We start from the raw sequence: 144,179 nt of genomic DNA, 5'->3' as shown, positions 1-144,179 counted from the left end.
GTGCGTGCACAGGGCTTCACTGTTCGTAGAGCAACTTTGCATGTTTTACCTGAATTATGCTACGGGCTGAGCGTGCATCATGCCGGCACAGCACCTGGTCCAAAGGTGACGCCCCAGAATATCAGCTTCTGTTGGTGTTAGGACCATTATTTCCTATTAACTGCATGCCTACTGTGTGCCAGATGCTAAGCGTATGTTACCTCTAATTCTTCAATCAAATGCTGCAAAATTGGACTTAGTGCGCCTGTGTTACGAGGACTCCAAGAACCAGGCTTGCCCAAAGGCATCAGCTGGGAAGGGCAGGTGTCAGAATCAACCTCAGAACCACCAGGCTCCAACTCCTTGGAGTGGAGCTAACAGGGAGGCAGTGGCACCACTTCTCTTTATTCTGTTCATAAGGCAACTAATCTTGAGGCTCAGAGAGGTTAGGCGGGCACGGAGTGCAGCACAGCAGGCATCAGGGGACATAATGATGTCTCTTTCTGAACTAGCTGCACAGACCTTTACTACTCAAGAGGTCACATCGGTGCTGGCCAGCTGTCTTAGTTCAGGGATCAGTAAACTGAGGCTCAGAGATGTTAGTCCCTGTCCAAGGTCACCCAGCCAGGAAGTGGTCACAAGTAGGACCTGAACCTACAGCTCCCTGTCTCTGGAGCTTGCATTCCTGCCACGGCCGTGCCAGTTCTGGAGAAGGCATTGTGGTGACTCAGATGTCGTTGTCCCTGGGAGGGCCTGCCAACGCCGGCTCTGCTCTGATGGAGGCAACTATGTCCTTCTCCAGCTTGAACTGGATTCCTTGGTCTGGAATCCCCCGCATATAGCCTTGACTTTAAGCTTTAGATCAGATTCGGGGGAGCAGAGTGCTTAAGAACCCAGGGCCTGGGTTCAAATCCCAGCTCTACCCACTTCCATCTGTGAAATTTGGGTCAAGTTATGATCTTCTTAAACCCACAACTTTCTCATCTTTAGAGATGATAGTAAGAGCATGTTTCTTATAGGGTTGTTGTGAAATCAATAAACATAGCTAATATCGAATGAGTCCCCCCTGGTACTCTTCTAAGCACTTTGCACATGTTGGCCCTCCCAATCCTCGATTTATCCCCATTTCAGAGATGAGGAAACCAAGAGAGTGAGGTGACCTGTCCAGGGACCCACATAGGTGGGGTCTGTACCCTGGCAGGTGTGCTCCAGGACCCTGAGCTGGCTTTGGGTTTTAAATGAAGTAGTGTAATCACACATGGGGAAAAGCCAACCTGACACTTGTCACATCCTTCTGTATTCTGGAGGATGTTCATGTTTTGCTGGGCAAGAGGGGGCCTCCAGTTAACAATGGCATTGCCAAAAGCTGTCAGCTGCGGGGCTGGTCCTGGTACAGTGGGCTTGGAGGGAGGTTTACCTGGGAACCAAAGTCCACCTTCAGAGCACACCCAGCTAATCTGGGCGCCCTCCACTACCACCACCACACACACCACCAGGCCAGCCCTGCCTCCTGCATTCGCTCTCCATGGAAACTGCTGTTTCTTTCACTTCCCAATACACCCTACACCCCTATGAACATGCCCTATGCCCTATGCACTGTCCTGCCCCTGGGCCTTACACATGCCATCCCGGGGCCGGACGTCCTTCTCCGCTCTGGACTACCAGCAAACACATTCTTAGAGATTCAGCTCAAAAAAACACCTTCTTTTTTGAAGCTTCTCAAGAACCCCCCCAAGCAAGAATATTCCTTTCTCTGCACTTTGCACAAATGGAGTGACCCCCACTCCCCCATGGATCCTTACCCACCCTGGTTATCATGGCAAGTCTGTGTGTCTGCCTTCTCTTCCCAAGAAACCCTTGAGAGAAGGAACGGGGATGTGTTCATCTCTGTATTCCATGTCTATGGAAATGGAATAAAAAATGTTTATTGGATGGATGGATGGATGGATGGATTGTAGCTGATGTCCAGTCATCCATCGTATGGGACCTGCACTCTGCCCCCAGCTTGGCAGTGGCCTTGCTGCATTATCCTAGTTGCTGGGTGTCTGGGTGGCTCAGTCTGTTAAGCACCTGCCTTCCCCTCAGATCATGATCCTGCAGTCCCCAGATGGAGCCCCATGGGGGGGGCGTGGGAGAGTTGGGGGGTTTAGCAGGTTGGGGTGTGTTCAGCAGGGCGTTTCCTCCTCCGCCTCCATCTCTGCGCCTTGCTCTTTCCCCCACGCTTGTGTGCACTCTCCCTCACTCTCTGGCTCGCTCTCAAAATCTTTTTTAAAAAAAGGCACACTGATTTTCAGTACCTCAGTTTCCCCATCTGCAAATGAAGAGGGTGCTGACAGCTGGCCTCCAAAAGCATTTTGTGATCGCAGATTCCTCCTCTGCACCCCCCATCCCATGCCACCTCTCCCAACGTCCCCATCATGGCAGTGGCAGTGTCGCTTCCCTGCACCCCTTCTGTCCCTTACCCCCTAATCCCCATCAGCCAGAAGATTCTAGATCCTGGAGATGTCCCTGCCTAAATTCCCTGCAGAATCTGTCATCTTCTCCCCTGCAGTCCCTAATGCCGCTCTTCCCAAGTCCCAGCAGGCCACTGTCAGCATCTTCTTTGGGCCCTCCAGCCCCCTCCTCACGCAGGGTCACTCAGCAAAAGTGTCATCTTTTCAAATACACACCCTGCCCGGCCTCCCCCAGCCCCTCCCACTCGGCCCTGAGCCCAGGGCCAACTAGAGGCCTTGCTGCAGGGGGTGTGGCTGGCCCTCCCCAGGCCCAGCCCCCTGTGGGGCTTCTCGGCAGCAGGGCCCTTCCATCCCTGATTCTCTCAGCTTCCCTTGCTTGGTCCATCATATCAGCTTTTGCACGTGGTGTTCCCTCTGCCTGGAAAGTGCTCGGCCTCCTCCTCATGATCAGATTTCAGCCCCATCATCAGGAGCGTTAATCTGAGGATGCTCAGGGAAGCCTTGCAGGACCTCCCGGAGATCAAGCATTCCTATTACATCAGCTCTCCTGGCTCCCATTTCCTCCGTTTCTCAGCCTTTATCCGGGTTCCCGGTTTACTTGGGAGACGCTGCTGCACATTTGTGTCCACGCCTGGACTCCAAGTCAGAGAAAAGCAGGGGACCCTCTCCAGACATTAGGTCTCCAGCCCTCATCCCCAGGCCCGCAGGCGCTCACAAACATCTGAAAAATGAATGGATGTGCTCTCCAGCTCAAGGGTCTGATTGTCCCTGCTCAGACCTCAGTTTCACCAACTCTGAAATGGGCTCATGATGTCCCATCTCCTGTCAGCACTCTGCAGGAAAGCTCCAAACTGGCCTGGAGCAGAGCAGGGTCTAGCAGAGGTGGAGCCAAGGGCCAGCTGTTGGGAGGACCCAGGCATCGTGATAACTGGGCCACCTCTGGATCTCGTGACCATCTGCTCGGCTTGCTGAGCCTTGGGAAACAGAACCAGGGCCCCGAGTCCTGGGAAGGGCTGGAGAACAAGGTGCTCTGTGTTCAGATCTGCAGGGGGACAGAGCAAGGTCACTTTGCCCCTGTTGTGGTTGTCACACTCTGCAAGCGTTGAAGCCGGGAGGAGCGGTGGAGGGGCTTCTCCAGAATTCCCAGAAGAAACTGTGGGCATGGGTGCTGCACCCACAAGACAGTCACCACAAGCTCGAGCCTTTCCAGTGCGGGTTGGCAAGCCAGAGTGTTCTATTCCCCAGTGAAAACTCTCTTTTCCGATCAGATACCTTAAAACAGACAGGATTCTTGTTTATCTGCAGTTGGTGTTATTCACTTAGAATGATTTTCCTAACACCAGGCGGGTCAGGCACTGCTGGCTCGGGGCGACGCTGCAGTCACGGGGGCAGACCAGGCCACCGTCTCTGCGGGGTCCACAGGGGAGCCCAGAGATAATGAAACCCGTGCTTGTGGGTTGCAGTGGGTGGGAAACGGGGAGCAGAGGCCCTGTGGGAGCAGCCTTATCGGGGGGTGGAGTAGGGAGTCACAAACACCTCCCTAAAGAAGCCTTTTTTTCTGTTGCTGTAAAACCTACATAATATAAATTTTAACATTTTAACCATTTTTAAGTGGATAGTTTGGCAGCATTAAGTATATCCACACTGTTGGGCACCCATCCCCACCATCTGACTTCAGAACTTTTTCATCTTCCCTAATTGAAACTCTTGGCCCAGCCAATTATCACCCCCTATGGGCCCTGCCCTCAGCCCCGCACCCACCATCCTACTTCCAGTCTCTATGAACTTGGCTAGTCTAAGCGCTCCGTGTTAGCGCGCTCCTACGGCTCCTGTCCTGTGTCTGGCTTATTGCACTCCACACGACTGTCTTCCAGGTCATCCCCGTGGTAGCACGTGTCAGGATTTCCTTCCTCACTAATCTGAAGAATAATTCATCACATGGACGTACCGCAATTTGTTTAACCATTTAACTACCGATGGACACTTGGGCTGTGGCCACCCTTTGGCTACTGTGAATAGTGTTGCTGTGAACTTAAGACGTCATGTTTCGGCCAAAGCCTGATGGCTTAGAAGAAAACATTGACGTGCATGGAAATCAGCCCATGAGGAGCGGGAGAATGGGCTTTAGGGTGAGACCTATATGCTCACGTCCCCCGGCTGTCACTTACTGGCTGTGTGACCTGGGGACAATTACTTGACCTCTCTGAGCCTCAATTTCTACACCTGTGAGAAGAGGGAAGGAACATCTCCCCATGTTGGTGTTCCGGTTAGAGCACCGAGGGTGGGGACTGGCCCAGAGCAGGTCATTCCATGCTCCTGCCCAGAACCACCACGCGCAATTATGCTAGGTGTTCAGTGCTTGAGGGCAGCTGGTCCTGGAACTTGACTTGCTGGTCTAAATCCAGGAGATAGGGGCACTGGGTGGCTCAGTGGTTGAGCGTCTGCCTTCGACTCAGGTCATGATCCCAGGGTCCTCGGATCGAGTCCTGCATTGGGCTCCCTGTGTGGAGCCTGCTTCTCCCTCTGCCTGTGTCTCTGCCTCTCTCTCTGTGTGTCTCTCATGAATAAATAAATAAATAAAATCTTTAAATCAATCAATCAATCAACCAATCCAGGGGCTATATTCTGCTGGAGGAGAATCTTCTCCCCCAACCCCTCAAAGGCACCTATGTGCTCGTGCAGACTGGATCTCCATCAGCATAGGCACACAAGCTTAGCCCCACTCTGGCAAGGCACGGAGAGGCTACTTAGCCAGCTTGAGGCCACACAGCAGCACTCAAACCCCTCCTGGTATGGGAACACCACTCTAGGTCTGAAGGACAGAGCAAGGCATGAAATCAGGAGCCTTCTGCAGGCAAGCAGAGGAGGGCCCTAGGCTGCCGCTCCACCGCTCCCCACCTCCCTCTCTCCCCCATTCAGAAGCAGAAACTGAAATGAAAAATAAAAACTCCATCTCATTCATGGCCAGGCCCCACCTGGGGGAGGTAGCCTCAGACTGGCCACCGAGACAGGGCTCTGCCTTGTGGACTGTGCCCCCCTCCCAGCCCCCTCCCCAGCTCATGCCTTCCATCCTGGGATCATTTTCCAGACAGCCCAGAGCCCAGCCCGCCAGACTATTTAGTCTGGGTTTGGTGACCCTCGTCTGACTGCAAGCAGGCTGCGCTCAGGTTTCGCGGCCTCCTCGGTACAATCACTGCTGGCCCCCTCCTGGCCCCCTGCCCCAGCTTCTTACACAAACACTCACCTTCAGGCAGAGGGCTTCCTGGCACACTTGTGTGAAACCCAGCCACCGGCTTCCAGAAGGGAGCTCCGCAGCCCTAAGACAGCCCTCTGTCCAGGGTTCCGTGGGTCCCCATCTGTTTGTCTCAAACACTGAGCCTTAGTGGCCAGTGTTTGAGATGGGTGCCATTCCCATCACGGTGACTCTCCCGGCTCCCTGGGGCCCTAGCTATGGCACATACAAGTCCACTGAAAGAAAAAACATTTATATGAATTCGGAATGTTTTGCCATCACTTAGTGGGTGCCAGAGCAGCTATTTGTCCTTGCTCTGTGTCTCAGATGTGAAAACAGAGGCCCCAGAGAGAAAAGGAAAAGAATGAGCACAAACCCATGAGGTGGGAAAAGGCAAAGCCAGGAATTGAACCCGGATCTTTAGACTTTCCATGTCATCTCAACTTTGATGCAAAGCAGTCTTTGCCTTACTCCCTCCCCTGCCACCACCTCTTCTCTGTTCTGGGTTCCTCACTGTCTTTTTTTTTAAAGAGTTTATTTACTTATTTATTTATTTATTTATTTATTTATTTATTTATTTATGAGATTGAGTGAGTAGAGGGAGGGGCAGGGGGAGCTAGGGAATCCCAAGCAGACCCCACACTGAGTGCAGAGCTGGATGCTGGGCTCAATCTCAGGACCCTGAGATCATGACCTGACCTGAAATCAAGATTCAGATGCTTAACTGACTGAGCCACCCAGGCACCCCTTCCACTGTCTTTTAACAACATGTTTTGAGAATCTCCTGACACCTCCTGAGACACTAGGGAATTGGGTGTCCTGGAAATCGAACTTCCTTACCCTTGTCATCTTACTTAGGTGCCGTAACATAGGGGAAGGAGATGTTGATGGCTCCCACATCCTAGAGGATTCTGATGTGATTAGCCAAGTTCCTTTAAAAACCTGTGTGCCTGGCACCTTGCCAGAACGGTTGGCAGTAACCAATATTAATGGCTCCTATTCTTTGAGTGCTCGGTGTGTGCCAGGCACTGTGGAAAGTTCTTTATGTGCAATTCTCTCAGTAGGTTGAAGCAGGTACTGAGTCTACTCTCCATTTTACAGAGAAAGAAACCAAGGCCGCGTATGAGCAAGTGACTTGGAGAAAGTCATGCAGCCCACAGGCTGAGAAGTCTGAACTCTAGCCCGGGAGCCACACTCTTGCCTTCCAGAGAATTCCATTTCTGGTTCACCACTCACAGGTAGGAATGAGAGGATGGAATGTATCAGTCTTTTATGCATTTCTGTGTTTTTTTCCTTCACCATGAACACGCTTGGATAATACAAAAAACAAAACAACATAATCCAGAATAACAAGAAGAAGAAGCAAACATGATCCATCTTGGTGCCCATTCTATTTTTCTTTAAATGCATTACATGTAACCAAGCCTCCTTTACTTCCCCCTTCATGCACACACCAGGACTAACTGCTGTTGACAGTTTGCTCTATGTTTCTGCAGCTTTCACCCCCTATCAAATGCTAATATATATGCAGACGTATCGTTTTATAGGGCTTTCTAAGCTATACATATTTGCAATATTTGATTTTTAAAAGTCAATACGAAATGTATTGCTTTTGCTATGGGGAAGAGAATAAAGATATTAAAAATTAAATCAAATTTCAAAACATCCCTGGGTTGGGCTTTTCAAAGTTGTGAAGGCAAAGTTCTCTGTCTGAAAGTTCCACGCCAGAGAAGCTAGAATCCCCGCAGGGATGCTCAGAGCCTCATGGCTGGCCCTTGTACTTGTCTGGGGCGAGGAGTAGGGGGGATGCCTTCAATTCCCACCAGCTCGCCTAGCCACCCCCTCCCCGCTGCCCCCCGGTCGATGAGCATTCTGTTCAGTTTGTCGACTCAGCAAAACACACCCGCCCTGCTCACTCTCCGTTCGGATTGGAAGGTGATTGCCTACTAGCCAATTAATTCTGCTTTAATTGCTCCGGCTCTAAAACACAGGCCTCAACAGCTAATCTGGTGGTGGTGTTGGGGGGGGGGGGTTCCCCTAGCCTAGCAGATGCTGCACCACCAGCTCTGGGAAGATGCTCAAAGGATCTGGGGAAAAAACAATGCATCTCCACAGGCTCCTCTTGGTGATCTGGAGAGAAGGAGCCACTGGCCAGTGGGGGTGTAGCCCAGAAAATGAGCCAGAAAGCAGTGGAAAGGTGGTGTTGGGGTGGGGTGGTGGGGTGTCTAGCCCTACTATCTACAGCCCCACTTCTGGCATTTATCACTACCTGGCCTGATTCCTCCCGTGTTCTTGCCTTCCCCACCCAAATGTCAGCTGCCGGAGGGTAGGGGCCCCATCTTGTTCATAACTGTATCCAGTGCTCAGAGTGTCTGGCATATAGTAGGTGCTCAATAAATAGCGGTTGATTCAATGAACACATTCTTCCCTTCCCAAACTATCTCCTGCCCTCAGCTGCCAGCGAAGTCTCGGAGAATCTCAGGAGATAGATGGGGAAGGGGTTTGGTTTGGTCAGGCCAGTTCCTCTCTCATGCCACCTTCCAACTTTGCTGCTTAGGGAGGGCAGATCGTTTCCAAATGGCCTGTCATCATTGCAGGAGTGGTGAGACCTGTCCCCCGCTGTCCAGAACAGGAGGGGGTGGGGAGCATCCATGCCACTTTCTTTTGAAAAGGGCAGCTGCATCACAGTACTCTCGGACCTCGCGGCCAAACAGCAAGTTCTTCTCTCCTTGGTCTGTATCTTGGGGGCAACCTGGAACCGGCTCTCCCGGGGATCAGCAGAGCAGGCCCTCGCAGAGGATACCGTATCTCATCTGACCTTCAAATGAGGGCAGGGATCATCAAGGATTTCGGATAGAGGGGCCTCCACCTAATTCTGTCCTCACCTTGGGCCATTTTGGGGGCGGATGCCCTCCAGGGCGTGGGCAGGGGGGTAGAGGTGGGGAGGGGGGGCAGGAGCAAATGAGAGCAAGGGAGCCAGCAAGGCAGGCTGGGAAGCAGCACAAAGCTCGCAGGAAGCAGAGGAAGAAAGGCAGACGAGAGACAGGGATGCCAGCCCATTTGGGGTGGAGGGAAGCGCAGGAGGAAACACGCAAAGCAAAAACAAAGAGGAAGAAATCCAGGGTAAGAAGGAACTCAATAGGGCTTGAAACAAAGCCATGGAGAAAACAAAGGGAAGGGAAAAAAGCAGGCAGAGGAAGGAGCAGCGGCAGGAACAAGGAGAGGAGGCGTCCAGGATGTCACCTGCCCATCCCGAGGGGCCCCCGGCCCACCGCCTGGCCCCAGCCTCGCCCCGGCCTCACCCGCCTGGTACCCACCGGCTCCCAGGAGCCTTGGGGCAGGCAGCTGGGCCGCCTCCCGCCTCCCAGCCCACCTGCTCTGATTGGTCAGTCTCCCAGGGCGCGGGCGGGCCACGCCCACCCATCAGTGCCCCAGACCCGGGCTTCCCGAAGTGTGCTGAGCCACCCAGTCCTCCCTCCCCTCCTTCCCCACCACCTAGAAAGCTGTCCAAGTGGAACAGCCTGCAGCTATTACAATAAACACCTCAGCCGCAACCTGTCTCTCATTTGCATATTAGCAGCCGTAATTCCGATGAAATATGCAAATGTATGCAAAATGAAATTCATCTCATAATGACACAAGGCGATTAAACAATTTTTATGCTTAAATATTCTGTTTAATGAAATCAAACAGACCTGCGCGTGTGACAAATTCTCCACAGCATGGAGAAATTAGTGGGGATTAAAAAAAATTAAAAAAAAAAAAAAGAATGCTAAACCACTAGCACCCCCCAGCACAGCCTAGATCTGCTTCACCTTTTTGGTAAGAAGAAAGGGGGGAAAAGTGTGTTTTTGATAACCGAATGAACTGAAAATTATATTACTGAAAACTGTTAAAATAAGTTAGAAGCAATATGCCTTTGTTTCCGGCTCTTGAGAGGAACCCGCAAACCCCGCCCAGCGCCGCCACAATATGGCCATAATGTATTTGTTGATGGAAGGAAGGGAGGCCCAGTGGGCAGCAGGGAGGTGGCTCAGCCACCCTCTCCTGCCCAGAAAATGGAGTGAGGAGCCCTCCGCCCACCCAATACCAGGAGGCTGGCCAGCAGTGTCTCTCAAACTTTCTTGCTTTGCTCACTTGGGTAGAATGTGTTCTTGCTTTGGCCACTGAGAGATAGTTTGAAGGCATTTCTTAGCCCTGTTTGAGTAAAATCTATTGTGTTATTTACCTGGAGGAGAAGAAGAAGAGTCAAGCAAGAGAAGGAGGGGGAGGAGGAATAGGGCACAGAGGACAGGACAGAGAGAAAGAAGTATAAGATCAGGAGGATAGAGTAAAGAGGTATCACGGAAAAGTAGGAGTGGTCAGAAAAGGAGGATGAAGGGATAAGGAAAAAGAATCAATAATTGCAAATACTTTTGATCCTTAGCTATGCGGGGATTTTTTGTATATTATCTTGCTGACTCTTCCTGGCAATCCTGTGAGTTCGGCACATTAACACAATCACCTAGTATTAGCCAAGGTTCAGAGAGGTTAAGTAAGTTGCCCAAAGTCACACTGGAGAGACCAGTAGAGGGAGGATTTAGAATTGGAATGCAGACACAAAGAAATGCTGAAGCATTCTCCCAGGGGTTGGAAATAGGAAGCTAGGATCTAGGATATTTGGATGAAACCACCAAGAGTTAATTTCTCTATTGACCCCCTTAGACTCCTGAGAAAAATCCATTTGGGGATTGAATGCTCCCTCCCAAGGCAGTGTGTGTGAGTAGTCAGTGGTATGGTCTTCTCTGATCTCCTCTTCTAAAGGGGCCTGACACCCAGATCCCTCTATTCATCACCATTGTAATATTGACTTGTTTCTTTCTATCTTCCAAATAGAATATGCTTTCCAGCTGGACAGGGGTCCTAACTGGCTCACCATCTGGAACACACTCAGAAATTTGTTCCTCTTGTGTCTTGACTTTTTCCCCCATGGTCAAATTTGCCCTGAAAGTGACTGGGAGTGCCCTCCGCCCCCCCCCAAGGGCCTCTATTATTCCTCAGTCCTGGAGGAGGAAGAGGACCTGTGTCTGGAACCCTGGGGCTCTGGGGATGAGGAGGACAGTGACAACACCAAGAGAAGGGAACAGTTGCTTCCCAGAGGAAGGTCCTTGTCAGTGTGTAACAAATGAAAGCCTTTTGCTCCTATGGGGCAGAAGTATCCCAAGGTAAAGTCAAAAGCAAATTCAGGATCAATCTATCGGTTCTCTCCCCCATCCCAAATCCACCCAGCTGCCTCCCCTTCATGGGCTCAGAAGCAGGAGGCTGGGGGCCAAGAAGTGGGAAGAAATTCTTCTGATGATTCCTGAGATTTCTTTTGTTTCTGATATTGTAGAATTTTAATTCAAAATCCAGAATAGGCAACTTAAAGTAAAAGGTAATAAGTGCAACCATAGCCTCCACGTGGCTACGATGTACCGTGCGCTGCCTGTGCCACCATTCTACGTGCTAGCTTACATTTGTGACTGTTTAAACCTCACAACAGTCCTGTGAAGTAGGAGCTATTATCATCCCCTTTGGCAATGAAGGAAACAGAGAGTCAGAAACATCAGGTTATTTGTCTAAGTTTGTCCAGCTGATCACGATGCAAGGCCAGGACTGAAACCCAGGCATTCATGCTCCAGATGCTCCACCTATCACAACAATTACCACTAAAGCATTTGGTGCATGCCTGGCATTGCATGGAGCCCTCTTGAAGCAGCCCTGGGAGGGAAAGGGTGCATTTCTTTCCCTGTTATAGATGTGGAGTAGGAGGTCCAACTGACACGTCCAAGGTCATAGAAGCAAGTCTCTGGCTGTGAAGACAAGTATCCAGGTATCCCAGGTCGAAGCCAGCAGCTGTAAGAGCAAGAAAGCCACCTTGAATCCTCCAAGTGATTTCTAGGGATTCTTGGCCATTTATATTCTCCATCCCCTCCTGGTCCTAAGGTCAATGGACTTTGAGACAAAGGATATTTCATTAGAAAATTAGGAGAAGTATTTATAATTAATACAATTAGAAAGGATATTATTTCTACTGTGGAAGGAGCCTCGGTGTCCATTGAAAGATGAATGGATAAAGAAGATGTGGTTTATGTATACAATGGAATATTACTCAGCTATTAGAAATGACAAATACCCACCATTTGCTTCAACGTGGATGGAACTGGAGGGTATTATGCTGAGTGAAGTAAGCCAGTCGGAGAAGGATAAACATTATATGTTCTCATTCATTTGGGGAATATAAATAATAGTGAAAGGGAATATAAGGGAAGGGGGAAGAAATGTGTGGGAAATATCAGAAAGGGAGACAGAACGTAAAGACTGCTAACTCTGGGAAACGAACTAGGGGTGGTGGAAGGGGAGGAGGGCGGGGGGTGGGAGTGAATGGGTGACGGGCACTGGGGGTTATTCTGTATGTTAGTAAATTGAACACCAATAAAAAATAAATTAAAAAAAAAAGAAAGGATATTATTGAGAGGCTAGCAGCTTCATCACATGGCTGGTGATAGCCCAAGGAAGAGAGGGCATGTTGCTTTCCTGGAAGTGGGAGAGTGGGGTGGGCCCTTCTCGTCTGTTTGATGAGGGTGTCACGTGTTATGGGAACAGGAAAAACAAAAATGTTCAGTTCAGCTCAGCACCCGAGTGATAGGACATTGGCACTCCCGTGTCTCTGTTTATGTGCCTGGCACTGAAGGAAGCAGCTTAGTATGGTGGTTGCTACTCTAGCCTAAAGTTATAAGAAGAATACTTAAAATTCAAATTCATTTATTCATTCAACAAATATTTACTGTGTGAAGCTCTAGGGAAGCAGAACTAAATAGGATATAGCTACTACCTTGAAGCATGCCAGTATACTTGTTGGTACACATGAGGAGATTACCACAATAAATATAAATGGCACAAATACAGTGCAGAAACAGGAGAGACATTTTCTTCACTGTGGGAGGGCAGCCTGGAGGACATGTTAACTAAGTCTCTAGATACAACTCGAAACTTGCCAAAAAGGGAGAACTTCCAGAGATGAAACCGCATGTGTCACTGTGTGGAGATGAGGAACTGCAGGGTAGGAGGTGTGCGTGGTTTACACTGAGGCTAGGCAAAGCCGTGGGGATGAGCAAGAAATGAAGCTGGAGACAAGAAGGAAGACCCAATAGAAGGAGATCTGCATGCTTATTCTTCCTCTGCCACTGGGTAACCGTGTGATCTTTACAAGGTCCCCCCAACTCCCAGAGCTTCCCTTTTCTCAGTTCTGAGAAGGAGAAAGGATAAACCCTCAGCGCATTGTGAGCATCAAACATGCCTGGGAGTGCTCTGCTATTGCATGCTCTTGCCCTGTGTGACTGAATATCTCAGATCCCAATAGGAGATTAGCATCAGAGGTAAAAACAATAAGGAGAAGATGATCCCCTATTTGGGTATCCAGGTGCTGCTTGCCTTTCTAGGTACCAAAAACAAGTGGCACCAGCTTGCCCAGGGCACCCATAAAAAACAGAGCCCTCTACCCTCATCTCTCACCCCTGCCCATCTCTACCCAACAGTTTCTTGTATGAATCCCAGAAACCACACTCTGCTTGAACCCTCCCTCCTTGGAAGCTCCCAAGGCTATAGGAAGTGGGTTCAGGCACAGATGGCAGAGCCCACCACCTTCAGGGCATAGCATCAGATTTTAGAAAGTCAGGAATGTGGGAACACTGGGAATCCGCATCCTTCTCTGTATTGGGCATGGTTTGCAACCAATTGGACATGAATGGTCCTCCTAGGAGAATTCCTGGCTCACTACATTTTTCCCTGCAGGAATACCTCCCCTCTTTAATAGAGACCTTGAGGACCAAACAGTCCACCCATCTCAAGGAGCTTACAGTCCAGAGTCTCGAGAGATGACATTTACTTTCTTCCTTGCACTTCTTGACGTCTGCACTTCCTCCCTCTCTTCATCTCCTGGTCTTCCCTCCTTTCCTTCTGCTTTCTCACACAATTGGAAAGTGTCAATTGCACAAAAACAATAAAGCTGTTTCCAAAAACAACATCAATTGTCACCACGCTGGAATGCTTTATTGCCAAACTCCCAATCTTTTGCCAGTGGAGGACTGTCAGACCACAGGGCCTCTGGCTGGATGACACCCCAGAGGAACGTCCAGCTCTCCCTTCTGAACTCTGATTCTTAGCAGGTACTCTCAACACCTTCCATTCACCTGGGCTCCTTTTGGAACTCCATGCCTTTGAGGTGACTGCACAGCCAAAGCAAGTGTTCAGAACATCCACTGTCCCTCTCTCCTGCCCCATCACAGCAGGAAATAGTCTGCCAGGAAATATGGACAGAGTCCCACTTTGATGGAGGCCCATCCTGTCCTTCCATCAGGGTGGCTGAAAGTCAACTTTTCCTCTGAAACTGACCAAAAATATTAAATATAAAATCCCCAACAAACCCCAAACTCCCAACCACCACTACATGTCTGCTTTTCCAAGGCAAGGACGAGCAGAGAAATCTGATCCTCCCCGCCCCCCCCCATGCTTTATGGGGCCCAACTAACTCTGTGTGGATTGTCAATGAGGAGGGCTGGGCCTCATACTGAGTATCCTGCCTGGTGAGGGGGCTTAATGATTTGTGCAGACCCACGGCTCTCCAGCCAGGGCCCAGAACACCGTGCATTGATTCCAGCAGATTGAAAGCCCCCGCGCCTGTCCTCCCACCCGAGGTTTCCTTGCATTCCTTGCTGTTGCATGGTCCTCCCTGCTCTCTCAATGACATCCAAGAAGTGTGAGAAAGCCTGAGGTGGAGATAATCACTTTCCCAGGCCTTAATTAATTTGGTGTCATTGGCTAATTAGCTGGAGGTGTCATTCAGTCCATCAGACATTCTAAGGTTGCTCATGCTAGGAAGGTCCTGGGGCCATCAGACTCCATCCCCTTCAGTCCACAGAGACAGGGATCAGGCCAAGGAAGAAAGGGAGTGGCCCAGGGTTGTCCTGCAAGTGAGGGGCTAGCAGGGATTTGAGGCTAGATCTCCTGATTTCCAGCCCTGTTATCCAAGCCCTAATGCTCACTCATTTAGTTGAATTTCTTTTTGTTGCAGCATGCACTGTATTTGTGCATTATATCTTCCCACCCTTCCCCTATCAGTAGATTCTAGTCACACCCAACTTTCTAAATTCTCCACAAACTCCTTTAAAAAAAAGATTTTTATTTATTTATTCATGAGAGAGAGAGAGAGAGGCAGAGATACAGGCAGAGGGAGAAGTAGGCTCCATGCAGGGAACCCGACATGGAACTTGATCCTGGGACTCCAGGACCACACCCTGGGCTGAAGGCAGGCGCTAAACCCCTGAGCCACATGGGCTGCCCAATTCTCCACAAACTCCTAATTGCCTCTGGGTCTTTGCACTTGCTGTTTCCACACCCATGGATCTGTGTGGCCCATCTTTTTCTGGTTATTCAGGTTTTTGCTTAACTGTCATCTCTCTGAAAGGCCTTCATCAGCAAAATCTATGTGACAGACAGATTGTAGGGTGGTCCCCCAATAATTTTTCCTTTAAAAATTGAGATATAATTGACAAACAACACCATATTAGTTTTGTGTTGTGCAACATGATACCTGTATGTATTGTGAAATGATCATGGCAATAAGTCTGATGAACATTATCACCATACCTTGTTACAGATTCTTTTTTCTTATGATGAGAACTTTTAAGATTTACACTCTCAGAAACTTTGAAATATACAATATGGTATTATTCACTATAGTTGCCTTACTGTCCATTACATCCCCAAGACTTATTTATTTTATAACTGAAAGTTTATAAAATAACTTTTGACCCCCTTCACCTAATCCCCAACCCCTCATCCCCACCTCTGACAACCAGCAGTCTGCTTGATGTTTCTATGAGTTTTTCTAGTTTGTGTTTGGGTTTTTTCCCCTATTTTTTTTTAGATTCTAAATATCAGTGAGATCACATAGTATTTGTCTTTCTGACTTATTTCGCTTAGCATAATGCCCTCAAGTTTCATCCATGTTGTTGCAAAAGGCAGAATTTCCTTTCTTTTTATTGCTGAGTAATTATGTATATATGTATATACACACACATCCCACAGTGTCTTTATCCATTCATCCACTGCTGGACTTGGATTACTTCCATATCTTGGCTATTATAAATAATGCTGCGATGAACACGGGAGTGCAGATATCTTTTTGAGTTAGTGTCTTTGCTTCCTTCAGATAAATAACCAGAAGTGGAATTTCTGGATCATGTGGTATTTCTATTTTTATCTTTAAAGGAACTTCTATACTGTTTTCCACAATGGCTGCAGCATTTTACATTGCCTTCTGGTGTGCACACATTTGTAGTCATCTCCCTTTAAATGACAGTGGGATTTGTGACTGCTGCTAACCAATAAATATGGCAAAGGTAATGGGACATCACTCTTGTGGTTAGGTAATGCTGTGGAATCAAGATAAGGGTATTCTTGGTGGGCCTCATTTAATCAGTAAAAGCCCTTAAATGAAGGGACCACACCCTTCACTGCCTTATAAACTGGTCTCTGAGACTGAGGGCAGTCTCCAGCTGATACCCAGCAGAAATCCTAGGCCTTCGGTCAAACAGCCACAGAAACTTAATTCTGCCAAACATCTGAATGAGGGTGGAGGTAACTGGTTCCCAGTTGAGCCTCCAGATGAAAACACAGCCGAGCCAACACTTTAATGCAGCCTTGTGAGCCCTGGACAGAGCGCCCAGAAACTGTTGCATAACAAATATACATTGTATGCAGCTGCTACATGTATGATAATTTGTTACTCAGCAATAGATAACTAATGCAATCTATAGCAGGTCTACCTCCAACCTTGGTGATGTTTCAAGCCGCCTTGTTCATAAGCATCACCATACTTGCCACTCTCTGAAAGTGTCTTGTCTAAATATCAGGTTCTTTCTTGTGTTCTGTCTCCCTGACTCTGTGCTCCATGAGGCAGGGCTCTGTTTATCTTGTTTAATTCTGTATTCCTGGTACCTGACAAGCAGTAGGTGTACAATAAATAACTTTCTAATAAACGAATGAATGAATAAATCATGGAGCAAAAGTATGATCCTGGAACGATAAAAAAAAATCAATAAATTCAACACAATTAAAAAAAAAAAAGCACAGCCAAAATCTCTGCTAAAAAGAAAGACAAATTGGGGAAAACACTTGAAATTTATATCACAGAAAAAGGTCTAATTATTTTACTCCATAAAGAAGTAGTAGGAATTGAGACAAAAAATGCTTCTGAAACAAGTAAAAAGATGTTCAGCCTCACTTGGTAATAAGGGAAATGCAAATCAGACCTGTGCCAGAGTTCCATTTTCACCTGTTACCTAGGCAAAAATCAGCCTATGATAACAGGTTGGCAAGGGTGCTGGGAGCAGAGTCCTGGCCACCTGGAAAATCAAGTGTCATGATAGCACCAGCCCAGCTAGGTTGAGATAAGTTCCAGGCAACACCCAAAGATCCCTCCCATCTTCCGGTGCCAGCTCCTGCCTGAGTTCCCAGTATCTGACCTTGCTCCCTTGATGCTTCCTCCCTCCTCTGGGGCAGATCTGAGCTAAGAAATCTAGCCACCCTGCAGCCAACTGAAGTAAGTGGATGATCAAACAGTCATCATAGTGGACCCCAGAGTCACCATGAGATGTGACTCACAACCCACATCTGCTCGGGTCTGTAGAGGGAAGAGGGACATGAGCCTGTCTAGTGGATGGAGGAGGCCTGATGCTGGAGGAGGCAGGCAGTTCTGCTAAAGGATGGAGGCCAATCCGTTGGAGCTGGAGAATACAGCGCTGGGACCCAGACTTGAGTCCTGATGTGGGTCTGCAACTGGTCAGCAGTGCAATTGACCAGTGATCAAGGGGGCCTGCCCTCACCAACCCTCTGTTTTATAAGAAACAGGGACACCAGACTTGGGCTCTCTGAGGTTCCTTCCAGCCGGGACAATTTTGTGGCTATCCAGAGCGCGTTAAGAGTTTGCTTTGGGCCCCTCATCTCAGACAGATGTAGATGCATTGAAACAGAGCCAGCACAAACCGGCCACTGTGACCAGGCAAAGTGGAGATTGGCTCCAGGGCAGATGAAGGGGGCTGACACCTCTTGCCTTAGCCAGGCTGCTGTGAAGGGGTGGCTGACAAATATCTGGGTTAGGGGGACAGTGGAGGTGGATCTCTCTGGAGGAGGCAACCATTGCAGGCAGGACCAGCCATCAGTGGGCCAACCATTGGAAGGAAGGCGTTACTGTGAGCCTGGCATGCTTCAGCTAAGCCACGATAGCATTCACCCCCTCAACAGCCACCACCACCTCCTCTTGCTTAGACCATGGCCTTTAGTGATGTGCCTGTGTCCATCTTTGCTCCTTCAGTCTGCACTGAACATACCAGGCTGTGTTCTTTCAAAACATGTCACATCACATCATTGCTGTGCTCGAAATCCTCCAAGGGCTTAGAAGTCCTGCCATCCCTAGAAAAGGCCAAAGCCCTTATGATGGTCATATCTGCCCCATCACTTTCCTGATCCTGTTGCCTGGCTCCTTCCCCCTCCTTGGCCTCCAGGATGCACCCCAGGACCTTTGTCCTTGCCATACCTCTGCCTGGACAATTTTATTTCAGATGATCCCATGCCTCATCCCCCTGCTACACACTGACTCTCTCAGATGTCACATCTTCTCTGAGGTCTTCCCTGGCCACCCCAGCAAGATTCCAACCTCTTCCACCACCTTATCCCCTCTGCTTGCCTACCTTTCCTCCAAAGGAAGGGATTACTTATCCTCGGGTAACATGTTCTATAGTTTATTTTGTTTTATCTGTGCTTCTCTCTCCCATTTGATTATAAACTCCATGAGAGCTTGTTCTAATCCCTTCTTCCTCACAAGCATCTAGAAAGGTGACTGGCGCTTAGAAGCACCCCGAAAACACTAGCTGACTGTTGACCTTGCTCCCTGACTGGCGTTGTGCTATAAGCTCATGATCTAGTATTTCCCTATACCACTAGACAACTCTTAATCTGGGGTCTTTATCTGGGGCCAGGACTCTCCCCAAGACACTGTCCCCCTGGAAGAACTTGCAGTTGGGGGCAGAGTCTCCAGCAGCAGCAGCAGCAGCAGCAGCAGCAGAAGCAGCAGCAAACAGAGCCTGGTTTTCCCAGGCCACTACACAGTCATATTCTTTTCCATAAAGGCCATTTGAGAAATGAATACCTAAATGCGATGTCAGTTTTATACCGATGTAAGATGTTGCACATAAAGAAATTCACAAATCAGGGAAATAGCCCTCATCCTTATTTTTCTATCATAAAATGTGGTCTCCGTAGGCATACCTCCTTCCCTCCAGGGCTATTATCAGCTGCTCACTGCCAGCAGGAAGTGCCTGGACCCATGGAGCCAATGGCTTAGGGGATGATGCTCACATGGGTGGAGGGCACTGGATGCGTCCCTCTGGTGTGGCATGCAGCACCACCCTACTGTCTTCCATCCTCATAACTACCCTTGTAAACTCACTCAACAAACCTGGGAGTGGCCTTCAGTGTCACTTTTCCATCTTAGAGACACTGAGACAAAGACAAGGACAGGTGAATGTCCTATCTGTGCTAACACAACTGGCCAGGAGCCAAGCTGGATTCAAGCCGGGTCCAAGCCCAGGTCTGTGCGACCCCAAAATCCAGACTTGTATCCACTTTCTTAAATCTTGTCGCCTAAGATCAGAGCTGGCTGATTTCTTTCTTAGTATCAGGTGGCTTTGAGTCCTGAAATAAAGTGGAGCAGATGGGCTATGTGCTCTCCCCAAACCTGTTGGAAATTCCCTGGGCACAAAGGAAGATTGCATTTCCTAGACTTCTTATGGCCAGTGGGGGCATGTGACAAGTTCTGGCCAATGCGATGTGAGCGAAGTGATGGATAGCTTCTTCGCTGTGCCAGGGTGCACCTGGAAGCTCTTCTTTCCCCCCACTTATTAAAGATGGTGGAGTCCCAAGAAGGAAGGGCTTTGGTTCCTGCGTCACTACTGGTAGGACAGCCTACCTACATTGGACTATAACATGACTGAGAAATAGATCACTGTGTTCAATTACCAAAATTTTTTTAATTGCAAAGATGTTCACCTCTCTTAACTAATAAGAATATTTACTGGGGGGGGGGGGAAGAATATTTTACAAGGAGGTCCATGATCTGAGAAGGAACATTGACATGTCTCAAGGCCTCTGTGCTGATTTAGTGACTTTCAGACTCATTTGCTCATTTATTCACCTACCCATGAGCACTGGTCATTTTCGTTTTGTCTCCAGATCCTTTTCCTTCCCCTCTTTGCTTTGCTCTAGTCCTGAGAGGGTGCCCTCTGTGGGCTGCACGAGCCGAGGTCCCTTAGTCTCTGGCTTCTGGTTGAGCAGGATCGATGGCAGGTACCAGCAGGAGATCAGAGGGTAGAAGGGAGTGAGATTCAGTATTTATGATCTCCTTCTGGGCCCTGGGCCCTGGTGTCGGCAGTGGCTGAGCTTTTCCACCTATAGCCAAGCTCTGGTCAGGTCACAGTGATGATTCTGGGACACTTCTAACTCCTTTGCTCTTGAAGACCAGTAGTGGCAATATCTTCCTTTATAGCTAGTCCCTGTGTACCTCAACATTTCTTGTTGGGTCCCTAAACTCTGCTCACACCTCTGTGCATGGTCATTTCATTAATATCTCTTTAGTTGTCATTTGAGAATCCCATTTATTTCCTACCCATCCATCCATCTATTCATCCATGTATCCATCCACCCTTCTATACACCATCCACTCATAAATGCATTCAAATATCCATCCATCCATCCATCCATCCATCCATCCATCCAACCTATCCACCCAGCATTCAACTCACATGCATGTAGTACCTACTATGTGCCAGGCAATGTGGTAAGAGTTTTATATAGTAACCTGGATAAAGCCTGACAATATCCTGAGATTAGTGCTATTATTACCCTTGTTTTTCTCAAGAGTCACCCTGCAAAGAGGTCTTCTCTGATCATCAAATCTAGAACAGCCTCTCTCTCCCTTTCAATGCCCTCACCCTGCTCTAATTTTTCCTTAGCATTTATAATCTTACACTCAATATTTATCCGTTTGCTTATTTGTCATCTGTCTCACACACTTAGTGGGCAGAGGCTTTGTCCATCTTCCTCTCTGTTACATCTCCTAACCTAGGATGGTTCCTAGTTTGGAACCTAGATGCAACGCTAAGTAGGCATTCAGTATAATATGGATAAAACAAAGAATAGAGAAATGGAAGGGGGGATCAGAATCTCAGGAAATGAGATTCACTTTCTCCCAGAGAAGATTAGAACTCAGATCTGTCTGAGCTCAGCAGGGCACTAACTATTCTGGAATATCATCCGGGTCCCTCTAAGGCATGGGCTGACCCTGACCCACAGAGCCCACTGGAAGGGGATGGGGAATACCTCTTTCTTCTTTGGGAAAACCAGTACCATCTGGGTGCATTCCTGTCCCCATGGTGTTTGTCATTCTCAGACTTTTCAATTCCTTTTGGAATTATGCAGGGCGTGCCATCCTCCCTGAGATCATTTCTGATGTGTGCTGACCACTTGAAGGCTTGTACCTTGTCCACGGTTGATGATATCATTAAGCCATTTTGTGGGTAAGACTGAGTCTCAGCTACAAGGATAGTTTGTCTGAGGTCCCACAGCTCCGAAGCATCAGGTCAAGTGCTGAAGCTGAATCCTACCTGTTTGCAGAGCCTGTTTACAGAGCCTGTTTTCTCACTCACTGTGCTGTGCTTTCACCCAGGGCTTCAGAAATGAAGAGGTTGTTAATAAACGTAAGCATAGTGTCTTGTAAGTTGTCAGGGACTCATCATGGGCCCGGCATAGTTCACAGTTTGTAGGCACTTCTCATGCACATTTTACCAATGGGGAAACTGAGGCTCGGCATACATCTGGCCTGAAGGTAAATGGCACAGCCTCTGTGTGGGCAGCGGGGAGCTCCCACTCCCTCTTCCTCAGGCCACTGCCATTCTTGGGCACACCTGCCCTGTGGCCAGCCTCGCTTGCAGCCACATTTCTGTCAAGGCTGCCTGCTGGGGAGCTCAGCAGAGGCCTGAGACAGCGTCTGCCCACAGCTTGGGAGAAACCCAAGTGCCATTTCCACCTGATAATAAATATGTGTCAGAGAGGACTCGATCCAAGTGACCTTGGGCTCTGGGGGCACTAGACCGTGAAAAGCCTTTGACAAAGTCCTTTTGCCTTGAGAGACTGAGTCCAAATTACAGATGATTATGGACGCTTGGCGTGACTTCCCCAGTTGGCCCTTTATTTCTCATGAGCAGGAACAGCTCCTTTGTATTGGAAAGGATCCCAGCCGGACACCTCAACCCTCCTTGGCAGGGTCCATTTCCTGAAGAGCCAGAGGCCAATCCCAAACCTGCTTCTCAGGTTCATCTGATAATCGTGGCTGGTGGTCACACCTCAGCACAAGACAATCACAACCGCAGCGATATTTGCTGGTTATGGAGCGCCTACTGTATGCCTGTATGCCTGGCCCTTCACCAGCCGCACTGTCTCCTCCCAGGGATGCTGTGAAGAAGGTACTATTACGGTACCCAGTCTCCCAACAAGAAAACTGAGGTACCATGTGCCTAAGGCAGGGGTGGGCCAACTTCTCTGACAAGGGCCAGATAGTAAATATTTTAGGCTTTGCAGGCCACGTGGGTTTGGTCACTTGCACTCTATGCTGTGGTTTTAGTGTGAAAGCAGCCACAGACACCACAGAGATGAATGGTTGCAACTGTGTTCCAATAAAACTTTATTTTTTTTCAATAAAACTTTATTTACAGAAAGAGGAGCCAGGCCGGACTTGGCCCGCAGGCTGTAGCTTGCCAACACTCGGTCTCTGTGACCTGCCCAAACCTGCTGGGCATAAGTGGCACATTCATCCAGTATCTGCGTGCTGGCCCTGTGAGGGTTGCCTCCCTGGTCAGTCATAATTGTATTGACACATGTTATGGGTTGGTTGATTTTATGTGTCAGCTTGGCTGGGCCATGAGGCGCCCAGGTATTTGGTCAAACATTATTTCTGGGTGAGTCTCGGCGGGGGGGGTGGGGGGGGAGCTGTTCCTGGATGAGATTAACCTGTGAATCCACAGGCTGAGAAGAGCAAACTGCCCTCCCCAATGTGGGTGGGCCTCATGCAATCCACCCGAGGCCGGGGTCAGAGAGGACTCTGGCTCTCTGCCTGACCGTCTTTAAGCCGGATCATTGGTCTGCCCCTGCCTTCTGACTCGGACTCGGGGAACCATCAGGATCCCTGGCTCTCAGACCTTCAGATGAGGACTTGAGTGGCACTTTGGGCTGTCCTGGCCTCCAGCTTCCTGACCACCAGGCCGGGACTTCTCGGATGCCTCTACTCACATGAGCCAATTCCTTATAACAAATATGTTACCTATTTATGTGGAGTTACATGGGTACCTATCTGTTCTGTGTCTCTGCAGGACCCAGACTAATGCATATTCCATCGTTGTCAGTGCGCCCATTTTGCAGAGGGGAAACTGAGGCTTGGCTGGAGTGACTTTTTGCAGAATCTGAGCAAAGGGACGGTAGCAGCAGAGCTTGCACAGGGCTCAGGAGGGCTAGGCAGATGAATCTATCTGACTCTATCTATCCCGGGGGACCCGGATGACTTGAGGTGGGGGGCACCAAGGCACGTTTCTCCCAAGGAGGTGGCTTTAGTCTGGTTTTCTAGGTCTTCACCAGGTGGCCTCCAGCTGCCCTCCCTGGATGCCTGGTCTACCTTCTCGGCTGCTATCTCCAGGGCCCTCGGTGGAAACCTCTGCCCTGCGGTCACACTGCTGGCCGTGCCTGCCCCCCTCACTCTTACCCAGGCAGTCCCCGCTGCCGGCGTGTCCCCTTCCGGCGTCCCAGCCTGAGACCCCCCCCTTCCTGAAGCCTCGGCCAATCCCGGCCTGTGTGAGCCCTAAACCTGCCACATCTCTCTGTGCCCTCACCTTGTCCTTGCTGGCTGCTCTGTGAGGGGTGGACACTGCACGACACCCTCATCTCCCTCCTCCCTATGGAGAGGACACGTTGGAAGTGCAAACACGTCTTACTCATATGTGACTTAATTGATAGCTAAGGAGCATTGCCCTTCCAGGAACCACACTGTGACTCCTCTCCTGGGGGCGGGGAGACAGAGCCTGGTTTGAGGTTGGGGACCGATGACATCAGGCTCTGCACGTAGTGTGCACAGAGCCCTGGGTGTGCAAGAAAGGTCCTACTTTGGTGAGAAACGCTGACCCTCTCCGTCCTCCCTGCTGGATGCCAGCCCACTGGTCAAATGCTCTACGGTGATGTGCAATATTGTGTGTGTGTGTGCATGTGTGTGCAGGTGAGAAAAAGAGAGAAAGGGGGAGAGAGAGAGAGGGAGAGAATGGGGGTGAGGGGGGAAAGGGAGAGAGGGAGAGAGGGAAGAGAGAGGAAGAGAGAGGGGGGAGAGAGAGGGAGAGAGGAAGAAAGAGGGGAGAGAGAAAGGGAGAGAGGGAGACAGAGAGAGAGAGGGAGGGAAAGCGGAGAGAGAGGGAAGGAGAGAGGGAGAGAGAGAGAAGAGAATGTGAGAGCAGATGCTTTAAGCAGCAGGAAAAAGTCTCTAAGTGACAAGAAGCCCTGAGTTCACCAAAATGCTTAACTAAGATAAGAAGGATGTAACCGATGTTGGAAAGGTTGTTAGGAGATTAACAGGAGATTAAGGGGGGCGGAGAGAGAGCCAGAGCAGGAGGGAGGGACGCGAGGGCGGGAAGAGGCGGAGGCCCGGAGGGACGAAAAGTGAAAGCCCAGAAGCAGATGAATGTGACTTCTGTCAGCTGGGAAAGGCAGCCCCAGCCCCGGCCCCGGCCTCTGCGGAAGGCACAACTTGGAACAAAGAAATAGAACAAAGGGGAGGAGCCCACGGGGAGAGGAAGCAAAGAAGGACCTTTGATCCAGCTCAGGAGACCCCCCCACAGCCACCCACCCAGTAAGGGCAGCCTGCACTGCCCTCTCTTTCAACCCTCTGGGCAAACCTGCAAGACAGACGTAGGAGGCCCACTTTATAGACATGAAAACTGAGGCTCAGCAAGGGGCAGACGCTTGCCCCGGGCGGCCCAGCTCACCAGCAGCAGAGCCGGCTGTGTGGCGCTGCCGCCCGGCTCTCCCTGCCAGGAGGCAGAGCCGGGGGAGAAGGGGTTAGAGAAAGCCAAGCCACGAGGGGGATGTCCCCCCTGCACCCTCGGTGCGGGGTGTCCCCTCCCCGGCCCACCTGTCCCTTCTATGCTCAGGGAAGACGGAGTGAAGGGCAGGGCAGTGGCCTGCTGGCTGGGCCGCGGTGGGTGCCGGTGCGCGCCCTCCCCAGGACCCGGGGGGAATGGAGCCGCCTGGGCCCAGCTGGCTGCCCAGCTAATGAGCCCCGGAGGGAGCTGCTCGGGCGCAGGAAGCCGGCACAGGGCAGCCCGCGGGAGGCAGCTGGGGCGCCGGGCTGCCTGCCCCCACCCGGCCACATGCCTGCTGAGGCCAAAAGGTACCTGGGACCTTAGCAGACAAGGCAGCCTTGCCAATCCCTGCTCCCGGGCCCCGCCTCTCCGCTCGCATTCCAAACCTGTGTCCTCTCTGCAAAGACCACTTCCTCACCGTCTCAGGACCACACAATCCTGATGGGGAGGCCCCAGGTTCAGGTGAGAGCCGCCCGGACCCTCGGAGAGCAACAACCCCCTATGCAGCGGCCCAGAGACAACAAGCTGTTTGGGCAAGGTCACACAGCACCAACGACGGGCCAGTGCTGGGACTTCCTTCAGCTGGTACGTTTGCCCTCCTGGACGTTGCTCTGTGAGTTTAGGCACGTCTTAGGCACGTCTCTCCAGGGGAGGAGGGGAGTCCATTTGCCCAAGGAGTGATTGGAACACGGGATGTGACTTGCTCTGGTAAAGGCAGGCGATGACACAGTTGGGAACCTGACTGTTGCCAGCACTTACATAAGGCTAACTCTGCGCCAGGAATTGTTCTCAGGGATTCACACCTATTAACATATTTAATCCTCCCCCAAACCCTCATAGGGCACTATTATCATCTCAGTTCTCAACTAAAGAATCTTGAAGTCCAGAGAGGTTAAGCAACTCGTCTCAGATCACACAGCAAACTAGTGGTCACGCTAGAGATTGAACCAGTGTCCACACGTGAATATGATATGCGCCCCCCCCCGCGCCCCCCAGCATGGAAGATGGAGCCGAGTTCCCCCAGTGTGGACAGAGGCAGGTTCTGAGCCGAACACCTGCCGGGGAAGACAAGACCCCAGGGAGCTCACAGCCAGGGGCAACGGCTCCTGGTGGTTAATGACACCACCTGATATTCTGGTGACTGCTGGGCCGGGTATGGAGTTAAACTCACTGACTCCTACAGCTCGGCGGAGGCTGCAGGCAAGCCTCACGCCCACGTCCGCTCCCCGCCCAAGGCTGGTCCTGGCCCCTTGGTCTCGCAGTGGGCAGTGATAACATGGGCGCTGAGGCCAGCCTGCTCCCATCTGCCTTTTCCCAGCTGTGTGACCTTGGGCAAGTTACTTCACCTCTCTGGGCTCTGCTTTCCTCATCTGGAAACGGGATGATGATTGCACTTGCCTCAGGGTGAAGATGAACGTAGCAATTATATGCAAAGTGCTTTAGAACCCTGACAGCCATGTAGGACCCAATACAAAGTACTATTACTCTCCTTATCGCTTAGCTGTTGCTACTACTGCTCGGGAGCCAGGGAGTGCCACCAACTGCGTTGTCACCGCAGAGCCCTGTGGAATGTGGTCTCTGCTATCCATTGCCAGCAGTGGCCGCCGGCTGTGTGCAAGGTGCTGAGAACAGTGGTGAACAGGGGGTGCCACCCCTGCCCCTACGGGCCTCCCAGGGATCAGGGCTGCTGAGGGAAGCCCGGAGGAGGCTCCTGAGCCAGGCAGGGGTGGGACGTGGGCAGGCTTCCTGCAGGGAAGAACTGGAGATGGGGTTGGACTGAGTCAGAAGACGGTGAGTAAGATTGCAGGAGGAGATTGCAGGCGGTGGGACCAGCATGTGCAAAAGCCTGGTGGTGAGCAAGGCGCAGGAGCATTTGAGGAGCACGTGTTTTCATGGAACAAAAAGATAGAGTAAGGGTGGGTGGGTGTATCGAGAGGAGCAGGGGCTGGAGGGGTTAAGGAGGAGGGAGGTATGGAGGTCAACAGGGGCCAGATCTTGCAGCCAAAAAAGAGAAGGGATTTAGACTTAATTAGAGGGCAGTGGGGAGCTATGGAAGGCTATAGATAGAGAAAGGCACGGTTGGATGAGGGCTTAAGAAAGGCTTTGTTCAGCGTGGAAAACATTGGGGTTGGGGTTGGTCCTCACTTTCAGAAAATAAGTCGGAAGTGACCAAGCAAAGTCCCCTGAGGTGGAGGGATCCCCATATTCCTGGATGTGTGTGTGTGTGTGTGGGGGGTGTCCCTGAAGCTTAGATGATTAGCAACCCCAAGCCTACTCTCCAGGCCCCCTGGAGTCTGGGGTGGGAGGAGTCAGAGGTCACTGGAGCCAGGGGTCACCACTGATTTTAGGGGTCCCAGGGAGGCCACAGCCAGCAGGGAGGGGCGGGAAAGAGGGGGACCTGCCTGCCGAGGCATTCCATACAACCATTTCCTCAAGAACGTCACTGTCCAGGAATGTAGGGGCACCCGGAGGCCGCGCTTATCGCTCTCCCCGAGCGTCTGGAGCAGCCCAGTTCCCGTCGGCTGTCCATCCAGATGGGCCCTAAATCAGTGGGCTCTCACCCCTGCAGCTGCAGTCGGCACAGAGCTGGACCGCGGCCAGCAGCTCAGCCCAGAAGCTCGGACTCCAGCAAGTTCCCTCCCAGAGCCGCGGACCGTCCGCTCCAAGACGCGCCCACCCGGGGCAGCCGGGGGCGCGTGGCACCTGGCCGTGCTCGTGTCAGCCAAGGGATGTTGCAACACTCAAAGAGCATGGAACTGGCCAGGCCTGTGCTTGAAACTCTGCCTGGCTGGATGACTCGCCTCGACTCCCGCATCTCTATGATGGGAATATTATAGGACCCCTCTCTTCCAGGAGCCGTGAGGATTAAGTGAGACGAGGGATGTGACCACACTTAACAGGCTCTGGCACCTTCTCTCTGTCTCATTAAACACATGCTCTAAAGCTCTAAAGTTTGTTTGACGGGATCAATGCAATTATCCATATATAGCTTCCAACAGAATCCATCTCTGGGTTAATGGCTCCAGATTTTTCCTATAAACATCTCCCAGTACATTCTCATAACGCATTCGTGTTTTTTCCCAGTTTTGCAGGAGCCTGTTTATTCAGAAACCCCCTTCTGGGGAAGCACACAAATTAGGAGAAGGAACCCCAGTCCTAGGGATGCAGGCTCTGGGTCTCCCCATTCTTCTCAGCTTAATTCCCCCACCCTGGAGAGTACAGAAGTTATAAATCACTAACTCCACAGGCTGTTTGAAGGTGGTAAGTGCTCTAGAAAGGACACAAGTAGATTAGGGCAGGAGAGATTGGGCGTCCCGGGGGTGGGAGAGGATGTTGGAATTTTAATAGAACTTCTATAGATAGTTTAGCTTTTCCTTTTAAAATTTCCATTTCTGCATCTGTTTTATAACAGACATTATCTGTGACTACAGTAGTACATGATCACAATTTATAAACATGTATATATTTATACATGTGATACGCACCTATGTGATATACACATGTGTGTATGTGTGTGGATTTGCTAGTTGAGTTCCAATAGTTGGACATCCCTGGGTTCTACGGACACAGTATCATGACCCTAATGGTTAAGAGCGAGCTGAAAGACCCAGAGGTCACCTCTGGGACACTGTTTGCCCCCCAAGGCTAAGAAATCAGCTCCTTGCCCCCAGACTTGGCATCACTGGTGAGCTCACTTTGGGTTTTTTGTTTTTGTTTTAAAGATTTATTTATGTATTTTAGAGAGGAGGGAGGAGGGCAGAGAGAGAGAGAGAGAGAGAGAGGAGACTTCCCACTGAGCACAGAGCCCAACTCAGGCTCCCACAACCCTGAGATCACGACCTGAGCCAAAACCAAGAGCCCGGATGCTCAGCCCCCTGGGCCACCCACGCTGAGCCCACGTTGAAGTCACCCATCCTTGTCCACCCCATTTCACAGATGGGGAAATACAGCCTCAGACAGGAGCCGCAGCTCACCCAGGGACACACAGCTGGTATGTGTCACAGTGGGGACTGTCACCCGGATCTTTGCATCGATTCCCGGGGATGCGACACTCCCTGGATGTGCTGGTCCCAAAGCGAGGCAGTGGAAGTGCAAGCAAATAGAGACGTGGGCCTGAGATTTTTCTTCTGGTCCCTCGCCCGCCCGAGAGGCCACTTAGGCAGGCGTATAACTGCCCCGTGATGTATCGAACCCCCCTCTCCGCGCATAAATGCAGCAGGTCAACCGCCAGGCAGAAATGCCACATATATCTCCTCCCATTAGATGAAATATGCCCCTAATTTGGCTGCGGTTTTGTTTTATTAGACCTGTGGCAGCGAGGGGGCCCTGCTGCAGAATAACCTCCTCCTGATAGCTTAGTTCTCTCCGGAGAATGCCGAGGGCCCGATCAAGGGGGAGAAGAAGTGCCCTGGCCTATTATTTTTCAGCAAGCATTCCCAGAACAAAGATCTTCCCCAGCCAAGGAGATGTCGCGCGCAGCAATTTAAAGAGGCCCCTCCTGGAAGAATGTTCTGGGGGCTGGGGGCCGGGAGACCCGTGTTCCAACACCAGTTCCGACTCCTATCCAACAAACAGGAAACTCGGCACATGGCCTCGCCCCCTTCTGGCCTTAGTTTACCCACCCGAAAAATGTGGTTAATAACAGAACCTCCCTCCTAGATTGGAGGATTAAGGAAGACTCAGTGCTCGGCGAGGGACCAGCCCAGGGAGGGTATTTACTATACCTCAGTCGTGGACGTCACTGTTGGCAAAGAGAAGTGAGGTTTTTATTTCTGTTTTCGGTTTTCTTTCTTGAGATTATATATTTATTTATTATTTATTTGAGAGAGAGAGGACATGAGGTGGGGGGAACAGAGGGAGCAGGGAGCCCGATGCTGAGCCCATCCCAGAACCCCGAGATCATGACCTGAGCCCAGAGGCAGACACTTAATTGACGAAGCCACCCAGGTGCCCCCAAGAAGTGAGACCGTATTGTGAATTCTACTGGGCTTCAAGAGCGATTTTTCCCCCACGGTCCCTTAAAGGCGGCCTTATATGAACTAATTAGCTCCATGCAAGGCCGATGTATGTGCCAGGAGGGAGAGAGAACAGTCACGGGGGTGGTCTGGCTCAGGACCGGCGTGTCCTTTCCCGAGTCCTGTGTCATCACGGATGACGGGAGGGATGAGGTTAAGGGGTGCGTGCTCAATGATACCCATGGGCACTGAGGCTAGGTGGTCTCCTTGTCGTTCTGGAGTTTGGGGGACACTGGCTCTGTGTCTTTGGCTCCGTGGACCTTGCCCTTGACTGCACATTGCAATCACCTGGGGACCTGTAAAAAAAAAATCCACCCCAATCCCAGACCAATTAAAATTAAGTCAGACTCTCTGGTTGTGGGAAAGGAGGGATCCTAGTCTTTAAAGCTCCCTGGGTGATTCTAAGGAGTGGCAGGGTTGAGAATCACAGCTCAGCCCTTTCACTGTGACGGAGCCAACCAGACCCTAAATCTGTTTTTCCTCCTGAAAAAGGTTAAGTGAGAGATCTTTGAATCAGTTTGAGCCTCAGGTCAAACCTTGCCCTCTGCATGGTTCCCTGACTTCCCAGCCTGTTCACCTCCCAGCACCTCAGCTTCCACATCCTTAAGAGGGGGGATTGTGACTTTACCTGCTTCCCCGGGATGGTCGGGAGGATTCAATATAGCAGCACGTGGCAGGACAATGCAGCCTACAGAGGACCTGGCACCTGGCAAGCTCCATCTGTAGGGGGAATGTTCTAGACCCGGCAATCTTTCTATCAAGGGCTAAGTAGTCAACATTTTCAGTTTCAGAGGCTAGGCCATCTTGGTCACAACTACTCAATTCTGTCGTTACCCCAGAACCACAGACAATAAACAAATGAGTGGTCGTGGTTGTGCTCTAATAAAAACTCATTGACAAAAGCAGGCAGCAGGATAAATTCAGCCCTTGGCTTGCAGACACCTGGTCTAAGAGATATCCTGAGTTTGACACCAGAGCAGATGCTGGTTTTATTTGTTATGTTTTGGATTTATGGGGCTTTGGAGTCTTTGTCTCTTTTTTTATTCCACCGGCTTTATTACACCTAGAACCTTAAAACACACCTTTTTTTTTTTTTTTTTTTTAATGTCTAGCACATAATAGGCTCTTTGTAAATGTTACTTTCCCTTTTTTGGCCACTTCCTTCTTTTCCAAAGATCGGCCTTTAGGAAAATCGATGCTTAAAGCAAGTGTTTATTTGGTTCCTGCTTGGTGTCACCAATTTTACACATGCTATTTTGCTTCATTCCCAACAGCCACACCGCAGGTACACACCATTATTATGCCCATTGTCCAGAGGAGAAAACAGAGGCTTTGAGGCTTGCCCAAGGTGATGCAGAGCGGGGACTCCAACCTCACCTGCACAATCCCAGAGGGTACGCTTCTCTGCACCTCCTTTCTGCTGGGGACGCAGGAGTAGGAAAAGCCAGGCTGCATCAGCCACACCTAACAGCCTTATTGTTCCTAGGACAGGAGCGTGCAGCGAGCAAGCTGGCACCCAACGGACAAAACTGTTCCTTTCATTCCGAGGGTCTGTAAGCCATGCTCTGCACACCCCTGCAGAATCCCCTTTGCAGGAAGCTGGGCCTCCAGGTGGTTATACATCAAGCATCTCTCCTGGAAGCTGGGCAGGGGAAAACCGCATTTCGGACTTCCCTCTTCAGGGTCTCATATCACCTCTGTGTTGTCAAGGGCCTCCTGGAATCTGAACGAGTGGGGAGATGTTATTCATCAGACTGAGTACCTGCTATTTCTCGTTGTGAGCAGTTTGGTGGGGGGGGAGGGGCCATCCAGATAGATATTTTTACTTTATGCAATGCCATTTTTGTCTGGACTTATCTGATCCTCCAATTCTGCAAGGGACTTTATTTCCTTAGAATGTTAAAACCCCGGAGCTTGAAATTCTGTCTCTTGTAAGCTTCCAGAAACTGAAGACCCTATTCAGGCCTGAGCCAGATACCCATCAGGCCTGGTGGAGGCGAATTATCACTTGAGTCATCGTGCCTGCTTACAAATCCACTGAGGAGATGCTTCTCCCTTTTCTTCCTTGGAGGAGTTGGGTGTCAGATGCAGCTGAGGAGTAATGAGCTGTTCTAGGGGAATGAGCCTTGGAGACGTGGTCCTAGCACTGGGGTTCATTGCCAATAACTGCCTAACTTCAGAGATGTCTTTCTGGCCACCCTCATCCTCAGTTTCCTCTACTATGACTCTCCTGTATATGCTGCTCTCTTTCTCTGACACACTTCTTAAAAACTTCTTAAAAACTTAAAAACAAACTTCTTAGTCTCCTCATAGGACATGAGCTCCTTGAAGGCAGAGACAGTGCCTTTAATTTCAGCTCCTCTGGATCCCCACCCATGCCCACCTCTTCAAATGGCATCCCCCTGCACCCAATACCTGGATGCACCCCTTCCTATTTCACTGCCCACATTCAACCCTTTCTTCTATCTACTTGTACATGTGAGTCCAATGCAAATAGTCTCTTCCATGCCTGCTGCCACCATGCAGTCGGGGCCACCATCATCTCCCTCCTGGACACCCCAGCAGCCTCATGACAGGTGTCCACACTTCCAGTCTGTCCCTCCCCACACCCAATTCATTCTCCAGCCTATGAGAATTCTCAGATTTGCTCTCAGATTAGGTAAGACTCCCCTACCTAAACCCTTTTAATGGTCTCTCAATGCACATAAAATAGGATTCAGCAAACTACAGCCTGTGGATCTAATCCAGCCAGCTGTCTGTGCTCATAAGCACACTTTTATTAAAAAGCAGCCATGGTCATTTATTTATGGTTTTTATATGGTTGCTTTCAAGCTCCAATAGCAGAGGTGAACCGTCGTGACGGAGACGGTATGATCCGCAAAATCTGAAACATTTATGATCTGGGCCTTTATAGGAAAAGTTCGCAGAGATCTGATTTAGAATAAGAGCCAAATTCCTCACCAGGGCCTGTTAGCAAGGTGATCAGGTGTGCTAAATTACTTTTTGTGAAAGGTACTGCTTTCCAGCATCCTGGTTCTCCAACCCACCCTTGGCTGCGTGACTTTGCAGAGAGCGGAGTCCATTTCTCCCACCCCTTGAATCTCACCTGGCCACAGGATTGACCTTGATCAATAGAATGTGTCAGGAGCAACACTGTGTCAGTTCCAAGCTTAAGACTGGAGAGGTCTCACACATTTCCCCTCTTGGGTGGAACCTTGCTGTTGCCATGAGAACAAACCTGAGTTAGCTGGCCAGAGGATGAGAGACATATGGTGGACCAGTCTCCCCCATCACCCTGTCACCCCGGCCAGCCCTTAGAAATAGAGAACCTTGCAGTTCTGCAACCAGTCACTGATGCACAAGGAAGCCCAGCCCAGATCCACAGAAACCCCAGAGGAGCCACAGACTCATGAGCTAACTAAATGCTTGTCGTTTTAAGCCACTAAATTAAGGGGTGGTTTGTTACACAGCACTACCTCACAGATAAACCATGCATCATATATACATTGATCTTTTAACTTCTCGATCCCATGTTCTAGAATTTATCCTGAAGATTTGACTCTGTGAACCTAGAACAACAAATGTACAGTTATTCATTTAGGCATTATTTGTAAGCAAAATATTAGGAACACCCTAAATGCCTACTCTTAGCAGATGGGTTCAATAAACTATGGCACTTCCAGTGCTATAGAATGGAGTACTATTTAAGCTAAAAAAAAAAATGGGGATCCCTGGGTGGCGCAGCGGTTTAGCGCCTGCCTTTGGCCCAGGGCGCGATCCTGGAGACCCAGGATCGAATCCCACATCGGGCTCCCGGTGCACGGAGCCTGCTTCTCCCTCTCCCTGTGTCTCTGCCTCTCTCTCTCTCTCTGTGTGACTATCATAAATAAATAAAAATTTAAAAAAAAATGAAGATACTTTCCAGGAAGAGAAACAAAGCTGCCTCTAGAATACACTGATAAATGAAAAAGCAAAGTGTAACATAGTATCTAGTGTATACTCTCGTTTATCAAAGAAAAACAGGAGATAAAAATATGTGAATATGAATTTACAAAAGGAAAACTAGCAAGATTCATTTCCGATCGAAGGAAATGAAAGTGACCACTTAGGAGGGGGATGGAACAATGATGTAGTGGGGATAGAAGAGAGACTTCTCTTGGGGCTTCTTTTTCTATAATTTATATTCACGAACCATATAAATATTTTACAGATTCAAAGATAACATTCGATCAAAAATATTGAAAAAGACCGCAAACCCTAAAATTGAGCACAAATAGAAACAAATGAACCTGGCTGTATACCAAGTTGATAACCCTGGTAGGCAGACTTTGAACCTGGCTCTCCAGAGTCTCCACCTCCTGGTACTCATGCCTTTGTGTGATTATCTCTCCTTGAACGCGGCTGGATGTAGCGACTCACTTCTAAAGAATGGAATATGGCAAAGGTGTTGGGGTGTCACTTCTGGAATTAAGTTGTACAAGGAGTGACTTCTGTCTTGCTGACACCCTCTATTTCTGGCTCTTCTACTGGGCTGGTCTTGAGAGAGAGGAGACCACATGGCAAGGACTGAGTGGCATCTGACAATAGCCAGAGAAGAACGTTCAGCCCAATGCTCTCAAGCAGCTGAATCTTGCCAACAATGATGTGAGTATGGAAGTGGAACCCCCCCAGTTCCACCTTGAGGATGGACCCCACTCTGGCTTTAACAGCTTGACTGAAGCAGAGGGCCCAGGTAAGCCACACCTGCATCCACAGACACTCTGAGATAATAAACACTGTTTTTAGCCACTGTGTTCTTTGCAGGTGGTTTTTTTAAGTGGCGACAGATAATGCAAAACTATAACCACTCAGAGAATTAGTTCAAGCAATCTTTGAATGCAGCACTTTAATTGAGTCTTCTTAACTGAATATATTCTAAAGTCAAGAGGAATGTCAAAGAAATCTTGAATCTTAATGGACAGGTAGTCATTGGTAAGTTGGATTAGTATGATTTTGAAATCATTTCAGAATAGCCTGCAATAGGCTTGGGAGGCAGAGCAAATGAGCAAATATTTTGATATTTGGGGAAATGGGGTTCTTACAGTGGAATCAAGGAATGAGGAATACGAAATGGGGAATATGAGGAAGAACCTTGTGATGTTGGTTTTAAATTGGAGGTGTTAGAATGAACTCACACTTACCTTCTCTTCTCTGAGAGATCCAAGAACCAGTGACAGCCCAGCAGCAATGAGTGCACCTCAGGATCATACCTTGGTTCTTAAATATCATTCTTCCTCAAAAGGAACATCTTGGAGAAATGGCAGATCCTAGGGTTGAAATGAGGAAAATACAAAATGAGCCTAGAGCATTCTATTGTATCAGGAAATAAGGAAGTCCTTGAAGAATGAGGAAGACTTGTGCAAAAGAATACAAGAGCCAGCTTGAAGAGGCTCCCGCTGATAAAATCTGGGATGATTTGAGCATTAAAAAAATGCTAATGGAAAACATGAAATAAAAAGGAGGGGCAGTGGGAAACCTTCTTTACCAAAGCATATTAACTAATAAGTGTAAAAAAGAAAAAAAGAATGATACGTTTTTCAAACATCCCTATGTTGCAACCACCCCTGCAATATTTGATTTCAACAAGAACCATTAATGGATAGTGAAACCCCCTGAGTGAAATGAAATTTTTTACCAGAGAAGGGAATGTTTCCCCAGGTATCAAGGAAAATCGTAAATCTGGCAGACCAGACCTTAACCAACTGACCAAGCTAACAACCTCAGCAATGGGACCAAGAGGCATCAGGTGTCCTGGAAGGAGATTGAATGGGAGGCTGCATCTTTGTGACAACAGGTGCCCAAAAGCTTTAGCCTGCAGCCTGTGGCGAGGACACAACTGGACACCCCACACATTGGGGGACATTCTATAACACGATCGGTCTGGATTCTTTAAAAATGGGATGTCATGAGGAAGGAAGAAAGGAAAAGCAAACATGGCAATGTGAAGGGAAGGATACACCGGTATCCTCCTGTTCCTGCAACTTATTCTGCAATTTTGATATTTATAGAACTTAGAAGTTGAGGAGGGATGGTGTTGCTATCTGCCTCACTGAGTTGAGGAGGGGCTCAATGAAGACATCTGGGGTGGCACTGCTTGAAGGCTCCACACAAGGTGGACCGGCTGGGTGACAGTGGGCTGGCGCCTGGCCCTCTCTGAGCTCCACTTTCTTCATCAGCAGATGAGGACCATGCTGAGAGCCTGATACTGCAGGGGATGGGAGGAGTGGGAATGAGACAACGGGCATAAGGTGTGCAGAGCTGAGTGCAGGAGAAATGAACCTGTCATGTGCACAGTAGATGCCTGGCCAAGGTCAGATCCTTCCCCTTCTCCCCCCACACCCCACTCTCCTGCGTACATGGTGGGCTATCATCTTTGAAGCCACATCCTGTCACTCCGGGGTCCCCAGCAGGGTGCTACTCCTAGGAGCCCTCAGTGTTGTCTGGGCCAGTGAAGACAAACGTCCTCCCCCTGCAAGGGCACCGCTATCCTCCCAGACACCCTCACTGCGGCCTCAAGCTTGGGACCCCCATCCCCACCCCCGGGATCTAGAGTAGCTGGTGGGGGTGCGGAGGAGGGACTCAGACAGCTATTTGCTGAACTTTCTTTGGACGTTCCCTCCCTCTGCTTGGCCACCCCACCCCGACTTCCTGGCAAGTGTTCTGGTTGCTATTTCATCTGGAATTACTGGAATCCCACTGTCTCCTGTCAGCTCCTCCCCTCCCCCGGCTCTCCTGGGAGACAGGCACGATGGACGGCATAAGTTGCCAGGGTCGTGGCACAGCTCAGCGCACACACCGCACACACGCGCGCACATGTATGTCAGCTCCCCTCCTTCTGCCTCCACGTCTCCATTATTGCTTGCTTTACTTTTCCTTCCACCTCTCTGTGCCTATCTGCCTGAAGATTTTCTGTTCTTAATCCTCCTTTACCTCCATTGCTGTCTTTCTCCATCATCATATCTGTGGGCACCTCTGTCTCTCGTCTTCGGTTCTCTCTCTGTCTCTGTCAGTCGCTTTTTTTTTTTTTGCCTTTCTCTTTCTGGGGGGCATTTCCACCCCAGTTTCTCTAGATGCTAAATATGACATTTCCCCCTGGAGGATAATAGGACTGTTGTCTCTGGATGCAAATCCTAGCTCTGGATACACACATGGATGTGTGACCTTCCTTCATGCCTCTGTTCCTCAGTATCCTGGCTCCTACCCTGGGGATAAAACAGGACCCCCTGCATGAGGTTCTTAAGCATTTAACAAAATGGCACAAATACCCCATAAAACCTCCTGCAGTTTAGAACCAACATGGCACACCTGCATCTACAGAGCACCCCAGCTCCTCATACATATGCACCAGCCTGGTGCACATCATCCTGTTCCTAAATAGGACAAGCTTGTTTCACCCCCCACCCCAGGCTTTTGTCCTTGCCAATCCTCTCCTCAGAGGGCTCTTCCTGCAGACTTTCACAGCACCTGCCTGTCACATCATTCAGGCCTCCAGGCACTCACAATGGTGGTTTTAAAACACGGTCCTCACATTGTCTGACATTCCTCCCTTCCAAAGGCAAAGCTCCCCTCAACTTCTCCCTTGAGTGTGACTTGCTCCAAATGAATAGAATGTGGCAAAAGGGACCGTGTGCAAATCCTGAGGCTAGGTCACAGGAGGCATTGGACCTTCCCCATGCTTTCTCTTGGATTACACCCAAGAGTGGAACCCACCGCCATGTGGTTGGGATGCCACTTTCTGGGACTGTGTGCATGGTGAGGAGCTGAGGCCTCCCACTGACAGCCAGCACTGACTTACCAGGCATGCTTGGGAGCAACCTTGGATGTGGAGCCTTCAGCCCTGGTCAAGCCTTCAGATGAGACTGCAGCCCTGGCTCACATCTTAACTGCATCAGTGTTGCTAAATCTGGGGTTATTCACTATGCAGCAGTAAGTAATCAATAGAGTCTCATTCCTTTACTCTGATGCCATTCAATCTTTTTGTTTAGTGATTTTTGTCCCCCCACTGGGTGATAAGTTCCATGAGGGCAGTGGTTGTGTTTCTGCAGGTCACTGCTGTGTCCCCGACATCAACACATGGAGCTCACTAAGTAACCATTGCACGAGCGAAGGGAGATCAAGGATTTCAGACTCAGCTCCAAGAGACTTGTGAATCTTAGTCTCCCCAGGGAGGGCAGGAAAGCGTGCTGGAGTCCCTTTTCTGTCTTTTTTTGTTTGGTTTCCTGTACCTTCTGTGGTTTTCTATTTGGTTTTATTCCTGGATGCCTGACAGAGTGGAGGGTTTGCACAGCTAAAGAGGTGTCCGTGGGAGGAAGGGCTCTGTGTGCTTTCTTCTCTAACAAGCTGTACCCCAAAAAAAGTCACTCTCCTTCACAGCACCAAGGACAAAAATAGCCCGTCTGCAAAATTCTGATGGAGGTGGCAGGCGGGTGCTGCGTGGCTGAGGGCTGGGGCAGCTCTGCTTTCTCTGGGAAGCCCGAAAGGTGTGCCACACTGATTGCTCACCTACATGGACCACCACCCACTTAGTCAGTTATCCATCCTTCAACCCAGTCAGCTGGTAAGTCGCTTTTGATTATTTACTCATCTGTTTGCATCTCCATTAATCCACTCCATCCATGTGTCCAACCATCCACTCATCCCACATGCACCCATTACCATTTGTATATTTTTAGTTTCATGCAAACATCTTAGTGACCTTATGTTAATTAATGAGTCCTCTCATGTGACCACATGCCTATTTATTATATATCTATATTTTTTGAGAGAGAGAGAGTGAGCAGGTGAGTGGGGGGAGGGGCAGAGGAACAGAGAGAGAGAATCCCAAGCAGACTCTACACCCAGTGTCGAGCCCAATGTAGGGCTCGATCTCATGACCCTGAGATCATGACCTGAGCTGAAACCAAGAGTTGGATGCTTCACCGACTGAGCCAACCAGGCGCCCCTATCTATTATATATTTTAATTCATTAATCCACTCATTAACTTACTAAAGCTGCAATTCATTTCAACCCCTTAAGTACTTAATACGAGCCTACTCTGCCCCAGATGGTGTGCCAGACTCTGGGATTGTGCGGGAATGAGACAGACCTGGTCCCTACCCATGGGCGGGCCACCTAAATAATTTCCTGATTCAGATGAGCTGCTGGTCATGAGGTGAGGTGAAGTAAAGACAATGTCTCTGCATCCTGAAGATTCCTGATGTGATATAGCCACAGTAGAGTGAACATAGTGTTGAGCCATGACACCTGTTGCTGGTCCACCACCCGAATCCTTAACCTTGCTTAGCCTCAACATCCTCTTCTGGGAAATGGGGACCATATAGATACACTCATCTATGGCTCCTATATGAACACGTGAATGCAGTCAGGCAGTGCCTTTATCAACTCTAGAGTGCATTGCAATTGCGAGTGTGTGTGTGTGTGTGTGTGTGTGTGTATAGGAAACTTTCAGGTTTCCTGTCACCCACACATCACCTCACCAGGGGCTCCTCCCTTCCAGTCTGGGGTCATCTCTGGCATTTTGCTGGGATAGCAGACAACAGCTGGCGTCCTGCCATTGGAGTGCTTACTGTGAACCCAGGGTATTTGTAGGGAGCTAGGAGTCCTTCCTCCTTGGGAAAGAGATCATTTTTGTCTCAGTGTCAGCTGGGGAATTATTTAGATGCCTTTAAATATTCCCCTAGAACTCCAGATTCCCAGGGTTGAGTGTATCTTCCAAGTTTGTTATTCAAGAACCACTGTGACTCAGGGGAAAGTTGGTGGCTCAGGAATAAGACAGGCCCAGCTTCTAATCACTGCTGAGCTCTTTACTGTGTGACCTTAGGCAGGCGGCCTCACTGCTCTGAGCCTCCATTTCCTCTCCTTTTTAATGGAACTTCACAATCCTTGCAAGGCTGTCACTGGGAGCATCACGTGCACGGTGTCGGTGCCTGGTAACAGGTGGCTGTTACCACTAGTTTTTGTTTTTTGAGTTTTTTTAATTTTTATTTTATTTATTTATCCACGAGAAACACACAGAGAGAGAGAGGCAGAGACATAGGCAGAGGGAGAAGCAGGCTCCCCGTGGGGAGCTTGATGTGGGACTCGATCCCAGGACCCCAGGATGATGCCCTGAGCCGGAGGCAGATGCTCAACTGCTGAGCCATGCAGGTGTCCCTGTTACCACTAGTCCTAAGGGATGGTGGAAGCCTGTGGCCGAGTCCACAGTAGAGAGAAGCCCGGGACTCTGCCCAGAACCAGTGAATAAATCAGATGTGGTTTCTGTTTCCCAATTTATTAGGTCACCAGCCCCAGGGACATGGAAGGAGATGGGAGATTCGTCTCAAGGCCAATGCATATACAAGGTTCTTCCCACGCAGCTTTGCTGTCTCTATAGCTGGGCTCTAGCCCCGGGTCGTCAGACTGGAACCCCTCAGGCTGGAGACTCTGATCTGGTCCAAATTGGTTTTGAGGAGCAGAGACCCAGTGAAGCCCTAGCGAGAAAACCGGGGCCCCAGCGCCCTCTGGGTTGAGGCCAGGAAAGATTGGCGGACACTGGCCACCCCTCTGGCTTGGCCCCACTCTCCTGCTCTGTCCCTGACTCACCTTCTCTGTTCCCAAGCTCATCCCAAACACATCCCAAGCACATCCCTAAAGGAGCCAGCTGTCCTTTGCATGGGCTGTTCCCTACTCTGAAAATTCCCTTCCTTCTGCTTTTTACCCAAATAATCCCCATTCATCTTTCAGCACTGGATTGCAGCAGGTCACACCGTGGGAAAGCCTTCCCTGACTGTCCATGGGCTGAGGGAATAGGGCATGTCTTTACAGTTCCACAGCTCACTGGGCCGCCCACTAAGAGCCCTCATGGGTCTGTTTTCTTGTCTGCCTGTCCCCCTGGACTGGGAGGTCTTCAAAGACTTGGTGGGGACCCCCTTCACTCCATGTCCTTAGGCCCAAGGGTAATAATAGCACCCAGACATGTCCAGAGGGTTTATCTAATGAATGAGGAGAGAAAGACAGAGACAGAGACAGAGACAGAGACATGGTGAGAGACAGAGACAGAGAGACACGGAGAGACGGAGACAGAGAAAGAAAGAAGAAAAGAAAGAACAAATGAATTATTTTTGGCACAAAAACTTGGGTCTTGTTTCTTTCTAGCTGATATTTTTTCAGCACCATCAGAACAGAGTATCCGAGGTGCCCCCACCAGGTGAGAAGCCGGGCCAGCCTTCGGTGCTGTTACAATGTCAAATAGACATTTGGCAATGAAGAGCACTCGGGTCTTGGAGTCCAGAGACCAGCTCACACTTCCCTACAGGAGCTGGAAGAAACCCCTTTTCCTCTCTGGGCTTCCATTTCCATGTCTGTAAAGTACAAGTTGTGTCCACCTATGCCGGTCTGAGTGTCTGGGTCCCTGGGGCTGCTCGGGACACCTTCACAGAAGAAGGAAGCCTGCCTGCACAGGTGAGGCCGTGTGTTCCAAGCAAAGGCAGGGGAGCCAGACCAGACAAGTAAGGGAACGGAAGGGAAATCAGGCTGGAGCATCAGCAAAAGGAAAGGGAACCTGAAGCTGGGGCTGGTCAGGGCAGCCCAGGGGAGCCCAGCATCTCCTGGGGAACCCAACTCTTGCTCTTGACCATGGCTTTGATCTCAAGATGTGTCCAGATGAGAGACACCAGATGCACCTCGCTGGGCCTGAAAGTGCAATTTCACCCCTCTGGATTTGTGAAGAGAATGCTTCCCAGTCCCTGCTCTGTCCATCCCACCTTCCTGGCCAAATCTCAGCGTTCAGTTCACACAAGGCAAAATATTTGGACACTGGGAAAGCATTACGTAATTGGTGGATTCCCGCCCCCGCCCCCTCCGTTTCCACTTGCATTGCCTGACACCCGCCAGCCTCAAACTTGGTCCCGTTCCCTCCGCAGCTGGGCTCCAGGGAGCTCAGCTCGGGCTGTGCACGGAGCCCCTGGCCCGCCGGGCGACCAAGGTACACAGACAACCATGGGTGCCGAAGGGCTCTCGTGTCTTCGGGGGAAGGGAGATTATGGGAGCCATTTCCCCAAAACACCAACCGACTGTACCCTCATTGTGACAAAACAGGGGCGAGTTCAGTTGATCAAAAGAGCAGCTGCTTTGACACAACTCATCCCCCTGCTTTTTGACATACAGCCTCACGGGAGGCGACAGAGCCCAAGGGTCCTTGTCCGGAGACCTGGCTGGGGGCTGCCTCTTCCAGCCTCTGGCAAGTCGTTTTAGCTGTGCTGTTTCCTCTCCATCTGTTAGATGGGTTCTTCCAGCTGCCGGCGCAGTGAGTGAAAACACAGGGCACCCAGTTAGATTTGAATTTCAGAGAAATGATGACGTTCTAGTGTAAGTATATCCCATGCCCCATTCCAATACACTCATATGGAAAAAATATTCTCTGTTTCTCTGAAATCCCAACTGAATGGGCCATCCTGTATTTTATCTGGCAGCCCTGACAGTTGTAACAATAAAGTGAAACGTGTACACTTACATCACGGTGTGTCTAACCCTGTAGAAAGTGATCGGAACCCGGTAGCCACATCTATGGGAGTCTGATATCGGGAAGACTTAACATTAATATGACTATTATTTAGCTCTTATTGATTAATGTTACTAATCACTATTAACTAATACTAATTAATACTCACATGAAAATGCATCATTTGCTGAGTAACTACTGTATTCTAGTCATGCCTTTTGCATTATTACTCAGTTTCATAACAAAACTCAACGTGGTTAAGTGACATCAGCGTCCCCTTTTGCTGCTGTGGATTCCAGGACTCTGCAAGATTAAACACTATCAAAGCTGTGACTTAGATTGTCAGTAGTCCAAGGGCTGCTCTGAGTGTCTTGCAGAGGTTCCTTCCTTGAAGGAACCACCACCACCTCCGCGAATAGGTAACAATCGTTCTACTATGACTGTTACCTTAGTTCGCAAACAGGGAAACTGAGCCCAAAGGCTTGCCCGAGGTCACACAACTCATTAGTGACTACATGAAGTTTTGAACCCGGGTTCTATCCCAAACCTCAGCTGCCTCACAGCCTTATATGGAGAAAGAATAAGGGTAACTGAGAAGTGTGTCCCAAGAAGGTGGAACACAGGGTACCGGGCTGGGACACACAGCACCCCGGGGACCTCGCCAGCTGTATTTCCTTTAACCCTCCCATCAGGCCTGTGTGCAGAGGGATCATTGGTCCCATTTCCGACGGGGCCTGAGTCTTGACCCGGTGCACACAGTGAGCCAATGTCAGGATAAATGTTCACAGAATCCCGGGTTGAGCGCTGGAGGGGCCTGGGGCAACTCAGAGAGTGAAGGGAGGGGTCAGCAGGTGGAGTCCGCTCCTGCCTTCAACTGAGAAGCTCTGACAACTCCTGCCTGCATGACCTTGAGCAAGTCCTTGGCCTTCCAGACCTGCGTCTCCCCGTCTGTCAAATGGGAGTGCTAACAGTGCCCTCCTCTAGGACAGTTGTAATCTTTAAGTGATCCAATCCATAAAAATCCCTTGGCGTAGTCACGATCCCTTTCATGCATTTGTGTAAGTTCGAGTCCCTCCAGAGCAGAACTTGAGGTAAGGACCCCAGGGCAGGTGGTTCCATTGGGAGGGTCACTCACGAAGCCCCCACAGTGGCGGGGTGTGGGCAGGGAGACAGGAAAGGGAAGAAGCCAACACAGAGCCTACTGGTTGGCAGGTGGATGCTGAGGACCGCTGGCGCTCGGTCTTGGAGATCTTGGAGACCACACCCCAGAGCTGTCCCACCCAAGGCAAGGTTGCTGGGTTATTTATCCTCCGATACCTGTCAGTCACGGGTGTAGGCTACTCCCAGAGAAATGAGCTCCCCAACATCCCTGGCCTGACCCACTGCACAGGCCCGGTACACCCTCAGGGCCCCAGTGGGCCCCCGGGGAAAGGCAGTGCTGAATGCAGGGTTAGTGGAACAGTGAGTGACAAGCAGACGTGGGCAGGGCACCAGCCATATCTATCCCGCATCCTCAGAAGATTTAATTTAATTTAACTTAATTTAATTAAAAAGCATCCTTCTGCTAAAGCAATGACAACAATAATAATAATTCAGGCTGAAAACCAGGGGCATGATGTGACCCCCATCGCCACCCCTCATGGAATACCCAGCCCAGTACTCTTCTCCAAAGCTGGCAACGGGGTTGCTGGCTGGGTAGAGAAGCACCCCAGACCTCCCTCCGCTCCGAGGAGGAAGCAGGGCAGCTGCCTGGGTTCTAGGAAAGAGGAGGACACCAGCCGTCCTTCAGGCCTGCACACACTGCCGAGGCCGAGAGCCCATAAAGCATGCTGGGCGTCTGCTGGTGACTGGCTGAAGGCAAGGCCTGTCAGGGACCAGCACTCAGCTTTGATTTAGCATCTGAGCAAAGGTTGAAAAGAAAAGTGGGGAGGAGGTGACTCCATTTGGTTGGGTAAAAATATTCATTCTAAGTGCTTGGGCCAGGAGTGTATCCATTCACCCTGGAAAAAGAAGAGAATTTCTATTTTGATTCCTGTACAAAGTGGCTCCCTAGCGTCTGGCACTTTGCATGGACCCACTCACCCTCCGAGGAACAGGTGCCGATTTATCTTCCTTTGCAAGATGAGTGAAGGCTCAGAGAGGGAAAGCAACCTGCTCAAGGACACACAGCAAGAAATGGTCAGAGCTGGGATGAGGACCCGGTGCTGGATCCAGAGCTTATGTGGAGCCGCGCCCTCTTCAATATGGGCTACAGGAATAAAAGTTCTAGGACACACTGGGAGGTGGTGGATGTCAGTGGTTAGCCTGGGGCCCTTCAATCAGATTACCTCCCTTTATTCCCAAGCTTCCACTGGCTGTGTGGTTTTCATTGAGTGATACAAACTCTCTGGGACTCAGTTTTTTTTTATCTTTAAAAAGGAGACACAAAGAATATGTGTTTTCTTGGATTGTCTGCTGATAGAATGATATCAAAGTTTAATTTATTCTCCAGAGTAACTGATGCTTCATAGATATCCCACCCATGTCAGGACAATTTCTATCTTGCAAGGGGCTCCTGGGGCAGAAAAAAAAAAAAAGAGCTATTAGTGGTGAAGCCCAGGCATTGCACAGGTCAGATGTGAGAGGTGAGCCGAGCCTGTCTGCGGACCTGCATGCTCTTGCCATCCACCCCCTCACTAATCCCAAGGTGCTGCCCAGAGCAGGGTGGCAGCCAGTGTCCTCAGCATCACATCAGCTGCGAGTGGGTGCAGCTCCTGTGCCAAACACTTTACTGGTTTCATCCTCCAGAATCTCAAGTCCGACCCCTGAACAAGGTCCTCTTAACATTGCCATTCTACCGATGAGCAAACTGAGGCTCAGGAAGGCAAGATCCCTTGCTCATGTCACACAGCTGGTAAGCACCGGAGCCAGAAATCCAGCCCAGGACTATCCATTTCCAGAGCCCACGTCCAGCCACCCTCAGCTGAGCTAGAAAATGTGAATTTCCTCCTGTACACTCCCGATGAAGACCCTGAAGAGGGCTGCATTGCCCTGGGCAGATGACAACCTCACCGCCCTGCCAAGCAGGCACTGGGGAAGATTTGGTCACAGCTCGTCAGCTGGGCTGGAGGCTCCCAAAGCCTCTGACCTGTCCAGTCCCCTCCTCCCCACCCTGTCCAACTGCAGCCGTGTTCAGAACAGCCTTTCTCCATGAACACATCATAATAGCTTTGGACTTGGCAAGATTCATCTGTATCTAGAGAGAGAGAGAAAGAAAGAAGAAGAAGGAAGGAAGGATGAAAGGAAGGAAGGAAGGTAGGAAGGAAGGAAGAGAGAGAGAGAAAAGAAAGGAAGAAAGAAAACTAGGAAGAAAGAAAGAAAGAAAGAAAGAAAGAAAGAAAGAAAGAAAGAAAGAAAGAAAGAAAAAAGAAGAAAGCAAAAGAAGAAAGAAAGAGAAAGGAAGAAAAAACAGGAAAGAAAGAAGAAAGAAAGAAAGAAAGAAGAAAGAAAGAAAGAAAGAAAAGAAAGAAGGAAAGAAAAAGAGAGAGAGAAAGAGAGAGAGAAAGAAAGAGAGAGAAAGAAAAGAAGAAAGAAAGAAGAAAGAAAGAAAAGAAAGAAAGAAAAGAAGAAAGAAGAAAGAGAAAGAAGAAAGAAAGAAAGAAAGAAAGAAAGAAGAAAGAAGAAAGAAGAAAGAAAGAAAGAAAGAAAGAAAGAAAGAAAGAAAGAAAGAAAGAAAGAAAAGAAAGAAAGAAAGAAAGGAGAGGATCTCACTCTGGACACTGGACACTGGGCCACGTTAGCTCATGGCCCAGTTTTCTGGGTCAGGGTTGGAGGGGCGTGATACTTTTATGCAGGACATTTGACGGCAGAGAGACTCGAGTTCCTAAAGATTATTATTTTAACAAACCCAGCTTTGACGTGTCCAAAGGCAGCGGGAGGCTCTGAAGGGTTTTCCAAGAAAGCGTGTGTTTCTTGGGGTTATTATTTCAGACTCAAGTTCAGGGAGGGAGACTGTTTTGCTCAACTCGTGTTTCTGGAAAAACAGGCGCTTGGAAAGAGTTGGACGAGGCGGGCAGGATGTGGAAGGGAGAGCTGCTGGCCCAGGGAACAGGGGACGGGGGAGGTGGGAGGAGGAGGGCCAGCACCTCGGGGAGGCCTCTGCTTGAGCTTGGACTCAGGAGCCCGGCCCCCGTCCTAGGGAAGAGGCTGCCTGAAGACAAGAGTTGGTTGAGATCCCTGTTGGCTCACTCTTGAAGAACATGTCTTGGCCGGCCAGCCTTTTCCATCTGGAGAAGGGATAGTAGCAGAAGACAGGGACGTGGCTGCAAGCCGCCATCTTGGTTAGCTTCCCAAGGCATGGGCTAAGGCATGGGGATGCTGTCTAGATATCACTGGCTCACTGCAGGCCTCAGTTTCCCTCCTGGAATCAAGAACTTTGAAAGTGCACGTGGGGCCCTGCCCTTATCTGTCCCTCCCTGCCTCCCCCATACCACTCTCTTCCTCATGCGCGGGGCTCCAATCTCACTGATCTTTGTTCAGAGCATTGAAGTCCACAGTCCTACCTGGCTCAGTGCCTTTCCTTCTGCCTAGAACCTTCTCTTTGCTCTTGATCTGCCTCTGGCTCATCCTTCTGGCATCATTTAAATATCCCCTCCTCCCAGGAGCCTTCCTTCATCCCCCAAACTGAGCCAGGGGACTCCCTCGTACATGGATGTACATGTCGTCCTAACTTTCTGAGTTAATTACTTGTTCAAATTCTGTCTCCCTTACCTACTCTGAGGCCATTAGGACAGGAACCATACTCATTTCACTCACTATGGTTCCCCGGATGCCTGACACGTAGTAGGTGCTCAAGTCACAGATGGAAACATCTCCCAAGCAAGGCTCCCAGCAGTGCGTGCCCCAGCCCAAGGGTGGGGGCAGACCCCAGACTCGGTGGCCAGCCCATGACACCAGGCAGATGCCAGACGGACCAATGGACAGATGGAGACACCTTCTTCCACCCCTTCTTCTTAGGATTGTGTGGAAGGCCAGATTCTGGGATAAGTGCATCCCACCCACCTTTATTAGTGCCGCTCACCAATCAAAGCCATCTGCAGACCAGCCACTCTGTCTCGTGGACTGCCTCTCCCCGGGGGTCCCCCATTTCCTCCTGTACCCTGGCTTCAGTCCAGGCGTCTCCCAAGTCCGCCAAGCGGAGACTCCCTCCGATAACCTCCCCGCCGGGATCCCACCAGGAGACCGTGTGTTCTCACTTCTCCCTTGCTCCTGGAGCCTGGTCCTCAGGGGACCCGCCATTCTTTCAAGCCCAGAGGTGAGTCATCACCACGTCACATGTCCCACTGAATGTCAAGTGTCTCCTGCTTTAGAGCCTCACGCCCCGGACTTTGTTTTATGGGGTTGGGCTGTCTGGAGCTGCTGACGATTTCATCCATCAACTCGGGACCGCTCCAACACTAATGCTGAATTTATAGAAGTGGTTAAACAAAGTGTTGACAATATGGACGGCGTGTTTCTGATTAACACGACGATTCCGAGGGAAACTGCCAACTGTGGGGAAGTCAGTAAAACACAGCAGCGATTTCCCAGGCTCAGTAAGCTCGGGCCTTGACATCACGGGATTAGCAGATGTTGCACAGGGAACTTGCAAAGCTTTTGAGGGCATTGCTTGATGGAGAAGGGTGGGCTCCTACACAAGCCAAGAGCTATGCCTCCCTCCCTCCCTCCCTCTCTGCCTTCCTTCCTTCCTTCCTTCCTTCCTTCCTTCCTTCCTTCCTTCCTTCCTTCTTTCCTTCCTTCCTTCCTTCCTTTTAAAATTAAATCTGAATCCTCTTTCACCCTTAAGAATTTCCATCGGGAAATTTGGTCAGTTGCAGGGAAGCTCCCAGACTCCTGTTCCTACCTTGCCCTCTTTCCAAAGGCAAACAACAACCCCAGCTAGTGTGTGTGGAATAATTCCCTGGCACCAAATACTTTTTAGCTCATGTCATCCACATGTCAGGTACTAACGGTGACTATCTTCATCTTCCTTAATTCAAAAATTTTAAAACTTACAAAAAGCTGCCAAAATCGCACAGAAAGTTCTCATGTACTCTTCCTCCAGCAGCCCCAACTGTGGTAATATCTTATGTAGCCTTCATGTAGTCTTTGAGCATTGTCAAAACTAGGGAGCTTGACTTTGGTGTAATACTTACACCTCACTTTACCAGTTTTGCGCCTGTGCTCTATAGAAAGCAGAGAGTTCTGTGAGATTCTATCTCAGGCACAGATTAGAAGGGGCCATCACACACGATATACAGAAGAGTTTCATCCCCATAAAAAAATGAACTTCCCCAGGCTGCTCCATATAGTTGCATACTCCCCTCAACCTCAACCCCCCAGACACCACTGATGGGTTTTCATCACTGCAATTTTGCCACCTCCAGAAGATTATGTAAATGGAATCAGACAGCATATAACCTTTGAGCGGCTTTGTTCACTCTGCATAACGCTCCTGAGGTCCAACCAGGTCGTGGGTATCAGTGGCTCGTTCCTTTTTCGTGGCTGAATAGTATTCCGTTCTGTGGATGCACCACAGTGCACCCACTCACCTGCTCAAAGATAATAGGGTTGTCTCCAGTCTGGGACTATCATGAATAAAGTGGGATAAACACTCGTGTTCAGGTTTTGTGTGGTTATCTATACTAAGCAGATGAAGAGAAAGAGGAAGAGAGAAGGGTGAAATGACTCACCCAAGACCAGGCAGCCAGCAATCTGAATCAAGATTTGAACTCAGGTAGTAAGTCCAGAGACCATGTGCTTATCCATCTGCAAGGTTGCACTCCAGGAAGATGCACGGTGTTTTTTCAGCGGTTTGGTATCCCCCCCAAGAATATGCTACATGTTCCTTGAGGTACTGGAAGAGGAGTTTGAGAATCCAATCCTACAGAGTCAAAGCCAACCCCTGGGCTTGGCATGCAGGGGCTTACCAGTATGGCCTCAGCCCACTCCTGGTTCTCATCTGCTGACACTCTTGTCTGGCTGATGAGAAGCCATGTGCCATTTTCCCTGGACAATCTCTGACTTTCCAGTCCTCCTCTGGGTTCTGCTCAAGCTGACCTCTGCCTGGAAAGCTCCTCCCTCTGCAGCCCTCACGGCTGTAGCTCATGCCTTCCTCTTCCATTGGCCAGTGCCTCCTTGGTGAGGCTGCTTTATCCTCATCCCCCGCCATCCCAGCCACATTCCCGGCTCCATGAATATTTATCTACATTTATAAACATGCATCTATTCATTAAGCAAAGCTCCCTGAAGACTGAGGCTGTGCCGGGCATGGAGCTGGGCCTTGGGAAGCAAAAATAAATAATCTATAACCTCTGAGCCCAGCCTTGGCGGAAGTCAGTCCACAGGCATAGAAATCCATGCCACACTGGGATGGACGGATGAAAATGGAGAGAGACAATCACAGCGGTTGGCAATTGGGCGTCCTGAGTGTGAGTCCCCGATGGGCTGTATTTTAGTCTGCTCCAGACGCTCTAACAAAATACCATCAACTGGGTGGCTTAAATAATAGAAATTTATTTTCTCATAGTTCAGGGGCCGGAAGTTCAAGATCAAGATTACAGCGGATTCAGTTTCCCGTGTGGACTCTGGTCCTGGCTTGCAGATGGTCGCCTTCCCACTATGCGCTCGCACTGCCTTTTGCTCACCGCGAGTGTGAAGAGCGAGAGTTAGAGCTCTCTGGTGTCTCTTATAAGGACACAAATCCTTTCGGATCAGGACTGCACCTTTAGGACCTCATTCAGCCTTCAGTCGTCTCCTCTGAGGTCTCATCTCCAAATACAGTCACGTTGATAGGGTTAAGGCTTTAACATACGGATTTTAGGGGGACACAGTTAAGTCCACAGCAGGCTCCTATGGGTGGTGGCATTGGTTTCTGCCCCAGTCTCTTACAAAGAGTCCATGGAGGAGATACAGGGGTGACCGGAGATGCACAGCTGCTTCCTCCTCTGGGGTCAGGCTCCCCTTTGCTCCCCTGGGGCAGCCAGCGCCCCACTGTTTCAGCACCAGCACCAGAATCTGGGCCCTTCCCGGCATCTGCAGCACGCCACTCCAGAGAGGACAGCATCCGGCTGGAGCAGGGGGAGAGCAAACAGAGGGCCCCAGGGGAGGGACTGACCTCAAGTTTTGCAGCTCCATAAACAGCCCGAGGAACCCACACTCCCACCTGCAGCTGATCTTCCTCCAAGAACCTTTCATGCTTGCTCTGCATTTGTATTTCCTCCCTCCCGTGGCCTCCCGCTCCCCATAAAACTCAATCTCCTTTTGTTTTCAATTCAATTAAGGGCCAATCATTCCACCCACAAGGCCACACATTGAAAGTGCTGTCAATAACCCAGCTGTGGCCAGAGACAAGGCGGCCTGGAGAGGGACACCGAGAAATCTCTGGAGCCCCGACTCAGGTGAGCGGAGGGCTGGGATGGGGGTGGGGGGTGGAGAAGAGGCCCGGATGGGACTTAGTCCTGACTTCTGGACTTGGCGGTGGCACTCATTCGCCCCCACGATCTTGGCCAGGAGCGGTCCTCCCTGGGTCTCAGCTGCTCCATCTGGAAAATGGGACCAAGAAAACCAGCTGTGAATTATTTGCTCCATTCTTCCACTCACCCCGACTGCAAGGTTGTTATTTCAAACCTAATTTGACAACCGATTAAAGAACATATACCATGTCCGTGGTCCCAGCCAGGAGGCCCATTTAGAGGAACTTGGCCTCTAAGATGTTTATACAGGTATGCAGAGACGTTCGTTTAAGTCCTTAACGTCCATCAGTCACTGATTGGGGGGCCGAGTACATGCACTGTGCTACAGCCATACTTTGGGGATAACTTTCAGCTGTTAAGGAGAATGGGGGGAGATCTACACACACCGTTATAAAAAGATGATCAAACTCTATTGTTAAGGGAAACTTGCAGAAACTATATATATAACATATATGGTATGCATAGGTAAACAGATATGTAAATATGTATTTCTTTAATTAAGAAACAAACTATTATAAACAGGATACAAACCCAAACAGAAACGAAAGTGATACAGTAAGAGCACCAGTGTGTGTGTGTGTGTGTGTGTGTGTCCCAAAGGATGCATGCCCTGCTCTAAAATAACAGATTTTTTAGTGGGGGGTGGGTAGTTTGGGACTTCAGAGTTTTCCAATGAGTATAAATTACTTTATAATTAAAATGTATATAAACCTATAAAATGAAATGAATACCTGCTTGTGGTTAAGAACTGGAACCTCGTATTAAGGTAAAAGGGAAGAATATTTAATTCCCACTACTCAGCGATAACCACTGTTGACATTTTTATGCATTTCCTTATGAGTCTTTTTCCTTATTCGCGTACACATATATTTTTATAATAAAGTTGGAATTATGCTCCATGAGAAATTTCGTAGCCTGCTTTTCCACTTAACGTCTTAACATAAGGATTTTCCCAGGGCATTAAGATTTACCTAGTAATCATGCTACGAGGCCCCGGGATAGCACGGCCACCTGCACTGGCTCCAACCCCGTGTGTGTGTTGGAATTACCCGCTAATTGCTAGGCTGTTCTGATGGACCCGCGCCCCCCGCCCCCCAGACCAGGGACGTAGCCGTCCTGCCGTTTCACTGGGATCTTGCCCCGTGTTCTGTACATAGTAGGGGCTCGATAAATACTTGCTGAATAAATTAATCAACGACAGATACGGTGAGCAAGTGCAAATATTTTTTTAAATGGGTACGAAGTAGTGTCTGATGAGCCTCCTGTTGTCAAGCTCAGAGGCTGCCCCCATGTCTCACCTTCAGAACGATAAACAGGCCAGCGCCACCCATCTGCACCGAGGCAGGGCTTCATCTCCGCTCCTTCTAAACCTTTCATTTCATCTCTGATGCTCTGAGTCACTGCAGGGTGGGAAATCAGGCCCTCGCCACCGCGCTTGGCTTTGAACACAGCCCAAACAAATTGCTGCGCGGGTCCCTGGAGGGGAATGTCATTTCATCCACATAAGAGGCTTGTGATTGAAGCCAGGGAGTGGCGCAGCTGGGAAGTCAGTGTTTCCCAAGGCAGCCCACGGTGCTGGGAGAGCCCTCGGGAGGTGGAGCGGCTGTGGGCGACTTCCCAGGTGGGATTCAAGATGCCCGGACGATAGCTGACGTCTAATCAAAGCTTTTGAGCTCTAAGTCTGAGGTTCAACACTTCTACTTAACAGAATTGTGTTCAGATCCCACTTTGCCACTTCCTGGGTGGCTTTGAGCTCTGCGAGCCTCAGTTTCATATCCTTAAAATGGGGACGATAGTAGAAGTCATCTCTCAGGGACTTGTGAAGGCTCAGGGAGGTAAAGCACATGACATCCTTAGCACGGTGCACACTGTTGGACACCATCAAGGCTGACTATTATTTGAGCCTCTCTGGGGATCTTTGGACCAAATGTGCATTCCTTTTTCGCCTGCTATGTGAGGCCAGCTCCAATTTCTTTTTTAAAAAAATATTTTATTTATTTATTCATGAGAATACACAGGAGAGAGAGAGAGAGAGAGAGAGAGGCAGAGGGAGAAGCAGGCTCCATGCAGAGAGCCCGATGTGGGACTCGATCCCGGGTCTCCAGGATCACGCCCCAAGCCGTAGACGGCACTAAACCACTGAGCCACCGGGGCTGTCCCCAGCTCCAATTTCATTATATTTGTATACCACTGCTGCTTTTGCCTTTGTAGAAATGGAGCCACACCACCAGGAGAACCCGTGTGACTTGGCTTCAGCCATGGATGCTACATGTTTTCTTGATGGTTTGGGAGGGGACATGGAATACCTGTGATGGAATGTCTACATGTTGGGTCACAGACCCAGGACCTCTGAACATCTCTCAGAAAATGATCTGAATCTGGCAAGATGAAATTTAACTGAGAATTATGAAAATCCTAGAGTTAAGTCCAAATTTTCAACTCCACGAATAATAAAACATATGAAAATAGCGTAGAATGCCACATTCTATGCCAAGAACTGTGCTCAAGGCTTTGAGTACATTCTTATTTGACTATCTCTATTTGTAGAGGACTCTGAGGCTTGGTCTCCATGCCCACAGTCTTCCTGCTGGTAGATTGGTCACATGGAGACTCAAAGCCAGAGGAAATATGACCCTAGACCCAAACTCTTAGCCCATGTGGCTGCCATCTTGGATGATAAGGCTATTACATCTGAATCACATCATGTATGTGATTCAAAGTGGGTCTAGGAAGAGCAAAGAGGTTAATATGTCACTAAAGGTCTGCGCGCCTGCCAAGAGGCTGGCTGTCAGTCATCCCCACATTTATTCGTGCAATGAAGATGAACTCAGGTGTTACACAGGCCAGGTGCCAAACAAAGCAGCAGATCCAGGATGGACCAGCCAGGGACAGGCCCTGCCCTCCTGGGACTCACAGTCTAGCAGGAGAGACAGGAAAGAAATAAATGACACCAGGAGTGCCCTAAGGGCTGTTCCAAGGGACTCAGCCTTCATCCACAATCCCCCAGGCACCGTGGTGCTTCCCTTGGCTGCACTCAGCCCCTTGCTGAGGGAATCCGCTGCCTCTTTGAATGCTGGGCAACGTGTCTGGTGCGTAGCAAATGCCCAACATTAGCTATAATAATAGTAATAAAAGCGACCACTTCAACTCGAGCCATTGACTTTTTGGACCTGTAGGACAACTTCAGGCTTTATTTCTATTCAACTTCACCTTTATTGGATTTGGTACATGGCTCTGCACACTCATAACCCCTCCCAAAGACCTCTGTCCTAACTTTGAAGATTGGTGGGAGTGATTTGTTTGGATCCTATTTCTCATGATTCCACTGGTTCAAGCCTCCTTCGCGTCTGAGCTTATTTAAGGGCTCAGCCGTGGTTACAAAATTTGTCTGTACTCAGGTACTCAGTGGTCCAAGATTTTGCTCCAATTCATCTCAGAGTGACTGGGGCCCCAGATAGGTTGAGCCTGGAAATGTCATTTGCAAACAAAAATTAAAAATAAATATCACTTTGGAAAAGAAAAGAAGGACTTTAAACAAAATCGGTTCTGATGCAAAGTTTCACCCTACTTAGATATCTCCTATGTGAACACAGCTTATCATGTTGCCTCCATCAACATGCTTTGCTGGTCCCACAGTCCCATTTCACAGATGAGGAGACCGGGGCCACCCGCAGACGTGATCTGGCCAGCAGTTCGAGAAACCTAAGTTGAGTGATGAATCTGTTCTAGGTCCCAGTAGCTCCACCTGCCCGGAGCTGGAAATCTCATCAGATGGGGTTTCTCACAGAGCCCCTGCCTTTCCTGGGCTGCCCCTCACAGGGGATGCTAGGAAAACAGATTCTTACAAAGTGTTTCAGAGTTTCTGCTTTCCGGCCCCACTCTGTACCAGGAAACCCAGAGAAGACAGATGTTGCAAGGTCTTGTCTTGGGTGGGAGGCATTTCATTCATTCCCCACCCTCACTTCCAGCCACCCCCTGGCTTCTCTGCTTGAGTTCTTCTCACCTGCTAATGAGAATTCCTGACTCTCTCCCTTAGCTCCAGCTAAGGGGAGAAGGAGGGGTCCCAGGCCCGGCCTTTCTTAAGCTCAAATAATGCATGAGCCTCTTTTGAAGAGCAAAATGAAAAGGTTCCTGTGTTTACTTACTTAAATCAGTTCCTTTTAAAATTTTCTTCGAATTTATACAAATAGAAGTCAACACAAATTCCTTATGTATTCCCATTTTTGTGGGAAGCCCCTTCACTGTATTATTAACATAATCATGAAACTAGAAAATTTAAATTATCAACAGTAGTTCAATATGACAGAAAATGCTATTTGAATCTAAACCATCCATGTCATGTTTACATAGAAAGATGGTCTTCTAGATCTGCTTCTATATATAAACTCTGTATCAATTAGGAATGGCAATAAGGACTAATGAAAGTGACCCAGAATGGCCAAGGTTTAAATAAATTGAAGTTTTATTTTTCTCTGTGTCACAGAAATCAGGAAATACTTAGTCTTTTCTGTGTTAATAGTCCTAGCACACAGCCACCTAGTTCAAGATGCCTCGTGGTGACAAATGGTTGTTCCAGCTCCAGCTATTGCATCTAGGCTCCCTGCAAGAGGGTAGAAGGAAGGAAGCATAGATTCCAGGTACATCTACTATTTTTTTTTTAAGAGCCTGCTCAGAAATCCCTCCCACCTAAGAACCTCAGCTTATGATGCGTTGGTAACTCTATACCTAAGGAAGGGGGAAAATAAAAATCCTTTAGCTGGGCATATTAGCACGTCAAATAAAATAAGGTGCCTGTCACTACGAAAGAAAGGGAGCATTGATGTGGGGTAGGAGAGTAACAGTGGTTGCCAGCTCTGGGCCTGCTTCCTAACCTGCATCATTCCAAAACAGAGAATGCCTTTCCAGACAGGGGTGTTGTCCAAAATGGAGTGCGCAATGACAGGTCTTCGCTTGTCAGCTCAGGAAATGATCAGATCTCATATTTAACTCAGTCTGCTGAACCTAGCGAAGCATCACTCACGTACATGAGAAGGTGGCCCGCTTTGCATGAACCGTGTTTAGAAATCATCACTAGATGAGCATCTAGTACAATTAGTATCAGGAACAGAGAAGGGTCTCCACTGTGTCCGCGCAACCTCGCTGTCAGTGAGTGTGCAGAGCGGGGTGTGTTGTATCCACTCGCGTGTGAGTCTGGAGCTGACACGGCAGGGCTGCCCCCCCGAGACCCCCGTGCTTTCAGCCAGCCACGTGATGAGACAACTCCACCCCTCCTGCCTTCCGAGTGAACTCCAGCGACATCTTCACTGGAACGACACATGAGGCCATTTGCTCTTGACTCAGCAAGCTCGCAATTGTGAGGCACACACCGACCCGGCCACCGGGCTCACATGGACATCCTCGATCATAAGATGATCGCTCAGGTTATCGGCAGTTTTCCAAGTTACAGTACAAATGAGAAGACAAAAACAAACAAAGAAGTGGACCCTTTGGGGATCATATGTGTGCATCCAAGTGTGGGAAACAGTGGTTTCCGCCACCAGACAATTTTAAAAGGACCCCAGTGCCCATGAGCTTGTGCAGATTGTGCCCTGCCGTCCTGGAACCAGGTAGAAGGATTACCTGGTTTGAGAGGTCAGGTGTGGGGGGGGCATGCCTCAGAGAGGGCAAGGTCACACAAGGACCTTGTGTGACTCCAAGGTCACACAGCCTATGAAGGTCAGAGTTGAGACTTGAGCTTGCTCTGCTTTAGAGCTATGCAGGGCTGGGCTCTGGAGCCTTCTGCATTGTTATGCCTGAGAGCCAAGGCCGCCAAATTGCCACTGTCATCCCCAGGACCCCCTAAAGCAGAGGAGACCCTCTAGGCTCCAAAGATCCTCAAACATCAGGTGAGGACTCAGAGATGATCCAGAGCAAAATGCCCATTATACAGATGGGGAAACTGAGTCACGGGGGGGTGAGAAGCATTGAGTTGGGAAGACAGCGACAAAGTCCAGGGCAATGGTCAGTAACCCAGCAGAGCTCCGGCTCAAAATCAGCCAGGCAACAACCAGGAATCATCATGGAATGCATGTATGTGGTGAGTAGGGAGTCTAATTACCAACGAGATAAACAAAAATAAAGCAGACAAGGGAAGTCCACTCCCGTGTGCTTTATGCTGTGCGACCTCGGACAAGCTCTCGCCACCTTCCTGAGCCCCTTGTCCTCGTCCATCATGAACCTGGCAACAACCCCACTATCTCCTCATCAGGCCACCGCAGAGATTCGATGTGACACAAGAGCTAAGCCCTCGGGGGGTACAAGAGCAGGGTGACTGCTCATCCTCTGGAAGCCTCAACCCAACCCAACCCAACAACTCGCCAGCCAGGCCGCTTGGCGCACGCATGCGTCAGTGTCCCCATCTGTAAAATGGGGATGATACCTCATTGCAGGAATGTCGGAGGGTCGTGGAGGGAACAGGATGAGTTTCCAGCATGTGAAGCCCCTGCAGTCATGAGGGGCGCACACAGCAGGTGCTTTGCAAGGGCTTGCTCCTAGGATCGTTCCTATTATTGCCCTATTACTGTCTGTGGCAGCAGTGCCCACCAGAGCCAGCTCTCAATAACCATCACCTGTTCCTATTCACTGTCCTGCCATTCAGACTTAGGAGCACAGTGCCTGGCACTATTATTATTGGTATTATTCACCATGTACTCTGGCCCCTCGACGTGCTCCATGAATAAGCTAAGTGAGGGAATGAATGAACGATTCTATCGCAGTTGTGGGACTCCCTGCCCTGCTCCCCCGGCTGGATCATTGTCTGCCGCCCCTGATATGAAGGCGCCTTTCACATCGCCAGCACGCATCGGACTCCTAATCCACCCTTCTTTGGTTTAAGAGTCATTACAAAGTGCTTAATTAATTAAGCCTCGCTTAATCACCAAATGTTTGCATGCGAAACGAGTTCCCGGGAAGCGGGGCACTTGACATGTTCTGTACAGAAATAATTATGTGGAGCGGGTTGGGGGCGGGGAGCGGGGGAGGATAGTGGGCCGGGATGCAGAGCCTGGACATTTCATTCAAGAGCCTCACGCATTCATCACCGAAGGGGAATTAAAGGACTTTAGTTGGAGCCACAGGGAGGACTCCCACATTCCAGCAGGATGAATCACAGGAGGGGCCCCGGAGCAATGGGAGGAGGGATTTGAGGGGTTCTGGGAGGGCTTCCCAGGGGCACGGGGATCTGCCTCCCAGGGCCGGCGTGGTGACACGTCCTCCAGGCACCACCTTGGATAGGGTTGGTGTTGGTGATACCGGTGTACCTACAAGCATGCATGGCTACCATTTAATCTCAGCCCCCTGCTCTCCTGCTCCAGCGCTTCCCACAGAGCCCTGGATTAATCGGAACGAGGGTGAACTTGTTTTTCTTCTCTCAATGGCTATATGTCTATTTTCATATATATTAGAAAATATATATATAGAAAACCAGCACCTCATCCTCTGATTTCCTGGTTCTCATCAAGTCAAAATTGTTGTAAAGGAAATAGTAACCCTTATAAGGTAGAATGTAAGTGGGATCAAAATGAGGGAAGAGGGACACACCCACAATTGGGGTTTGGGAAACCTCTGTCCTGACTTCACTGTTTCCATTGTACGCATGTCACAGCGGGGAACCACGACCCGACCCTGGGCTGTCAAGGGCTCTCATCATACCCATTTTTCAGATTAAGAAACTGAGGCTCGGGAGACCCAAGCCTCCCTCCTCTTTTCGGGGATGGCGGTGACAGGATCGTACTGTCAGGAAAGCTTGCAAACAATGTTGATAGAAGCAAAAAATAATAAGTAAATAATAGATTGCTGGATGTTTGCGTCTTAGCACGACCTCCAAGCTCCCGTGCCTTTCATTGTCTTCCTAGGACATCATAACTCTAAGTTGGAAAAAAAAAAAAAAACTGATAGTAATACAAATGATTCATGCCGTAGAAATGCAAATGAGGTTTGTCCAGTGGAATGCAATTGATTATTGCCCTAAAGTTATCGGCTAATTTTGCACCTACTTGGAAATGAATCCCAGCACTTCCAATTGCCTCTGTGTGTGTGTGTGTGTGTGTTGTCTGAAATCTGCTTTGAACCGGTTGTGCCATGATTCTGGCTCCCTCATTAATGAATGAGTTAAATACAACCTTTGATGCACATTTATGTTATAATTGCTCTGGAGTTGCGATGTTACCTTTATTTAAAAATTCTCCTTTCACTGTGTTCGCCCAATAAAACACCCCTGTTCGGTGGTTGAAGGAAAGGCCAAATCAAACAGGCAGGTGGGTGCTTTGAATCTGAATTGTCGGGTGTGTGTGTGTGTTTCTTTCCCGGGCAGCGTTCCGTCTTTTTCTGCCTCCTGCATTCCGTTCGAGCAGGTCCCTAGCTCTGGTGTCGTCATGTGGGGACGAGCAGAGGCTGAACAGGGGCCACGGCTTCCTGGTAGTGTTTCAAAACCAAGACCCTGGCTGTGGCACCACGCCGGGGTACACTGAGGGCTGGGCTTTCAGAATATCTGTCTCAAGTCATATTTCCCTCCAGCCCAATGGGAGGGGGTCTGGGAATAGAAATTAAGTTGATTTATAGAATATTAAAAGCCGTGACATCTCGCACACTCCTGAGTGGTGGGCGCGACTCAGGCCTGCCGTAAGGATGGCAAGGGTGGCCTGAATTTGCTGATGGCTTTATATGCAGGGCTGGGCTCTGCGGTTGGCTCCACTTTTCTGATTGAGAGGAACAGGGATCAGAGAGAGGTAGCTGGTTACCCACAGCTGCCCAGCAAGTCAGAGATGCCGGCCTGAGCCTGGAGACTGTGCACTAAACCCGGAGACTGTGCACTAAACCCAAACCGCCAGGTTTCCCAAGAAAAAGACTCGGCATCCCCTGGGGGCTGGCTGAAATGCAGATGCCAGGGCCCTCCTGCCCTGATATGCTCACTCAGTAGCTCTTGGGAAGTGGGCAGGATCTTAGTACTCAGTGGACCTCAGCCTTAGTACTTGGGGATCTTAGTACTCAGTGATCTTATTTTCCCTACAGTCACTCACTCTCACGCTCACTCACTGGCTCACTGATGCATTTCCCATGCTCACTCATTCATTTATTCACTCAATGAGCATATATTAAAGCCCCTTTACCCACTAGGCAAAATTGTTGATTAAACAAACACTTATAAGGAGGACGGAGGAATGAAGCCAGGGATCGAGAGACAGGGAAAGCCCCCGGGGAGCCTGGCAGTGCCGAAGCACCTGCTCTGGGCCAGACTCTGAGCTAACTTTTGGTGATCCCAGGATGAGTAAAACCTGGTGGTCCCTGCCTCAACTGGCTCGAAGACTGACAATCACAATTATAACTCATTGTGATGAGCCCTCTGACATGGAGAAAGGTCGACCAAAAGCCAGGGCTGGCCAGGAGCGCCAGTTGGAGGAGGGGCCACGTGAGCTGAGACTGAAAGAACGTGGCCGTGCTAGCCTACAGGAGGGGTGGCATTCTAGAAAGAAGGAATAACGGAGAGGAACTGGGGAGCAGAGCAGCCTGGGATGCTCACATGGAGTGTGGGCTCGGAGGCTGCAGAGAGGCAGGGCCAGGCTCTCTGGAAGTTGGGCTTGTGTGTCCGGGTCCTCTGGGAGAGCTCTCACGAGCTCCAGTTTCAAAGCTGGGGCCACCGTTTCCAACTGCACCCACCACTGCGCAGGTGGGGCTCTGAGGGTCCTCTCTCTCTCTCTCTCTCTCTTTCTCTCTCTCTCCCTCTGAGCTGGCCCTTTTCGGAAATCCAGTTGCTGCCTCTGAGCCGTGACCCTCGTGGGCTCCTCCCTGGGCTGGGGATGCTCCTGAGTGCTGCCAGGAAAAAGCCGCAGGTGTGGCGCCTGAGCACAGGACAGAGCTTCTGCACGGGACACGGAGAGAGAACAATTCAGAAAGATGACCTTGGCTCTGATTCCCGGAAGGAGAGGCTGACCACTCACCGGAAGACACGCAGAGGGAAGAGAGGACTCCAAGTCTCTTCCAAACTTGGTCATCTTGCTTTGGAGGCAACTGGGTTTGCTCAGCCTTGGATGGCAGGAGGGAACACTGGGGGAAGGGATTTGGGTCCTCGGTGCGGAGAGGGTGGGGGCCCTTGGAGCCTTTCGGCCTGCTCTTAAGCGCGCAGTGGGAGAGAGACCGAGGAGCTGCTCTGAACTCAGCGTCTCCACTTTACCTCCCTTGAAACGGAGGTTTGCTGGGCAGCCGCAGGTGCAGAGTTGGAGGCTTGGACTGCAATCTGCTGTGACTCTCCCCGCTGCTCACAGGCCCTCCCATGACACCCCCAAACACACCATGCACTTGTCAATCATCACCGTCTCCGGCGTGCGTTATGATCATGGCTTGGCTCATCCTGGGTCTCCCGCCTTTGCTCTGAGCTTTGTGGGGGACCCCGGTACCCAGCACTCAATATTTTCTGAGTGGGTGAGTAAATGGTCACGTGGGGCACTCTCTTCAGTTGTCGATATATCACTTTCTTTCTCCCGACCTCGGTCTTCACATCTGTCGAATGGGGATGATGCTCTTTGGTTGTCTGTGCGTGTCCCGTGTGTGCATAGCTGGGCTTCAGGATGTGATGGCAATTGAGAGGACGGATGTCCCTGTCGGCACCGACGGTGCTGTAGGAGACAACAGGCTCTGTTGACTTACTTTGTTCTTTGTCTTTGAAATTGAAAGGAATTTGGACACATCGAAGTAGGTTCTTTCTGCAGTTCTTCCCTTTGTGTCCCTATTTACATGTGCTAAAGGCCTACTGTATCGTGCATACCTTCCAAATATAATTTCTCAAGCAAGCCATCCCAAGCCGGGGGCCTAGGCTGCCCAGTGAGATGGGATTTAGCACTCGTACCATTTATTAGCAAGACTCGTTGCCACGGCACCTGTGTGGGGAGGAAAGAGGGAAAGTGGGCCGAGGGAAGAGTTGGATCTGGATGCAGACAGGACAAGCCGCGGTCGGCTCCCCGAGCAGCCCCAGAGCCAGCCTGGCCCTTGAGAGTCAAGCAGGCCTGGATGCCCTGAGGCCATCAGTCCTTGGATGTGACCTTGGGGAGGTGGGTCTCTGGAGCGAAGCTTGTCCCTGAGTGAGGTTGTGTCTGTCTGTCGATGACTGCCCTTCCAGCCACTGGGGCAAGAAGGCCTTCCTTGAAGGGCACTCTGGGTGGTGCCACACGGTGTCCGCAGAGATAGGTACCATGATCTCCACTTACAGATGGTGCCACAGAGGCTCACATGGATGAACAGTCTCGTGCAAGGACACACCAACAGCAAGGGCCGGGACTTTCCACCTCCAGAGCCGCCCAGCTCACTCGAACCCTCCCGAGGCTGCGCAGACCTGCGCCAAGCAGCCAAAAGCACATGCCCTGAGCCGGAGTCACTTCCCGTCAGCTGGCAGGGCTGTCACCCAGCGTTGTGCCTGAAGCCTGTGAGGCGAGGTGGCTTTCCAGCCTGAACTCATCCATCCACTTGTGTTTATTCTGCGCGCAGCCAACAGCTGCTGGAAGCCAAGGCTGCCAACTCTGCGGCGCCTTGGGGACACATCTCCCCACCCACTTCAGAGAGTCCTCCTCTGCTAGCTGTTTCTGAGAAGCCCAGCTTCCCCCCGCCCCTTTCTCCTTCCCAGCCTTGTGCCTGGATTTCAGAGGAACCTGGGGGGGGGGGTGTGAGAGGGGACACGACGACTGGAAAAACACCATGTAGAATGTATGTGTGTGTGGAGGGGTGGCTCCATACATCCTACTTTGGATCTTAGCGCAGTTTCATTTTGAAAGTTTTTCTTTCTTTTTACCAATAACATTGTAGGGTACGGGCAGTCACATGCCTGGGCTTATTAGTGGGGGTTTGGAGCCGGGGTTTGAAAGTAAGGCAGCCTAGACTTCCGATCTGTATTCTGCTGTGTGACCTGGACTAGGCGTCTTCACCTCTCTGGGCTCCTGATTCCTCACCCGTGAAGTGGGCTAGTGATCTCAACACTCAGTCCGTTTGGAGGACTGAATGCGGGAACTTTAAGGGAACTGCAGTGGACCCAATAGATGCTTAATCAATGAGATCGAGGAGTATGAGTACTTGCATTGTACTCTGTCTAACCAGATTGTCGATGGCCCTGTCCTCCACTATTCTGGATAATTCCTCAAGCTGGTATGGCGCTCTGCAGCTCACCATACGGCATGTGCATCATCCTTGAAGATGTGGGGAGTTTTCTCCAACCTGCAAAGCCAACCTCTCCCAGCCCCTTCCAACCATTCCCAGTGGCTAGTTCTGCACCCGCTTCAGTTCTGGTCTCAGATGTCACTTCTTCCAGATGGCAGTTGGTAAACTGATTCTGTAAATATCTGAGGCTTTGCTTGACACTCGGTCTCTGTTGCCACAACTGGACTTGACCCTGCTGTCCTGGTGAGGGAGCGGCCGTAGGCAAGGTCTGCATGCCAAGGGCTCGGTTGTATCTCAATCCAGCTCTGTCAATGGATACTGATATTTGAATTTCATGTGGCATGAAATATTATTTTGACTTTTTAATAGATCGTTTTAAAAATGTAATAGCTTCTTAGCTCCCACACAGGGAAGAAGGCCATGGACCAGATCTGGCCTGGAGGGGGTGTGTATAGCTTGTTGAGCCCCTGGGGGGGGGAGGTTTTTGTCACCTGTCTCCCAGCGAAGGTTCCTTAAGGGCCCTTTGTTGAGGCTTCCATGGGGTCCCAGAGTTACCCTGCCCATCACTGATCACAGGCCATCAGATGAACCTGTTCGTGGGCCATGACTCATCTGAGGGAGGTACTGAGCCTCACTGACCCCTGAACACCTTCAGCACCCAGCACACAGTAGGTTCTCAATAACTATGTCAGAGAAACCCACTCTGTCAATGGCTCCGTGTAGCAGGTATTAGAAGAAACCCATTTCACAGATGTGAAAACTGAGTCTCAGCAAGGGAAAGGAATTATCTCAACGTCACATAGCCGCAAAAATGACTGACTCCCAACATCCTATCGCTCAAGTGTTGGATTCTGCACCATCAGAGCACGAGGCCGTGCACTCCACAAGGCAGGGACCGCAGCCAGTCCCCAGCACCTAGGCTTGCACTCCGCCCAGAGTAGGGCGTAGTAAGATCATCTGTGGCACAGTGAATGAACCCCCCCACCCTTGCCAGGCCACGAGCCATGTCTTGCAGTTCGGTGTTCAAGTCTTCCATCAACCATCACCGCAAACCAGGAGTGCAACCTGCAAATCAGCTTAAAGAATACACATTAATTAATTTAAAGAGAGAGAGAGAGAGAGAAAAGCGAAAAGCAGTGACCCCCACGCCAGCTGCAGCGGCATCCGCGGAGTCAGATGGGTGATCCATCCACAATAATCGACGGCTCATCATCGAGCGGTTTCCCTCCTCCAGATACACACATGAATACAGAAAGGGGCTGGGCGTGCAGACAAAAGGACAGCTAAGGCGGAGAGGCCGCTGGCTGGCCGCAAAAGTCACTGGCCAATGTGGGAGATGCGGGGTGCAGGCCCAGCCTCAGCCCTACGGACGGCCGCCCGGACGCCCTCCCCTCCCCCAGATTAAGTGGGGTGGGTGTGAGTGCCAGCTGTCCGCAGCAGGTCCCCGGTCCAAGTGGCTCCCGATGGTGTGTTTGATCCCTGGTCCAAATCGTGCCCCAGGGCCCGGCCCGTGGAGCGGACCCAAGTGTGCAGGAGGCCTGGGCGGGAGAGCGAGGGGCTTCATCACACGCGCTGGCTTCTTGGCGGAGCCCCTTGGCCGCACTTCACAGGCACCGCGCGGCCTTCTCGCCAGAACCTCTGCGAATCCCACTTGTTGACGGCGGCCTTGTAGCAGGATTTAATGGTGGAATAATATTTACACTGCAAACTCCTCTGGAGGTGTCCTAAACACCGTAAAAGGGATTTTCGGAGCTTAATGAGCGTTAGTGAAGTCAAGACAGGATAATGTGGCAACTGGTGGCTCTAATCTGATCTGGCACTTTCTATGCAGTAAGACTTAGTGGGGCAGAACCATGGGGAGAGCTGGCAAAAGTCGCTTTCTCACTCTTTCCCTCCCCCCGCACCCCCAGCTCTGTAATATTATTAGCACCACGTGGCCTGCAATGGCCCGGCCGGCTGAGTGTAAGTGCCAAGGAACCCCACGCTCCTGCCTGGGGCGGGGAGGGTGCATGGATGGGCTTTTAACAGCTGGGTGGGCAGTGAGGGAGACAGACCCACTCACCTCTGTTTTCTTTTTTTTTTTTTCTGAAGGCAGCACAAAATTTCTAAGCCGTTTTCATGAAAAAAAAAATCGATTTTAAGATGTCAGTAACAGATTCGATTTCATGCCCTGTGGGCCTGAAAGGCCTCAGTCACAATCCATTCCTTCATCTGAGCCAGCACAGGCACGCCTCCAAAGGCGAATGTGTCATCAAGCGTACAGGCTCTAGAGTCGTAGGTTCAAATCCAGGGTTACTTCCCTCCCCAAATCTCAGTTTTGTCATCTGTAAAATGGGAGTGGTGGGCTGTACCTATCACCCACGGGGCTGTTGTGGCAAGGGCATGAGTCAAGTACGTAGAGAACCCAGCCCTGGGCCTTACACAGAGCAAAGGGTTCATCAAGACGAGTGTAAAAAAGTCTTTTTGGACGTTGGTTTCCTCATCTGTAAAAGGGGACTCCTCTTACCTACTTTTGAGGATCAACTAAGAAGAGCTGGTCTAGCTTGGATTGCCATCTGGGAGCTCAACCCCCCAAAACAAATGCCTGTTGGGTCTTTTGCCTTGGGTTCCCTGTGATTGATGGACATCTGAGAGGCTGCCTTAGGGGGAGAAAATGCCCTCAGAACTGAGAGGGGATCTTCCATGGCTGGAGAATTTACTCTTTAGTTTCCCCATAGCCACAGCCAGATCGTGAGCTCGGCACCTTGTTTATGCCAGAAAATAACCTGTTTGCACAGAAATAATGGAAGGACCGGGTAGCTCCTTCAGGGATGCTCCGGTTACTGGAGGTTAGCAGTTGCTTGGCAGCGTGTATTTGGGAGCCTGGTTTGAGGGTAGTGAATAGCTCTGGCCAATGCGGTTCCAGATGTGGGGGGTGGGGTGGGGGGATGGCTTGGGAGCTCCAGGCAACCTCACCAGCCCACGGGGAGTCCTCTGCACAAACAGTACCGTAACTAAGCCTGGCTTTGAATCCTTCCCTTGCTAGCTATACTCCCTTGGGAAACTGAATTAGCCTCTCTGTCCTTCAGTCTCCTCATTCAGATGGGGAAAGGAAAATTCTCACCTCCCAGGATGGCTGTGAAATTTGAATGGGATGGTCTGTATGGAGTTCCTGGCATTGGGTATTCCTTACATCAAGAACTCGTGACCCTCAGGATCTTCAAGCCTCGGAGCTTAGAGCCTGAGATTTATAAGAAAGAACAGATAGACTTTCATAACCCTCAACGTAGACAATCCCAGGGAAGTCCTCTGACTTGTCTCTGTCGTGTGACCACCTTTTAGACCAATTGCTGCATCCAAAGGGCTGGCCATGTTACATTATAAGGCTTTTTACCTTAAGGAAAGTGGGCACATATTCTGGGAAGACAGAAATAATAGTCACTAAATGCCATTTCAATGGTTCTGTGAACTCGGGTACATTTCTAAACACCTCTGAGTTTGGTTTAAGGTCTGTAAGATGGTCACAAAGATGTGTCCTCTCTGTTGAGTTGTTTTATTAAAGATGAGCCAAAGACACCATGGAGCCCAGTGCCTGGTACGTGACCTGACTCATCTGAATGGAACCTGTGTTGGTAGTTGGTACTACTAGCCCCAGGGGCTTTCAAATGATTACTAATCATATAGAATTAGAAATAATTTACTCAAGTTTTTATTCTTTTTCCAGGAGCTCAGCAATAGAGGAGCAATATGTAGGAGATAAGTCCATATATATCTCAGGAATTCCTAAAATTAATTCATTTTTCATATCATTGGTCTGAAAGAAAATCAAAGTGGTGAAGCCAATGGATTTTGTACTAAACTTTTATTTAATTAACTTATTTGTTTTGGCATGGAGCCCAATACGGGGCTTGAACTCACAACCCTGAGATCAAGACCTGGGCTGAGATCAAGAGTCAGATGCTTTAACCAACTGAGCCACCCAGGTGCCCCAGTCCTACACTTTTTTTTTTAAGACTTTATTTATTCAAGAGAGACACAGAAAGACAGGCAGACATAGGCAGAGAGAGAAGCAAGCTCCCTGCAGGGAGCCCAATGTGGGACTCAATCCCGGGACTCTGGGATCACAACCTGAGCCAAAGGCAGACGCTCAACCACTGAGCCACCCAGGTGCACCCCCCCACTCTAAACTTTTTTTTCCCCACCCTAAACTTTTAAATGGGTTCCAAATCCTCTTTTTAACCAACATTTTATTGTAAAAAAAAAATTGCAAAGATGGAAATGTTGAAAGAAATTTATAACAAACTTTTAATAAAAGTTTATGAAAAGTCTGAAATGTTTTATAAAGTTTAGGTTCCCCACCTGAAATCTACCATTAGCATTTGGACACTTGCTTTATCTTGTCTCTCCATCTATCCAACCCTCTGTCCATCCATTAATCTATCTTATTTTTTATGAATTTCATGCAAACATTTGAGCAATGCAATATCAATATTTGCTTGCAGCTTTTAGGTTAAAAAAACATATGAATTCAAAGGCAGAAGTCATACATGTACCAACACTGAGTTTTGTCAGATGTAGCCACCTGTGAAAGCCAAATCCTACATTGCCCAAGGAATGTGCTTCTTCAGGGTTCCTCCTTGTCCCCACCCAGAGGCAAGCACTGCTTTGATTGTTTCCCATCATCAAAATTTTGTTCTAGAACTTCATGTAAGTGGTTCGTGCAATTTGTGCTCTTTTGCATCTGGCTTCTCTCATTCAACACAAAATTGTAGAAACCGACCCATATTGTTACGTATATCTGGAGTCTTGTCCCTTTTACTGTTGGATAAGATTCCAACGCATGGATGTACCATAATTCATTCATTCATTCTCCTCTTTACGGTCATGAGTCTAGTTTTGCTATAAATAAAGCTCCTATGAACATTCCTCTACAAGTCTGTTCAGTAAACATATTTTATTTCTCTGCATAAATACTTCAGAGTAGAGTTTCTGGGTTGTCGTAAGGTAGGAGTATATTGGGTCTTATTAGAAATGTGATGGGGTTTTTTTTTCCCAAAGTAATGATACCATTTTGCATTCCCGCCAGCAATGCATGAAGAGTTCAGAATGCTCCATGTCCTTGTCCACATTTGGTGTTGTCAGGATTTTTATGTTAGCCATTCCTGTGAGTGTGTAATGCTTTGTCACTGTGTGACACGCCACCTTTTTTTTTTTCCTAACCAGAGCCAAAGTCTCATACATTTCATGAAATGCCTGAATTGGGAAGATCCCTTTTTACAGATGGGGAAATTAAGGTCTAGAGAGGGAGTGAGATTGGCCCAGTGTTCGGCAGCATGCTGAAGGTGAAGATGGATTAATAATTGAGACTCATGGCCCCTGGCTCGAGGCTCATAATAAGAATATAATTAAGGGGCAGCCCTGGTGGCACAATAGTTTAGTGCCACCTTCAGCGCAGGGTGTGATCCTGGAGACCCCAGATTGAGTCCCACGTCTGGCTCCCTGCATGGAGCCTGTTTCTTCCTCTGCCTGTGTCTCTGCCTCTGTCTCTCTCTCATGAATAAATAAATAAAATCTTATAAAAAAAGAATGTAATTAAGCTGAGTGCCTACTATGTCCCAGTCACCATAGCAGACTCTCTTTGATTTATTATTTAAATTATTTCATTAATTCGTTCCTTCATCCATTCATTCAGTGGACACCCACTACTCCATCTCCTGAGGCCTGCACCCTCTACAGGGACACAGACAATAGTAAAATCAGGAGCTTGCATCTAAGTGCATGAGGATCTTCAATCCTTAATCCAATTAGTAGTTTTTTCCACTTAGACATGGTGAGACCCACGTGCACTAATGCATAAGAAGTGCTTTCTTCAGTATAAAGGAAACTGCTACAAGTATTTCAGGAATCTTGATTATTAGAGCAAAGATGGAAGATCTTAACTCCAAAAATATATTTCTGTGTGTGTGTTTACTCTTTTTCTTTCTTTCTTTCTTTATTTTGTTTGCTTGTTTCCAAACTTGGGCCATCACACACCACATTTGCCCCCCAAAAGTGTTCTGCTGAGTGTCTCCTGAGGAAAGGCAGCTGTCCAAGAGCCCAGTTCCCCACCTGGTGGGAAGGGCATTCTTTTCTCAACTCTGGTAACTCACAGGAGGCCTCTGGAGTCCAGAGAAACCTGCTTGGTTTTTCCTAAAGTGGCTCAGCAATGCGTTTCCCATCTAAGGTAGAGCACCATACAATTTTAAAAGAAGAAGCCTTAGTGATTTTTATCATCCATTACATTCTGTACACACACCAGGGAGGGCCCAGTTGGTTACCTACATTTACCTGTGTACGGAGGTAGGTGGGGGAGGTATTAAGATGCAGATTCCTGAGTCCTATCTTTAAGGTTTCAAAGGTTTGAAGTGGAACCCCAAAATCCCTGCTTTAAAAATGCTCAGTTTGGAGGGGTGGTGCCTGCCTGGCTCAGTCGGTAGAGCATGCAACTCTTGATCTCAGGGGTCATGAGTTTAAGCCCCATGTTGGGTGTAGAACCCAATTAAAATCAAAAATAAAAATGTTCAATGGGAGCACAGGGGATTTTTATTTTTAGGGCATTGAAATTATTCTGTATGATATGATGGCAGGTGCGTGTCATTACACATTTGTCAAGACCCACGGAATGTACAACAGTGAGAGTGCACCCTACTATAAACTCTGGACTTTGAGGGACAATGACATGTCAGGACAGATTGGTGGGTTCAAACAATGCACCATGCTGCTGTGGCATGCCGATGGTGGGGAAGGCTGTGGGTGTAGGCAGGGGGCATGTGGGAGCTCTGGACTTGGAACTCAAGCTTGCCATGAACTTAAAACTGATATAAAAAGGAATCTGCTTAAAAACACACACACACAAGTCTGTGGGCTTGGAAATCGTAATTTAGTACAACCCTCCCCAAAGCACAAAACTTCTTCACAACATCCCTATCAACTGCGCGTATGACCAGTTGCTTGTATGCCTCTCGTGCCAGGAGGCTTACTACTTTACATACTTGCCCTTTTTTCTTTTTGGAAGGCTGTGATTTGTTAGAGCTGAAGTAGGCCTCCTTGCAGCCTTGACCTTTGGGATCTAGGTCAGCCCTACAGAGCCAGAGTCATTCCCTAATATGTCCTCCCAGGCTTCTCTTGGAAGCAGAATGGGAGTTTGGCTTACTGATGTGATAAAGCATGAGGATAGTGTGCCTCATGATTCACAGGGCGCTGTGAGTAAATCCTGATGCAGTCTTGTACTTTTCTGGCCGCTATTGTGCCAAGCAGGCCGCACAGTCCGTTCTGCTATAACGTGACATAAGCATCGCTAGACTTCGCTGTGTGCTACGCAAAATCGCACAGTAAAACCCATAGGGCTTATGAGGAAATTGGGTCAGGTGACAGGACTCTAAACATTTGCTAGGAACATATTAATAAAAAAGATAGGAACCTAGTAAAATCGGTAGCATGATTTTATGCCTGATGAATGGGTTAGGCATGCTGGGATAACACAATAGACATGCCTCTGTACCTTTGCAAAAACCCGAGGTGTTGGACTGGTGGCTTGACTTATGTGACAGATGGAAGGAAGGTTGTCTGAAACTGAATGGGGAATGTGGCTCCTAACACACATGGTAAACTGAGGTAACTGGGAGACATTGGAGGATGCGTGCACATCGGCATGCATGCGAGCACTGTGTTTTGTGTACTCTCAAGCAACGAGGTTCAACTGGACCCAGTTTCCTGCATTTGCCTGGTATTTCTCGTGAATGAAATTGTACATATGCAAATATGGAATCTGTGTCACACTCAAATTGTTCCTTGATATATCAATCATGGTGGAACAAAATTCGTGGCTTCAGAGCAAGTGTTATGATAGAACTGACCACACAGGACTTTTGAACTGAAACACAGTTTAGTTAAGGAATCTGGGCAGGAGTGAGTGTTCCTGCTTCGTCCTCCCTCCGTGTCTGAGCTGGGTTAAGCTCCTAACCCTCTCTGGACCTCAGCCCCCAAGTCTTTTCAAGGGAGAAAATAGGCCCAACATTTCCCAAGGCTCCCTGCAGCCCTGAAATCTGAGACTGGTTTGATAGGAAGAGAGATTTTAATTCACACATTTGTTTTTGCCCTAGAAGGTGGGCATCCACAGAAATGGAAGTTGGGCGGTACTTTTATGCTCTTAAAGATAACCATTGGGTTTTGGATATAGACTCTTGTCACTTTTCCTTCCCGTCCCTCTGCCACTGTCACATGGTCTGGACCACATCATCTCTCCCCTAGACTCCACAGCAGCCTCCAACCTGGCCTCCCTGCCTCCACTCTGCCTCTCTATCCACTCAACTCCCAGCAAAGAAATTTTCCTAGAAGTTTCATTATGCCTTTCGTGGCTGATGCATTTTCGAAGTTGAGCACAGCAAGCTCTCTCATGCCACGTGTCTTCCCAAGAACATGATGTCGACATTTCTCCCATGGAGCAGCTCAGGGAGTGTTCACATGGAAAACACTGTGATTTCTGAAGCTAGGCTGTCAAAAGGGACACTCGCCCTTGATATCTGGCTGCCCTGGTGGGATGAGGCCCAGATTGTGTCAAGAAGCCAAACGTAGATGCATGTGTCGGTGCTCCAACCGAGAACCCAAGCAGAGTTCCCAGCCAACAGCATTAAAAGGTGGGTTAAAAACCCCTCAAGGAGACTCTAATCCTGTCCAACCCCAAATCCAAACATCCAAACTCCAGGCCCACGTGGATGGCCTCTTTGTAGTCCATTTCTACTCAACTGTCGGACAACAGCCAAACTCGAGATGGTTAGGGCAAACCTCCTTATCTCTTCTTAAATATCACGTTGGATGTCCTAAGTATACACTTCCCTCTCAGGGCCACCACCACTCTCCAGGTACCAGATTTCAAACATTGGCTTCATCTTTGAAGGCTTCGACATGTCTTTCTGTGTTAAAGTCCTCAAGCATTCTGGCTAATATCATACAATCCAGAACTTGACATTTTCCTGACACCCTTACAGACATTTGCCTAGCTTTGTCTCAATGAACTTGCTTCTGGGATGGGACCTATTCATACCATCGTTCCAGACTAAAAGATTCAGGCAGGCAAAAATTAATAGGACGGTCAAGACATGGCACAGTTTTGGGCCATGGTAAATACCTGTTGAATAAAGAAGGGAATGTTTATATCTCATCCAGCGAAGAACACAACCCTAAGCAGGCTGAGCTGTTTGTAAGCTGCTCGATGATTGCCTGGGTATTTGATTTATAAGAGATGATATTGTGATCAGGAACTAAGTGCTGCTCCATACTTGTTGACTGGCTTGTTTTCATCAAAGGACACCACATGGAATCTATCAATCAATCACTAACCTTACTACTCACTAAGAGTTACCTAGCTAAGCCCAGGCAACCCCCAGAATGGTGAGAGATAATACAAAAGTGAGTGTTGTTTTAAGCCCATAGATTCAGAGATCATCCATGATGCAGCCATAGATAACTAAAGCACCTTCCCTTGCCTCAAACCCTCCTGTGGTTTCCCAGTGTCCTCCTAACAAAGCTATATCGCTTACCCCAGTCTATGGGGTCCTATGGGGTCCTATGGGGTCTGGCCCTGCCATTTTGCTCCACACTCCTGACTCAGCCCTTCTGAACAATGCTGAATGCTAAGATAGACTCATTTGCAGTCCAGAGTCTTCCCTTGCCTGCTATCACTTGCCATCACTGCTCATCACCCCCTTTGGCCTGAAGAATTCCTATATCTTCTTCAAGTCTCAGCTTAGATGTCACCTCTCCAGGCAGCCTTGCCTGATTGTCTCTAGCTGGTTCAGGCAGTTTTCCTGGGCTCCCATCGCTCCTTCTGTTCCCCCAGTTGGGCACTGATCACCATCCTGCATGAAGACTTGTCCTCTTCCCTTGCCCCTAAAAGACTATCAGCCCAACCAGGGCAAGGACTGTACCTACTTTTTATACTGTAGAATTCTTAGTGCAAGCACAGGGCCTGGCACATAGTAAGTGGTCAAAAAATGTCGAGTGAATGATGGACTGAACCCCCTGGTTTCACAAACCCTCTCTTGCTACCCAGCTTCAGCTAGTTTCTCTGCACCCAAAAGTGTGATCTGACAGTGGCTGATGCATCTTGGCAGTTGGCCTCCCTTCTCAAAGCTGTACCCCACAGCCCTGTTTCTCTATTAAGCAAGTAAGACCCCAGAGGGCCTTGGGCAACTTCTGGAGGTTGCAACATCTCAAGAAAAGTGAGGGTGGAACATGTTTCTGGAGCCTCCTGCTGACACGCCGCACTCTTAGAAAGGCAAGGATTGCACGGCGCTGTCCGTGGCCAGGGGCCCAGATGAGAGGGCCTACGCGATGTCGTTACAGGCAAGCGGCTCATGAGCAGACATGAGCTGCAAGCCAGGCCCCATCCTTGCTCTGTCCCCTAGCCGTCCTCCAAATCCCGGCAAGCTGATCAGGGACCTGGTTCTGTTCTGGGTTTGAGAATGAAGGGTGGGTGGGGTCAGTTCCTGGACAGATTCTGCCCTGTGTCCCTTTTCGAGAGAGTACATTTCTGATGAGCCACAATCCCCACGCAACATTTTATGGCAGGAGAGCCCCTTTACTTCTGCGTCCCCATCACAGCCCCTCTGGGACTCTGTAAGTTGCACAGAGGAGGGAATGAGGCTTGGGACCCAGGGTAGGCGTCCTCGATATCGCACAGCGTACCAGCTTCGACGCAAATACCAAAATCGAGCCCAGGAGTTTTAAGCAGGTTGTGAATTAACACAGGAGTGAGGTGCATAGCGAACCATTGCAAGGACAGTGGGAGGAAGTTCTAGGTTGAATCTCTTGGAATAACTCCCGGAAAATACAGAACAGAGGCACCCGGACAGCTAGTGCTGGAATTATGCTGGAATCAAGAAGTTGCTTCAGGTACACTGTCTCTGGGGACCCAGGGCGTGGGAACACAAAGTGGGGTCTCTCCTGTCAGAAAGTCTTGCATTCACACCATTATACCTGCCAACAGCAGCAACCACGAGCCACAAGAGTGGGGCTTCGCATCACCTTTCCGAATCCCACATTGGCGCCTCCCGTGGGCAGGGACGGATCCGCATCCAGAAATACACTCTTGGCTTTCCCGCCTCCCCAAGCCGTGGGAGGTGCGGTGGAAGCTCAGTGAAGCCACCCAGAGGACCTGGCACATGGACAAGAAGCCTGGAACTGAATCCCGCTGTGCTTTCTAACCGTACGTCCCTTATCGTCACCATGTCAGGGTCACACAGGCAGCCACCTCCTAGGGATGCTAAGAGGAGTAAATGAGTAAATAGGAGGATCGCGTACAGTGCTCAGGGCAGAGGCTGGACTCTTAAATTCTCAACCGAGGGTGGGCAGTGAGACTTTGAGCATGACTGCTTTAAGATACTCCTCCCCCACCCAAAAAATACAATCAATTTACACAACCACACAAAAAAAGATTTTCATGCTATTTCTGGGAGCAAGGCGTTCTTGGAGAAACACAATTTGGATGCAGAATTCTTAAATTCCCAGAGCTTCTTTTTCCCTCTTGGGGGGCAATGGCAAAGACTACTTGGAGTCAGGACCATGGGAGGAAAGCCTGTTCTATCACTAATCACCCTGGGCTCGGCAGGTCAGCTCCAAGAGGTGGACAGCACGTCAGTGGAAGACAGAGGAGTTTTGGGGATTGGTTCTCCCCCAAAACACACGAATGCCCCAATCTTCCCATGGCCACAGAAAAGACGAGGGAAATGCTGAAGCATCTTCATCTCCAGCCAGTGTTCTGGGAAAATAGAGGTGGCTCTGTTCCTAGGGATACAGCTGTGTGGGTAGAAAGAAGAGAGAGATGAGAGTCAGGCCACCCTGCAGGCCCTGCCCAATGCCAACTCCTCTGAGCCGCATGACCATGGAGAAAAGTCATTGTCTCTTTTGTAGGCCTCCACTTTCCCATCCACAAAATGGGTCAGTCACTCCTCCCTGGCTGACTTGGCTATGAGGACAACAAGCCAGGCCACACACTGAGCATTCTGTTCACTGGCCTCTGCCTACAGGCCATGCCTTCCTGCCAAAAACTGGCAGGATTTGTGAGCTCAGGACCAGAAACAGGGGGGCAGGGGTGCAGATCCTGGTGGATGAAAGTCTGCTCTGGGCATCTCTGTGTCTCTGCAGCAGCCAAGACATCTTTTGTAAATAAACCACCCTCTACTTCTCCCATCTGGGGTAGGGCAGGGAATGTGACAGGGATTCCCACCAGGCCGGAAAGGCAGTGGGGATGCTCTTTCTTATAGTTTCCCAGGGTCAGGTATCAAGGTAGCTGCTTGCAGGCAACAAACACCATCAGAGAGGGAGGTCAATACAGGGACGAGGAAAGCCAAGCATTGCAGATGGCTGGGTCTGAGTCACGAGATGACTTCTGTCCTGCTGCTGTCTGTCTACACAAGCTGCTGTGGCTCCTGCTAGAGTGGCTGAACTTACTAAGGAACGACCATCACCATCGTGGCCCGTTTTGGGGGGCAGGGGTACTAGCTGTCTGCCCGTTTGGGCACCTGAGGCCCGTGGCCCGAAAGAGCCAGGAGGACACCATAGGGAGGCCTGATTAGCCCGCCTGGCAGCCGGACCCAGACCTGGCTGGCTGTGCCATATTGCTCACCGTCTGGCAAATAGACAGATTTTCACAAACCAGATTCCTCTTCCCGTGCCTGGGCCCTTCCTGTCCAACTGTTCTTGCATCTGTTTCTCTTAAAATGTATTTATTACCCCGAGAGGAATAATAATGGGGCTGGGTCTGAGGCCTCGTTTGACAGCTATCGCGCTGGGGAGAACGGGGTGGTGCTCTCAACCTGGCCACAGCTTGCCCTGCTCGCAGGAGCCAGAGAGCCACTGGCCCCGGGGCTATGAGACTGAAGGGGAGGCTCAAGTGCCGGGGCCGGAGTCGCTGTGTGAGTGGCACGGCTTGGGTAAGTTTCTATACCTTACCCAGCCTGTTCTCTCTGCGGTGAAGTGGGCCTGAAGCCTCATGATCCCCAGGGTGATTTATTTCTCATTTTGCCTCTGGAATGATCAAAAAGCTTATGTCTGTGGAACTCAGTCTCCCGTGCACACCCAAGAATATTCATTCATTCATTCATTCATTCATTCATTCATCAGATTGTTCAATGAACAAGTTCTCTGCAAGGCACTGGGGAGCACCTGGCAGACACAATGTCCTCTGACACTGCCAGGTGCATCTTTGTTCCTATAGGAGAGATGGGGGAGGTCGAGGCTCAGGAAGGGGAAGCAACTTGCCCAAAGTTACACAGCAAATACAGTGACAGTCAAACCTTGGACAAGGATCTCACTATCAGGTTGATCATCTCAGGTTCCTATTTAAATGTCTTTGCAGCTTACAGAGATTTATTGCCCCCCCAGTCCTATTCTATTTCTACAGTGGTCCTATATGGTGGCTGGAGAGGAGGGTGAGGCCCACGTTATGTTGAGTAAACTGAGACCCAGGGGTGGAGAGGGATTTCTGAAAGGTTACAAAGCAAAGCGGCGGCACCACTTGTCAATCCAAACACAGAAGCAAAATGGTAAAACCTCAGATTCCCACTGTTTTTGCTCATCGGTGCTCTTGCTTATTGGGTGTCACAGACAGTTGATTCCAAAATGCACTGGTTTAGATTTTAATGCCTCTGAAATCGAGAGTCATCTCACAATGAATGGCGAGTCACATTTTAAAAGGTAGCTTGCTTCTTTTGTTAGCAAGATGTAAAATAATGGTGCGCGCCAAGACCAATGGCATATCTGATCAAATGAAAGATGGCGTTTACTGAGCACCTAGTAGGGGTAAGACAGGTGGTGGCATTCTTCTGCATTACCCACCTCACTCAGAGAGGAGATCCTTGGGGAGTCCCGGGGAGAGGACTTTAGATGCCAGTTCAGTTTACCGTGTTCAATCCCTTCAGCTCTAGTCACAGCACAGGCGTTGCAGACAGATCCTGCTTTGAGGCGTGATGATGGGGATGGGAAAGACCAACTTGAGCTTCTCAGGAGCCCTCAAGGCAGGGCTTTTAAACCTCTGTCCAGGTGCTGGACCCTCAGCTACACTCGGGCACCTTCCCCAAACTCCCTATGCTCCCCAATCCTAAAGGGGCTCGGCCGAATAATGGTAGCCTTTGTTGGGAGTGCACTGATGATAATCCTAATGCTGCAACCATGAGCTTTTGGGAACAATTGGAATGAGACCATTTTGCTGGCTCAGCCACCACCACTGATTTCCGAGAGAGGGAGCAAGAACTACTGCAAGAGGAGCAAGGGGCTACAGCGAAGCACAGTAACGGGTTAGTTTGCCCTGGGTGGGCACCAAGCTGGGAGCAGAGCAACCAGCACCAGGAGCCAATGGTCCCTGGCAAGGAAGGACCGTATTAGGAAACTCATTGCTGCCTCCATTCCAGGATCTGGGGGCAGCATGGAAAATTAAGTCACAACACCAAGGTATCTAAACGCATTGAGTAAATGTGGGCAATTTACCCCTTTATGGCATGTCTGGCCCCTAGACAAATAGGGTGCTTAGGCCTCTCAGGAGTGAAGGAAACCCTGGGAAGACGCACAGCTGGTGATCCATACACGAATGCATCCCCTGGGAAGCAGGCAGAAACACAGAGCCAGGCTGGAACTGGAAGGGCATTTAAAGGCCAAGCTCATGTTCTTCCATTTATAGGTGGGAAGCAGAAGGGGAGTGAGACACCATGATCACATAGCGAGGTGGCATTGTGGCATCCTCCTTCTCCAGGTATAGTGTTTTCAAACCCATAGCTGCAACACACACACACACACACACACACACACCAACTTTCCTATCGTAAAAGCACTTCAAGTAAGGGATTGTCAAGAAGAAAATTTCTGACGATGTTTTATATTCACAAGGTTGTGCCATACAGGAGTAGATCTAGGTTATATTAAACAGTGCTCAGGGAAAAGAAAATCTGTCACACATCCATCCTCTCCACCTAATCTTTCATCCATCCATCCATCCATCCATCCATCCATCCACCCATCTCAATTCCCACACATCCACTTACCTGTCTATCCAGCTCTTCATCCATTCATCCAACCATCCATCCCTTCTCCAAATATTCCCACATCACCCACTATACGCCAGGTACTATTCAAGTACTGGAAACTTGGAGCAGGAAAGGGCTACAGGTACAAAATGGACACTTCCTATTTAAGAAGCATACCTATAGTCCATGAAGGAGAGGAGAGGAGCATATATAACAACCATGTGCTAACTCCAAGTGTGAATTGGTTCAGCCCTGGCACAACCCTCGGGAGTGGGTGTCCTTATCTCCGTTTTACAGATGAAGCTACCAGAACTCAGAAAAGAAACACCTTGCTCCAGCTACTGAATGGTGCAATCAGGATACAGACCTTGTTCTTTCTGACTCCAAGGCCCATGCTCTCCCACTCTGCTTATGTTCAAAGAGGGTAGAACAGAGTTTCATGCACATTTGACCTAGCTTCACTGTTAGATTAGTGGCTACTGTACACCTACTATATGCACAAGGAGGCTAGGGCTGCAATAGTGATCCTGACAGTTTCTCTCTCAAGAGCTTGGAGGACCATCCCAGCAGAATGTGACACAGATTATGCTGGGATGCAGGGAGGTAAATCCCCCAGCCCAGACTAAGAATCCAAGGATTTTCCTGGAGACAGTGCCTCAGAGGAGTACATGTTAGCTGGGGAAACTGGAGGCTGGAGGTAAAGTGAACAAGGAAGCACATTCCAGAGAGATGCAGCAGCCTGTACAAAGGCCCTGGGGCAGGAGAGAGGAGAACACCTGGAAAATCTGCAAGTAGCTCCCTGCAGGTTAGAAGCAGAGGGTAGAGATAGAGAGGAGGAGGAGAGCTCATGCCATGAGATATCTTCCAAGCTTATGTTTAGGAACTTCAGTCCTCTTGCCTGTAAAATAAAGTCCATAATAATTATGGACTTAGGCAGCAAGAGGGACCCCCACCTTACACTTGCCAGAGTCCCCATTTTGCCTGTGTTTGCATGTGCTTTGCATGCGTTGCACTTGGCCATCGGTGTCTATTTCCACACCAAACCATGAACCCCCTGAGAGAAAGAACTTGAGCTTTTTTGTTCCTCTGTACATCCCTTAAAGCTGAGCATGGAGCAGGGCATTCTTAAGCATGGTGTCTGCTGAAAGACAGGCCGGGCAGAGAAATTACCGCACCACGCTCTTGTGGGCCTGCTCACGAGGATGCAGTGAGATGCACATGGCAGGTAGTAGATGCTCAGGTGTGTGAGTGGCCTCCTCCTGCCTGGCTCTCCTCACCCCATCCTGAAGCCCAGCCTTGGGAGAGGCATGAGGTCCGGGGCGGACGCTGAGTGCTCCTTGCCAGCTGCCACCAGGGCTGCTCAATGAGGCCTTTTCTGTGTTCTGGGAGTGTCTCAGCCCATGCTGAGCTCCGGAAACAGCTGCCTGTGAATCAGCCCCACCAGTGTGATGGGGCCGAGGACTCTTCTGATGGTTTGAAGGAACTTTCCAGTATGACCTAAATCAGCAGCAGCCACATAGAAGCGGGACAGAGAGGGAGAGTGTGAAGCTGCCCCTCCCAATGCTAAGTCAATTGCCTTCTCTTTCACTTGGAGAGGTCGGCACCCCATTGGAGCTGTGATGTCACCCGACGCAAACAAGCCCATGGCATTCTCTATTTAGGAGCTGGTCTGGGCCACCCGCTGTGATGTCAGTTGTCCCAGCTCAGGACCCCACCCCTTGGCTCTGCCGAGGGCCCTGAGCATCTCCTCAGCTGCCTCTGCTGCTGTTGGACTTGGAGCCGAGCCGAGGACAGGCCTGTTTTGGGAAGGCTCATCTGGACCCCACTGAGCTGTCACCGAGCGGTTCCGTGGGGGGAACCCGAAGCCAGTCTCCCTGGAGTCACAGCCCACTTTTGCCCCTTTCTAGCCATGTCACCTGAACTAATCACTTCTCTCCCTGAGCCTCTGTTTTCTCATCTGTAAAACGGGACTGATCACAGTCATCCTGAGGAACAAGCGCCTGGGTACGAAACTTCTGTTGGTAAAAAGCGCTTAGAGATCTGCCCGGCACACGTCAGCATTAAATGCGAGCTGGCTAATGTATTATTCTTGCTGCCTGTCATAGGTGGGTGGGTAACAGATGTTTCCTCGACAGGAAGGCCCCGGAAAGCAATGACTGGACGTCCTGGGAAGTCGCCCCTTCTGTTTGAGCCTCAGTGGCAGCTCTGGAGAATGGGCACATTCGTAGCTCTTACCTTGGAGGGTCATGTGAAGATTAGATGAGAACCCTCATAAAGCCCAACCCAGAGCCCAGCACACAGTAGGTGCCCAATAAATGTGGCTCTTGTGATCGGCACATCCCCTGTGCTCTCCTAAATTCCCACCCCCGGGGTCAGGCCTTTGCTCAGCATCTCCCTCTGCCTGTACCCTCCTCACCCCCACCCGGCCTCTCCCTCCAGGCTCTTCATGTCTCAGCACAGATACTCCTCTTCTAGAAAGCCCTCCGTCACCTCCAGACAGTGTGGGGAGCCCTCCGAGGCCCTCTGCAGCTGCCTGGGTGCCCTCCGTGGCTGTACTTCACCCTGGATGTCCTCTTCCCTGGCTGTCTGCCCACCTCTGCCATTAAACTGTCTTCTTCAGAAACAGCACCTCTGACCCCAGCATCTTCCAGCTCCCCGCTGTCCAGTACATAAAGACCTGTTGCCTCCATAAATGGCGGAACCACAACCTGCTCCTAATTGGCTGTGTGATTTGGAGGACGCCCCCTGACCTGCTGGCCCGTCGGGAAGCCGCAGCAGCAAGCACACAGGCTGGTCGTAGGGCTGACACAGGGATAAAGTTTGTGTGCTCGCCTGTCCGTACCAGGATCTCAGTAAGCACTAGCTCCTCTTCCTCTTACAGCCTGTGAGGCCCTCCAGCAAGTTCTCCTAGCCCCCTGAGCCTCCTCCATTCACTCATCTATAAAAGGTGGAATGCAACAGTGCCTAAATCATACTGTGCTTTCAGGATTAAACATAAGCGTGTAAAGCGCTCGGAAGCGTGAACAGGATATAGCGAGTGAGATTGATTTATTTTAGAGAAAGAGAGAGAAGGCGAGCAGGGGAGTGGGGCAGAGGGAGAGAATCTCAAGCAAACTCTGTGCTGAGCAGGGAACATGATGTGGGGTTCAATCCCAGGATCCTGAGATCATGACCTGGCCTAATCAAGAGTCAGGTTCTCAACCGACTGAGCCACCAAGCACTGAGCTTGTTATGTGGCAAGGGCTTAATCGGTAATCACAGGCTGACTCAATGAGCAAGGCTTAAAATCTTTGCCAGCAAAGCTACCCCTCTCCTGGTCTGTACCTCTGCTGGGGGAGGCCCCTGGAAATGCGTTGTCTTGACAACGTCCGAGAGGACGTTCTCCCAACATAGGCATCCATGGGCAGATCCTATTTATAAGTGTTGTAAGACAGACAGAGTTTGTGAAGGACAGAGGGGATGAAAGGGGAAAAAAATGTGACTTATGACCACAGGGAAAGTCCTTCCTTCCTTCCTTCCTTCCTTCCTTCCTTCCTTCCTTCCTTCCATCCTTCCTTTGCTCAGTATGATTGAGCTGCTCTAACCCAGAACTTGGAGATAGTGAGACACAAAGGATATGTCCTGGACCTTGGATGTCTAGCCAAGGCAAGGGGGAGCCATAGAAGACTTGAGAGAAGGCATGGCTGAGTGGGGACCAGGCGCCTGCCCCCTTAGCATCCCTGCTCAGAGATCCTGTTTGCTGCCCTGGGGACCTCTCGCCTACAAGCCAACATGAAGCATGGAGTTCCAGTCCTCCACTGGCCAGGAGAGTGGCCATGGTCACTTCCTCTTCTCTGGGCCTCGGCAAGGATGGCCTGATTGATCCCTCAGCAAAGTGAGGTGTAATGGAAAAATGACCTTTCTGACAGCCACCCCTGGTTGGGGTGGAGAGGCAGTGTCACTGTACCCCACGGCGACACTGTGCGCTCAAAAACACGGTGGGGGAGTGGCAGGGCGGGGATCAGAGGCAGAGCCAAGTGACACAGAAGGACACGCACGGCATCCTGTCAAGAGGAAAAAAGCAAGTCCCAGAGTAGGGCAGGATGATTCTGTTTATTGAGAGTCCAGAAAGACACAAAAGTAAACAACATAATGCGCAGGCTTAGAAACGTAGCTAATAAAATTATGATGAAAAGCAAAAGCCCATAAGTACAGAATTCAGGATGGCAGTTACTCTGGAGAGAGAATGGGAAGGAGCCCTGAGAGACCGTGGGACCGTGCTGGCCTCTCCCTTAAACTGGGTGGCAGCCTCAGGGGACTCTACACTCTACACACACTTTTATAAACATGCGCCGATAATAGCCCAACATTCAGATTCATTTCTTAAAAGAGCAAAGGGAAAAGTGTTTATGATACTCTACAGAAAAAGAAACCCAACAGTTTCAAAACAGGAATCCGGTGTGATTTTATTGCCCTTCCCCATTTCCCTTATGCTTCAGACATATGAAACAGGTGAATTCATGCCCAACGCAGCCTAGGACAAATCACTTCCCTTCTCTGGACCTCAGTTGTCTTCCTATAAAATGAGGATAGTGAAATAAGGGGAAGCCTTGGAGCACTTACCAAGGTGCTTGGCAATTACAGTAAATGCTTAATAAATAAATTGCCCCAAAGGGTTGGCGGTTGGGGGTCATTTAGGCAACTCTTGCCCTCTCCCAGCTCTTTGGCTGTCGAACTGGTCACTCTTTTAACTGACCTCCACTTACAAACTGGCTCGATTCACCAATGCTCTCCACTTGCTCCCTCAAACATACTGTGAACTCCCGACACCCCGAAACACTCTTGGCCACTTGCTGCGCTTCACCTCCCCTGGCACATCTCCTCCCACTGGCGAAGGTACCAACTCACCAGAAACCAGTTTTATTTGTTCCCAAACTTACTCATGATTCCAGTTTTACTCAATAGCATAGGTAGCACAACTAGATTGCTTCGTGAAACTTTAGGGAGATCGATGACTTCTGAGTTTCCAAGGAAAATCAGTTGTTTCCATGAAAATTAAGCTGGATTCTTAAAAAAGATGCAATAAAGGTGAATTGCTTTAAAATATATATTTTTATATATAAATGCATATTTATATATATAATATACAGAGAATATATATAAGATGTAAGCAAGAAAACCATAAGACAAACACAGGGAAGTCACAAAAGGTTTAGAAAAATCTTGCACTCAGATGGCCTTTTAAATGTTTTGAATTCTTGATCCCCTGAAAAGAAATCAAATCCAGACTTTGTTAATGATAGAAGATGCATTAGGACCATGGGCGTTAGTCAAGGAAGAGGCTGGAAACGACCTTCGGGCAGAGAGGAAAAATTCAAAGGTAGAGCCATGGCCCAGCATCAAAAGTTCAGCGAATAAATGCATAATTATGTGCCGTGAGTAAAAATACAATATTATTTTGTCTGACCCATAGCTGTAAAGTCCCAAGACAAACAGAAAACAGGAGGAAAGTAGTGGCACCTCGTATTACAGACAAAGGGCTAATTTCTTAGCTCTTAAAGAGCTCTATTTGCCAATCCCTAAGAAAGACAAACGATTAACATGATGAAAAAGGAAGGAAAGGAATCAATAGAAAATTAACAGAAAGAATATACAAATGGCTCTGAACCACATAAAAAAAAATACTCTACTTTTGAGGAAAGAAATGCAAATTGAATGGGCAAGGAGACGCCCTTTGCCACTTGTCAGGTTGGCCCAGATTCAAAAGGTCAAAGCCCTCTCCGGGCGCGGGGCTGCGGGCTCGGACACTCCAGGTCCCAGGTCCCAGGTCCCAGGTCCCAGGTCCTCGGCGCAAGTCAAACCGGGCATACCTCCCCTGCAGAGCCACTGACCACGGTCATCATAACTACTCATGCATCTACCCTTGACCCCCCCTTCCATCCACCTATGGGGAACCTTCCATTTATTTGTTCAACGTGTCATGCATGTAAGGATTTTTACCGCTCTTTTGGCTGAAATCGCCAAAGAAATAGGAAGCAACCCTAAAGATCCATCGGTAGGACGACCGTGAAGGAAACAATCACCCTTCCACGTGTGGCTCCACATAAACAGGACGAGGAGGACCTTAGTGGTTAATGTCTGAGATGCTCTGTTAAGCGAACAAAACAAGATGCAAAACGGTATTCCTGGTCACCTCTGTTCACAAAAAAAAAAAAAAAAAAAAAACCTAAATATGACGCTCATATGTGTGCAGCCCATTGAGGGAAGAATTCTTAAGAGCCCATGGCACCATCACCTCTGGGAAAGAACTGGGTGACAAGGACATAGAGGAGGGATGGATGCTGTCCCCCTGACAGAGTGGGACTCTGTCTCCTGTTTTTATTTTTATCTTTTTGCACCGTTAGAATTTTGACACACGTGACTGTGCCCAATGGAGGAATCAACTAATTTAAGATGAATAAAATACTTAATGTAGGAACACCTCATTTAAGAAAAATGATTTCCTTGTTTTAATCGATTTTTTAAACTGACTTAACATTTGGTCCTGATTTGATTTTTAAATCCTAGATAACTAAGCTTTGAGTCTACCTATTTCCTAATTTTTCTATAATGTACATATATTGCTTAAGTAGGAAATATATATATATATATACACATATATATAATACTGAATGTACATATAAATGTTGAAATAAAACACAAGCACACACACAATAATTTTAAATAACCCAACCCAAACAGACTTCCCTGAGGCTGCGGGGGACTGGCTCCCAGGTGCACAGCAAACCTTCCCCAGGGAGCCCACTTCCCCCGACTTCGCCCCGCTTGCTGTAACACGTGTTTGCAGGCTGATAAAGGTGTGCTGTGTCCCTGCCACTGCTTTTAATTAATTTCTGACATGAAAGCTCCCAGTCCCTTCTCCTGCCTCGGAGACCTGCACACAGGCACGCCTTGCTCTCTTTCACAGAAAGCAGCTGCCCGTGTGTGTAGCTGAGTTTTCCAAAAAAAAGGGGGGGGAGGGGGTGTCACACTTTTTTTTTCCATTTGCGCTGATTTGCATATTAATAGTTTGCATATTAACCAGCGACTTCAGAGGGTGGGCGGGCTAATGAATGCAGCAATCTCCTCAATTTTAACTCAATTTGCCTCATCCATATTCCAATGACTTTGGGGATTGGTGTTCAGCGTTCATTGAAATTATCCGAGCCAGACCCAGTGTGGGCTGCTCTACCATTAATCCAATTAATTAGCCCCGTGGATGTGGCCGCCTGGGCGAGGGCCCTTTGTTCAGCACTGGGAGCTAATGACAGCCCCAATCTGATGGGATAATGAGGGAAGCTAAGGAGGGTTTGACCCCCAGCCCGGGTCCTGGGTGGTGCTTCGAGCAGGGAGGGCAGAGTAGCTTTTGGGGAGGGGAAGCCTGAGTTTCAGGAAGACAGCTGCTTTCCTGTACCGCTTACCCCTCACTCATGCACCCAAGGCTTTCACTAGCTCATTCCATAGTAGGAGAGGACTCCCATTCGCCCCTCCACACTCACTCTCCACCCCTCTCCTCCCTGCTCTGGTGCCTGGGGAGGCTGAGCTGGATCAAAGGGCCCCTGTGCTGTGCCCTCCCACTCCCCAGTAGGTCCAGCCAGTGGATGGATGTCCACAGGAGATGAGAGGCAGTTGGAGTATTAACTCCCTGGCTTCCTCAGTGCTGGACTGCAGGCTGGCTGTGCCCCTTCGCTGAAAGTCTTCACCCCTGCCAAGCAGTTTTCTCTGACAGTTTTTCTCCCAAATCCTTACAATAGCTCCTGGCCTTGCTCCTGTAGACCTAAGGATGATTACGGCTCCCATTCTTGCAAGCCCTAAGCTGACTTATCCTCTGCTCTCCCCACTACCACTGTCCCTTCGAATGGGCTACCTGTCTGCCTCTAGGACCCTGAATGGTAACCGCCCCCCACCCCTGCGCTGCTTCACCTTTAACATTTTCTCGAGAGCATAGCCACTCACTGGTTCAGAGATGATCCCAAGGATAAAACAATACGCTACGTTTACAAAGTGTTTAGCACGCTGCCTGGCGTATACTAAAAAGCTCAAAGATGTTGGGGATGGTTTTATACAGAGATAGCTACCTAATTGGTTAGATGAAGCAACCCTTAGATTCATCCCATGAAGTAACAGCCTCATGAAATGCTTTCTGATAAAAAGTAATAATTATCTAGGATCCCAGCCAATCCCATTCGTAGACATTCATAAAGGGCGTTATTGCAATAAAGGCCATGAGAAGTCTCGTGGTAAAGGAAAATTTGGGTTTCACGTAAATTCCAACATCCCTAGAACATATCATCTCTCATGTATATTTCCCACTTAACGTTTGAAGAAACCGAGGCACCATGAGATCACGTGTGAAAGCTCAAAGCCAACCGTACCATGGCCAAGGGAGGTGCTGCATCTGTTGGTTTTCCCAAAACGCTTTCTGGAGCTTCAGAAAGACAGGTGCCACATCGAGTCCTGCCAGTCCACCATCTCCACCCGGCACTGCAGAGAGATCCCCTTCTTCTAGCCTCTGTTCCCAGAAGCCACCGTAAATGCCCCCAGCCCGCACGGGGGCCGGCGCGCACTTACAAATTACCACAGCAAAATGGATTGCCTTGACAAAATGTAATGTTTTGTGACAGAGCCCAAATATGCATTTCATTCTTGAGGAGCAGCTCAAGGAACTCGTTGGAAATATTAAATTAAGCAGTGTAACAGCTGAGAATAATTGGGTTTTCTGCCCTGTTGCCTGCGATTTTGTGCGGTGGTTGAGGCGGCCGGGCAGTTCTGTTTGATTGGGGACAGCAAGTGCCTGGGATCGCTGTGGGGTGTGGCAGCGGCCCCTGGGAGGTTCGGGGAGGCTGGAAGGTGGCTGTGGTTCAATCCCATGTTGAAACGAGAGAAGGGCCTGGCGCCATCCCTGGAGTCCCAGAATCAAAACTTCCCAGCCCAAAGTGATGGACGCCCCTCTGCTCCCATTTCATGGTTGGGGAAATTGAGTCCTAAAGAGACATCTTAGTAAGACAATGGCAGAGGTAAGACTTGATCTGTGGATACTAACAAAGCTATTTCCACTATGCTGCCCCTCTTTATTATGGTCCTGAAACCACAGAACTCAGCCAGTTTACTTCTAAGACAACCCTAAGATCACAGGTTCTGGGGACAGGGAGAGCCACATGCAAACAGCCGAGCAGTCTTTTCCTCCCTGGGAGACCATTGGCAAGTCTCGTGACTCTGAGACTCGGTTTCCCTCTCGAAAGTGGAGTTTGATGCGCTTACATTAGAAGGGAGGCAAGGAGGATTTTTAACCGGGCTGATGAACACATGTATCGCCAGGAGTATTGTTAAAATGAAGTCTTGGATTCAGCAGGTCTATGACAAAACCTGAAATTCTGCATTTCTAACAAGGTCTGTAGGGAAGGCCGTGCTGCTGGGATCAACTTTCGAAGAAAAAAGAATTCATAACGCATGGGGATCTCTCAGCCAGGGCCTGGCATGCAGTAGGCACTCTATCAATGTTCTTCTCTCTTTGTTATTCCATCATTCTTTCCAGGACCCTGCCTTATCGAGTATAGTTCTGAAAACTTCATTGAACAGAAGATGGGGTGGAGTAGAGGGTGTCTTGGCAGCAAATGCGAAGGGCTCCTTGGGAGGCATAAACATCAGATTCAACCTCGTGTGCTCCTGATCCCCACCCTCAATGACCAGGCCAGCTTCGTGGAGGGGTTGAGTCACGGCCGACGAGCTCTGCGGGGCTCCACAGACGGATGGCTCCCATCTGCACACCACCCAGCTCTGCGGGGGAAATATTTCTGCATTTGCACATTTTCCAGCAGTTGGTCCAGGAATGTGTGCCCAGTTAGCCTCGGCACATACTGCCTGGCACGGCACCGCCTCTTTGATGTCAGGGGAGTTTCTTTTTCTGTATTTAACTTTAAGAATAGACACCTTTGGGCACTCAGAAATGAAGATGGAGTAGAGAGACCCTCCCTCTGTCTCAAGATCCCCCCCCCCTAAGTTTTCCTCTGATCTCACACAGCTGACAATGTCATGTGGAAGCAGATTCTGACATTTAGTGGCTGTGCGGTGTCAGGCAAGATTCCTCCCCACTCTGGGCCTTGGTCTGCTCATCCATAAAGTGTGTGGAAGTCTTTAGCTGTGGAGCATAGAGCTCATAGATGTAGAATCTGGAGTTTGTCTCAGATTCAATCCCAGCTCCATCATTTCCTAGCTAGGTGAATTAACTCTCTGAACCTCAGCCTCTATCTGTAAATGGGGTTAAGAGTAGTGTCTACTTCACAGATCAGGTTTGAAGATTCAGCAAGATAACGTGCATAATTCTTAGCTCAGTGCTGCCGCAAGGGAAAAGCATAGTCAGTGCAGTTATTATTTGCAGAAATAAAGAAAATTCTTCTCCTTCAACAGGTGTATATTATTGAAATCGATCCCAAATTCTTCTTTCAATGTAAAGTATCAATTTTTGTGACATCACACAAAATGATGATGATGATGGGGATGATGATATCAACTTGCCCAAAGTTGTTGGATGCCTACTACAAGCTAGGCACTGTTCTAAATTCTTTACTTGTGTTACTAAGTAAAATTTTCACAAGAACTCTGGAAGATTGGGGATCCCTGGGTGGCTCAACATTTTAGTGCCTGCCTTTGGCCTAGGGCATGATCCTGGAGTCCCGGGATCTAGTCCTGCATCAGGCTCCCTGCATGGAGTCTGCTTCTCCCTCTGCCATTTATTCTCATGAATAAATAAATAAAATCTTTAAAAAAAAAAAAGGACTCTGGAAGATTGATTATAGGAGATAGTATGTTAGTCTTTATTTTACTAATGAGGAGACTGAGGTGTAACAAGCTTATATAAGTTGCTAAAGATCACACAGTTGGTGTATCAGTCAGTTATGGCCACAGTAATGCCATGTAACAAAAAACCATAGACATCTCAGGGGCAAACAAGCAGTGTTTTCTCACTTGTGCATCTGAGCATTGTCTGGGATAATCTAGGCTGGCCTTGATGGGGCTCAGCTCCAGGTCTGCTCCACATGTTTCCCGTCCTCCTTTGACCAGCAATTTCTTATGGCAAAGAGCAGATGTCATGTATGCTAGTATGCTAACATCCCATAAGTCAAAGCCAATCACATGGGCAAGTCCAGAGTGAGGGGTTAGAGGAGTAACCTTCCCTCTATGAAGCCCTGGAAAAGGGTGAACATATCACCCTATGACAGAAGAGTCAAGAACTGAAACCAATAATCCAATATTCCACAGCAGATGAGGAGACAGTGAGGTGAAGAGCCTAGTGAGACTGGTGGAAGAACTTGCCATTTAAACTTCTACACCAGAAGTCAATAACACTCCTCTGAGTGTTAGGTACATAAACATAAATTTCTGGACTCTGTAAGGAGCCTAGTTTGACCAATGTAAAATGCATGTTTTACATGTGAAGCCATTTGACAAAATTTTTAAAAAGCATCAACATAATATTCAACCTGCTTTGCTTTAAGGGATTTCAAGGAGGAAGCATCATTTATCTACCCATTCATTTGACCACCTACCTTACAATCCATCCATCCACTCATCCATCTATCCACCCACCCATCTACCCATCTGTCCTTTTATCCATCCATCCATCCATCCATCCATCCATCCATCCACTCTCCCATGCATTCACTCATCCATCCATGCATGCATCCATCTGTCCATCCCCTTACCCAGCTATCCAACAAATATTTGTTGAGTTTCTATTGTGGGTAAGTCAGTGTAATGCAAATACAGACCTGGTCTCTGTTTTCAAGGTGCTTACAGTGTAGTGAAGGAGAAAGATCTGTCAAACAATTACACAAGTATCACATTCTAGCCAAATGATATGGAGGAGAGGATTGTGATGTTGTGAGAGGGTGGAAAAGGGGATCTGACTTGTGTGGAGTCAGAAAAGTGGCGTTTGAATAAAGATCAGGGGGATGTGTAGGAGCTAAGTAGATGGAAAAGGAAGAGAAGGGCCTCCTGAGCGGTGGGAACACCTTAGGCCCAGAGCAAGTGGAGCGATGGAATACAATTTTCTCTCAGAATTCCTAAAAGGCTATAATTGGCCCACAGTGTACAAGAAGGACTGTGGTGTGAAGTAGTGTTGGGGAGGGCTTCAGGGCCAGACCTTGTGGGATCTTGTAGGCTAGGGGAGGGTATGAGTCTATATCTATAGGGAAAGCAAAGGTCTCAGAGATGAGAAGATCCAGGATTCCAGAGGCCAGGGTGTTGGAAATATCTAGGAGGTCACGCAGCTTTGGAAACACTGCTGTAGGAATTTGGGGCCAGCAGTGGGAAGAGCAGCTGAAAGGGCTCCATGTCTCCTCCACAGTGCCAGGCACCATCTGCCAACTCCTCAACCCCATAGCACAGCTTTGCTGACAGAATTCAGGTCTGGGTTCAGAGAGATATGGCATTGACTTCTGGTTCCATCACTCCCTCAATATGTGACACTGGGCAAGTTATGTAACCACTCTGAGCCTCAGTGTGCCCATCTGCATAATGGCAGTCATCTTTGGAGGGAAGGAACACACCCCCCTTCTGCCTGCCCCAAAGGCCCTCCCTAGAAAGGAATAAGGAGACTCCAGACTGAGATGAGCTGAGATGCACGGTTCCCTGAGCCACATTCCGTGAGTTGCATTTTGGTAGTGGCTGGGATGCTGCATTAGAAAATGCTGGGCAACCGTGTGAGGTCTGTAGCCCTCCGTTCCATCACTTGGGCCCTGGGTCTGAACGATCCATCAGGACAGAGGCCAGCACTGCTCACATGACAATGCAAGGAAGCTGTTGGAGCACCTCCTGAGGCCTGCAGGTAGCTGCAATCAGAGTCATTACAAGTAACGCCCTGCATGCTGTTTACACGATGCACTTGTATTGAGCCCTTGCCACGAGCCAAACCCTGTGTGCTGTGTTGGAAACACTTGGCACAGTGGAATTCCAACCCTGACATGCCCACAGATTGGAGGTGGGGCAGGCTCCACACAGAAGGCGGCTCTCTGGGAGGATCAGAAAGATGACTACCCTCCAGGGAAGAGAGTGGGGGAGGACCCAGCCTAGTCTTCTCCAACACGGTGGCCCCCAGGGCCTGAGTGCACAGCTACACCTGCTGGCTACATTGGCCTCTTAGAACCATCATAATAATTATACGGCACCTCACTGTGTATTTTTGGGTGCCAACAAACAAACATAAGATCGGCCTACATGTGTGTCCTACCTGAGACCCAACACCAGGCCAGGGAGCTATGCCTATTACTGGCTCCCCTTCGCTCCAGGTGTCCTCAGATGCTTGATCTGGATTATGTTGCTACTTTGGATCCTCACTGCCTGAAGCAGAAGGGGAAATGCTAGCCAGATGATGGTTTCAGGGACCTGGCTTCTCACCCTGGTCCTGCTGCTAGGACAGTGTGACCTCCAGGGAGAATTTCTCCTCCCCTTACTTCACAGATGCCCCCCAAAGGTCCTTCCTGCTCTGCCAAAGAGAATTCTCTTGTTTGAGTCTGTTTTCTTCTTTGATATCACTAGTCTCCTCCACAACAGCAAACAACTGCTCAGTGGTGTGCCACAGGCTGCCCCAACTTGCAATTCATCCTAACAACAAACGTCCCTCTCCTAAAGCCAACACTAGGAACTGGAAACAGAGTCCTTTCCAAGCTCCTGTTCTAGGCACAGCTGCCTCCAGACTGTGCCTTGGAAAACACGATCCATCATTTCTTCCTCCCTTCATCGATCACTCACCGAACACTCAGAGCAGTGGTAGCAGGCACTCACGCAACATGATGCATCATTTCTCCTTTCTCTTCGATTTGTCTTCCAACTCAAAGTGCGGTTTTCCCCACTTTTCGTTTTATTACATATTCATTCATTTATTATTTGTTTATTTTCAAACCCCAAAGCCTTTCAATTTAGCAGATGTGCCTGCGAACTTCCCCCAAACACAGTTGTGTGTGACATTGACAGAAATAGTTTGTGATCAATTCCAAGGGCCCCACTGATCTTTTTTTAATAAGGTGCTGCTGTGGTTCTACAGCAAAGTATGCCGTTGTGATTTCACAAAGTACTTGCCGCGAAATCTAGAGCCCCTGCCCCGCCTCCCTTCTTCCTGCCTTGAAATGACTGTGCCTCCTTTGGGGAATGTCTAGTAGTGGCTTCAAATCCCTGGAGTGGCTGCTGCGGCAGGAGGAATTCTGCATCTTTGGGGCCCTTGCTCGGGGTCTGCAGGGAGCAGTGTTTCTCCAGGTCCCGTCTGGGGACCACCAGGATCAGAATCTCCAGGGGTGAGGCCCAGAGATCTGCATTTCCACCAGGCCCCAGGCAATGTTTGATGTCCACTGAGGCATGGAGACTGTCTCCTGTCATTTGAAGGAAAGGAGTTTTCCAAAGGGAGGAAAATAATCATTGAAGTTCTACATGGTTATGCATCTCAGCAAATTAGCTTCAAGTTTGGAAAATACAAAGTTTTTGTCACATGGCTTCTGGACTCTGTCTTTAGTGCCACCCACAGGTAGACTGGCATGATACCTGACCTAACAGGGTTTCATAACATATCTGTCATCCCAATTCCACTCCCACTTGATGAACCAGGGATACCTCCTTCCTAAATTATATTATTCCTCAAACACGCCATTTCTTGCTGTTTTTTTGCCCATTAGCCTGTTTTCCTGGAATGTCTATCTCTAGTAGGTTTGCCTGCCACCAGTCTCCTATGCATGCCTCAAAGCCCAAGTCAAACCTCACTGCTTCCTCCTAGCTCAGGGAATACTCTCCCCTTCTTTGTACTTCTCTGGTTGAACATTCCACACAGAAGCAACAATCTGAGCTCCCAATTATTGAACCCCACAAAGCGCCTGGTACTTAACTCAAGCACTTGAGATATTAATGTAATGTAATGTAATTACATGTAAACACTGGGCATGTTTACTAATAATTGAAAGCATATTACACTCGTCTCTTTACATGCATTCTCCCCTGGCCCCCTCCAGCGCAGGGACTGAGCCTAATTTCCTCAGGCTGTGTAGGTGCTCAAGTCACATTGGAGGAGGCATCTGGGTGGCTCAGTTGGTTGAGCATCTGCCTTCAGCTCAGGTCATGATCTCGGGGTCCTGGGATTGAGCCTCTAGTCTTGCTCTCTGCTTAGCAGGGAGTCTGGTCTGCTTTTCTCTCTCATTCTCCCTCTGTGCTCCCTCTCTCCATGTCTCTCTGTCTCAAATGAATAAATAAAATCTTTAAAAGAAAAAGTCACATTGGACAGACTGATGTTCACACGCCCATCTCACCAGCTTGGATCAGCCAGGAAAAAATAAGGCCATGAGACTCTGAGAACGAACCCAATAACACACGATGGAGAAAGGGTCTGGGCAAGCCAGAGCGGAGCCCTTTGACTGACAGCTGCCTTCATGCACCTGCAAGCTCCAACCGAAGCAGAGCTGAGGTCCCAGTTGGGGCTGTTAGTGGGAGAGTGGCTTGCTAACCTCGAACCCTGTCCTTGGTGTAAAATCAAACTCCTACTTAGCGCTAACAGAGACACCAGCTACAGACAGACCATAGTCTTCCCACAATGAGGGCAGTCACCTTCCCTTGAACCAACATGGCCCAGGTACTGCTTATGTATAGACCCGGAGGATCAGAGGGGTGGAAGGCCATCCAGATCAGCTGTCCCTCCTTGGCATGAATGTATCTGTGTAGCCTGATGCTTCAGGTAAGCTTCTGAGCCTTTCAGAAAGTCAAGATCCTGGCTCTGCTGCTTAATGGCTGTGTGACTCACCTAACCTATCTGGGCCTCAGCTTCCTTACCATAAAATAGGAATAATAAAAATCTTCCTTGTGTGATTGTTGTGTGTTTCCATGTGGAGAACACTTCTGACAGTTTTTTCCTCCCTATTCTAACCATTAACATATTTATTTGTTTTTATGATCGTATCTTGCTGGTGCTGTGATTCTTTTTTTTTTTTTTTTTTTTGGTTTGAGAATTCCTACACTAGTGAGCTTTCTAAATCCCATCTCTGCTTATGAAAACTCCCTCTAAGCTTTTCCTCTTTCTTGGCTTTATATATTTTCTCAAGTGAGATCTCTCCGCTAAAATTCATTTCCCTGCCAATCTCCAATTTGATGCATCATCCCGATCATGCTATATTATGTTTGGCAACATAATGTGATGTGACTGTGGCTGCCGATGACGGATGGGGTACCCGTCAGCAAATGGAACAGCACCCAATTTTCTAAAGAGCATTGTTACAGAAACAAACAGGATGGCCTTTTAACTTGTATTGATTTATTTCTGAAGAATGAGCCCCTCTCTTACTTTTACAAGAGCTGTAATTAGAGGGTAGAATTACCTTCCTGGGGCGAGGGCTCAAGGAGCTGAACAGCCAGGGGGTCGTAGGGGAGAGCACAGAGAGTGTGAGGGGGGTGTAGACAGCAGCCCCTAACACGCCATTGGGCCAGATTGAGCACAGGAAGCATGGGGGTTAAACACATAAAAAAATCTGTCTTCCCCCCCTGCATCCCTCCCTCCCTTCCTTCTTCTCTCTTCTCTCTTTCTTAATATCCATCCATCCATCTAAGTTTTTATCATTCATCCATCCATGTATTTTCTTTCTCTCTTCCTTCCTTCCTTTCTCTTTCTTCTTTTTCTCCTGCTATCTGCCATTTATCTTCCATCCACCTACCCATCCCATCCATCCTTCCATCCATCCATTTATCCAACTATCCACCATCTGTCCAACCATCCATCACCCATCCATCTACCATCCCATCCTTCTACCCATCTATCCATCCATTCATCCATCTATCTTGTCTTCCTCCCTACCATCCATCCCCATCTTTCTTTTCTTCTTCTTTATTTCTTGCCATTTTCCACTCATCTATCCATCTGTTCATCATCCATCCTTATATCTGTCCATTTATCCATCTTGCCTGCCTGCCTTTCTTCCATCCTTCCTTCCTTCCCTTTTCTATTCAATATTTTTGGGGTTTTTTAAAAAAGATTTTATTTATTTATTTATTTATTTATTTACTTATCTATCTATCTATCTATCTATCTATCTATCTATTTATTTATGAGAAACACAGAGAGGGAAAGAGAGGCAGACACACAGGCAGAAGGAGAAGCAGTATCCATGCAGGGAGCCCAACGTGAGACTCGATCCCAGATCTCCAGGATCACACCGTGGGCTGAAGGTGGCGCTAAACCAGCTGCCCTCTATTCAATATTTTTGAGAACGATGCCTGGTATAATGTAGAAATGTGACTCAGAAAAATCAGGGTCCATAGCTAGCCCTGCTGTGTGACCTCGGAGAAGTCAACAGTCCTCTCTAAGATTCCCTGGGCTCCGCTGTCATCCCCCCCTTGCTCCAGCCACCCCAGCCACAGTGTTCTTTCCTTCACAGTCCAGGTATCCCTCCCACTTGGGGGTGTTTGCATTCATTTCCCCTCAGCTTCCTGCAGATAGCTCCACGGGCACCCTCCTTCCTTCCTCCCAGGTCTCCGTTCAGTGCCACCCTCTCCTGTCACTGTCCACTCCCTAACTCTGCTTCACTTTACCTTTAGCTAGAGCACTGTTTGGCATACTACACATACTGCTTATTTAAGAATATCTACTTATTTAATGTCTGTTCAGCAAGGTGGGAATGAAGGAGGACCAGTTGGAGGATGGTTGTCAAGGGTCATGGCTATGAACAGGGGCTCAACTGCCCCAGGACCTCTCCGGATCTCAGAGTGGACTGGGGGTTGACCTTGGGGGTGATGGCCTCCCCACTGACAGGACTGATATCAGCAGAAAGCAAAAAGCCTCACCACTTGTGCTCAACATGGATGCCTGCATCTAAACTGTCTAGCACTGCCCACCACAGTTGGGCTGCCATTGGAGATGAGCTGAGGGCGGGACACAAGTCCCAAGGGCCACTGCTCGGGCACTGTCTGGCCCCATGATATTACAATGGCCACTTCATCCCCCAGGATGTGTTTGTGGAAAAGAGTGGAGGCCCAGAACCCCAGTCTGTCTGGCGCTCACGTGCTGTGACCTTGGGGAAGTCACTCTTCTGCTCTGTGCCTCATTTTCCCCATCAGTAAAATAAACAGGGTGGACCAAACAGACCTCGCTCTCCCAGCTTTTCAAGTCCAAAACACTCTCATTTAAAAAAAATCATGAAACAAGTTATATGGGCTTAGTGGTGAAAAGGAGAACAAGAAGGCAATGTAATAGAAGAAAGGAATAACTCAACAAAAAGGAAACCTCTATTGACATTTTGACATTTTTGATATCCAGAGACATTTCCATGCTCACATCCTTCTGCTTCTCCTTTTCTCCCTTCTCTCCCTCCTCACCCTCCCCCTTTCTCTTCTCCCATCTCTCCTCTCCCTCTCTTCCCTACCCCCTTCCTCGCCCTTCCCCACTACACGGTCCTACTTCTCTTGCCTCTCCCCCACCCATCCTCCTTCCTCCCCATCACCATCCTTCTAATAGAATGTAAGCTTCATGGATCCCACAATTTCTCTTTTGGTCACTATTATATCCATAGCACCTCACTCAGCATCGGGCGCGTAGCAGGTGCCTAGTACACACCTATGGTAGGAAAGCATGGACAGTCATCCTGTCTGCTTAGTGACTATTTATTGAACACGGTGTGAGCCAGGCTCTGTGTAGGGCAGGGACCCTCAGGGATGAATGGGACGGGGCCCCACCCTTTCGGGACTCTCAGCCTTGCCTGGGAGGCAGAGCCTTCTGGGATGGCAGAGACTCCGTTGGAATCCAGTCAATGAAAATTAGCATGAAATGACCCATAAACAAAGTATGGAGGGACACAAGTTGAAAAAACAAGGAGCCAATGCAGGTGCAAAAGACAAGTGGAGAATGCTCTCAACTCCCTGCAGAGGTGGGGAAGGGCCCTGGGGCCCAGGGGCAGCCCGTGCACATTATGTCCAGGAGGCAAGCAGGGTGAGAGCAGGGGCTGGGGTCCACCAGGCAAGGATGGGAGGAGGGCACAGGCAATTGAGAAATGGCCTTGAAGTCAATGGAAGCTGGTGCATGTGTCTGGACCAACAGGGACCAAAAAAGCAGAAAGTGGGGGGTTTGCATGGGGCAGGGGACAGGGGTGCTGGACAGAGCTGCAGCTGCAGACATTGCAGACCAGCTGTTGGGCACATGGGCTCTCAAGGTAGACAGTCCTGTGTTCGAATCCTGATGGGCTCTACTGTGCTCCCCATATAAACCCCAGCACACTCCTGTGCTTCGCTGAGCTTCAGTGTCCTCCTCTGAAGAACAGGGGTCCTTGTCCATGCTGGCTAGTAGAGAGAGCGACATGCTCTGCCCAGCCTAGGGTCTTAGAGTGAGCCACCGACCCCAGGGTGCAAATCTGTCCTATATAGTGACAGGACGGGAAACTGTCCTGTGGAAAGATAGAATTGCAAAATGCCGTGCCAGGGACCCCCAAGGAGCACACGAGCACACCATGGAAGCATGTTGTGTAGCCGGGCTATGCAAAATAACCACTCTCAGGAATATGACAAAGCAGACATTAATCTCTGCTCAGAATCTGAAACCCAACCTGCAGCCTGGACAGAAATGTTTGATTCCATTGTGATGACCTAGAAGGGAAGGCGTCCAAACCCCTGGAGGTGGAAGATGCGCTGTGGGATGGGGAAGTGTTTCTGGAAGAGGGGGTCCTTCATCCCACCCTTGGCACTTTCTCAGATGATAAGTCTGAACGGTTGTCGCCCCCCAAGACCAGGAGATACAAAGCCACAAGGAGACAGTAGCAGTTGAAAGGGGTTCATATCCAATCGGCCGCATACAATTTTCCATCTTGTATAGGGACGAGAGCTATCGGGCTCACAGAGCACAGGGAGAGATGAAATCAGGAGGTCCTTGGAGAGCGCTGGAAAAGGCTCAGTGAACGGTGGCCTCTACAGTTATATCCTGGAGGGAGTCTCTTTACTGTGACATAAATTCTGCCCTTTTTAACCAGAAACTACCAGCCTTGTGCTCAGTGAGTCGCTGTCCCTGCATCCAGTATGACTCTGCAGCCCCAGTGCCTTAAACATCAGGAATGTATTGTCTCACTATTCCAGAAGCTGGAAGTCCAACATCAAGATGACTCAGGGCTGGTTCCTCCTGGGGCCTCTCTCCTGGCCTGTGTCCTCACATGACCTTTCCTCTGTGTGCATGCACACCGGTCTCTGTGCCTCCAAATTTCCTCTTCTTATAAGGACACCAAGCAGATTGGATTAGGGCTTCCTTTTAACTTAATCACTACCTCCCAATACAGTCACATTCTGAAGCTAGGGTGGGGGGGCGGGGACAGGAGGGTGGGGGGGGTGCTAGAGCTTCAACAGAGGAATTTTGAGAAGGAGAGACACAACTCAGCACATATAACAAGGCAGCATCTTCTGTACCCCATTTCTCCAGCTTTTAAGTGGTGACACAGGGGAAGGGGCAACCCTAGGTATTTTTTGCCTCCGCCCAGAGCCCTTTGCAAGTCTTGCTTAGAAGCATTCACTCCTGGGCTCACCCAGACCTTCAAGATTTGCTATCCAGAGTTCATGACCTTCGGCTTCTTTCAAGCTCCAGGATCACAGCCAATAACCTGCCTCAGTCTCGGCATGGAAACACAGGAGGGGTTTGTGCTCATGAAAAGTCTTCAGAGGAAGCAAGGTCCCCTCGCAGCCCCTTTGAAGCTGTTGTTCTGTTTATTTATTTATTATTTGGTTCCAAGTCATCGCTCAGTAGACCAGAAGGGCCCACATCCTGTTTGCCACTGGGTCACTCGGGATTTTGCAAGCTTAGGAGACATTGTCACTACACACCCCCCCTCCAGCTCCCAAATACCCCTCCTCTCCTCTCCTCTCTCTCTCTCTCTCTCTCTCTCTCTCTTTCTCTTTCTCTTTCTCTCTCTGTCTTTTCTTTTTCACAAGGAGCCTGGAATCACAAATATGCGGGGGGTAGGACAATGCCTTCGGCTAAGGGGGGAGCAGTGGGGTCATCTTTTATTAAGAAGAAAGCTATTGAAGTGACTGCTCTGGAACATATTGCGATTAAAGCCTTGAAAGGTATTTCCCTCGTTAGTGTAAATGGGAAGAGGGGAACTGGCAATCTTGTTGATCAGCGGTGGCAATTTATTTTAAACTGTCCATTTTCTGGATGTCAGAGGACGACTTTTATGTATAATCTTATTTCCAATTTCAACAAAGAACACTTCACTCACGTTCTTTGCGGAGATTTTTTTTTCATAGACAATAACCGATTATAAAAGCGGTTCTCCACCACCCACCCCCCTATCTCGTAGTGGTGTTGACATATGGAAATGAATCAAAATGTAATACGCATAATTACAAGCATTGTAAGCAGGGTACAATTAGTGTCTCTTCAAACCAATGTTGTAATCAAAAGACACCACTAAAACAGTCCAAAAAGTGAGGAGACTATCTGTGGGATTAGACACGGATTGGAAATAATTTATTTTTCTTTTTTTCTTCTCGTCTCTTCTATAGAGAGACGGAAGTCACCTCGTATTCTATTCCTGAGTGGGTGCAGAGAAATCAATTCTAATTATTTTCTCCACCCATCCAGTTGAACACAGACAAGGAAACCTTGCTTTCAAAATAAATCCAGCCACATAGCAGGGGGTTATCTTTTCTGAAGCATGCAAATGAAGGGGTGGCTTTTAAGGTCATGTAGGCCTGGGGAGGTGTCATGTGGCAAGCTGGCCAACGGGGCCATTTGGGCAGAATTTTGTCGTTTGGTTGCTTTTCTGTTTAGCCTACAGGGCATTTGGCAGTGGGTGTTTGCTTTTTTATTTGTTTTATTGGCTGTTGATGTTCATTTGATTTTTATGGTGAATCTCTTGCCGACATTTAAGAATTAGAAGGGGTTCATGTGAAAAATAGGATCTTCACCTCTTCCTGAAAAATGATCTGAGCTGTCCACATATGAGCCACACCCTCATAGGGCACCGTCATCCCCTGGGACTCGGTACCAGCAGGGCCTAGAGATAGGGCACCTTGTCCTGTTCCCCAAGCCTTCACCTTTGTTCCTGTCCTAGCCCCTGTAGGCACCTGACCTCCACCCCACCCATTTCTGAAAGAAATGAGTCAAAGGGGCTGGGTGGCTCAGCAGTTGAGTGGCCACCTTCAGCTCAGGGCGTGATCCTGGGATCGGGTATGGAGTCCCACATCAGGCTCCTTGTAGGAAGCCTGCTTCTCCCTCTGCCTGTGTCTCTGCGTGTCTCTCATGAGTAAATAAATACAATCTTAAAAGGGGGGGCTCCATTCACCTGCCATGTGCACGGAAACCACTCCCCACCAGTCACTTCCACTCTGACTTGGTGCACTGCCTTTCTATTCTCTTCCATCTCTCAGAAGAGCCCTTCCCACCTGAAAACTCCCATCATCTTCTCCCCAAGCCCAGTTTGGGTGTTTCCTCTGCCAGAAAGTGTTCACTGACTATACTCACCCATCTTCCCCAAAGCTACCCTGGCACAGCACTGATCACCCTTGACCTTGCTCATGCCTCCTCAGAACCCCACCCTCCCCCACCACCCCCCAGCGCTGTTCATCTGGGCATCACTCCGTTGTCGCCTGGTGCTCCCCGAAAGTGAGGTCCCTGCCTTTTCCATGGCTGCGTCCCAAATGCCTAGCATAGAATCTGGCATAAGGGAGGTGTGAAGTCCTTGTTTGGATTTCTGAATGAATTATTCAGTGAATGCTGCCTCTTTGTTGTCTCCTAACCAAGGCAAAAGTAAATGAGAAGGGGAAAGTGATTGACCAAGAACTTGCTAGGTTTCTGGCCACTTGGTCCGTGTGGTGTCCCAGGAAGAAGAGAGATAGCCAGGCTCTCCCTTCCATCTACAAGTTGATCACCTATCGAGATATTTACCCTCTACTCAAAAAAAGCAAGTTCTCGTTGTCAGATAGACTCTGATACCACAAGTATCTGCATCTGTACCTATGCCTGTACCTGAACTCCATCCTTATCTATATGTTCATGTGTACCTACACCAGTAGTATCTTTCATCTGGATCTCATTTCAGCTTTGGGCTGCTCATAATAGCAAACATTTGGAAACTACTTAAAGATCCATCATCAGGGCACCAGTTCCACACACTTCAGTGTATTCAAGTCCTGGAATATTCTGAAACCATAAACATAAAGGTGGTCACTTATGGCCATGGGGAAGGGATCCAGCTTGCTGGGGACAGGCCAAGCCCTGACCGGACACGAGGGAGATGCACATGTGCAAACCGTGGCTCTTCACCTAGAAATACACACATGCAGAGAGGTGTTTAGAACAGTTTCAGCCAGATGTTAAGAGTAGTCTTCCCAGGCAGTAGACTTTCTGCTGATTTTTGTTTAGAAATTTCCATTCTCCTTAGCATTTTTATTATGAATTGTGATTTTCCCCCGAACCAATAAATTGATCGGAAATGCATCGCTCTGGCGTCCACCTATTCTCTTCTCTCCTGCTCATTTGTCCGAACTTTCTACTAGGTGTCACAGTCCCCTGTCACACCTCCCTAGCACGTGATGGACTGGGTCTGGGCTAAGCTCTCCCAATCTGGTGAAATTCATAATTGACTCCATTCATGTTTGCATTCCCAGGAGTCAGGGCCCCTTACAAAGCTGGATTTAACAAATAGTTGATCCCAAAACAGGGTCATGAAAAATTCAAATGCAAAACTGCCACGGGGAGGATCTAGATGAAAGCCCATTCCATGCAGATGGGGAAACTGAGATCTAGGGAGAACACTGGAAATCGCAGGAAGTCAGAGGTCGACATGCTGGGTCAACATCCCAGCTCAGCCACTTCCTGGCTGTGTGACTCAGAGACAATGCTTGTACCCTGTGCCCACCAGCACTTTCTCCTCTGTAAAACTGATATAATAATGGCACAAGGAGGTTTCCGGATTAAATGTGACAGTGGCCCGGCCTGAGCTTTTGCAGATGGAAGAACCCTTAGCAGGATTAGAGTTGTCACAGTGGGGACGCCTGGGTGGCTCAGCGGTTGAGCTTCTGCCTTTGACTCAGGTCGTGATCCAAGGGTTCTGGGATCAAGTTCTGCATCGGGCTCCCTGCAGGGAGCCCGCTTCTCCCTCTGCCTATGTCTCTGCCTCTCTGTGTGTGTGTGTCTCTCATGAATAAATATACAAAATCTTTAAAAAAAAAAAAAGAATTTTCACGGTGAACTTGAACCAGTTTCCCCAACTATAGGGAAAAAAATATACATATATGCATATATCATAAAAACTGTAGTCATCAAAACACTAGGCTCTTGGGAGGCAGATGCCATTGCCACATGCTCGCAAGTGCAAAGTCCCTCCTGCCTGGCCCCAGAGGACAGAGGCACATTTCCTTTCCCCTGGAGTCTGCTGTCCCTCAGCCCAGGGCCTTCTGCGGAGGTCTGGGCAGAGTCTCCCAGGCTGTGTCTCTGGGGCTGGTGCACCAGGAGGGCCATTTCTATCCAGCCCAGGGCCTCCTGTAAGCCAGGGAAGGTGGAGAGGGGAGGCTGTCAAAGAGAAGCAAAAATCCACTCCAGGTCAGCAGGGTGGCTGGCCCGGGGCCCAGTCGGGGGGATCCTCTCTGGAAGGGGCTCCCACCCAGCAGGCTCTCCCACAATGCACCAGGTGCCTTCTGCTGATAAGACCGGGCTGTGGAACCTTGAGGCGCGTGACAGGAATAGGCGAGAAATGCGTCTATTCTTGAGGGCCGTGAGAGCAAACTCTGGCTCGATGAAGAGCACGCTGATAAGACAGGAGCAGTCAAGGCCTAGGGCATATTTTCCCCTCCAATTTTTTTTATTTTCTTATTTATTCATTTTTGTTTTGTTTTGTCTCTTGTTCCCTTCTTATTGAGGGAAAGAGAAAAGGTGGCACCTGCCAGCCAGGGGTGGATGAAATCTGTGCCCATTCGTGGAAGACACTCAGAATGGGTCCTGAGTTGCCAACCCTGAAATCCCAAGGGCGGTCTCTTTGCCTGCTGTGACATTGTGAGAAATTTTTGTTTCTTCCTTACCTTGTGCTGAATTTTCCAAATTTTTCGTGCTGTGACCAAGCATTGTGTTGCTCATCAGAAAAAAAAAAAAAAAAAGAGGTTGCTTTTGAATGTAGGGTTTAGGTCTCACTTCATATTGGCTCCCAAACATGCTCACAGGAGAGGAAGGAAGAATATGTGTTTTCTGTGACAGCCCCCTAACATGGTGCTGCTCATCAGAAGATGCCCCTCACCCCAATCTGCTGTGGGGGGAATGTTCTGGAAAACTGTTCTGGGAAACAGCTTGGTACTTTTCTTATAGACTTTACATATACCAGGGCACCCGGGTGGCTCAGTGGTTGAGTGTCTGCCTTCGGCTCAGGTCGTGATCCCAGAGTCCTGGGATCGAGTCCCACATGGGGCTCCCTGCAGGGAGCCTGCTTCTCCCTCTGCCTCTCTGTGTGGCTCTCATGAATAAGTAAACAAAATCTTTAAAAAAAAAAAAAAAGAAAGAAAGAAAATTCTCGAAGTGAGACAGGTAGAGCTAGATGGAACAGATCGGTTACTGCCGAGCGCTAGAACCGCAGTAGGCCATGGTTATTTGGGGCTGAAGGAGGGAGTCTCTTTGTGGTGATGGAGCCATCTGTATCTTATTCTTGGTGGCAGTCACTCAAATCTACACGTGTGACAGAATTTCACAGGACTATACACCAAGAGAAAAACAAATTCACCACTAAACCAGTGAAATCCACATTAGGTCATGTTCAAGTTAATAGTGTCGCACTAATGTTGATTGTCTGGCTTTGCTCATTTTGTTACAGTTATGTAAGATTCCATCATTGGGGGAAGCTGGGTGGGGGATACATAGGAGCCTTTGTAACTATTTCCACAACTCTTCATGAACCATTAGCTATTTTAAAATAAAACAGTATTTTAAAAAATATTTCATTTATTTATTTATGAGAGATACACAGAGAGGCAGAGACATAGGCAGAGGAGGAAGCAGGCTCCCTGTGGGGAGCTTAATGCGGGACTTGATCCCAGGACCCCGGGGTTCATACCCTGAGCTGAGGGCAGACCCTCAACCACTGAGCCACCCAGGTGTCCCTAAAATAAAACAGTATTGACCAAAAATTTTAAAATATTTTTAAAAACCTATGTCTAGAGGGCCTTAGAGCTGGTGGAGAGGAAAATGAGGCTTATTCAAATGAATCGAATCATAAGATGTGGTTCATCATCCCACTGAACTGTCAACAAAGCCATAATTAGTGATCACCAGCTCAAGTGCCAGGGGGTCCTGGAGGTGTCACCAACAATAGCTGGTCATGCTCTCCCAATTGACCAATTGCTACCCTCACTCTAAATCTTTAAAAAAAAAAATCCAGCACCCTCTTAAACTAGTGTCAATAGCAGAATTGCCCAGGGGTTGAGATTAGGGCGTCAGGATCCAGGAAAATCTGGGATGACGCTGGCTATTCTATCAAATTGTGTGGCCTCTAGATTTATGGTTTATGGTTTAGATTTATGGTTTATGGTTTATGGTTTATGGTTTAAAGATTCTGTGAAAGATTTATTATTAATATAAACACAGGGTAAGGGATGCCTGGGCGGCCCTGTCATTTAATCCTCTGACTCTTGGTTTGAACTCAGGTTGTGATCTCAGGGTCAGGAGATCAAACCCCACATCGGACTCTGTGCTCAACTTGGAGTCTGTTTCATACTCTCCCTCTACCCTTTCCCATCTCTCTCTCTCTCTCTCTCTCTCACACACACACAAATAAATAAATAAATACTTTTAAAAAAAATGAAGTGAATCAGGATCTTTTCAGATTCAAGTGACAGAAACCCAACCCAAATACCTTGAGAAATGGGAAATATATTAGCTCACAGAACTGTAAAGTTCAAAGAATCTAACTTCAGGTGTGGCTGGATCTAGGTGGTCAAACGGGGCTCTCAGGACTCTTCTCTCATCTCAACTCTGATTTCTTTGTGTTTGTCTCATTCTCAGACAGGACCTTGCTTCACAATAACAAAAAGACTGCCAATAGCTCCAAGCCTATCTCCTCCTAGTTTAGCAGTTGTCGTTGAAGGAACATCCCTTTCTCGATAGTTACAGCTAAAGTCCTGCAACTGGGCCTTATCTCTGGTGTATATCACATTCCCATCCCTGTCAATCACTGACACCAGAAGAATGGAAAACACTGATTGGTCAGACCCAAGTCATAGCCAGATTCCTGCTCTCTAGCAGGCAGAGAACATGGGGATGCAGAACATGTCAGAAGCACATGGGGACTTTTTTTTTTTTCCTGGAAGAAAATCAATGTATCTTTAGCAGAAAGAAGGAGGAATGGAAGCCAAACTGGTAAAACCAACAGATGTCCAGCAAAGAGGGAAATAGCATCATTATAAGGATAAAATATTACATGAGACAGCTCGTGCAAAGCACATGGAAGGTGGCAGGTGCTTATAAGGAGATTAACAAAGAGGTTTTCTTCATCGTCACTGGTCACCGTTGCTGCTGAGAGGAATCAGGTAGGTTTGAGATTCCAGCCCGCTTTGCCATTTGCACCAGCAACAGCTGCTTTTCGGACCAGTCCCTCAGCAGCGCCAGGCTGCCTTTCTTACTGAGCACACCCACAATCCTGAGCCTCTTTCCATTTGGTCCCAATCTGAGACTGTGTCTTCCCTACCGACTGACTGCCTTCCGAGAGTCTGATTCCTTTCTCGCTCTAAAAATCAGACCCAGTTGGCCTTAATGGCGGTGCGCCAGGCACGGTGCTAGACATTCTTCATTGTGATTGTTGCCCCAACCCGGGACGGATGGCAGATGGCTTTGCTCCATTTGGCAGGTGAGCAAACTGAGTTTCGGAGGGGGCCAGCACATGGCTTGGAAATGGCAGAGCTGATTTCAAACCCAAAAGCTCCAAATGCCTTTTGCTTCAGAGGAAAGCCCCTCAGCATCCCCAGGGTTTCACCAGTGAAATTCACCTGGCAAAGCTGACCTAAGCATGGAGCTTCCCTCCACCTGCTCCCGGGGATCCCTCATTCCTGTCCTAACGGGGTTCCTGCTTCTCTCGATTTTTATGATGCCTACCTACTGGAGGCCAAGGCATTAATAACCCCCGTAAACCAAGCTGAGGTAGAGCAACTAGCAACACAATCACTTCTGCTGCTCCACTTACACCCGGAAATCGCATCTGATCCTGTTTGCCAGGCTGGGGCAGGGGCACCCATTTTCCTAGGGCTGAAGAACCCTTGCTTTTGCCTAAGACATTATGAAAATAAGGTCCATTTTTTGCCTTGCCCAGCCAGCTGGTGGAATGCCAATCAAGAAGCGTCCTTTTGGTGGCTGGATTAAGGGTTGGAGCCAAGGAAGTCCTCTCATCTCACAAGCTAAGCACACATGTTCTACACTTGGTTTCTCTCTTTTTAACTCATACACACAGGCACACATGCATACACATATGCACACACATGCACATACTCACACGCACATGCATGCACATGATCACACATGCATGCACACACACACGTCTATAAGCTGTCTATTTTCTTCCTTTTAATTACGATGATACAAAAATTCTCCTTTTGTTTATCTTCATTTTTTTCCACCTTTTTTCTGGGAAACTTGGTTGCTATTGGCTTATTCTCTGTATGTGAATGTGTGCATCCACATGCATGTACACGTGCATGCACGTGTGTATGTGTGTTTCCTGGTCATTATTTTTCCCAACTACATCTCCACAATGAGTTGAAATTCAGCTATGTTTGGAAAATAAATAGTGCCGGCATCACATTTGTTAAAGCCGGAGCCTGTTGTCAAGATCAGCCTGGCTCTTGGATGCCCTGTGTGGGTCTTGAGAGAAACAGAATAATTCACCTGGCTAGGTTCTCAGGCTAAGCTAAGAGCAGAGTATGCATTCCATGGTCCCTGTAATGTACAGATTTCCTGGGTGTCTTTGTTTCCTGGTGTGGTTAAAGTTGGACACCCAGGATGGCAGACAAGTTTAGTTCAAACCACTTCGCTTGGCCACTTCTGATCATTTTAAGAAAATTTCAGAAGCCAGGATTTACCGAGGACCTACTGTGTGCCAGCATCTATGTGAGAGCCAGGTCCACATGGATCTACTTTTCCAGATGTGATTCACCCAAAACCTGATATAAAATCAGCTATAAAAAAATAATAAAAATAATAAAATTAAAAAAAATAAAATCAGCTATACAAGGAACTCTTGGTAATAACAATAATAATAATAGCTAACATTTATTTGCAAACTCTATCCTAGGTAGCATACAAATCATTACATAGTACTAATGTTTTGTAGATTAACATTAAAGACTCAGTATTAGTGTTTTTGTTTTAATGAAAAGTATTTCGAACAGAGAGACAAGAATCCAGAAAATTTAATGAACACCAGATTTGACAAATCTTAACCTGTCCTTGTTGTAGATTTTTCTTCTGCAAAGAGACATTACAGATAGAGCTGAGCCCTCTGTGTGTCCACCCTGATCTCAGTTTTGTCTCCTCTCCTCCTACCAGGAGCCTAAATTTGGAGTTTATTATGCCAATAGATGTTGTTAAATGTTTATTACGTGATTATGCATCCATAAACGTGACAGTGTGTTGTTCATGCAGATTTTTAAACTTCTCAGGAACGGTATCTAGAGAAACACATTCTGTCTCTTGCTGTTTTCTTCCCACTGTGGGTAGATGATCAGATTTGATCTTCACAATGGGTTTAGGTGGCTGGCACCATTTCACAGATGAGGAAGCTGAAGCACACGGGGAATAAATGCTTAGGACTTACATATCCTAAAGCTAAGCGTGTGTCCAAACAGTGACTCAGCCATTCTACTGTTGAGTACACACCCAAAAGCAACAAGCATTTTGGGGCATGGAAGACATGCATAAGAATGGGGGCGCCTGGGTGGCTCAGTCGGTTAAGCATCTGGTTTGGCTCAGGTCATGATCTCAGGGTCCTGGGATCGAGCCCTCAGTCAGACTCCCTGCTAACCAGGGGGGCCAGCTTCTCCCTCTCCCTCTGCCTGCTACTCCCTCTGCTCATGCTCTCTCTCTCTCTCAAATAAATAAATATAATCTTTTTAAAAAAGACTTGTCAAAGAATATTCCTAAGATCTTTATGCATAAGAACTGAAAATTAGAGACAACCCAAATGTGCATCAGCAGGAGAATGGGTGCACACACTGTGGTGACATCCCACTATGGTATAGTACACAGCAATGAAAAAGAATGAGCTCGCAAGGCCCTACAACAGACATCTATGTGCCTCATAGATGGAATGCTGAATGAAAGAAACCAGGCAGACAGGAAGCCTACTGCATGGCCCCATCTGCAGATGACAGCAGGGGTCAGAGCAGTGATGACTTCTGCGGCAGAGGTCAGGACTGACTGGGAGGGCCATGGTGGGGGCTTCTGGGCCATCAGGAGTGTTCCACACCCTGATCTCGGTGGTAGTTACACAAAGGTCTGCCTATGTAAAAAACCTTCTGGCTCTGCATTTAGATTTATGAATCGTAGTATGTGTGCCCCATACCTCTGTGATGACAATGATGAATCACACGTGTGGAGGCATACAGACTATCTGTGACGAGGTCAGTTTGAACACAAACATTCGGAATCTGTGTATTTGACCATTACTCTGAATATTTATGAAGGGAATGTGGAGGGGCAGATAGAGTTCTCTGCTCAGGTTTACGCACTGAGCAAGTAGAAAAGGTAGGATGTGAACCTAGTTCTGTCTGACTCCCACATCCATCCCTCTTCTCTTTGTCTCGGGCCACTCCCAGGCACTGAGCCGGGGCTTTCTGGGCACTCAGATCTCAGTTAAAGACTGAGTTTTGCCCTCTTAGTTTAACATACTCCATTTCCAGAACATGTTCACATCCAGGCTCATATTTTCTCATTGCCTACAGCCTGCTGAGCACACACAGTAGAGATGTTTGTGTGCAACACACCCAATTCACAGATAGAGAAATGGAGGCCTGGTCTGGCACTCCAGGTGACCAGATCCCCGGTACCTGTGAGGTCCCATGCACAGAGCATGAAGCCTGAGGTCAAGCAAATCAGATCTAGTGGAGAGTCTCAGTGGGGGCCTGGGCCAGCCATCACTCTGTGACTCAGTGGGCATCACGCTCCTGGCTCCGCAGGGTGATTGTGAGTCTTAAATTGAAGAAATGCCAGTACAGGGCATCAGGGCATGGCGCTGCTCTTAGACCATCTCATTTCCTGACTTCTTGGCTCCTCTTGGATTCAGGCCTCCTTGTTCATTGCTTGGGGAGCGGGTTGACCTCTGAGCTTTCTTGCAGCTTTAAGATTCTATGATTTATGACATTTTATGCAAATGTCGATGAAGCACTCAGCTCTGCACACTGCAGAGAAAAAGAAGGGGGGATGGGCTGCCATGGTCCCTAATTCCCAATGGGTACCAATAATGTTGGCCAGGGAAGTGACCAGTGGCAGATCAGCCATCCCCTGCCTCTCCCGAAACACCCTGCGGCCACAGTTTGTTCTGATCCCCACTATTGCAGGATTTGGAAGGGATGATGCAGTTTGTGGTGTGGTGGCCTTGCGCGGGGGACCTGGGCACTGGGGAGTCGTCCCCCGGGACAGCCTCTGTAGCTGGCCTTTATTGAACATCCTACTCCATACTGGCCTATAAAACCAAGAGAAGAAACAAAGCCTCCACCTCACAAAGCTACATAAAAAAAATAATCTTAAAAGGGGGCATCCATAAAAGTGGGGCTGGTAATTATTCGGATCTAGTTAACCATGCAACAAAATGGAATAAACGCAGCTCCATTAACCTTATTTTAAAAGCGCTCTTTGGTGATTCATGTTTATTACACTGTTAACATTTAAAAGAGTGGACGCCCACCACCGTCCCTGCCCTGGAACCTGGTACAGAAGGAAACACACACTCGTTAGAAAGAGGAAGGGATCCAGCAAAGCTCATTTCTCTTTTGTCAGTCCCCTTGCCCAAAGAGACCCCACTTGGTCCTTCACTGCTGTCATCTGCAAGCATTTACTGAGCACCTGCTAGGTCGCGGGGAGATGGCCAAGTACTTGGGGTACAGCCGTGAACACAATGGCAACCGGCCCAGGGTGCTGAAGTCTGATGGGGCAAGACCCAGGGGAAGAAATCGCTTCTACTGCGATCTGGGACCCTGACCCAAAGCCCTACCTGGGCGACTTCAAACCTATCCAGCCCAATCCTCATCACACTTTTATTTCCTGGCTGTAAGCATTCGTCAGTGGTTGCCCAGACCTGCTAATCCATGGTGGCTGCGAAACGTTGATTTTCTAACATTATTTCTTTGCATTTATTCATTGCCTGCCCGCTGGAGAAAGGAGCTGTGACTTCTCTTCTGTGCATCCATCCATTGATTATCAGAATGGATTCTCGTTTAGTCTGTGGTCTGTGATCCACGACTAAGTTCAGGAAAAAAAGATTGGAGAAACTCTTTTGGGATGAAATAATCAGACATCTGGGAGAAACTCCAGACACGTGACGTCTAAAGGCAATGAATGATCTTGAATTGGGTCTGGCCCTCGCGATGCGGATGGGGAAGTAGTTATAAAGGATATTATTGAAACAATTGGTGGAATTTGAATCGGGACCGTGGTATGGGCTAGTGCGTAATATCGATGGTAGATTTCCCAATTTTGAGCATTGTGCTGTGGTTATGTGTGAGACTGCTCTTGTTCTTAGGATATACTCACTGAACTATTTAGTAGTTGGGTGACCAAGCGGGCCAGTTTGCTCACGACTCTGAGAGGCTTCCAAGACTGTATATATGTAAATATGTAATATTTACATGTACACACACAAATATATAGTATAACATGTATATTTAATATACTTGGTACATATAATGTACATCTACCTAATCTATCATCTATCTATACAAATATATGTATATGAATATAAAAATTTAGTGAGAAATTCAAGAAATGTGACAAAAGGCTTACACTTGGTGAATTGAGTAAAAAACTAATAGAAATCCTTTGTACTTGTATTAGCCTCCTGGAGCCTACTTTGGCTATCACAATGTGACACAAACTGGGTGTCTTAGAACAACAGAAATGTATTGTCTCTCAGCTCTGGAGGATAGAAGTCCAAATCCAAAAGTCAGTAGGGCCACACTCCCCCAGAAACTTGGAGGGGAGGCTCCCTCTTTGCCTCTTCCAGCTCCTGGTGTCCCCAGATGTTCACTGGCTGGTGGTGACATCACTCCAGTCTGTTCACGGCATCTCCCCATGTCTGCACATCATCTTCCCTCTATGCCTGCCTGCCCTGTGTCTAGATTTCCCTGGTCCATGAGGACACCAGTCATGTTGGATTGGGACCCACCCTAATGACCTCATTTTAACCTGGTTACTTCTGTAAAGACCTTATTTCCAAATAAGGTCACATTCTGAGGGACTGGGATTGGGACTTCAATATTCTTCTTGGGGAGGGGATACAATTCAACCTGTATCAGTCTTATTCTAGCAACTTTTCTCTGAAAAAGTGTGAAATAATATCAACATAAAAGCTATAAAAGTTATACAGATTGGTTGATACTACTTGCTCTCTCTAGATGGTCAGCGGAGTCCTCCCAACTCATAGGATAAGTGTCCACAAGCCCTGCATGCTCTTGACCATAGAAGGCAAGGCCGCAGGATGAGTCAGTTCAGGAGACTGATAAAGGGATTATCTCCAAGGATGGAGAAGCACAAGGGCTAGTCGGAGTGAGGAACTGCCACTCCTCGGGCTGGAAAGGCAGGGAAGGGAGGTGTTGCTGGGACCTGGAGAGAGTCCCTGACAGGTGCTCTGCCAGCAGCTTCCTTGGGGTATCCCTGCAGGGAGGACGCTGGAGGAATCAATACCCCCACATCAGACTCCTCCACCCCCTCCATCTACTGCTGGCTCCCCCATGGCTGACAAACCTGAAGTCAGGGATGCTGTCAAAGACATAGAGTGACTGTCCTGGGTACCGAGCACCATGGGGCTGGGTGGAGAACAGGCAAAGGTCATAGGAGGTGCCATGCCTGACTCATGGCCTTGACACCTGCACTTCCTCTGCCCACCAGACGCTCTCACTCCATTCCCATCTCCCACCTTGACCTACACTCATAGCAACCTACCCCACTGCTCCCCCCTGCCTTATCACCTTCATTTTTTGGAAGGTTCACTTAGGGGTCCCTTCAAAAAGCACTCTCTGCAAGCATGCTTACAGAACAATTCAAACAGCAACTACTCAGAAGAAGTGGATGTGCTGTCTTTTTTTTCTCTTATGGAAGGTGAAGTATTTATGGGTGTAAACGCGGGGCTCAGTTTGAGCATCTCCCAAGAGAAGAAACCAGAACCCTCTTGGGAAGGGAGGTGGAGAGCACAGGTTGCCACATAGGTGAGTCAAGAAATACATATGAGCAACACAGAGAGAAAGTCTCTAACTGAAGGATACTTAGAATTTATAAATATGAAGACGATCACATTCTCACTTCTTTCTGTCTATAAAATCAGGCAGGTACCTGTCAGGAAAAAATTAGCCAATCTCAGTAAGATGCATAGTGTCAGTTTGGTTTTTTAATCCTTAACATATAATTTAAAATGCTGATTCCATGGCTGGAACGGTGGATGGTGCCAGATGACATAGCCTGTATAGACCATGTTCAGAAGACCTCCAAGCAGAGGTTGGGGGGAAGCTTGGTTGGAATGTTTTACTCAAAATGTGATATGTGAACCCACAGCATAAGCATTCTGGGGATTAGAAATGCAGATCCCAAGACCCCCAGATGTACAGAATCGGCATCTTCACTGTACCAGAACCCCCAGGTGATTCGTGTACATCTCACACTTTGAGAAGTATTGGCCCACAGGACAATTTCCCATCAGTCAAGAGGGACTTTAAAGGACCTTTAAGACTCCTGAGATCTCTGATTCTATACTCCTTCTGTCTCTTCCCGTTTATCTCCTCTCTGGAGCAATTGCCTAAAGAATCACCATGGGGACATCACCAGGTATTCCCGCTTCCAGAGACATTCGCTTTGGGGCAAAGGTTCCAGCACAGGTGGCTAAAATCAGATCACTTTACAGTCAGAGCACTGGCAAAACAGGGAAAAGACAATTCAGATTATTTTATAAGAGCCGCTAGCCCAATTGCGGAGGGAAGATCTCCTTCCCTGGAGAATGCCAGCCGTAGAATGTAGAGAAAACTAGGCAGAAGGATGTAGAATCGGAAAACCAGTCTTTAGCCACCTCTCAATGAAATAACTGATTCAGGAAAATTTATTATTTAGTGTTAATACCATCAGGTGTATGGTGGAGGGGGACTTGAAACTCTGTGTGCATATTATTTTGTCTTCTCGGGGAAACCCTCCATGCATGCTGGGATGACACTCATAACCCTGACCTGTGGCCAGTCTCATTTCACATCACTAAAGGGGCTCATGCAGATATCCTGGGTCTCCGGGTAGCCCGGGTGGTGCAGCGGTTTAGCGCTGCCTTCAGCCCACAGGGCATGATCCTGGAGACCCTGGATCGAGTCCCACGTCAGGATCCCTGCATGGAGCCTGCTTCTCCCTCTGCCTGTGTCTCTGCCTCTCTCTCTCTCTCTCTCTCTGATGAATAAATAAAATCTTAAAAAAAGAAAGAAAGAAAGAAAGAAAGAAAGAAAGAAAGAAAGAAAGAAAGAAAGAAAGAAAGAAAGAAAGAAAGAAAGAAAGAAATCCTGGGTCTCCTAAGAAGTGTACCAGGTCACAGATGCAGGTATGTGGTCATGAAGTTAGCGCTTACCCAAGGATATGATGAGCATGGAAACAGAGAAATGTGCTGGCTATGGGAGAATGGGGACCCACCTTATGGATACCAGGAAGGGAAGTTTGGGGTGGGGACAGGGGTGGGAGATGACACTGCAGGGCTTAACCCCACCTATGCTCTGATTTCCTAGCTCTATTATTCTGACCTTCTTTGAAATTCTGAGGTACAACAAATTCTTTCCAACCTCAGGACCTTTGCACCTGCTGTTTCTCTGCCTGGAATACTCAGACTTACCTCTAAACACAGACACATCACACGCACACTCACATTTTACTTCTACCAATTTTATAACAATTTTACACTTACTCATCCTCCAAGTCTCAAACTTATCACTTTCTCTAAGATTCACCCCTCGGCTCCCCAGGCTGAGCCTCTTGTCATTTATCCCCACAGGACCTGTCCTTCACTTTCCTAGCACTTCGTACCATAGTCTATTAAAATCTATTTATTTTATAATTCATTGCTCAAAGTCACAAAGACAATTCCATGCCTCGTTCATTTGCACAACCCTACATCTTAGGACACTGCCTAACACAGAGCTATTACTCAAGAGATATTTGCTGCCTAAATGAATGAATGATTGTTTTCACAGTTTGACTCTGAAAAATTCCTATGCAATTTCTGTTTTCTCTCATTCTGATTAAAACAGAACTGTTTTAGCAATTGCACCTGTTAGCAATTATTAAGGGCTTGCTGTATGCCTGGGGCATTTCCAACAATTACAAATGCATTAACTTGGCCAATACCATCAGCAACCCATGGTGTAAGTATTAGTAATTGACCCATTTTGCAGAGGAGAAAAAGGAGGAGTTGGGAAAGTCTCGATTTCTTATGAACGAGCTGGGAGAGGGTTCAGCAGCTCAGGCATGCAACACAAGACCCAGCCCATGTCTGAGACATCCGTGCGAAACAGAATAATGCCAGCAACACCTTCATGGCTGCTAGGTTGGTTATTTCTGCCTGGTACCTCATGAGCATCAATAAACACTTGGATGGGGGCTCCTCAGGCTTTTAATTTTCCAAGCAGAGTCCCTGGCAGACGCCCATGCTTTGAAATTCCATGGAGCAATAACCATGAATCACCCCCCAAAGATTCCAGGACAAAAGCAAGTTGGCTTTCCCCTGTGCAGCCCCGTTGTGCCGGGAGATGCTGGACACTGCCACCAAGTCAGTGATCCCAACTGCCGACAGGGCCTGGCACGGAAGGGCCCTCCCGCCGACCTCACTGAAAAGATCAGTAAATTCAGCAGCCAGTGAGTCTGGCTTTCCCACTTGCTGCCCCTAAATCTCTGTCGAAGTGGCAGGACTCTGGCCCAGCCGCCCTGTCTGGGCCCATTTGCTCCATCTTGGAGGAGAGCGGTGCCAGGGACCTCCCAGGGGTTGGCGGGGACATTGTTTTTCCCACCCAGCAGCCTTCTTAGGAGCGGTTCCTTCTTTGCTGCCTGATTCAGCTTTGCTCAGACACGAGCTGCAGGCCCTGGGGGGCCTGGAGGAACCCCAAAGCTCCCTGCTCACTAAGTTGCCCTGGCTGGCTGAACTCAGGAATCCAGGACAGCCCATAGAGATAATGTTCCAGGTGCTGGCTTCCCCTGGGAACTCGAGGAATGGGCTTCCAAAGTCGCAGACAGGGCCGTCGGGTGGCCCGGGGTCAAAACGGGGGCCAGGGCTTCTTGGACAAGTCTCTTCACCCTCCAGCTTGGAGCTGGAGGGAACAAGACAGACAGTTGTCTTGTCTTTACATTGGGATAGCACCAATGTCCCCCTTGCTAGGGTATTCTAAGGATTAAGCAATTCATGAATTCTTGCCATAGCGAGTAGTGATATACCACACACTGTGATGACACATCTGACATATACCAATCTTGTTCTCGGAACCGAGGTGGAAAGTTGGGTTTTTTTTACCCCTCATTATTGAAAAGTCATAGCTATAACTCAGAGAGGTAGAGTAACCTGGCCAAGGTCACACAGCAGAGCTGGGATTCAAACCAGGCCTGTCTGACCCCAGAGGCTAAGAGTTTGACACGCTGAGAAACCCCTAAGCTAGGCTCCCAGCCACAGCCTGCTGTACCCCTTCCCTGAGAGCACCGTAGGCGGCGCACTGCTACATGCATGAGAATCACGATGGTGCTTTACGTTTATTGAGAGCTGGCCATATGTCACGTGCTGCTACCTGGATTCCTTCCTTTATATACTTCCGCTATAGTTGTCATTTTGATCCCATTAGGTTGATCTGGACCAGAATATGAAGCATTTTCAAAACAGACAAAAGACTCTGGGCCACAGTCCATTGGGAGCCATGGCAGGTGTGCACATGAGGCCCTGATGTGATCAGGTTGGCCGGTTCTGAATATGGCCCCAGCTGCTGACATGAAGACAGATGAGAGAGAGAAGCCAGAGTCAAGAAGGCGAGAGCAACAGGAAAGTGTGGAGGCCAAATACAACCCTTTGTTCCTTCTCTCTTCCCAGGACATGGTGCCCACAGGGGCCTGGCCTTGCCTGGAGCAGTACCTCGGCCCCCAAAGCCCTCTCTTCCATCAGCCAGCTTATCCCAGCTCAGAGCCCCACAGGACCCCAGGCTTAGAGCATTCTGCTCAAGATGGGCTAGGAAAAACCCTGCTCATTCATTCATTCATCATTCATTCATTCAGAACTAGTTGTTGAGTGCCACTGAGTGAACAGCATAGAACAAGACACCTTAAGGGTCCAGCTGAGAATCAGAAACATGGGGCTTGAGTCCTCCTTCCACCCTGAACGTGTCCAAATCCTACCTTTCCACGTCCCCATGTCCTGTTGTATAAAACAGAGATCATATTCATACCACAGTGCTCTTGGGAGATACAATGAGGCATGGATAAAGCAGCTGGTGTACACCCGGCTCTCGGGGACTTTCAGGACTTATTATCCTGAAGAGGCAGAGAACATGGCAGTTGGGGTGGGGGGCACAGGCCCAAGGTGACAGAGCTGCGAGTCTATGTCTGGTTCTTAATCAGGGGTGACCTGGCCCCCCAGGAATATTAGGAGATATTTTTGGTTTTCACAGCTCTGGGGGTGGGGGTGCTACTGGCTTCTAGCGGGTAGGGGCCAGAGATGCTGCTAAACATCCTACAACGCACAGCACAGTCCCCTCCATAAAGAATGGCCTGGTCTTAAATGCCATCCTACACGCCCAGAAGCCCAGGATGAATTACATTTTCCCCCTCTGGGCTGTGAAGGGGGCCCCAGGGTCCCAGCGCTCAGCTTGCCTGTGCATGGAGCACCCCTGGCCCCGACGGGAGCAATCAGCTCCCAGTGCCGACAGCTCTGTTTGAGGCTGGGGACCTGCATGGACACTGCTAACCTATCCCCTCTGTTGTGACAGCAGCCCTCCCTGCTCCTGCCCCTGCTCCTCTATCTCTCTGGGATCTGCCGTAGTGGCTGATCCTGCTAGGAAGCTGCTCCAAGTGGCTATGTGATGGCCTCCTTGTTCCCCCAACAAGGGCTACTGGGGGCCGGGCTATGGCTCCTTGGGGAGTCATGTGAGTGAGGATGGAAGTGTTGGCTCCTATAGAGCAGGAGGGTCCCCATATTGAGTCTCTTTGCCCATTCAGAGTTAGCACATTTTGGTCTCTGCCAGCCACGGGGGGCTCATGACTGAGTCTGGGGGGTCTGATGACCTTTCTCCTTTATCTCTTCTGTCACTTAGAGCCAGGGACACACAAGTGGTCCCCCGTTGGTATATAATGTTCTTTCCCACATGCCCTGAAAACTAAACTAAGCTTGCCTGAGGTGGGGCAGTGTGGAGAGCATCTAGTCACAGTACTAGCCAGGCACACGGTAGGTACTCAATAAATACACAGTCAGTAAATGAAAGAATGCACACAAGCCATGTTAGGAGGCCTGATTTTTATTTATTTTTTATTTTTTTAAAGATTTTATTTATTTACTCATGAGAGACACACAGAGAGAGAGAGAGAGAGAGAGGCAGAGACACAGGCAGAGAAGCAGGTCCATGCAGGGAGCCTGACGTGGGACTCAATCCTGGGTCTCCAGAATCAGGCCCTAGGCCGAAGGCAGTGCCAAACCGCTGAGCCACCCAGTCTGCCCAGGAGGCCTGATTTTTAAACTCAGCTTTGTGTCTACCTTGCCACATGACTTTGAGCAAGCCCCTTTGCCCCTCCAGACATCAGTGTACTGGTCTGTAAAGTGGAGGTTATCCTTCGTCACTGAACAGATCCTGAAAGGAAGACAACAGCCTTTGGAGTCAAGCAGGGAGGGAGCTGGAGCTGAGATTATCTTTGTGAATTAAACCACAAAACCACATTTGTCATTTCTTGTTTCTTAAGAATAGTTCTGTTAGCATCAACTCCAGAAAGGCTGTGGCAAGCCCACTCTGTCACCTGTATTAGCTACTATGGCTGCGTAACAAATTATCCCCACGCTGAACAACATAAATCAACCTGCCTTCCTTATCTCAGAGTCTCTGAGGGTCAGGACTCTGGAAGGGGCTTAGCCAGGTGGTTCTGGCTCAGGGCCTCTCCTAAGATTATGAGACAGTGAAATCATCACCATTTATTTTCCAGATGAGGAAACAAAGAGCTCACACAGCTGGTAAAAGATGAAGTCGGGTTTCACCCTGCCAAGTGGCAGATTTCCGAAGCCGTGGAACTGACCTCACCACCTCCCTCAGAGCCAGTGACAGAAAGAGAAGGGGCATTTGGTCCAGGTTCCTGTTTGTTATTTGAGAGCCACAGAAAAGCCCAGAATCTTCTAGGGAGGGCACTGGAAAGTACTTTGCAAAGGAAACCCAGCTTTGGCAGAGCGTGTTCCCACTCACATGCCTTTCAGCCCTGACGTAGGGGGCGCCCCCTGGTCTCCTGGTCTGAGACCCAGACAGCAGGTTGACATCACCAGGATCTCTCTGAGTAGCCTCCACTCCCTAAACTGCCCCAGCCGCCTTATGATGCCTGATTCAGATCCCGGCCACTTCCCAGAGGCTTCTCTATCCAGGGGTCCTGCGCTCAGTAGGACAGGCTCACTAATTAATCCTGACCCCAGCTCAGGTCCTCGAGACATTCATTCCTTGGGCTCCTTCGGACATCCAGGCACTTGAGTGCATGTGTATGTATATATGCACATGTGTATGTGCGTGCGTACATCTATATATGACACGGGGGACCTTTTGAAATGTCTAAGATGGGCTTAGCCAGGATACTATCTGCACATCCGCTGAGAGCACTTTGTCAGATGCCTGCGTGACCCAGGACTTACAAACCAGGGACAGAGCCTGAGTACAGAGGGTGAGGAGGGGATGCCCGCTGGTGGTCCCGTCACTATCTCTTTTGAGAAGTCTTAATCCCCTAATCACTTTTATTAATCTCATAACAATCTTTCCAACATCGGTTACATCCTTCTTATCTTGGTTAAGCATTTTGGTGAACTCAGGGCTTCTTGTCACTTAGGGATTTTTTTCCTGCTGCTTAAAGCATCTGCTCTTACATTCTCTCCTCTCTCTCTCTCTCTCTCTCTCCCTCCTTCTCTCCCTCCCTCTCATTCTCTCTCTCCCTCCCTCTCTCCCTCTCTCTGTCTCCTTCGTTTCCTCCCCCCACTTTCTTCTTCCCTCTCTCCAGCTCTGCTGTCAGAATCCAAAAACCCTTGAACTTCAGAGCAAGGAGGAACCTTCAAGACCACTCAGCAGACATTTCTCATTTCGCAGCAGGGAAAGTCAGGGCTCTGAGATGTGAACACCTCCTTCAAGGCCACAGCCCAGGGACAGGAGAGTACATGCCCACGCGTGGAGAACAAGAGACGCTCTTGCAGGTGTAAGCACTTAACCAGCATCATCTTCATTCTGCACAAATGCCTCTTGGGTGGGTTCAGCCACCAGCTCCATTTTAGAGACGAGGAGACTGAGGCAGATCAAAGGAAATCACTGGCCCACGGACATAGTATGTGAGGAACATAGCGGGGATACTGGAGCCCAGGCAGCCAGACTTGGGGGCATGAGTCTCCCACCACAATGCCAGGTAACACTGTGCCCTCCAATCCCTCTGGCAGCTGTGGGCTGGTGCACAAGTGGGGGCATAGCAGGTCCCTTATCAAATGAAATAATGTGTTGAGGGTTTCTGATGGGGTTGTTGCCCCTCTCGCGGGCTGGGAGCTCTGAGCTCCTGGGATGGAGTTCCCACAGGTCAGCAACGGAGCCTGTGACAGTGACCTGTGCCGCTGACCTTCAGCGGGCACAGAGGCCCCAGCCCAGTGTCCTACAGCTACAGCTGGCCTGGCCGCACTCCCCACTCACAGCAGCAGCTGCAGCCATCTCAACCCTCCCTGGGTGTCACCTCCTTCATCTCTCCACTGGAAAGCGGTGTCTGCAAATAGCCATCAGCTCCAGAGAGCTTTCTGGAAATGAAATGCAATGTGGGAAGCCAAGTTGAAAAGCTCATAAAAGGCAGTCACTGGCGCAAGCTGGGCTTTGAATGCACGGGCGTCCAGATGCCCATCTCCCCATCCCCTCGTGTGGCCCCAGAAGAACCTGGGGGTCCCAGACACTCTAGCTGCAAGGCTACCAAAGAGGGATCTCAATGTGTCCCCTGTGTCCGAGCGTCTGTGAGCTGAGAAACACCCCACATCCTCCTCTAAGCCCCCGGGGTGAGAAGAGAGGTTTGCACTTGGAGGGGATGACTCTCAAACTATTCCAAAATCAACAGAGACGTGGGATCTTGAAGCACCATCTTCCCCATCCCTCCTGATGCTGTGTGCCTCTCCCTACCTGATGCGATCACCTCTGTTCCCTCCTGCCTGCCTCCTGCCCCCTTTGTCTGCCTGACAAGTAGCTGATGAGGGTGAAGATGGAGAACCAAGCACCGAATTTAGAAAATAAAAATACGCCGATCGGCTTTATTAATCTCCTGAAATATGCTCCCCAACTAGCACCAAGCTGAAAGAGCCCATGTTTCCCCCTAGAACATCATAAAAAAAAAGTAGAAATGTTTACAAGGATGACTGGGGAAAAGTGCAGTAGATCTTCCTGGTAATGTACAAGGTGATGCAGTAATTGCTATGGAAACTAGTCATTATAATTCAATAAAGTGAGAGGGAAAAAAAAGTTAAGTCCATTGTGTTACCTATGACTCTATAGTCACGTTCTTTACATACATTAGCATAAAATCAAGTCCCACTTTTATTCTCCGGGTTTTCGCCTGCTCTGCCTTCACAAAAGAGTGTATAGGGTTCAGCACAGATGAAGCCCTAAAGAGAAGAAAATTCACTTTGCAAGAAATCTCTCTCTCTCTCTCTCTTTTTTTTCCCTGAGTAAAATATTTAATGTTTCTGCATAATGTGCATGCATGGTTCTGGATGAGACCACAGCTTGTGCATGAGGAGTTTTGCCCAGAAAAACTGATTCAAGGAATCACCTTACCTCCCTGCGGCGCCTGAGGTGTGGTGGAAATGGACGTCTTCTCTCAGGGGAGATGCAACTTGCCAAATAAATAGAAAGCTACACCCACAGTCACATGATCTATTGCACACATGAAGTCTGAGCATCTTGGGGAGACCACTGGAGGGAGCAGGTTCTTGTGGGGCCTTGGGAGATACTGCAAGGGTTGGGGGCACAGCACCCTGCATGGATGCTCTAGCTCGTTTCCCACTAGGTGCATCGTAACCCACTTGGAAAGTTGATCTATAGGCAAGGCATTTGCAGTTCCAGGAGTGGTGGGGGGAACCCCAAACATAAGGCAGGAAGCACTTACTGCTCAGATACCTATTTTTGGCAAAGGGAGATAAAAGGAGTACTTTACAGCATGCTGGGGGCTGCTGAGTATGAAGATAACGATCCTTACCCCTCTTACCAGGAGCTCGCAAACCTTTACATCACTGGGAGTGCAGAGACAGGGGACCAGAGTTAGAAGGATGTGGTCTCCTGGCTAGTTGGTTCAGGTCTCTGAGCCTCTGCGATTGTACAAGCTGTTAAACCATTGTCGCTCAGCATCAAACGCATCCTTCTATTCACCGCCTTCCAGAGCCAGGGCTGGGATTCTGAGCCCTGCTTTTCTGTGGGAGCCGGGCCAGGTCTGGGTTGGCCTCTGCCCATAGTGGGCGCTAGCGGGAGACTTGAGGCAGGCTGCAGAGGGGACATGCTCTGGCCCCTGTTTGCTGGCAGTTTCGGTTGGTGTCTCCATCCCAGCGATGTTCCTCATCCCAGCAGTGACAGGTGGATCCAGTGATCACCTGCCCCGTCCCTCTTCCAAAGCCTGTGCCCAAGCTCCGCGTGGTTCCTCCCCAGAGCTCTGGAGCACAGCAGAATTCAGGTCCCTCCTCCAAGTCTGGTCTTTCTTCTCTCCCACCTTCTCGACTTGCTCTTTCAGCCCAAGGATGCCACTTGCCTCCTGCAATCACTGCCTCTGTGCTTCCCAGTGTGCCACTTTTGCCTATCCAGTTTGTCAACACCAGAGCAAGTGATTCCCTGTATTAAATTCTCTTCGTTAGAGTACCTGGTAGAGAGTTTCCCTTTCTCTCTTTGGGTCCCACTCTTCTAATCCCGCCTCCACTTAGTAGTTAGGATGATCTTTCTGACAACCAGTTTGATTGGAATACTGCCCAGAGGAGGTGAACTCCTAGCCTTTAGGCTGACAAAGCCCCTCTGCTCCCTACAGCAGACATCCTCTGGCAATCACATTTCTCCCCAGCATCAACACCCCCTCAGAACCCTTCCTAACACCATGCTTCAGGACAGTGCTATTCATGGCTCAGAACTGGCAGTTAAAACAGAACCTGTTTTCCAAACTCGCCCTGGATGTGACTTCCATCTCTGAGGTATGATCCATACGAACTACCTATTAATTTCTCTCATGTTTATTGAGTGTTTATTACATGTCAGGCATTCTACCATCTTGCCGTGTAGCATCTTCAAGGAGAAATCCATCCAGTTTATGCTATCTCTCGTAAGGGTAGCTTTAGATCTGTTTTTGTCCCAAAAAGCCCAACTTGCATACTCAGATTCACTCTTACACCTAGAGAAGTTCTTTACCTGAAACTTAGTGAAGTCACCACAAAGAGTTCTTTGAGAATGACTGAATCCTTTCCCTGGAAGGAGAACTCTGCTGATATTCAGCGTAATTACACACAACAAATTCCAAGTGGTACAAAGTAGAATTCTGCTATTGACTTGCTAATTTCGTCCACATTTAGGCATTGATGGAAATCCTCCTCTGGATGTGGCTTAGAGTCACAGGCTCTCTTGGTGCGGGGGCGAGTGTCATCTGGAGTCTTTCTCCAAGTTCTGCATCCAGCAATGTCTGAAGAGATTGTTGATTGTCAAAATTAGGCATGAAGTGGCTATTAGCATCTCATGGTTGGAGACTAGGGATTCGGGTACAGGATGGTCCTCTGTCGCCAAGAATTATCTGACCCCAAAGGTCAATAGTGTCAAGGGTGAGAACTTTTGGTTTTGATTCATGTTTCCTGTGCTGGCTGTGGTGACCTGGCATCAGAAATCACCTTTTTTCACTTGCAAAGAAAAGGTCCCTATTTGTACATGTAATTGCCGAAAAGTTGGCACCAAGTAGTGAGCTCTTTGCAATGACATTGCTGGTGAGATTTGTTCCCTCCGATGCATTGTGCAAAGTGCCCTCCCAGGACCCCAGAATAGCGCCTTTCAATCTCCCTTTGACCCTATCACCTTCTCTGTCTCCAGCCTGGCACTCTATCCCTAGCCAGCTGCTTCTGTGGCCCATCCGAGCTAGGTCTAAAGGCATCGGGAAGAGTCACCTCCAAGTTCAAATAAAACTGAAAACATATCTCCCATTGGCCTGACTCTTGGATACCGTGACATTCCCAGTGCTGTGCTAATGAGCTTCCCCTTTCCAACTGAAGCAGCTCAAACCCTCCCATGCCCCAAATCATTCCAGCCACATTCCTCGCCCTGGGGTCACACCGCCTTGAATCTAATCAGACTTTACATTCATTGTGGGTTCTCACTCATCAAATATGGCTCGACGAAGGGATGTACACAGGGCTTCCAGGGGTCCACTAGACTTGCTCAACAGATACGCAATCCCTGCAGTTTGTCTCTAAACTCCGGGGGTTTAAATGTTGGCTTGGTTCAACATTTGTCGGAGATACAGATTTCCATGTCCCCATTTCCTTAGGAAAATAAAGGAACAGTCACATCGGATTAAATGGTTCAAGGAAAAATCCCAATGCTCCACCCCCCACCTTGTAGCCAGGGCTGTGACCAGACTACCTCATTTGTCTATAAGTATTCAGTTAACTGTCAGCCAACTCCTCTCTGACTTGAGAGAGCTGATAAGTACAGGACCATGGAATCAGGAGCAGTGGGCAGCATGGAGTCATCACATTCTAGCACTCCTCCTTCATAGGACTGCATTTTCCAAGTACGCTAGAGTCATGAGATTTTAGGATCAGAGACTCTGCACTGAAGAGTTTGAATTTGGGAGGCATGGAATACTAGAACCACTTTGGTGGGGGCGCAGAGGGATCTTAGAATTATAAACTGTTTGGATCATAAAATCTCAGAATTTGTAGCTTTGTTTGCAAATTTCATATCCTGCAACCAAAGTTTCTTAGAATTACTAAAATTGAGGAACATGGAAGCTGAAAGCTTTAAGGGGAAACTCAGGGCTCCGAGCTCATTTCCAGGGCTTGAGGCACCTCTGGATTCCCTGGTTGCACTCCTTCGACTAGTAAAATTAATTGTTTCTTCCACATACGGTGCCACCCACAGAGGAGACACTGCCTACGAAGCCACAACAAGGAAACGGCTTTCTGCCTGCAGAGCAGATCCTTGCCACCCCTGGGAGGGGACCAAACACTGGGCATCCACAGGAATTAGGCAGATAATGTAGGTGAGGCAATGGGCAGTTCCAATAAAACAATGGGGAATTAGACTCTGAGCCTTCAGGTCAGGAAGACAAGAGGGAGTGGTAGGGACTGTGGCAGATGGAGGACCTTTGCACGTAGATACAGGAGCCCATCATGACCAGAGCATGCCTGAAATGCTAGAAATCTGTTTTCATGTAGAAATCTTGGGATTTTTTTTTCAGTATGGGCAAGTGATTCAAATTCAAATGCAGTGCAGTCTCACACCGTGTTGCAATACCAATCAAAAATGCTCTGGGAGCCCCTTTTGGCCTGCAGGCCCCCGGTTTGCACTCCCTGTAGTAGGAGGCACCAAAGGAACCAGACAGCGCCTACCTCGTGATGGTTTCGGAGCAAGGATTCAGCACCAGAATGCAAGGTTCAAACTGTTGCTCTGTCACTTTCTGGCTGTCCTACCACGGCCTCTGGGCCAGATTTCCCCAACTGTAAGATGGTAAATTTATAAAAGTACTATTTCATGGGGTCATTTTGAGGTCTAAATGAATTTATGGAATATGCAAAGTCTTTAGGAAGCACACATTAGTTAGCATCTACAAAGAACTGAGGTAAAAGGTACAGGTAGGGAATGGGTAAAACATTAGCCATTCTTCTTCTGTTTTTGCAGATCCTCGTTTTTTAGAAAAAACTTAGGCTCTCCCTGGCAGTCTTGCTGGGAGACGAAGGGCAGGCCGAGGGGCCAGAGTGAGTACCTCCGTTTGCAGATGAAAGAACTGAGACATAGAAGGGTTTTCCACTTGCCCAAGGCCACGCAGCAAACACATGGCAGGACTTGGCTCAGGACCCAGCTCTCTGACTCTGTCTCCCTCTCTTCCCAGACTCTGTCTGCTGTCGGAGCCCACGGCCTGACCTGGCCATGGACGCCACCCCCAACCAGCCAGCCAGCCAGCCAGCAGCTCTGCCACACTGCCAGATGTCCCGCGCCACACTCCAGACGTAAAATGACAATGAGGTGTGTGTGTGTGTGTGTGTGTGTTTCCTAAAGAAAGAGAGAGAGAGAGAGAGAGAGAGAGAGAGAGAAAGGAGCAGGCGGTGGGAGAAGAACTGTTCTCATCACAAATTTCTCTCTGGCCCTCTTCCCAGATTTGAAGTTTCTGGCACAGCCAGCAAGATTCGGGGCAAGAGAGTCAAAGAGGGGTCCTGGGCAGCGGTGGAGTTGTTAAGGCCAGAACTGGCTGGCCTGATTTCTCAGCCAGACCAGGACCCCCACCCCACCCCCAGGACTAGCTGCATAATTGGGAGCCATACGAAAAGGAAATGCATGCAGAATCCTACTGGTGCAAAAATTATTCAGCATTTTGAGAGGGGGCCAATAGAGAGTCAAACCCAGGCATAGTGCCGGCCCTTTGAGCACAGACCCCATATGACTGCAGAGGTCACACATGTGTGAAGCCAACCTTGCACATTCCCCCTTGTCTGAGGGGCCCCCAGTGTCACACAACAGGGTACAAAGAGGGTTAACAGACACCCTCCCCTCTCCCCATGTCCTGGTGAGATAAAACCACCATTGGGAGACCCAGGACAATTTTTATATAGGATTAGAAAACAAAAATCAATATTTAATTATCTGTAAGCTTTTTGTGTCACTGAATCTTTAGCACCCTAACAGGGAGCACAGGCTGCCAAGGCAAAAGTAAGTCATTAAAGACGCCGGATCGCTGGCCATCCCTTTTTAGAGTCGGGCCATAAATAGAGGACATTATCAGTCCTCCCATGCTGGTATTGTTATTTATCTTTACAATCTCTATTTACCTCTATTTATAGCAGATTTCCCCCATATATTATGAGGCCAGGTTAACTTTAACGGACTTCATGAAAAGAGGTACTTAAAACTTTGGAACATGCTTATGTGGACAGATGGCGAGGTTTTCAGAAGCTATGGAGCCCAGAAGGCCGATTTGAAGGGTGTTGATTTTTTTTTTTCTTTCTTTCTCTCTTTTTTTTTTTTTTTTTTTTTTTTTTTTGCTTCTTTTCTTATTGCAGAGACTCTCTCCCATGAAGGCTGTCCAGGGTCCTTCTTTCCCGGCATGGTAGCTACATCCTCAAGTGCAAATGGATGGGAGATAGAGCCAGAAAATCCTGGCTCTGGACCTTCACACCTCACCTGTAAAGGGGCTTTTTCACTTGCCAAGCTGACAGCAAAATCATCTTTCCAGAGGCTGGAAGCCTTTTTCTCCCCAGGACAACTTCACCCGGGTTACTTGATCTTATTTTAGCTTTAGTCAGAGTGGGTTATAATAGTCTGTTCAGTGGCCTGCCTCCACCATCAGACTGCCATCTCCTCTGGGCCGGGACACTCTGGGCCACCTAGGGATTCATGCCCCCATGCACAATGCCCAGTACAGAGTGGATGCACAATAACTGTGAGCCATGATTTTAGAAGGGGAGCAGCACTGGTAGAGACAAAACCAGTATTTGGCTGACCTGGGTTCAGATTTCTCCTGTCAACCTTAGTACCTGGGAAACTTTGGGCAAGTTAATCAGCCTATCCGAGACTCAGTTTACTCATCTGTAATGTGGGACTAAAAATATACCTACTCACAGGTGGATTGGAACAAAGTCAATAAGGCGGGTGGAGGGATGCACAGCCCAGTGTTTGGTACCCAGAAAACACGTGGTCAGAAAACGCACATGAGCTGATTTTCTTTCATTAATCCTAAGGGCCACATAACCTGCTTAAAACTAACATAAGTGAGTGAAAGCAAATGAATGAATGCATGAGTGGATGTCCAGGTGTATGGATGGATGGATGGATAGATGGATGAATGAATGAAAGAAAGAAAACACAGAAAAAGACTTTCTTAGAAGCAGAGCTGGGCCTCATAAGATGTAATCTACGAAAGGATTAGAAGCATTTTTGTTCACTGATTTTAAAAATAGGGCAGTAGGTGTGCTTGGGTGGCTCAGTTGGTTAAACGGATGTCTTGGGCTCAGGTCAGGATCCCAGGGTCCTGGGATGAGCCCAGTCAGGCTCCCTGCTCAGAGGGGAGTCTGCTTCTCCCTCTCCCTCTGCCCCTCCCCCTGCCTGTGCTCTCTTTCTCTCAAATAAATAAAATCTTTTTAAAAAAATTAAAAATAAAAACAAGGCCGCCTAGAAACAAACCTGAGGACTTAGAAAATTTTGCATGCAATAAAGGTAGCACTTCAACTCAGATTATTACACAAAGAGCATTGGGACTATTGTTTAACCATGAGAGAACAAAAATGGAGTTAAAGTGTTGCTTCACAGCCATTCAGCAAAATCAAGTGCCTATGGATTGGAGTTAACAGGATAGCATAAAACTCTATGACCCTCAGATGAAAATGGGGATTAGCAATTTATGATCTCAGGCCGTGAGGATGTTTCTAAGTATAAAAACAAAATAATATGCTATAAAAGAAAACATAAGATTGATTAAACTCCATAAAAATGAAAATATTTACAGGACTAAAAAACAAAAGGCATAAAGTACACTGGGAAAAATTATTCACTCCACCTGCACTAGGTAAAGGGTTAAATGATACACCACATGAAGAGTTCCTGGATATTATTAAGAAAACAAAAAACAAAAGTAAACAGGAAAAAAAATGAAACAAGTCTATGAATGTTGAATTAATCAAAGAAGGCATAGCAATGGCCAAATAAGTACATAGCACAAGCTAAACTTTACTCATGATTCTTTTTTTAAAATGCAATTTTCGAGAACAGATAAGTTTCAAATGGTTAGATCAGCACATTTTTCTTTAATGATAACACACACTGCTCATGAGGATGTTGCAAAATAGGCATTCTTAAACATTGTGGTACAATCCTAATAGATCACAAGAGTAAGTACTTTTTACAGTATGCCTTGAGATTCTGTGGTCATTTATTACACAATAGCTTTGTGTAAGTGTTGAAAGATACACTTTTGACAATCACCCTGTATCAGTTTCCTCTCATTGGGAGTATATACGGGTGACATTTTTTTTTATTAGACAACCCTTAGTAGTTCCCATTAAAAGTTTAAAATATGTCCATCTTTTGACCCAGCATTTTATTTTCAGAAATCTACCTTAGGGCAATACTTACACAGGTGCTTGGAGATCTATTTTCAAGGAGGACCATTACAACATTGTTAACAATAGCATAGAAGAGGTGGGAGAGGGTGATGGGCGAAATAGTTAAAAGGGATTAAGAGATACATGTTTCCAGTTATAAAATAAATAAGTCATAGAATTGGAAGGCATAGCATAAGGAATACAGTCAATAATACTATAATAATGTTGTATGGTGGCGGATGGTGACTATGCTTATTGCAGTGAGCACTGAGTAATGTATAGAATCCTTAAATCAATATGTTGTACACCCAAAACTCACATAATATTATGTGCCAATTATACTTAAAAAGAAAAAGAGAAACAATACATAGAAAAATTTGGAAACAACTTAATTACCTGTCAAGAAGGGAATGGTTAAGTAAACCAAAATGGTTATTTTTGTAAGTAAAATTGTGAAAACTGTGGCATATCTACAATGTCTATGTAATATATCCATGTAATAGAATATTATACAGCCATTAAAAAGAATGAGGCAGTTTGACATGCCCAGACTAGGGGACCATGACCATGTTAAGTTGTTAAGGGAGAAACACAATTTCTAGAGTGCGCTTATATCATGGTCTAACTTATGCAACTCATTGAACTGTGTATATACAAAGACCCCAAAAAGAGAGTAGTTGAAGGGAGTTTTTTCTTTTTACTCCTGGATTTCTGCTTATTTAACTTGTAACTTTTTTTTCACTAGAATTAGCTTCTATGCCCTGTAAGTCTGCCCACTCAATCCAGCCCCCACGAGTCAACACAAGACTGTTTCTAAGTGCATCCCCATCAAACATACTCAAGGACTTGCGGGCCACCAGGGTGACACTCAGAATCTCAATCTAGCCAGTGAGGTCTCCTGTACCCTGGCCCTTACCCTCGCTCCTTCCAAATTCTCATGGCTCACCACATTCCCCTATCATCTCTTGATCCGAATTTTTCCCATACTGTGCCCTCTGCTTGGAATGCCCCTCCCTGCTCTGCCCGTGAAGATTCAGGTAACACATTCCATAAGAAGCCTTGCCTAATGTTCTAGTCTGCGGCAAGTGATTCACTGGACCTTTTTTTTTCTTCAAAAAATTGAGATGAAATTTACGTAGCATAAAATTAACCAGCATAAAATATAGAGTTCAGTGGCATTTTAAACATCTAGATTCCCAAGCCTCAACCTAGTCCCATTGCATTGAAAGCTCTGGTATTATTTTAAATAAAGTTCTCAGATCATTCTTGCATATGCTGAAGTTTAATAACCACTGCCCCTCTACTGCCTTATCCTTCCTTCTGTTAGTGTGTGGCCATTTGTATTCGTGTCTCTTTTTTTTTTTAATTTTTATTTATTTATGATAGTCACAGAGAGAGAGAGGCAGAGACATAGGCAGAGGGAGAAGCAGGGTCCATGCACCGGGAGCCCGACGTGGGATTCGATCCCGGGTCTCCAGGATCGCGCCCTGGGCCAAAGGCAGGCGCCAAACCACTGCGCCACCCAGGGATCCCTGTATTCGTGTCTCTTAATTTATAAGTTGGAGATTGTGAGAATCTGTATACAGAGAGGTAAAGCAGTCGGTATATAGATGTATACACATGTAGGAAATATATGTGTGTGTATGTAATTGTTTTATGATCATGCTGAATAAAGGATAACGAATCCCAATAGGAAGTTTGCAAACTGCAAAGCTCTGTCCATAAGGAGGAGGTGGAAAAAACTCCCCTCCGTCTTACCCCGCTGTCAGAGTGAGCCAGTAGTCAGCAACCCTTGCCTCAGCCTTTGCTGGAACCTGAGCAACGCTCTCAGCTGGGGATTTATTCCTTTCACTTTCTAGCACCGGCTGGTGTTGACTGTTGCCAGGAAGAAACAGTCTTGGGCAACCCTGCTGCCCTGGCCTCAGAAGATCAGAGATACGTTTTAGGCGGGGAGATGTCTGTTTTCCATGCTTTCCAAAATCCCATGCAGGGATGTCGCTGAGCTGAGCCTGAAGGCCCGGGATGTTGGCAGGTCCAGCATGGCTCCCTGGACGGAGTGTGTGGGGACCGTCTCTGATGTTGAGGTTCGGTTTCTGTCTCAGGAGCCCCATCCATCTGGCTGTTCTCCATCCTCAGCCAAGGACCTGCTGCCTTCTGGGAGCCTGCGGGGTGGAAGTAAGAGAAGGAGGGGAGGAGGGTGACAGCTGGGGCTGGGGGCGGGGGGAGGGTGGTAAGGGCCCATCTCCAAAAGCCATTGATTAATTTTGAAATAGGGATGCTTTCATTTCTTTGCAAACTGGAGTACCATGTGGAGAAAATCACAGCATGCATACCATGGGCAGGGAAGACGACGGGGAAGAGTATCAGACTCAGCCAGAACCTGGTTCAAATCCCGACTGTCTCACTTCCTGGCTGTGTTACCTGGAGCAAGTCTCCTGCCCTCTCTGAGCCCTTTCTTTGTCCATAAAATGCACTTCCCAGAATTTCTCTGTGTGCTTTAAATTACATAATATCTGTGAAAGGCTTTGTGCAGTGCTTGGGGAAACAAAACAAAACAAAACACATCCAATCGATACATGCTAATTATCTCCAGGAGCATATCTCTCCTTGAAAGGACGACTTTGTTTTACACGGTTGTAAAGTGCCCAAGCAAGGCAAGGTGGAAGCGGCTCTGAAAGCAGAATCAGAGACCCAGGCTCCATTTTTGGAACTCTTATTTTGCAACCTGGGGTGGGCCCCTTCCATTCCTTTTTCTGCAAAGGCAGGGAAGCATCTAATAGGATTCGAAGGACTCCAGGCCAGAGCCTTTCAGGCATCAGGCCGTTAGATCTTAAAAACCCTCCCGGTATTATTAGCACCTTTCTCAGATGAGTTACACTGAGGATCGGAGAAATGAAGTTTAGTTAGTCCTGTAAAGCAAAGAAATGCCAGGACAAATGGGGTTCCAAGCAGGTGTGTCTGATGCCTCTATCTAAGCTTTTTCTGCCTCCTTCTCTTTAGCTTCCAGTGTAAAGGTAGTGATCATCACCACCACCGACGTATTCCTTGCCCTGTGCCCTGTGCCAGAGGGCAGCCGTAGGGACTTGACTCTGTGCCACTTCTTGATTCCTCACCCAGATGAGGAAGCTGAGGCTCAGCTACCGCATGGAAGTCAAGATTTGAACCCGGGACCAAGTCTGACTCCCCTCCATTTCTCTGCTCTCTCCTTCCCCTCAGCGACTCACACAGGGGTTCAGACATCCTCGAACATACCAGATGCATGAGGGAAGGCAAGAAATAACAGCATCTCTCATCCTTCCTGTGAGCCACAAAGGAGGGAGTGAAAGATGCCTATGGAGGGAAACATGCGGCTTATCACATCTTTGCCGCGGCCCTGACTTTTTTCTTACTTAACCAGCCACCCCTCTTGCCTTCCCCAGTCACCCCAGTTAGTAATGAGACCAGAAGCTTACACCATAAATAAGTTGCACAAATTTCACAGATGCCCCCGGGAAACTAGAGCCGGGGAATGGCTCAGCATATGTCTAAATGGTTAATTGACTTAATTGCTGGGAGTTGGGCGATTAGCTCACTTGATCCACCCCAGTGGCCACAAAATGTCCTTAATAGTGTTCGGTTTATTTGTATGTTAAGCTCCAGTTACTATTACGGGGAACTTTTCAATTGCTGATTACCTCATAAATATATAATCATAGTCGCGGGAGAAAAAGAAGCCTGGCAGGCTCCCGCAAAAGGCTTTTCCAGGAACCGTGAAAGGCGCTGTTCATTCACTCCCTTGGAAGTTGTTTGTTGAGCACCTACTATGTGCCAAGTCTTCTATGAGCCCCTGGAGCTAGAGCTCTGAGGAAACCAAAGTTCCTGCCCGCATGGGGCGTACGTTCTAGCACAGAGAGTAACAAGTGAATACATATATGCACACAATAATTTTAGATGGGGATTGTAAAGAAAATGGAACAGAGTGATGGGATGGCCCGGCATGGGTGGGGAAAGACTTTGCTCAGGTAAGTGCGGTCGGAGAAGGAAGGTCTCACAGGGGACTGGCATTCGGGCTAAGACACGAACAATAAGTAGAAGTTGCTTCTGCCAATACATATGGAAACAGCCCTGGAGGCAGGGACAAGAGCAAAGGCCCTGTGGTGGGAATGAGCCTATCCAGCCTGAGAAAGAGAACAAAGACCAGGGTACCCAGGGTATCCTGTGTGAAGGTGCTGCTGTTTGAGCATGATGGGTGGAGATGGGCCTTACAGGATCATAACAAGAAATCTGGGTTTGGCTTTTTTTTTTTTTCTAAGTGCAACGGAAAATCATTGCATGATTTGACTTGTGGGTTAAAGGATCTGGCTCTTGGGTACAGAGTGGATCATATGGGCTTGTGCGGGGGGTGGGGCAGGACAAGAAGGGAAACTGGGTGGCCAGTGAGGAAGCGTCTTCCACCATCTGGGTGCTACAGGATGACTTGGAAGTGGATGATAGTGAAGTAGGTGGAGAAGCATGGCTATCTGTGGGTACATGTTGGAAGATGATGAGAATATCCGTAGACTCCTAAGTGTGCAGGTGGGATGATCACGGTGCATTTTAGCAAGACAATGAACAGCTGGCGAGGAGCAGTTAAGCAGGAAGATTCATGTTCTTGAAAAGAATCACTGGATCCAGCCAAAGGGATAATGGTAGTGGAGTGCAGGAGGCCAGTGGGGAAGGTACCGCTGAAATCCAGACAAGACCTGAGGGTGGCCTGGGCTGAGGAGACTCATGACATGGCATGTGGTTACCTTTTGGATATTTAACCTAACAAGGGATGAAATGTCAGCTGCAAATCAATTTCGGTCAAACTCATGTTGCACAAGACCCAAAAATATAGGCCTCCGATCTGTCATATCCCAAATTATCACCAGTAGCCCCATCTTAATCCTTCCAAAGTTGGTTGGAAGTAAGGGAGGATGGATCAAAATGAGAATTAGATCAAGCAGAAAATAATCTTCGGTCTGGGTTGAGCTGATAAAAAAAAAATAGGGAGAATTCATAATTACCATATAAAACTGTTTATGTTTGTGATTATATGTTACTGCCACCTCCAGGTCCCGGCGGCAAATGACTTAATTGCTTTAGCCTGGAGCTGGGGCATGGGGAGCAGAAGGGGAGGTTTTTTAGGACGAAGAGAAGAAAGAACAGCTCCTCCCTCTACTGTTCCCCTAGTTGGGTTCTGGGTGTTGCCTTGGCTTCTGCATCAGCTTCTGCCAAACGTGGTAACTCCTGCCTTTGGCCTGGTCAACTTGTCAAAAGCCAGAGGGAAGGGCTGCCACCAGAAACCTTGAAGTTCAATGGCATTAGTCAGCTTTGCAAACTGGTCTGAGAAAGGGGAAGACGGGAAGTAATACGATGCCAATTCAGAGGCACAATAATGGACACATCTGTAGTCTAGATACTCTCTAGATGCGTTATAAGGGTCAGCTGTATAATGGTCCCCATGAGCTGGGGCGCCCTTATAGGACCAAACCTCACCCATTTTCTCATCCACCTATCCCCAGTGCTTCGTGCCTGGCATGGGGAGGAGACACCTGTCCGGGAGTGTGCAAACGACATCCGATGGGCAGGACGCCACTATGGGGTTCCCACCAAGGGCCCCTACAGCCTAACTCTACTGAGGACCCCTAGGAGATAGTGTGGAGCTGAATAAAGAGGGCTAAATTATGTTTATATCAATTTTATTCTGGACGTTTACGATAAATGAAATCACAGGATATGCAGCCTTTTTTTTATGCAGCTTCTTTCACTCAGCATTATGTTTTCAAGGCTCATGCATGTTGTGGCATGTGTCTGTACCCTATTTTTTTATGGCTGAATGATATTCCATGACACAGATATCTTAGATATGCCAACTATTGTTTATCCATTCCTCAGCGGATGGACATTTGAGTTGTTTCCATGTCATGGCTATTGTGCAAAGTGCTTGTTTCACATCCCAGTTGTGTGGTGAGACCTACATTTTCATTTCTGTTGGGTGTAAACCTCAGAGTAGAATGGCCAGACCATGTGGTAACTCTATGTTTGACCTTTTGAGAAATAGCCAGACTGCTTTACAAATGGTGTGCCACTTCCTAGTCCCACCAGCCATATATGAAGGCTCCCTTTTCTTCACGTCATCATCAATACCTGTCTTTTTTGATTAGAGCCATCTTGGCTGTTTTGACTTGGATTTTCCTAATGACTAATAATCCTGAGCATCTTTTCCTGTTCTTACTGGCCATTTGTATAAGTTCTTTGGGAAAACACCTGGTCAAACCCTTTGCTCTCTTGCTAATTGGGTTATTTGTCTTTTTATTATTGAGTGTTAAGCGTTTTTATATCTTCTAGATACAAGTTCTTATCAGACAATTTGCAAATTTCTCCCATTCCGTGGGTTAGCTTTTCACTTTGTTTATTCAGGTTGCATTTCCTTTGGTTTACTGGAGTATAACTGACATATGATTTTCTATTAGTTTCAGGTGCACGACATAATGATTCAATGTTTGTATACATTGTGAAATGATCCCCACAGTAAGCCTGGTTACCTCCATCCTTGTGTTTTTACTTTCTTTATGGTGTCACTTGCAGGCATAAAAATGTCTAGTTTTAATGAAGTCCAATTGTCTATTCCTTTCCTTGTCTCTTGTACTCTTGGTGTCAAGACTAAGAAATGGTGTTAAGTCTTACAAGTAGACTCATGATCCACTGAGACTGAGCTTTGTTCTTTTGCATGTGGATATCCATGTGTCCCTAGCACCATTTGCTGAAAAGACTGTTTTCCGCCATTTAATAGTCTTGGCATCTTTCTCAGAAATCAATGGACCATAGATGTTTATTTCTGGACTCTCGATTCTATTCCATCGATCTACATGTCTATCCTTGTGCTGGTACCATGCTGTCACACCTTTCGTAAGTGGTGTCAAATCCTGCCTCTAAATAATATTTTTCATGCCATGTCTGATCTCCCAGATTAGACCACAAGTGCCCACACACAGTGGTATAGGACATTGTCTTGGCAGTGAGTCATGATTTAACCTCTTTCATACCGTACGACTCTGGGGTCATTTATTTAACCTCTCTGAGCCTTTGTTTCTTTATTTGTAAAAATAAGGACACCACCATCTTCCTTCCTGCCTCCCATCCTTCCTTCTCCTACCTTTGAAGACAGAGGCTGTGCCTCATTTATCACTGTATCAGCACAGTGTCTGACACAGAGTAAACAGTGAGTGTGTGTTCGCTGAATGAATGAGTGGCCCGTCTTGCTGGAGAACTGGGAGGACACAGATTCCAATGTACTCACACCGCTGGTTCTAAATAAACAATGACTTGGTGGCAGCTGAAAGATCAGGTTTCCTGTGCCTGCTCTGTCTTGTATGCAAGGCATTAACCTCTTTCCCTCATCCCCTCTGTCCTGCCTCTCGGCTGAGAGCTGCCTGCCTCCTTCCCTGCAAACCGGGAGCCTTAGATCATGGAGCAGAAGTTCTCAAACCTCCTGGGTTCACGGCACCCTTGGTTTTCCAGAAGTGTTTCACCAAAAGAAATCCTTCATGGCTCTGTTTATTAGGTGCAAACTTCAAAGACAATTATGGTCTAACAACCTGATAGCTGTTTGAAAAAACAGTCAACATAAATTGATAGAAGAATAATATTTTGGGGGCAGCCTGGGTGGCTCAGTGGTTTAGCGCTGCCTTCAGCCCAGGGCATGATCCTGGGGACCCGGGATCGAGTCCCACTTCGGGCTCCCTGCATGGAACCTGCTTCTCCCTCGGCCTATGTCTCTGCCTCTCTCTCTCTCTCTCATGAATAAATAAATAAAATCTTTTTAAAAAGAGAATAATATTTTTATTTCAGTCTTAAATAAGCAGTGACTTATTATCGAAATGTGTCTGCCTGTTGGGTTCTGCACAGCTTCTGAAAACCTCCGAATTGGATTGGGCTCTGTAACCCTCATTTCCCGTTTCACATTGATTTTGGCTCAGATCTTGCTTTTTATCACAGCAACCACCAAAAACCCAGAGTCACTGAGATATGACATCATCAAAAGGAATGTGGTGTGCTCTCATGCTGGAACAGTGAATGACCTCAAGCCAGTGGTTCGTGTGTTTTCCAAGACATGTCAGGTATCACGATGATTACCTTGATGATGAAAAATCGTCACAGCTATTCTTGTGAGTTCCTGTGACTCTCCTGAAGCACCCCAGTGTGCCTCGGTGCACAGTCTGGGCAACTGCAGCCCAAGAAGAAAGAACGCATTAATCAGCTTTTGTGAATTCCCCTGGGATGCCACCTCTGCTATAGTGATCCCCCATGAGACCCTGAGCCAATCACTTCCCATTCTGGGCCTCAGTTTCCTTCCTTCTCTGCAAAACCAGATGCCTGCCAGCTCCGACACCATCATCATGATCATCATCTTCAGTGTAGCCTTTAATAGCGAGGGCTCAGTCTGTGTCAGGCACCCTACCCCTCACAACAGCCCTGGAGGAGTCATCACTGGCAACCCCACTATATAAAGGTTAATTTAGGGGCTCCAGGGGTTTCAGTATTCTGAGCATCACCGGCAGAAAGTGGCATCTTCTGCTTTGGCTCTACTCCTGCCTTGGAAATTCTTCCCTGCCTCTCTGTATGTAGGAAACACTTTAGGAAGAGTAAGCAAGGTGACCCTGCGGCATTGAGGACAAATTGCACATTACATATTGACACTATAGGAGCACAGCCCTGTCCACCGATGACCTGAGTCTGTGTGGCCATTTCCTGTGCCTTCAACTAAAGCCCCAGAAGCCATAGCCTATGTGAAAACTGAAAATCAAATCTGCTCAGAACCAAGCAACTAATAATTGCATACTAGCAGGAAGAAAGGTTCATTTTTTTAAAAGCATGTATTTATTTATTTATTTATTTATTTATTTATTTATTTATTTATGAGAGTACACGAGTGGAGGAAGGGACAGAGGGAAAGAACCTCAAGCAGATTCCCTGCTGAGTGTGGAGCTCAACATGGGGCTCCATCTCATGACCCTGAGATCATGACCTGAGCCAAAAGAAGAGCTGGATGCTTAACTCATGGAGCTACCCAGGTGCCCTAGGGCGGCGGGAGTTCATTTTGGTGTTCATGTACAAAGACTAAACTATTTTGGTTTTCTTTGGCTTGGTTACATTGAAAACCTTCAGCAGGCTTCTTGCTATCTTCAGAACAAAGTGGAAATGACTCCGTTTTACAAGGCCCTCCCTCACCACTTATTTATTATTACAATCTACTCTCCTAGACCCACCTTCCCACTTTTCAAAGAAGCCAGAAAGGACCTGCTTCATTCAGTATAAAATGTTGGTGGGGTACAAACCCTGTGCCAGGCACTGTTCTAGGCATGGGGGATGCGGCAGGAAACAGAAAGGATGCAGTGCCTCCCTTCACAGAGTTTCTGGTCTAAGAGAGAAGAGAGGGTGAGGAATGTGGTGCAGAGAGAGAATGGCTGAGAGGAAAATTTAGCACACAATCGTGCAAATATAGCATTCTACTTTGCTATGGGTGTTATGAAAAAGCACGGCAAGCTGAGACCCAGCCCGACAATGTTCCCATGAGCCCCGTCCCTGCCTTATCATGTGGGACTATATATTTCTTTTAGGCAATTACACATTTGTCTTGATTGTCAATGCCCCGCCCCCAGCACAGGCCTGGCATATAATAGATGTTTAATAAATACATGCAACAAATGAGAAGGTACTCAGTGTGGTGACAACACAAAAGACAAAAAGAAAGTTACAACCCTCCCCCACACACATACACACGTGCAACACACACACACACACACATCTATGAGATAGCGCTTTCCCACATTTATCATGTGCACTGGCATGCTTTGTTTCTCTATTGGAGAACTTTTTCATGCTGCACTTACCATTGTGCTTCCTTTCATTCAGCTTTATATCACTGGCATTCCCCCCTAGAATGTATTTAATCCCGTGTGCCAGTTCCCACCCATCGATAGTGTCTGCCTGGGAGTGCTTTCCTGGAAAAGATGTAAAGAGGAAGATGAGCTGGGATTGATTGATGATGTCTGCCCTGGACAGAGAATGAGATATTTCAGAGTTGGAAATCTGCTTGGGGGGACAAGGTGAAGAGTTGAGCTATCAGAGCCGTGCACAGACACAGCCACTCACTGGGAAGCCGGAACAAGGGATGGAAACCCCTTCTCAGATGGTTTGGCATAAAATTCTGTCACCTTGAGTGGTGACAACATGGCCCAATCAGAGCCTCCCTCTCTTAGGAAGTATGTGTGTCAGATGTACAGTGAGAAATGGTTGCCAGAGCTGCTGTGACATCCCCCATGGGACCATGATTCACTGATTCCATCTCCTTAAAGCATCCAGCTTATTCTAGACATAGAAGAGCTGGGGCCAAGAAGGAAATGATGTTCTCCTGGAAACAGAGCCTGAGGTCAGGATTCCTAGGAAAGGGAAAGGGGAGATGAAAGATGTATGGATTTTATTATCCACAGCGGGTAACTGGAGCTCAAGTCTGCTGGGAAGTGGTGTTACTCACCTTGGAGTTATCAGCCTCAGGTTATAGAGGCCTGGGATATCTCCCCACTAAAAGCTGCTTCTAGAGGCATTAACTCACTGAGTCCTCCAGCCTACCTTCTCTGCTCAGCTGAGCAGGCTTCCAAGGCCAGAACAATTCCCACCAGCAGTAACGAGGGTTCACAGCAAGCAGACATGAGTATAAGAATGGGCAGGATATGGTGAGATGCTAATAGTCTCAGGTCACAGTGACCCTTTTCAATTCCCTGTGAGTCCTTAATATTAACCCCCAGCAGCAAAAACAATTTTTTCTGTAAAAGGCCAGAGGGTAAATACTCTGGGCTTTGCAGGCCATTTGATCTCTGTCACCCCGCTCAGCTCTGCTCTTATAATGGGAAAAAGAGTCATAGATAATATGTGAATGATTTGAGCATGACTGTGTTCTAATAAAATTTTATTTACAAAAGCAAGTGGAGGGCCAGATATAACTCACATAGCTGGACACACCTGATTCTGATTCATAATCCAAGTCTGGATTGATGTTTGTATAATTTAGGCACTAGCTCCAATCAACTATCTGTGACTGCCATGAGTAAGGACTCTTTCTAGAGTCTGAGACTTGTCTCAGGTTCTACACAAAAAAAAGTGGCTGATCAATCACTGATGTCTACCTTGGCCCAAGATAGGAGATAACACCTTTTACATCTACGGCCTCAAGAAACCTTCTCAGCAATCAGAAAGACTTCAAGCAATATGACACAAATAGCCTCTGGCATTATGAATAGGGCTCATTTGGGAAGCCCAGCCTCTTCCCAAACAGATGGCAAACTTCTGGGACTTTCAGATGCTGTGCCTTTGCCGGGACTGCTCCATTCGCCCCCTAGGCTGTGAGTGACTTGGAGATAGAAACTGTGTGCCTTGTTCTTTGTTCCTCTAAACCTAGTGGAGGCTGGCATAATGTTCAATGAATGTCCCTTATATGAATGAATGAATGAATGAATGAATGAATGAATGAATAAACGAGTGAATGGAAGATTCACAGAGGCAACTAACATGTCCTGAATGCCTATTTTGTGCTAGGCTAAGACATTTGCATACCTATTGTCACACCTCCAATGCAAGAGTCATATAATGGCTTTCTAAATATGACATGCTAATAATAGCAATGATAGCGTTGGTGGTGTTGATGGCAGCCATCACTTATATCTACGGACTGGGCACTCTTCTGTGTATTTGCTTACGTCCTTACATGAAATCTAAGAAAGAGAAAATGTCTTTAACTCCCATTTCATAGATGGGGAAATTGAGATTCCAAAGAGGGTAGCCACTGGCCTGAGATTACGCCGTGGAACATTGCTGAGCCAAAATGTGGCAGCAGAGCTGGACTGTCTGCCTTCGAAGCTCATGATCGTGGCATTGAATCACAGTGCTGGCTGCATGCTGGGTCTTGCATGAATAGATGGAGGGGCTCAGCAGGACTGGCCCTGGCCGGTTCAGCTGGGACAGGTCACAGGCTGAGCAGGACGGGGCAGCAGGGGCATGCGAGCACGGGCAGGGGCAGGCTGTGCCTCCACCCGCGAGGTCCCACCCCAGCTCCTTCGCAGCAGCAGGCTGGGAGCCCTGGTGTGCCCGGCGCCCCTGTGATTGGCAGCCTGCAGATGGCGGGGGTGCCTTGGAATTTATTATTCAAGCATGCCTTTCTGAGGGGGCCTCACTGCCTGACACTGCTTTATCGGAAAGCTGGGAATGGTTAGCTGAGCCCATCTGTTAGCCAAAGAGGGGAACTCAGTGGGTGGGGAAGTCTGCAGAGTCATTTAAAAGGAATTTCTCTGATGCTGAGGCCAGGGTGGAAGGTTATCTGCCCGTGGGCCGTAGCCTGCCTGGTTTGGGGGCTTGGGGTCTCAGGAGGTGGTGTGTCTGGATTTGGTAGGGAGCTCTCCTTTCTCATCCTAAACCAAAAATTGCCGGAACCCTTCCCCCTTCAGAGCAGCAACTTTAACTCTGCAGTGATCCTCTATAGCTAAATCCACCACGTTAGCATCGTCAGTGTCTCGATGAAGAATATGGGACAGATGGGGATAAATGCAGCAATCTGAATTAATACCAGGGTCGCTAATGAATCCAGGAGCCGGGAAATAATTAGGAGAAGTTACTGCTCCTGCCATGGCGACGCTGTGTGTTGGATGCTTTCTCCTCTCTTCCCTTCCACCATCCAGGGCACACTAGAAGAGGGTCGCACAGCCACCCCGGGCATGTGGGTCTCCAGATTCGATCTTGGGTTCCATTTCGGGTGTGTTTATGACAGGCTGCTGAACGGGCAAGGTGGAGTCAGGAGAAGAGTAGCTTCGGCAGTGGGTAGCCAAGATTCATCCATGTTTGGGAGCTGGGAGACCCAGGTTTGGGTGCAGGCTCTTGGTGGGTGGGCCTGGGGCATGTGGTTCCCTTCCTCTGGGGCTCAACACAGATAAACCATTGTGAAGAGTCACCCAGATTGCTTGCTGCTCTGGGGCAGGCACATGCTAAGCGGCTTACCTATAGCGTCTCATTTAATCTGCCCCCCACAGCCCTGGAACCTTGTGCATCCTCATTCTTCCAAGGAACACAGCTTCAGGAAGTCATGCAAGGATCCAAGTCGACACCCAGAAATGCAGCTCAAAGATCTGAGCATCTGACCATACCACTCCACTGACTTTTGCCACAGATTGGGATAATCTTTGATGTTTCTTCCAACGCCCTGACACGTCAAAGCCTGCAGGATTCTAAATGCTTGGTATAGGGAGAGAGAGAGAGAGAGAGAGAGAGAACAAGCTATTTTTTCATAACTGGCTGTCTATAAGCCCAGGCCTCCATTCTACGTGAGCATATGCTTTACTCCTCCTTTCCGAAACTTAGTATGATTGCAAATGAATAATTAATTGAGGATTTAATTGTTTAATGGCTATCTGCCCCGCTAGATCAGAGGTTCCACAGAGATACCATCTATTTTCCTCACCGCTGTGACCCTCTGGGCACATTATATTTGCTGAAGGAGTATCAAATGAATGAATGAATGAATGAATGAATGAACGAATGAATGAATGCAGCAGGCAGGTCAGGCTCGGCTCCACTAAACAGGTGCCCTGTGGCTATGCTACCCCGGCAGTGGCCACTTCGTCCTGCCCGAGCTTCCCGGGCAGAGGCAAAGAAGCAGCCTTCGTGTTCGGCATCCTTACAAGAGCACCAGGCACTGACAGGGCTTCTCGGGCGCGGGGTGCGGGGCGCAGGGCCGTGTCCAAGGCCCCTCCAGCCCCGCCTGCCCCCCTCGTGGGAGCTGAGGAGCAGCAGCCGCTTCACACGGACACGCCTGAATGGCAACCAGGACTGTCTGGGCATCATGTGACCATCCGCTTGCCAGGGGTGGGGGTGCTGGAGGCCGCCAGGGGGGTCGGGGGTCACCTCTGTGGTGAAGTCATATACCTGGCGGAGGCCGTGTTTATGGAGAATGGTTCAAGGAACAAAGAGTTCTCCATTCTTCTTTTCTCCCCGTTTTCTGCTTTCCCTTTGCCTGGCCGCCTGGATTCAGAACATTTCCCAGCCAGGCAGCCAAGGTGCGGGAGGATCGCAGACAGGGGGAGGACGATGTGCTTTCTGACCTGCAGGGCGCGCCGCCTGACTCCTGGCCCAGGGCTGGACTGAGAGTTCCCCGGGTTCAAACTGCGGCTTCTCCTCGACCCGGCGCTGAAATGACCTTGAGCTCCTTCATCATCCCCTCTGAGCTCTCCTCCCCCCTCGCCTGTTAAATGAAAGGCATCACAGTACCGAGGTCATTTTGAGGATCTAACAAGACAGTGCGTAGAAAGTATGCAGCACGTGCTTCTCAGTAAGTTCAGTTAATGCAGATGATATGAACAGCAGTAATAACAGCAATAGTATCATCAAGTGTGGAAACAGATACTCATCTTAAGGTTTCTTTGTGCCAGGGATGGACGGATATAAATTAAGAGAGATGGCATTTTTTGCCACTGGCTTTTCCAGGCAGGGGAGCAGAGAGGGGCAGGATGTAGGAGATGCTCCAGGGTCTTTGCAATTTTCCATCAACTGCTTGAACCTGAAAGGTTCCTAGAGGTCATAAGGTTTAAGCCCCTGGAGAGGCTGAGGACAAGAGAAGAGAAGGGACTTGCCCCAGGTCACTCAGTGGCAGACCGGCAAAGACAGACGTCCTTCCCTTCCCTGAATTAATGACCGAGGTCTAGTTCTTCTAACATAACGGCAGCCTATGCCCCCGGCAAAAGTGAGTGGCTGGCTGGCCCTGCCTCCAGGCTGACCTGGGCCCAGAGCTAAGCTGATGGAGACCAGAAATAGCACTGTCAACACCTCCTGCCTGCCCAGCTCATCTATCCACAGTCAGGTGTTCTGGACCTCATCCCAGCGAGAGGTAAGTGCTGGCATGTTGGTCTGCATTTTTTGGAAGTGGGTCTCTAGAGGTGATTTGGTTGACCAGGGGTCATTCACAAGCGGATGGTTGGGTGAGTGGCCGGGGCTGGTGTTGAGTGCCATGGCATGCCAGGCAGAGAGGCACATCATGTATGATACCTCCAGGCAGGAAGATCACTCTCTACTCCTGAGACCTCTGAGAACTCATATTTTGGTATCTAACAATGAGTCACATGGTGACCTTGAGCAAGCTACCTCTGCTCAGCGTTCTCATCTGTAAACTGGGAGTAACCATGGTATCAACCTTACTGGGGGGTGGCTGTGTGGATTAGATGAATCTATTAATTTGAAGCTCTTAGAGCAGGGTCTGGCACATAGTAGGTGCTCAC

General features: G+C 48.6%; 1 long non-coding RNA gene across 1 annotated transcript; it reads left to right on the top strand.

Annotated features, from left to right (window-relative positions):
• Nucleotides 1–60,028: 60,028 nt before the first annotated feature.
• LOC118352351 (uncharacterized) lies at nt 60,029–130,454 on the top strand. The gene is made up of 3 exons (XR_004809306.2): nt 60,029–61,394; nt 125,658–125,791; nt 126,823–130,454. It is a non-coding gene; the product is annotated as an uncharacterized LOC118352351 (long non-coding RNA).
• Nucleotides 130,455–144,179: the final 13,725 nt, after the last annotated feature.

Source organism: Canis lupus, chromosome 26, assembly GCF_003254725.2.
Source record: "Canis lupus dingo isolate Sandy chromosome 26, ASM325472v2, whole genome shotgun sequence".
Taxonomy (NCBI): Eukaryota; Metazoa; Chordata; class Mammalia; order Carnivora; family Canidae; genus Canis; species Canis lupus.
The sequence above is the reverse complement of the archived record's forward strand: the minus strand, read 5'-3'. Positions and strand labels throughout refer to the sequence as shown.